The following is a 112837-nucleotide window of genomic DNA, read 5'->3' as shown; positions in this document are numbered from 1 at the left end:
GAATTTTAGCTAATTAGTTTTCCAGTAGTTACACACGCTGTCCGCCTGACCGTATAACCAACATACGAAGACAAAATCTATGCAGTTATAATACTTTTTAATAAAAAATCTGCGTGGAATAAAAAAAATCACCATATATAAATACTAAAGTAAATGGAGCCTCTTGAACACGGCCTGACTATTTCCCGAGTTTGGACTTTCGTTGCAGGGAGACATCAGACCCGAAAGCGATGGTTTACTATTAAAATAGCATGTAGGCAGGCGAGCTGGTGGACGAAATCCATCAGTGAAAAAACCTGAGCATGGGCGACACGGAAGACTAGAAACACAAACACAGAGAGTGTGTGCTCTCTAGCTGTGTTGTGCTTCTAATCTTCCGTGTCGCCCAAGCTGTAGGCATAATAGTAATATACATATATGACTGTGTATTTTTAATTTTCTACGTGACAATAAATTCACAATTCACACGCAGAATAAAAAATAAAAATAAAACAGTGTCAGCCACGAAGTCTTATTTCTCACAGAAAATTCGTCTGCTGCAGTCGCAGCGCAGCGGTACTTTGCATGGAACTCTCCTCAGCTGAAGAACTGTCGGGCTGAAGAGTCCCATGTAGGACCAAAGGACGAAACGGCCTTCCTGGGCTGGGAGTGCACGAACAACTTGTGAACCCTCCTGAAGAACTTTCGGGCTGAAGGGTCCCATGTAGGACCAAAGGACGAAACGGCCTTCCTGGGCTGGGAGTGCACGAACAACTTGTGAACCCTCCCAAAGAACTGTCGGGCTGAAGAGTCCCGTGTAGGACCAAAGGACGAAACGGCCTTCCTGGGCTGGGAGCGCACGAACAACTTGTGAACCCTCCTGAAGAACTTTCGGGCTGAAGAGTCCCGTGTAGGACCAAAGGACGAAACGGCCTTCCTGGGCTGGGAGTGCACGAACAACTTGTGAACCCTCCCAAAGAACTGTCGGGCTGAAGAGTCCCGTGTAGGACCAAAGGACGAAACGGCCTTCCTGGGCTGGGAGTGCACGAACAACTTGTGAACCCTCCCAAAGAACTGTCGGGCTGAAGAGTCCCGTGTAGGACCAAAGGACGAAACGGCCTTCCTGGGCTGGGAGTGCACGAACAACTTGTGAACCCTCCCAAAGAACTGTCGGGCTGAAGAGTCCCGTGTAGGACCAAAGGACGAAACGGCCTTCCTGGGCTGGGAGCGCACGAACAACTTGTGAACCCTCCTGAAGAACTTTCGGGCTGAAGAGTCCCGTGTAGGACCAAAGGACGAAACGGCCTTCCTGGGCTGGGAGTGCACGAACAACTTGTGAACCCTCCCAAAGAACTGTCGGGCTGAAGAGTCCCGTGTAGGACCAAAGGACGAAACGGCCTTCCTGGGCTGGGAGTGCACGAACAACTTGTGAACCCTCCCAAAGAACTGTCGGGCTGAAGAGTCCCGTGTAGGACCAAAGGACGAAACGGCCTTCCTGGGCTGGGAGCGCACGAACAACTTGTGAACCCTCCCAAAGAACTGTCGGGCTGAAGAGTCCCGTGTAGGACCAAAGGACGAAACGGCCTTCCTGGGCTGGGAGCGCACGAACAACTTGTGAACCCTCCTGAAGAACTTTCGGGCTGAAGAGTCCCGTGTAGGACCAAAGGACGAAACGGCCTTCCTGGGCTGGGAGTGCACGAACAACTTGTGAACCCTCCCAAAGAACTGTCGGGCTGAAGAGTCCCGTGTAGGACCAAAGGACGAAACGGCCTTCCTGGGCTGGGAGTGCACGAACAACTTGTGAACCCTCCCAAAGAACTGTCGGGCTGAAGAGTCCCGTGTAGGACCAAAGGACGAAACGGCCTTCCTGGGCTGGGAGCGCACGAACAACTTGTGAACCCTCCTGAAGAACTTTCGGGCTGAAGAGTCCCGTGTAGGACCAAAGGACGAAACGGCCTTCCTGGGCTGGGAGTGCACGAACAACTTGTGAACCCTCCCAAAGAACTGTCGGGCTGAAGAGTCCCGTGTAGGACCAAAGGACGAAACGGCCTTCCTGGGCTGGGAGTGCACGAACAACTTGTGAACCCTCCCAAAGAACTGTCGGGCTGAAGAGTCCCGTGTAGGACCAAAGGACGAAACGGCCTTCCTGGGCTGGGAGCGCACGAACAACTTGTGAACCCTCCCAAAGAACTGTCGGGCTGAAGAGTCCCGTGTAGGACCAAAGGACGAAACGGCCTTCCTGGGCTGGGAGTGCACGAACAACTTGTGAACCCTCCCAAAGAACTGTCGGGCTGAAGAGTCCCGTGTAGGACCAAAGGACGAAACGGCCTTCCTGGGCTGGGAGTGCACGAACAACTTGTGAACCCTCCCAAAGAACTGTCGGGCTGAAGAGTCCCGTGTAGGACCAAAGGACGAAACGGCCTTCCTGGGCTGGGAGCGCACGAACAACTTGTGAACCCTCCTGAAGAACTTTCGGGCTGAAGAGTCCCGTGTAGGACCAAAGGACGAAACGGCCTTCCTGGGCTGGGAGTGCACGAACAACTTGTGAACCCTCCCAAAGAACTGTCGGGCTGAAGAGTCCCGTGTAGGACCAAAGGACGAAACGGCCTTCCTGGGCTGGGAGCGCACGAACAACTTGTGAACCCTCCTGAAGAACTTTCGGGCTGAAGAGTCCCGTGTAGGACCAAAGGACGAAACGGCCTTCCTGGGCTGGGAGTGCACGAACAACTTGTGAACCCTCCCAAAGAACTGTCGGGCTGAAGAGTCCCGTGTAGGACCAAAGGACGAAACGGCCTTCCTGGGCTGGGAGTGCACGAACAACTTGTGAACCCTCCCAAAGAACTGTCGGGCTGAAGAGTCCCGTGTAGGACCAAAGGACGAAACGGCCTTCCTGGGCTGGGAGTGCACGAACAACTTGTGAACCCTCCCAAAGAACTGTCGGGCTGAAGAGTCCCGTGTAGGACCAAAGGACGAAACGGCCTTCCTGGGCTGGGAGCGCACGAACAACTTGTGAACCCTCCTGAAGAACTTTCGGGCTGAAGGGTCCCGTGTAGGACGAAAGGACGAAACGGCCTTCCTGGGCTGGGAGTGCACGAACAACTTGTGAACCCTCCCAAAGAACTGTCGGGCTGAAGGGTCCCGTGTAGGACCAAAGGACGAAACGGCCTTCCTGGGCTGGGAGCGCACGAACAACTTGTGAACTCTCCTGAAGAACTGTCGGGCTGAAGGGTCCCGTGTAGGACCAAAGGACGAAACGGCCTTCCTGGGCTGGGAGTGCACGAACAACTTGTGAACCCTCCTGAAGAACTGTCGGGCTGAAGGGTCCCGTGTAGGACCAAAGGACGAAACGGCCTTCCTGGGCTGGGAGTGCACGAACAACCTGTGAACCCTCCTGAAGAACTGTCGGGATGAAGAGTCCCATGTAGGACCAAAGGACGGATCGGCCTTCCTGGGGTGGGAGTGCACGAACAACTTGTGAACCCTCCTGAACAGTCCCGTGTAGGACCAAAGGACGAAACAGCCTTCCTCGGCTGGGAGTGCACGAACAACCTGTGAATCCTCCTGAAGAACTGTCAGGCTGAAGAGTCCCATGTAGGACCAAAGGAAGAAACGGCCTTCCTGGGGTGGGAGTGCACGAACAACTTGCGAACCCTCCTGAAGAACTGTCGGGCTGAAGGGTCCCATGTAGGACCAAAGGACGAAACGGCCTTCCTGGGCTGGGAGTGCAAGAACAACTTGTGAACCCTCCTGAAGAACTGTCGGGCTGAAGGGTCCCGCGTAGGACCAAAGGACGAAACAGCCTTCCTGGGCTGTGAGTGCACGAACAACTTGTGAACCTCCTGAAGAACTGTCAGGCTGAAGGGTCCCGTGTAGGACCAAAGGACGAAACGGCCTTCCTGGGCTGCGAGTGCACGAACAACTTGTGAACCCTCCTGAAGAGTCCCGTGTAGGACCAAAGTACGAAACGGCTTTCCTGGGCTGGGAGTGCACGAACAACCTGGGAACCCTCCTGAAGAACTGTCGGGCTGAAGAGTCCTACGTAGGACCAAAGGACGAAACGGCCTTCCTGGGCTGCGAGTGCACGAACACTTGTGAACCCTCCTGAAGAGTCCCGTGTAGGACCAAAGTACGAAACGGCTTTCCTGGGCTGGGAGTGCACGAACAACCTGTGAACCCTTCTGAAGAACTGTCGGGCTGAAGAGTCCCGTGTAGGACCAAAGGACGAAACGGCCTTCCTGGGCTGGGAGTGCACGAACAACCTGTGAACCCTCCTGAAGAACTGTCGGGCTGAAGAGTCCCACGTAGGACCAAAGGACGAAACGGCCTTCCTGGGCTGGGAGTGCACGAACAACCTGTGAACCCTCCTGAAGAACTGTCGGGCTGAAGAGTCCCGTGTAGGACCAAAGGACGAAACGGCCTTCCTGGGCTGGGAGTGCACGAACAACCTGTGAACCCTCCTGAAGAACTGTCGGGCTGAAGAGTCCCGTGTAGGACCAAAGGACGAAACGACCTTCCTGGGCTGGGAGTGCACAAACAAATTGTGAACCTTCCTGGAGGGCGCGTTTCCTTATTCAGCCCGAGTAACTCGCGAGTTTGGTGTGATGTAGCCAGGGATCAAAACCGTTATTTTGGGGGTTCGGTTCAAGTTCCGGTTCAAGGTTATTGGTTCGGTTCGGGTTCGGGTTCTGCGCAATCAAAATAACGGTTTGAGCCGATATTAATCGGTTCGAACCGATTTACATGTGCTATGCTCAGTGTACCACATGTGAGAGGTAACATCACCGGTCGCCCCCCCCCCCCCCCCTTAAATCCGCCCCTGCCTCTACACTTCATAGCTACAAAGAACCATGCATTTCACAGCAGATCATCCTTTACTGTACCGAAAAGTGCTGGGAAATGGCGTACAACATACCATTGAACTCCAGTGCAAAAAGCTATCGCCAATTTCTAAAGAAAAAAAGAGAGGTCGCGTCTCTTGGTTCGGCGGTCGACGTCTAGCTGGTGCCAGAGCTCGACGCTCTGCACCATGCCCTGGACCACACGCCAACCTCTTTCCCGTGGTCGCTGGTTGTCCACGTTATCTTGTGGATGTCACTGTGAACTATTAAAATTTAAAGAGTGATATTAAACGATAGATTAAGGGTAGGTAAGGTAAAATTTACGTCGCCTTCGCACTGCGACGCTGAATGAAAGGAAGCAGCCGAGGCAACAATACAAAGTGTAGCCGTCGTGTAGCACATCTTTTTTTTTACACCTCGAGTCACGAAAATATACATGTCGTGAACCTTTTGGAGGTGAGTGTGTAGGAGGTGCATGGGCTCACCACTTCTTGGTTTATGAATTTGTTATATCCGCTCTATGAATTCGGCAAGATTCCGAGCGATGCAGGGAGGTGGTGGGCGGCAGTCGAGTGGGAAGGTATAGGCGTTTTTAACGTCTGCGGAGCCTGTTACCGCATCATATTTTTTCGGTCCAGTTCCGGTTCGTTCAAGGGGAGAGAAAAAAATGTGTACGGTTCGGTTCGTTTTCGGTTCATCAAAAAATAACGTTTTTTTTTTGTGGTTTTCGGTTACGGTTCAGTTCCGGTTTCGACCCCTGGACGTAGCATCACGTGACCCTGGAGTAGCCACCCTTGACCGGGAATTTTCGAACGGTCGGAGTCATTCCGCGCTCAAGATGGCGGACGTTGAAGTTTCGGTTTGCGCCAAGTTGTAATGTGTATTCAGAAAGAGGAATGGGGACAACAATATGTTTCTGTTTTTTTCTGGAATCCGGGATGAAATCGTGTGCTATTAGCACTTAGGTGTTGTTACTTGCTGTGCGGCAAGCAATCCTCAGTAAAACTTGCATGTATACCTGGTGGTCAAGCCTGCATTCCTCGAGAATTCCTCGAAAGTGTAATTCGTTATCGGGACCACTGGGTTTTAAAAACTAGTGTAAGCGTTTGAAAGCTAAATATCGCATATGCGAGTGAAAGAGGGTCATATACGGAAACTAAAAATATAAAAGTAATAAAATAGTGTGGTCTAGAACTTTTTCTATATGCGTTTGAATAACACAACCTCAAGCACTTCTAGAGCAGGACAACCGCGGCCATGCTGAGCCTAACGCATCATGTTAGGGCAAGGCACTTTTTTTCTTTCTTTTGAAGGGGGGGGGGGGGGCGAGATAGTCTCGCCAGCACCAGACTGTGCCGCTGAAGTGCCTTCGTCTGCTAAGCCCACATGGAGGATTACTTTGAAGAAATCGGCGATACGAGTTAATTTTTATGTGCTTCACACAACCATATGCCCTTCATTCTATAACCGTCTGTAACAATTCTGCAATAATTATATAAATGTACCTGGTCCGCTAGAGAAAGTTAGTGGTCGAGATCTCTGTTAAACTGCTGGACATAAATGTTTTGTGGTCCTCCGATTGAAAATAAGCCGCCGAAAGTACGGTCATGCCAGGGAAGTTGCCAACAGCGAACTCAGACTAAATTGGATAAGAAATGCAAACACCCAACTTGAACTAATCTGTTGATAAACTAACCAACATGCTGTGTCAGGCGTCCGTCCTGCTAAGCGGTCGTTAAAATGTGGCCTTCGTTCGCTAAAACAACTTCGACAGATATCGAAGACAATATCAACAATATCTGCTTTTTAAACACGGAATGTCACCTTAGGAAGCAATAGAGCATTATCTATGGTTCGAGGCTGTGAATTTATGTGAGATCAGGAATTTCGCAACCGGGAATATCGCGGCCCTGAAAAATAACCATACCCTATGAAGAAGAAGAACCACGGGCTGTATAAGCTTGCCTACAGTACTGCAAAATACTTGCTATTCCAGTTGAAAAAACAAAAACAACAAACGCCCTATTTCATGCAGACGCAGGCACGCTATGCACACTTTGAAAGTACTCACAATTCTGATTCAATCGTTTATCTTGTTAGTAATCGTCCCGTAGGTCACAGAGATAACACAGTAAACTAACTCTAGACGAAACTTTCCTAAACTTATACCCCTGTCACACGGTCAACGGAGAATGACAATCGACTAGAAGGCCTTCGAGATTTTATATCGCCTTTGAACTGAAATGGATTGTCTCGGTGCCACACGGGAAGTTTTTGATGGCCATTGAAAGCTTCCGCATTTGGCCTTCAAAATGCTGCAGCGCGTCAATCGCGATGTAGCTCCTTCAGCTTCTTTTCGTCTGGCCACATTGTTTGTTGTTTATTGTTATTGTATTGTTTTGTTATTGTTATATCATTGTGCTGTGGTTATTGTTATCCTTTCGCAGGCGCCGGTGAAAAAAGCAGGGAAATGCATAACATATGCAGACTAAATACAAACGTACCTTGCAAAAAAAATAATAATAAGAGGAAGCTTCCAACAAATACAAAAGCAGAAACCGCGTCAGAAAGTGTCGTCTGATGCGAAGAAATCTCGTTTACAGCGCATTTATGGCGAAGACAATGTACCCGAGAGTGTAGGGATCATCGTCCCGACGGCCTTCGAGACTTTCGAGGGAGTTCTGTGGCTCTCCCTTGACCCACTTGACACTCCGGCCGAAGGCCATCCCGAAACGCCGTAGCCCCAAAGGCCTTCGAGATGCCTGTGTGACAGGGGTATAACTAGGGTTGCCACCGGGCCAGTATTATACCGGCACGGCCGGTTATTTGCTCGCTCTGCCGGTTGCCGGTAGGAAGATGATACCGGCACCCATTTGCCGGTATTTGTGGCTCAACACCTTTCATAGGGGCTTTTACGAGGTTTTCCTGTCAATATTCCACTACAGCTTGAATAAATCTGGAGCACAGACACAACTCCGTAGTCACCAGCCGTTTTCTTAGTTATTCATTATTATTATCATTGTTGTCTTGAGCGAGTACGCTCGTTCTCTTCTTTCTCTCTCTCTGTATACTCTCTTCACCTCACCCACACTCCCTTTGCCGTGAACATTTTCTCCTTTCCCTCTATTCCACTTCCTCTCTCTCAGCCGGTATTTTTCACTACGAAAGTGGCAACTCTAGGTATAACTCTAGACGAAAAGCTTTCAAAACACGGTTATGACCAAGCAAAAGAGTGTAGTAGCAGACGACAAGGCCACACGCGCATTTGTGTGACGTCACAATCCTAGCTTACCCTCATTTGGAGCAGAGTCGAGAAGGGTTGTTACCAGAGTTAACCCTGTATCTTTCGCCGCACAGTTATGACCTCATTTCCGCGACCCTGGCTACTTTTCACCCACTTCGAGTCACTCGGAGTTGCCAGAGTTGAATAAGAAAACGCGCCCAGAAGAGTGGCGTCAGCATCACTAGGACCCTCTGAAGGAGTTGACGGGTGTCGTCACAGCTCCCACTGAAGTCGGCCCAGTACGCATACTAACCCCGCTGTCCCCCACCGCTTCCTGCTGTCCTCACTCCATCTATATATGTCTGTACACCGCTGCCACAGTAGCCACAGTTGCTTCGCGGCGCTCACACGGAATCATCTGAAGGAGTTGATGGCTTTCTAGAGGACGTGCTTTCCTCGCGCGCTAAATGTTATTCAGGACCATATTGTTCCTGCGCACGAGCACACGTTATTTGTAGCGCTATGTACGCCGCAGATAAAAACGAAAAATTTATGCAGTGGGGACTTTACAGCTTTCTTTTATGATGTACTCTCTTCAGCGTATAACTTGATCCTCGCACACGCCTTTCTCCGACCATTTTATTCAGAAGAATGAAAAAAGAAAAACAAGAAAGAAAAGAAAAGAAAAAAAGAAAATCTAAACCGAGGGTACCAGTCGAGACGGTCTCACCTCACAACGTCGACACTGCTGAAAGACACTCTATCTCTTCATCCCAACTCATATAGACCCTGAATTGAATTGCAAATACGGCGTAATGCATTTGCCCGCCCCTCACACTGCCGGGCATACAGGCGCTGCAAACATTTCGGAACCGCTGCGACTTCGGAATGAACTGGTGGCTTTAGAGCGAACTAACTCCCTCGAAAGCCCTGCACCATCCATCACGTTAAAATGCGGGTGGCAACCCGATTATTTATTAAACACCACGCGACCGAATCATTCTGGAGGCTGTTTACAGAGTCTGGTGACAGGTTTTAGCACCGAACAGCTCTTGTTCCTCCCCACGCTTTGCGTCGGTATTGGTCCCTATAGGGCTTCGTTGCATTTATTTATAATCATTTGCAGAACGACTCCTGTACCGGCGCGAACACCGCGAAGGACTGTTAGTAGTTCTGACGAATCGCCGTCTTATGTGTGAGAGACGTCGATCACAAAGCGTCAGAGTGTAACATACAGGGTTAGTCCAGACAGGTGACGGGAAGTACTTGGAAGTACCAAGTACTCAAGTGCTACTTTGGGTACATTTCTCAGTAATTGGACTTTACTGAAACTACGTTTCAATTTGCGTACTTTCTTCGGTACTTTCCTTTCAAGTACTCAAGTACCCAATTGGCAATACAAATGCAAAACTTGGTCGCAAAATCATTTCTTTCGGTTCATATTAATGAGTCAGCTATAAAAAAACTATCCATGTTTTCTAACTAGCACTTGGAAAACGTTCTAGCTCAAGGCTTTGTAAAGATAACACACTCTTAAAACTGAACTTCACCGCATAGCACGCTCCTAGTCAGCCGTAATCTCGAATGATATCGTTATCTGCTCCGATTCGTTGAAAACGGGAGGCGTACGCCTTTTTTTGTAACAATTATGAACAGCATAATTGTCACAAGAAAGCTGTACGCCTTCTGTTTTCAACAAATCAGGGCAGATAACGATATCACTCGAGATTATGGTTGGCTTGGAGCGTGCTATGCGGTGAAGTTCATTTCTAATGGTGTAGTCTCGAAACCAATAGTCATATCCTGCGGCACGTGCAGGATGTCGCCACACACAGAAGCAGGGGAATCTTGCAATTAACTCTATTAATTTTTAATTGCAAACCACAAAATGCTTAGCACGCGGTTACAGCCCATTGGAAACGTTAAGAGGACATCCGTTTCTCTAATTTTCATGTTGTAACGATGAAGTATTGGACCGAGTGGCAGTACTTATGTGAAATTTTAGCGCATGATACATTCTCCAATGTATTGTTTATCAGTAACATAATTACTCATAATTAATTACTTCCAGAGCTCTGCTCCAGAGATCCACCGCATCCTGCAAGTTGCATGGTATTGTTGGTCCAGCGTGTCGCGATCCGTACACAAGCTACTACGACAGTTTGCCTCTCCGCAGGGGAGAGGGCAAAGTTTGGGTAAACCACGTTACGAAGTGTCAGTCCAATCACAATTACAAGGCAGCAATAAGGGCCGCAGTATCCGGGGTTCTCCCCATAGGTCCGCAGAAGAAACGACGTGCGCCTCGTAACCTTGTTACTCCCTTGTTTGGAAGAGGGACCAATGAAGTCTCTCCACGGGCAACAGGGTTGAGAGGGACACTGGGGAGCTGCGCCGACAGTAGACCTACTTTCATAGCAAACAGTATCGCACTGTAGCAAACACACAGGTGACAGCGGATGTCACCCGTCGAATATCAGGAGTGGATTTATTTTTAAATCGACCTTGCCAAGTTTATCTCGGCTCCAAACCGTCACTCTGTGTCGCAGCTGGCGCGAAGACATCAAGCTTTTGAAGTTGGGAAGAACGAATCAGCCCCACACGCTAAACTAAGATATCAAGGTCTGGGACGCCTGTTTTAGAACTCTGCAGTGTGGAAATTCATTTCCGTTTCTTGTGTCGCCTGACCTGAGACCTGAGCTCAGTTACGTTGACATGCGAGAGCGAACGTAATCTGAAACACGTTTGAAGCAGAATCCTTGAAATACCCCGTTGTGGGGACAGGGACCCCGTTCTTCTGTTCCCTTTGCTAGGCCCCTGCTTACACACGAACGCGGAGTAACAACAACAACAACAACTTTATTTTTAACATGATGAATGGGGAGTTTCATCGCCAGGGGCAATACTCTACGCCATTGCTGGTGGTGATGCGGGGAACGAAATAATGAGCCCCTTCACAATAAAGATCGAAGTCTTATGGTGTCCCAAAAATGTGAAAAGAGCTTTGAGGGCAGAGCGTTGGTGAAGCTGGATTTGACGAGGGACCAAGCAATTTTGAGAGAGAGAGAGGGGGGGGGGGGCGAGAGTGCGGTTCGGGAAGGTTGGTAGCAGGGTTGCGGAATGGGGTCACCCATTCCATTCCAATTCCATTCCGAGGAATGAAGATTTGTGATAATTCTATTCCTTTCAATTCCTCGGAATGAAAAGGTATGGTAAATTCCCGCTCCTGGAATAGCGTGGCAACCCCATTCCATTCCTTTAATTCCACCAATAAAAGAATTAGGACCGGTAACCGTACTATAGCTAGCCCAGCAGTGCTATATAGAGGAGATTGACATTAGCCAGCACGGAAAAAGCACAAAGACGAGGTTATTTCGCCCTCCTCCTCCCCTCGTCCACCTCCTCCTCTTCATTGGCGTCATCATTACAGGAGTTTTCCACTAAGGTAACTGATGCAAGTGATGTGGGGTGTGCGGGCCTCACACTAGTGAAGCCAAAATCTCAATTGTATTCTTTCTTAAAACCAAACCAAACCATCGCCCTTGACCGTGTGGCACCCAGAGCATTCCATCCCAATTCCATTCCCATTCCATTCCCAGGACAGTTTCCGCCATTCCATTCCAATTCCATTCCGGGCTCTGATAAATCTGGAATGATTCCGGAATCATTCTGACCCCGGAGTGGCAACTCCGCAACCCTGGTTGGTAGTGTGGGTAACAGGATTTGATTTTGCTTCAGCATCTTCGTGTACTGCCGTGTACATAGTATAATGGTATTGTGTAGGGCTGCCGGTTGAAGCAACTGTCACTTAAAGTCGGGACGATTACGGCTAGCGTGTCACGACCAGGGACTGCGGGACATGACGATCCTACAGAGGTGGTCTTCCTCTACGTGAGTCCTGACCGGCGGTGATGGAATGTCCCAGCGTGCAGATGTTCGCGACCTCACGCTAGGACGGTGCAGGTAGAATAGGAGGCTCGTCCATATGACATCACGCGCAGCCTTTGATTACCTTTGAGTCACGTGACCCCCCTATTGAAAAATACTTCAGAAAATCTCATAGAAACATAGCATTCCTTCAGAATTTCTTACAGAAGCGTGTCCGTCTCTCAGAATTTCCCACAAAGGATGCAGATTCGAATACATATCATCACAGGCACACCAATGTGAAAATATCCTGTGGGATAATTCAGGGTCTGGCCTTGTGATTTCTATGAGAAAACAGCGTGATTCAGAAACAGCGTTTATTCCAACTGCCAGCAAGTTCGTTAGTCTGCTTTGAAACGATGAAGCGCATGGACGCAGCTACGCATCTCATGCAAATATCGCCAGGAATTCAGGATTTTCGTCGCTTTTGAGGTATATAGCACGTGTGTGTGTGTTATATGATCGTCCGTACTACGCATTCTCATTCTTTATGCGTCTTTACCCCTGTTCGCACGTATTCTGTGGATCGGAAGGTAGAACGCAGTGAGATGGTTATAGCAACTGTGCTTTGGGCAAACGGTATGTTACATATTTCTATGCCTATCTCTCACGCACACACATGTTGTTGTAACCGTGCTTTTTAAAATGCTGTTTCTTCTAGGTTAAACTCTGAAGAAGCGGCAGCCAGCGGGAAAACGCATTGGATTCGAGTACGTGGTCGTAACCCATTCTCGTCTCGAGAAAGTTGGATGATGCTTTTACGGAAGAAAGCCTGTAGTGCTAGAGGCACAAGACAGTACACAGACGTGAGGAAAGACCGGCCAGCCGAACAACGGCCCGAGCTGGCTGTGCAGTCGTGTTTTATTACCCGCGCGCCTTGATCATTGGTGCGCGGGGGATGATGATGACGATGCTGCTACAGGGCTCCCCCCCTAGCGAGTGGCCGGAAGGTAATGAGCGATGTGGAGGTGTGGTGCCCAGGAAACTCGGGGGCGAGGGTGCATTTGCGGTTGTTGCGGCGGGCAGCAGGACTGGAGGGGGGGTCGATGGGGAGGGCTAGTGGGATTGCCAAGTTCCAGGTCCGGAGAAACACCGATGGAGCAAGCGTTGGATGTTTCTTGAGGGGCCTCGAGGAAAGCTGGCTTGAGACGTTCCAGCGCGACAGTTTGTTCTCGGCCGCTGACCAGGATGGTGTAGTGGGTGGAGGCTCTGTGCTGTACGGCGTGAGGACCAGAGTAGGGTTGTTGCAAGGGTTTCCTCACGGCGTCGCACCGAAGGAAAACATGCGAGCATGTTTCGAGGGCGGGGTGCCACCAATGTAGTCACCAATGTAGTGCTAGAGGCACAAGACAGTACACAGACGTGAGGAAAGACCGGCCAGCCGAACAACGGCCCGAGCTGGCTGTGCAGTCGTGTTTTATTACCCGCGCGCCTTGATCATTGGTGCGCGGGGGATGATGATGACGATGCTGCTACAAGCCTACGCGTTCCCAATGTGCGAAACATAAACTTGTCATAATCACATGAAGAAATTTCTTGGTCGTCGCATTGGACATTTCAAGTACGTGTACAATGCGTTGGGTCATGCCTTTCTGAACTTATTGGCTGGGCCACAAATGTTCTGCAACATTCCTTACAGTGACGGCATGCGACTTACTCTCAATACTTCTCAGCAAGTAAGTATGGGATCCTTCAATTATCATACGGGGCAGTGCAGCTGTCTTAGGATGTTTCTTGCAAGGTGGCCCATTACACTTTCTCATGGGCTTTCTTGCGGGTCTCGAGGCCTGTATGAAATCCTGTGAGAAAGCTTCACAGGCCACCCTGTAAGAAGCCCTGTAAGAAAGCTGCATTGCCCCTGCCTGTAAGAAATCCTCCCTGGAATCCTACAGGATCCCTGTAAGAAACTCTGAGAGAAATTTTGTAAGATTTAGTCTCATAACCTCATAGAAATTCCTTCAGCAGTCTGAGAGATTTCTTTTGTAAGATTTTCTGAAGTATTTTTCAATAGGGGGGCCCACCCCACCCCACCCCGCACCCCTTAGTATTGTGGCGTGGTGGCGATGTTGATGGTGGTGGTACTTCTAAAAGAACTGGCCGTTGTCGACCTCACTACCAATACCAATTTGTCAATACCAATGGAAGGGATACAGACGAGTGATGACGAAATGATGAAGACAAGGGGTATATAGAGCAGGGTAGACGGCAGGACGGCAAAGATCATATCCAAGGCACGTTAGGTGGTGGTGGTGAAAGGGTTCGCTGTTATCGGCCGTTAGGATCGAGTGGCGATGGAGCGCGGACCAATGCCGTATACCGGAAGTGCGTTGGTATAGCTGACCACGCGCCCCAGCGTACCTTTGTTCACGATGGGGTTACGCTTTTTCGGGCCTCGATGCATGCAGCCAGCAGGGCCGGCGACACATACACACACCCTAAGGAATCTTTTACTAAGGAATAGCGGTGATGGTGATGGTGATGTGATAAAGAAAAAAATGGGGATGTGAGTTTCGACGAAGTCGAACTGGCTACCCCCAGTACGCTTACACACAGAAAGTACAAACAGATGATAGATGGTGAACAGAGATGATGATGATGAAGTTCAACATGTAGTACAAAAGTTTCGACCAAGTGAGTGTAAAATGTCGGAATCGCTGGGGGCACACACAGCACACATGCAGCGAGTCATAGATTGTCCATAAGCTACATACAACCGCGGTTGTATGTAGAAAATCTTCAAGTGCCCTCAGCGCCTTGTCGGACGACGGAGGCCGTCTTTTCATATCCCCCTCTCGGTGTCACCCTCTCTCAAATGACGTCAGGCTGTTCCTCAAAACGTGGTGCAACCCTCTCTGGTTCCTGGAGTGGGTGTGAATGCCACTTTTCAACCTATACGTTATCGTTAAAACGCCGCCCTAAAGCTGATTGCAAAGTTTCCCCAACCTAAAAACACACACACACACACACACACAAAAACACGCAGATAACAAAACTAAAATCACTGATTCCGCCGCTCGACAAGTGTGGTACGTACTTGCAGGCTGATACAGGTGATACAGGTTCTTACCTGAAGAAGTACAGGCTCTGCACGAAAGTCTCGTTGTGTTCCTACCCGTTTTACCTTCCCTCAGGCTCTCACAAAACAAAAAATAGCGGTATCGACTGCGACACTAGGGGGTGGGGGTGCTGTGTGTTTTTTGTATCATGCCTGATGTCAGTTGAGCTAGTTGAGAAAGGGTGATATATGGTGTTCCTCTTGTGTCCCCCTTGTACGTGTGTAAGCAAATCGTCCATTCTTACATTTTGTGTGACCTCCTCTCCTCATGGTCGCTAGACGGTAGTGAAGAGTGTTACTAAATTTTCCCTTCCCATTTTGTGCACTTATTAAATATTTCCGTTCGCTTCTTAGCCCCCTTTCGATCCTGCGTGCTCTAATTCCTTTCGACTCCGACCTCCAAAGCGCCCGTAGCGCCGCCCACTCCGAGCGGCACCTTCGCGCATCGTACCTGGCGTCTGCTCGCAAAGCGCACTCCGGAATCGTCTGCTACCGGCAGCGTCCGCCTGCACCCCATGCTCCATGGTCAATCGCAGATACACTGCCCCGGAAACTTTTTGGTACACTTTTTGCTGAAAGAAACATGACGATGTGGTCGATACTTGCTGCGCTGTTACTCGCGACCGCTTCGTGCGCTCTTGACCCGGACTTGGAAGGTGACTACTGCCGAACCCGAGCAGACCCGTGTTGCGCTGGCCGCATGGACGACTGTTCAGTGCCAATACTGGGTACACTATGCTACTGCGACCGTTTTTGTGAGCGTCCGGAAAACAGTGATTGCTGTCCGGATTACCTGCCCGTCTGTAGAGGGCTGACATATCCGACTCCACCTGCACCAGTTGTTCACAAGAGTGAGTACATGCTAGTGGATACCTTAACGAGTTAATCTCATCTTCCTCGAATTGTGTACAGAAGAAATGAAAAAAAAAAAGTTTGTACGAAGGAAATACGATTAACCTATGCGCGAAAGAAAGAGTTTTTTTTTCTTTCTAACTATCATCTCATAATGCAAAATGCGTTTTAAGTTGAAGGTTTCTGCACACAAGTGAAAAAAAAAAAAAAAAAGACTGCATTCTTTGTGGCATTGTACTTAGCTTTGTGTCGCCCCCTTGCGTGCAGTATAAGGTGAAGCTTTCAGAAAGCGAGCTCGTTTAATTTTGCGGAGAATCCCGTACACGATACCCTTTCACAGTACTCCCGTGCGACCAGTGCTAGTGTTGAGACAATGACGAAAAAGTTTTTAAAAAAATCCATGACGACGAGGGTTAAAGAAAGTTATAAGAACTTATGCTTGATGCATGCAACCTATTGCATCCTGCAATTTCCGCTCAACTGTAATGTGACAAGAGGAGCTACATAAAATTTTAAACGTAATAACTGATTTTGTTGAAAGATGAAAGTCACTGAGAAGGTTAGCCAGCTGTAGGACTCGAACCCACATCATCTGGATGTGCCGCGCACTATAGCGTCTATACGTGTCCGTTTACTGCTCGTCTTTACTGGGAATGTGTTTAGATGCCTAGAAGAATGATTGTACGTATAATCGAAAATTTCCTTACAGGGGCACGGAACTGCCACGGTATACTATAACAACGTAGTATATCCGTAGTATTTCGCAATATTTCTGCGGAATTTCTAGCTACGTCTAATTTGTATCTGTCCACATCTAATCTCTGTAACCACATCTAATTTCTATAGGCAAATTCACATCACTGTAGAGTAATGGGAATATGCCTATACAAATCCGATTCCACATAATACGGATAATGATGTATCCAATCCAAATCAAGGCTGGATTCGTGCCGGCAAATCAAATAATTTTGATTTTCCACGTCAATTGAAATCGTTGTGAAAATGGGACTTTTAAAATCCATCATAAAATCACGAAAGTCGGAACATCGGAAGCACCTAATCTAAGAAGTCTATAAGCAATGACTTTGAGGTGTAAGAATGACTTGGGCTCAATCTTAATCCACCTTTAGAGAAATGATTCTATCAGAATCCAAATCCCTTTGCAAAAACTGATTCAATCGAAGTACAGATTCGATTTGAAACTTGATTAAATCCAAATCCGGATTTGTGATCGCCACATTGTGTGATCCCATACTGGTGACGCATGATGTACATAACCAGAAAAAGTGACGTCATACTATACTTCTCGGGCGACATCGATAGAGTAAAGTGAGAACGTTCCGGGGGCCAGGTTTAAAATTCCTCTCTGTTTCACACACACACACAGTCAACGGCAGCTTTTAGAAGTGAAGCTTCGAGCAGCAGCAAGACGTTCCCAGCCTTTTCCGATGCCTTTCAATGCCTCTTTGGGGAGAAACTGCTCAGGAGCGCATGCAGTCACAAGGTTAATGCTGCATAAGGGAGTAACGAAGTCAAACGTAAGAGGCAGCCAAGTGTGGAGGGAGCGGTTGAGTGTACGAACGGGTCTGACTCCACTTTATTCGGATGTTCGTGCACAAAGTCGAAAAGCGTCGTCCTCGTTCGTTCTCGCAGTCGACGGCGAGAAGCATCTCGATGTGCTTCCCTGAGAAGTTTCAGGTTATTCTGTACGCGAATTAAATATACGGAGAGTATCGGTCATGCGAAAAACGGGAAGGCAGCACGTCGAGGAGAGCTGCAAATTGCGTTCCCCTCGTGGCAGTGTTTTTATGGGAACGTGACGCAAAGGCAACTTTTATTAAGCGCAGACTAACGTACTGATTAAAAAAAAAGTTTGTGCTTCTTAGGTGAATAATACAGGGTTTGATGATTGATGCTTACTTCGAGCATACTTAATGGGTTAATTATACGCCCATTAAGCACCCACTAAGGTTAAATACACCGGCAAACAACAATGCAACAACGGGAAAGTTTGACGTTTCGAAACTCATTCGAGTTTCATCATTAGAATAACGTACTACAAGCTGCAGGTCCTTTTTTGTTGTGGTGGTTTTATTGCTTGTTATTTTATTAGCGTGTTGTTTTATGAGTGTACGGAACATCGGGGTGTCGCATTTCTCCAGTGGAGCGACAACCTAGCAGCAAACAGGAGTGGACACACATACTGAGAGATGAATGGAATAGCCGGCCACCCGTTTCTTATTCGATCTCTTCCTGATAGCTAGCAGGGGGCCGCTCCGATGAAGAAATACGCAGGTGTCGTGTTCCGTAAGCTTTTGTCCCAAGCTGTACATTATTCTGATGATGAAACTCGAATGAGTTTTAAAAAGTCAAACTTTCTCGTTGTTGTACTGTTGTTTGTCGGTGTATATACCAATTAAAGATGTCAATCCCCGGCATTTGGACTATTTTCGAGCATACACTGGACACGTGTTTCTAATATAGCGGTAGTGGATGTCAATTAGAGAGAAGTGCCCACCGTTTGAGAGAAAAAAGAAAGAAAGAAAGATGTAACAACAATAATATGTGCTGGGGTGTTTGATCATGAAGGGAAAGGTAATGTGTGGCTACAACAGATGGTAAGGTCGGTGTGTTCCTATACTCCACCAGGTGAAGCGGTAATACTCGTTTGCATACGTTGTTGTAAGCTCACTCTGTGTGCCAGCTCATCGCACTACTCCAACACTGGTATATAGAACGTGATATTTTATTGAGTGGTTACCCGAAGAGAAAAGCAATAAAAACCGTTTACATGGGTACAGAAACACACACACACACACATATATTGGATGGTGATGGGGTGGGCGATTCACCGCCGCTGAGGCGGTACACTGCCCTATTTCGCGTTGGGGGAGGATGAAGGGAATGAAGGGATGATGATGGGGCTTTCAAAGAGCCGTCGCCAGACCGGTGGAGCGCAAGTACTCCGCCAGAAGACGAAGGCCCTGCGTCTGGTGGGCAGCGTTCGACCACGGACCGAGGATCTTCGCTAGGTTGAACGGCCGCTTGTCAATGGATACAGAAAGAAACTAAAGGATGTACGAGAATAGTATATATCTATAAACAACTGCGCAATTACAATTAGTGCTGAACTGGTACATAAATACTATAACAACAACAATTTTTTCGTGGTTAGACTATATCATTTGTATGTGGTGTTCGTACTTATTTATTATATTTATTCGTTTATTTATTTTATTGGCTGCGCACAGTCATAAAAGTCCCAAATGATAGGCGAAACATTTTTTAATTATTACTCAAACTCAAACTCAATTATTACTTCGTCGTTCTCTCACTCATCGTCACTTCATATATTTGTTGTGATCGTTGCGTACAGGAATAACCTTTCCCTGCTCCCTTTATCAAATCGGTCACATATACACTCTAAAAACCGAACTTCACCGCATAGCACATATATCCAAATTGTCACAAAACGGCGTACGCCCCCCTCTCTCTTCGAATGAGAAGGGATGACCCTATCGTTGCAATGGTTGGCGCACAGCGTACTATGTGGTGAAGTTGTGTTTTCAGAGTGTAGAATGGCGTGCACAATTAGAGACCCCGGTCTTACGCTGTTATCAATAAAGTAGCCGTCTTTGGAGCTCTCGACCCAGTTGTCGGTTGAAGTGTTTCCCGAGGAGCCACTTTCTGAAGTGCCGATACACTATTTGCAAGATCATAGTACGAGTTGCCAACTTGTACTATGCTCTCGCAAGTGCCCTATCGAGTGACTTCGGCAGGGAATTACGGGCAAATGGGAGCGAAAAGCAAAGATCACACCACAGCAAACTTGTTATAGCACACTGGAAAACCGCTCAGGTCAAATTTCCCTTTTGCCTCGGCAAAACACGTACAATTTTTCTCCATCATGCGTTCTTCAACACACGTGAGATTACAAGGTTGAAATAGGTTGAAAATCAACAGGTTGCAATCAGGCACCTTCTCCGTTTCATTCCTCTTGAAGTTAAACGAAGACAGGTTGTAATCTACAGGTTGAAATCAGGCAATGTTTCCTTCCTTTCTTCTTCCACGCTGAGACTGGGAGGCAGTGATGGGCAAAGTACCTCAAAATTATACTTCAAGCAAAGTACCAAGTACCTGGCATCGTTAGTACTTCAAGTACAGTACAAAGTACCCAATTCCAAATGTACTTCAAGTAAAGTACAAAGTACTGGGCAAAGTACTTCAAGTATTCATCAAGTACATTGCGAATTTAATTTGTATCACTTTGCATTTCACTGTTTAGTATCTGTGTCCTGCTTTTCTGGCAAAACTTTAGCGAGCATTCTTGACACATGCTCTAAAGCCATAAAGTCCTAGGTTAAGTGCTAACCCGTGAATATGAACTTAATCAGATGACATAATTTGCAGTTACATGTAGAGAGGTAATCAGTCAGCTGTGCTGCCCTGACTGATCCAAGATCACCCGCCTAGTGTGGTGTTCCGGTACTAATCTTCTGGTATAACAGGCTAGGAAATTTCAAGGGAAAAAAAGTACAAGCCAACGGAGATGATATATTTCTGGGCATTCCAGGCTGCTTTTTGAAATACAACATGTTTAAAAAAAGAATATGAAGTAAAAAAGGATGAAGCACAATGTAAGCCATTAATTTTTATACGACTGTGATCTGCAGCAATGTAATCCATGTGACCAATTAAAAAAACGTAGAATGTAAAAATGAAAGCATGTGTGTCTTTCAGAGTGTTCATCATGTAATGCAATCACACATTGTGATATAGAATTATTATTAATTGCCAATGAAGGGAACAATATAAAAAAAGCATATAACCCTGCATTGGGAAAACTGAAATGACAATTGACCAAGTCATTGCGATGCCGGTTGCAGTGTCATAATGTGTGCGTGTCTTTGCATTCAATTCGTTTTACATAATCATAGAAGCGTTGATACCTTTTCAACATTTCAAGCCTCTCAACAATAAATTTGCTTCAGCAAATACGCTGTTTAACAGCACAAAAATCCTTTTTGGTAAAATGTCAGACTGGGACCCTTGGTACTGCATCCCACTAAATGCGCTAAAATGACGGCAAGAAGACGAAAACACACAGATAGCGCTATCTGTGTGTTTTCGTTTTCTTGTTGTTATTTTAACGCTTTGCATACTCTTTGCATTTTTGATACTCTTTTGTGATTTTTTGTCTGGAGTCCAAGTTTGGGTACTTGAGTACTTGACGGGAAAGTACTCGGAAAAAAGTTCTTTAAGTACGGTACAGACTACAGGATTTAAAATGTACTTAAAGTAAAGTACAAGTCCACAGAAATGTACTTAAAGTACTACTTGAGTACTTGGTACTTCAAGTACTGCCCATCACTGCTGGGAGGTGACCCGGGTTCGAATCCGTGTGCCGGTTGTGCTGTCTAGGTGTTTCCCCTGCGTTCTCCTCAGACCCTTCGAGACAAATGCCGGCACAGTTACTTGTGAAGTCGGCCAAGGACGTACGACTCCCCCTGTCGACAGTCGTAACGTTGCCTGCCTGGGCGTTGCGGCAAGCAGATTCACCACCATCATCATCATCATTACCACCTTCTTGAAGTTGAGCGACTGACATACGCCGGTTTCATTCGGCCAGAGTTAGAATTTGCAAGCAGCATAATTGTTTCCTCCTGGATGCTACTCGGAACCCACTCAAAACCGTGCACTCCGCTTCCTTGCATCGGATTGTTTCCCTACACTCTTAAGAATGACCTTCACCGCATAGCGCGCTCCTAGCCAACCATAATCTGGAATGATATCGTTATCTGCCCCGATTTGTTGAAAACGGGAGGCGTACGCCTTTTTTGTGACACTAATGCTGTTCATAATTGTCACAAAAAAGGCGTACGCCTCATGTTTTCAACAAATCAGGGCAGATAATGATATCATTCGAGATCCTGGTTGGCTAGGAGCGTGCTATGCGGTGAAGTTCATTTCTAAGAGTGTACCTTTTTAAAGGCCTTGAATTGGTTGTCGCCTTGGAAACACGGGAAAACCTTCAACTTCTTCAAACAGTTTGAGTTTGATTATAGAAAAAAATAAATAAATAAAGGAACGCTTCAAACACTTTATGCGTTCCAGAAGCTCTTCTATGGCGGCACGACCGAGCGGGTGAAAGCATCCGCTCGAAGGTGGTAGCCAAGGTCGTGCTGAAGACTGGGAGGTGGTGGGTTCGAATCCTACCATCGGCTGTGCTGTCTCGAGGTTCAATCCCTGGGCTTTCCGGCAGACTTTCCAGACGGAATGTCGGCACAGTTCCCCCAGAAGTCGGCCCAGGACGCGTATCAACCCCCGTTCCTCCACTCCTTCCTGCTTCCCCTCTCTTCATCTGTCAACGTCTGTACGCCGCTCATGCACTCTTAAAAATGAACTTCACCGCATAGCACTTTCCTAGCCAAACATCATCTCGAATGATATCATTATCTGCCATGATTTGTTGAAAATGGGGGGCGTGCGCCTTTTTTTATGACAATTATGAACAGCATAAGTGTCACAAAAAAGGCGTACGCCTCCATTTTTCAACAAGTCAGGGCAGATTACGATATCATTCGAGATGATGGCTGGCGAGGAGCGTGCTATGCGGTGAAGTTCATTTTTAACAGCACTCTTCCCGAAAGTGTTTTGACTACGTTACTGCAGCTTCCGTTCGGGTAATCCTCATAAGTACGTTCTTATCCCATTCAGGTGGTTTGGAAAGGTAAATCACGCGGTAAACGGACGCCGACGAGAAGTACAACTGAGCAATGCAATATCGCCATGAACTACACCTTACCAACGCAGTATTATTCACGTAAGAAAACTCTAAATAAGTGACGCAAAACTGTTTTGACATGGAGCTTCGCTGCTTCTGAAGCCTCTACGTTGAAATTACGGACCTCTGCTTAGGAGAATGCCGGCTTAATGAACTCTTGTATGGGCTCATCGCCGTGGGTGGAGTTGGAAGTACGTGCATTTTGTGTCATGTTCTCACATGTCTCAGGCATTCGTACGTGTACGGTTTAATTACCTACAAAATTTCTTCTTCGTAAAAAAAAAAATAATAATAGAAAAGAAAAGTGTTCGTAACAATGCGTTCATCACGTAAACGATAAATTCAACCTCCGCTATGCTAGAAAGCGAACACTGAGCGTAAAACGGCGAAGAAGCAGGCCAGATTGTGGTTTCGGTGTTCCGTTACTGGCGCCCTGAGATCGGGGACAAAATGAGAGACGACACGAACAAGATCTCAAACACAGCTTAAGTTTATTAGCGCAACAACAGACTGTACAAACTCGGGGAGGAGGAGGAGGTGAGGAGAGCAAAGTTTTCAGTTTCTATGCGTATAGTTAATATTGCTCCAGTGTGGAATCCCCCCCAACAAATCCCTCCCCCCCTCAAAAAGAAAAAGAAAAAAAAAAAGAAAACAATAGATCGCCATGCAACAGTGCATATAGGAGAACGAGTCCTTTTCGAGTTCCTTTTCGAAGCGACATCACTGGTATAGGAGTGCAATGATACCATCGGAATGCAGGAGTGTAAGATAAGAAGCATTCGGGAGATAATCAACTTCAGACACGGCTTAGTCAAGTGGAGGTACTTGTGCTGGTGTCCTTGTGTGATACTCTACACTCTTAGAGATGAACTTCACCGCATAGCACGTCCCTGGCCAACCATCATCTCGAACGATATCGTTGTATGCCCTGATTTGTTGAAAACGGGAGGAGTACACCTTTTGTATGACAATTATGAACACCATAAGTGTCACAATTAAGTCGTTCGCCTCCTTTTTCCAACAAATCAGGGCAGACAACGATATCGTTCGAGATGACTGTTGGCCAGGGGCGTGCTATACGGTGAAGTTCATTTTTAAGCGTGTACTCACAAACACCGTGCACACGAAAAACAAAGCGTCACCGCATAGCACGCTCTGCGCCAACCACGGCCACGAACGATAGGGTTATCGCTTTCGAAGGGAGAGGAGGGCGTACGCCTTTCTGTGTCAATTATCATATATACAAATTGACACAAAAAGGCGTACGTCCTCTGTCCTCGAATCAGAAGCGTCAACCCTATCATTCGCGGCAATGGTTGGCGCAGAGCGTGCTATGCGGCGCTATGCGGTTCATGAGGTTCGCGATTTACGCGCCAAGGAAACCGCAACTTTCGTTTTCCCTCTTCCTCCCCTTCCCAAGAAGGCCGACAATGCAGAGCGGGCTCCCATTGGTCTCCTCAAACAATTTGTCCAATCATCGCCGCAGATCGTTTCAGGAGACAAATCAGAGGACTTTCCGCATTGTCACGCCTCTTGAGGAGGAGAGGGAGATAGAAAGCTTAAATTGTGGTTTCTTTCTCTCACGAACGATACAACGGATGAATGGCGTTCCTTTCATGTTGGTGTCAAGGTAACGGAATCTTCCATCCCGCTACGTGCACCTTAGTACCCCTGTAAGCAGTTGCGTTGTCACAAAAAGACGTACGCCCCCTACGCTTTCCACAAGTGAAAAGTAACAAAATAACAGTATCGTTCTGTGCGCTGGCTGGCTTTCAACGTGTTATGCGATGAAGTTCCGTTTTAAGAGTGCAGGAAAAGAAAACACACCGGCCTCCCTCAGGTGACCACCGCTGATTGGCTAGTGCTCCAATACGTAGCTAGAAGTCAGGTTGTACGAAAAGAAACGCCAAAGAGGTAGTCAGTCCTCCAACACAATACAACAACAGCAGGAACAGCAGCAACGTTGCCGTTGGGCTCTCACGGCTCGTGTTTGCGCAACGCGCACGCAACGATCGAACAAGTAGACAAAAAAGGGAGAGAGAGAAAAAAAAGAGTGATTGTTGGTGCTCTTACAGTCCATTCCATTTACGCACAGGGTGTGCTCTACACTCGTGGACCCTTCCTAAAACGAAAGAAAGCACACACATCTCGTATATGCATTCCGTAGCTGAAATCCAAACATCACGGTGTAGTTCTGTGGACTTAGGACTTGTTAGAGAAATCTGTGTTCATTGCACTCACGCAGAAACTCCTCGTACGTGTAAATCTATACACTCTAGCCAATCGTAATCCGGAATGATATCGTTTTCTCCCCCGATTTGTTGAAGACGTGAGGCGTACGCCTTTTTGTGACTCGTATGCGGTTATGATAATTGTCACAAAAAGGCGTGTGCCTCATCTCTCTTCAAATCAGGAGCGATAGCCATGTCATCGGTGGCAATGTTTGGCGCACAGCGTGCTATGCGGTGAAATTCTGTTTTTTTAGAGCGTGCGGCTTTTTGTGACACTTATGCAGTTATGTTAAGTGTCACAAACAGACGTACGTCCCGCGCTTTCCACAAATCAGGAGTGATAACGGCATCAGTCTGTGGTTGGCCTTCACCGTGCTATGTGGTGAAGTTCTCTTTTAGCCCACTTGAGTATGGCCAACAATGGCAAGCTACTTCGACCTTCCCCCATCTGTTTTAGAAGTGCACAGCACTTGAAGTTTCACCACGAACTAAAAAAAAAGAGATGATATTTGTTCTATTTCATGTCCTAAATCAACCCCGTTTAAAGACTCACAAAGCAAACTCCCGTCAGAGAACACTATGCGCGCTCACAGGAGAGAGAGAGAGAGAGAAATACATGATGACGATGATATGGGAATGACTTCCGCTCATTGAGCAGAATGCTACCCCATTGCTATTGGCGAAAAATGAGAGGATGGTGATGAGGATGATGCTGACAGGGTTTTAGAGAGAGTCGATCAGGCCGGTAGTTTGCAGGAATTTGATGAAGGGTCTCAAGACGGACATCTGCTTTCGTGTGTCCCATGGTCCCAAAATGAGTCTGAGGTCAACGGGTCGGCTGTCAATCCGCGCAAAGTCGTTTTTCAACAAGTGACGCTCCCTCCTATAAGTGGCACATGCGAGGATCACATGGTCCACGGTCGCTGGCACACCACACTCCGGGCACAAGGGACTACTGGCACACCCTGTCTTGTAACGATAGTACGGCGTAGAGGCAACATTCAGCCGTAAGCGATGTACGAGGGACTTAATGACGCGCGGTAAAGATGTCGGTAAGCGACACGATAATGTTGGGTCTACAGTTCCCAGTCCTGACCGGGACATCCCGACGCCATTGTTCGACGGATTAGGAGGCAGCCCAGTCACGAAGAAGGGACCGTCTGTCCCCCTTGGGAGAACAATCGGGACACACTTGCCCTGGTGGTGAGCGGCCGCTGCCGCAGCGTCGGCACCGTGGTTGCCAGAGGTTCCGCAATGACCCGGAATCCACTGAAAAGCGATGGCGTGGCCGTGGGCTGTTATGGACTTCAGTAGGCGTAGAATGTTTATCACAAGTGTGGCCAGTGAGCCGCGGAGACCTGAGGTTTTCAGGCATCGAAGAGCTTACTTGGAGTCCGTACAGACTACCTATCGCCGTGGGTCGCAGGTGGCCGCATATTGTAAAAACAGCAGGATTCCGTACAGCTCGGCTGAGGTCGAAGAGGTGCGATGTGCCAACCGGCAGCCCCGGGTGAGCGGTATCGAGGATATCACAAAAGATGAGGATGACGAAGTTTTCGTTGAGGAGCCATCTGTGAAGACCGTGCAGAACCCGTCATATGCGGTGCCGATGAAATCCATAGTCAGTTGCTGTAGTACGTGGTCGGGGTAGCTCCTTTTGTTGTCCGTGATCCCTGGGACAGAGACGGTGACGCTTGGCGACGGAAGTGTCCACGGGGCCGTGCCTTCAGCGGCGGGGCTGATCACGAATTTCGGAACGCGGGATTTGAATGACATTATACATCCGTGGATCGGCGTGCTGCGCCTTGCCCGAAGTTTACGGATGAGCGGGTGGTGGCGATGGTGTGCAGTCAGGCGGAGATACTGGCACACAGTTTCTGTGTTTCGGAGAACTTCAAAAGGGATGTCGCGGGCTTCCGCAACCACTAGCCTTGTCTCGGCTCCGCGGGGGACACCGAGGCACACCCGTAGGCTCCGTGCCAGCATGGAGCGGATCCTCTGTGCTAAGGTGCTGGGGAGATCGTGAAGCACAGGCAGACTGTAGGCGACTGTGGCTCGAATCAAGGCGTTATGCAGCATCAGGAGGTCCTTCTCATCGCGTCCCCACCTCATTCCAGCGAAGTGACGGATGACAGCGGTCCAGCGATGAACTTTCTTCTCCATGCCATCGATGTGACGTTTCCAAGAGAGGCTAGTGGTTAGAGTTACGCCGAGGAATTTGTAGTGCTGGACATTTATAAGTGGCCTGTCCCCAATGTGCAGACGGCATCGCTGCATGGATTTGCGGGAGAAGGCGAATGCCGCACTTTTCTCCGCTGATATTTTCATCCCTGCTCGGAGCAGGTAAGTGTGAATGTCGTCCAATGTAGCCTGGAGGCGTTGTCGAATGGCAGGGTGAGATGTACCAGTGGACCAGATGCATATGTCGTCGGCGTAAAGGGACAAGTTGACCTTCCTTCGAATGCAACCCTTAATGCCCGCCATTACGACATTAAATAAGAGCGGGCTCAGGACGCTTCCTTGTGGAACACCCTGAGGAACCGGGAACAAATCGGTGTCGCCTTGTGATGTGCGGGCGAAGACGGACCGTTGTTGGAGAAAGTCCTGAAGCCAACATAATGTACGATGCGAGAGGCCGGCTTGGTACAGATCATGCAAGATGGATACATGACTGACAGTGTCATACGCCCTTTTGACATCAAGAAAAACGGCGACGGAAATCTTCCTGCGCTGTTTACCAACTTGCACAGCTGTGACGAGATCAACTACAGAGTTTATTGAGTTACGGTACCGGCGAAAGCCGCTCTGCTCCTGGGGAGAGAATCCATGGCTCTCAAGCCACCACTGAAGCCTCCGTAGGACCATTCGTTCCATGACTTTGCCCAAACAACTGGTGAGGGTAACCGGGCGAAATGAAGACAGCTGAGACGGGTGCTTTCCTGGTTTCAAGAGCGGTACCACCTGACCTACTTTCCACTCCAAAGGTACCTGTCCGCTTCTCCACGAATAGTTGTACATGGCTAACACAGCCTTGAGGGACAGAGATTATCCAGGTTCCTAATACCAGCGTAGGTGATACCGTCCGGGCCAGGAGATGACTTTCTACTCGAAGATGATATCAGGAGGAGGAGGAGGAGTGTCGTTGGGAGGAACCCGAGAGGTCTGCCTGCCTGATTAGGCGGCATGTTTCTCGGGAAGGGAAAGGTGGTGGAGAGGAGGAGAGGAAAGGGTGAAGTGGAAGACCGAGCGGAATCCGCTGGGGGGGAGGATAGCTGCGTCCATGGGCCGACTTCAGGGGAAGTGTGCCGGCATACGCCTATTACACATCTGAGGGAAACCCAGGAAAAACCCCAGACGGCACAGCCGGCCCGCGGATTCGAACCGCGGACCTCCCAGTCTCCAAGCGCACGCGTTACCGCTGCGCCACCGGAGCTGGTGAGATGATATCGCCGTGAGTAATTCCTCCATGGTGAAATCCATGTCAAGAGGGGGTATTGATGGCATAATCACATGTTCAAGGGTAGACTTCAAGCAAGCTGTGCCTGCCCGGTACTCAGCACAACGACATACGTCCGCAGCTCTCGTAATGAGACGACAAGATTCCGAGGCAACCAGATTCTCCGAGGAGGACGTGCATAGGGCCAAGGTCCCTAAAGGATTTCTAACTTGATGAGTTTCCTTCAGGCTACGTGCAATTCTCCAGATCCGGACAGGGCTTGCAAATGGGGACAGTGTCATGCAAAATTGGCGCCAACGCTGACGGTCAATGTCCCGGAGTGCCTTCTGTACCTGTTTGTTGGCGCGTCGTGCTTCCTGGATGTCATGAATGTCGCCAGTCCGCCTAGCTTTGCGCTCTGCACGTCGCCGGAGAGCTCGGAACTGTTCCACCCGGCGGTTAGTGCCTAAGTGACCAGGGACCAAGCGGACTGACTTGGTAGAGAGCGCCAAAGAGCGAACAACCAGCTTTCCGACATCGTTTACAGAACGCAGGGATTCAGCGTGTTCCGCACAGGCACTCCGGAAAGCATGCCAGTCTGTTATCTTCACCATACTGCAGCCAGATGCCGGAGGATAACGGTTATATGTTATGTAAATGGGGATGTGATCGCTCCCCCTAGAATCTAGGTCGGTGTACCAGTGTAAGTCCCTACAAATATATATATATTTAGAGCAAAGAGGGACATCCAGGACGTCAGTAGAGAACGATCTACCGATGAATGTTGGGGAGCCGTCGTTAAGTAGATGAAGGTCAAATCTCTCAATGATTTCCAGCCAGATCTTTCCTTTGCGATCGGTCTTGGGGCTGCCCCACACAGGGTGATGCGCGTTTATGTGGCCTCACAGGAATTTTCCAAAGGACCCGCAGAACTTGATAGTTTCGGAGCCTCCAAGAGTAAGTGACGTCACCGAGACCTTCGGCGTTTGTCTCCTAGCAACAGCGCTCCCCACCCACGTTGGAAGACTGCCAGCTGTTGAGGCAAAGGGAGGGGAATCGACCTTCGAGAAGCAATACCACCAGACGCGTATAGGTACACTGTTAAAACCGAGCTTCACCACATGGCACGCTCCTAGCCAACCACCATTCCGCATGATATCATTCTGTTCCCTGATTTGTTCAAAACAAGGGGAGGCGACTATTTTGGAACATGCATAATGTTCCCACACTCTTAAAAATGAACTTCACCGCATAGCACGCTCCTAGCCAACCTTCATCTCGAATGATATCGTTATCTGCCCTGATTTGTTGAAAACGGGAGGCGTACGCCTTTTTGTGACACTTATGCTATTCGTAATTGTCACAAAAAGGGCGTACGCCTGGCGTTTTCAACAAATCAGAGCAGATAACGAGATCATTCGAGATGATGGGTGGCTGGGAGCGTGCTATGCAATGAAGTTCATTTCTAAGGGTGCAGATAGGCGCCTCCTCCCATTTTCAACAAATCAGGACACAGAATGACATCATTCGCAATGATGGTAGCGTGCTATGTGGTGAAGTTCTGTTTGTAGACTGAGCATCCGGCACTCTAAAAACAGAACTACACCGCATAGCACGCTGAAGGCCAACCATTGCAGAGAATGATACTTTTATCACTGTTGATTTGTTGGTAACGGGAGGCATACACATTTTCGGGACACTTATGTCCCGAACACCCCAAACCCCACACACCCCAAATAGGCGTACGCTCTGCGTTTTCCACAAATCAAAAGTGATAAAGGTATCATTCGGTGCAATGGTTCGCCTTCAGCGTGCTATGCGGTGACGTTCTGTTTCTAGAGTCCATGACGTCACATTTCTCAAAACTAGAAGTCAATTTTGTGATACATCAGCATCACGTGCACTCTTTCAACACAGGTGGTGGTGGTGATGAAAGGGCTCGCCATTGTCGGCCTCACAGAGGTGGGCAACGTCACGACTGACGCCCTGGGGGAATGTGCGTCCTGGGCCGACTACTGAGGAAATTGTGCCGACATTTGTCTGAAAGCGTCTGAGGAAAACCCAGGAAAAACCCCAGACAGCACAGCCGGCACCGGGATTCGAACCCGGGTACCAACTTCAACACAACTTCACCACATAGCACGCTGAAGGCCAACCATTGCACAGAATGATACGGGTATCACACTTCATTTGTGGAAAGCGCGGGGCGTACGCCTTTTTGTGACAACTGCATAAGTGTCACAGAAAGGCGTACGCCTCTTGTTGTTAACCAATAAGGGGGCAGAACAATGTCATTCGCGATGGTGGTTGGCTAAGAGCGTGCTATAATGCGCTGTAGTTGTCTTTTAAGAGTGTCGATAGATTGAATACCCATGACGTCACACTTCTCAAAATTAGAAATTAATTTCGTGATACTTCCGTGTTATACAGAGAAAAAACAAATATTTGGTAAAATACCATGTAAGACGCGTAGATTACAACGTCGTCAATTCGGCAGGTAGCTTTCTTAAGACAGACTTTGTAAGTATAGTGGCACTCTAACGTATCCATTCACACTCTTTCGCGCGTTTCGTATAGTATACAGGGTGTCCCACCGAAAAAGGGCCAGGGGCTAAAGATAAAACGGAGTGTTCTACACAAATGGAACCAACTGTACGTGCTTGGCAGTTGTGTGGTCTATCCAAAAACATTTTTTCATCGCCCCTTGTCAATTAATTAGAGGTAATTAATTTTCTAACTTTTTAATTATCGGTTTTAGCTCTCAGCTGTCAATGAGGAAGTTGTAGTACATGTCGAAAAAGACGCAACTGAAGTGGTTCGAGGTTGCTATGGCTTGTGGTTTCGTTTTTTCCCGGGGTTAAAAATTGGTTTCAGAAGCCGCGCGCACCACAGATCGCTCCCCATAATTCGGCGCCCGCGCGCGACGATTGCAGTGCTCTCTGATTGGTGTGCCGTGAAACAGGTGAAATATCTTCCTCTTGTGTGACGTGGCCCAAGGGTGGTCTCCAAGCGCTAATCTCAAGGTCAGTGTACGCCGGAGGGCGCTGGAATCGTCGCGCGGGTGCCGGATTGTGGGCAGCGATCTGCGGTCCGCCCGGCATCTGAAACCAACTTTTAAACCCGGGAAAAAACGAAACCACAAGCCATAGCCACCTCGAACCACTTCAGTTGGGTCTTTTTCGACATGTACTACAACTTGCTCATTGACATCTGAGAGCTAAAACCGATAATTAAAAAGTCAGAAAATTAATTACCGCTAATTAATTGACAAGGGGCGATGAAAAAATATTTTTGGATAGACCACAGAACTGCCAAGCACGTACAGTTGGTTCCACTTGTGTAGAGCACTTCGTTTTTTATTTAGCCCCTGGCCCTTTTTCGGTGGGACACCCTGTATATGAAGAGAGAAATACATAAGGAAAGACTGCCATAGCTGGTATTGTACACAAACAGACAGACAGACCGAGGCAGACAAGAGAGACAGACAGACAGAATTTTCGTCATTTCTCAGGAAGAGGACCATATAGCATTGAATACGAACGAAAAGAACCTACAGTTCTTCCCGAACATATTGAAATTCGGTGGCTGAAGTCGAGAAGCTCACGTTGTTCAATTTCAGATGCGTGCGGAGATTAGGCGTCACCGCCGAAGAAAGAACGCGTTGCGCGAAATTGAGGGAGAATTAGAGAGGGAGAGAGAAGGCGGGTGGGAGAATGAAGGAAAAGTGGAAGGTCAGTACGAAAGCGGGCCAACAACAACCTCAGGTCTAGCCTCGCATTTCACTTTTGTTGCTTGCTACAGAGAAACGCTCGTTTCCCGAACACTGGTCAGGAGGAGAGGGGAAGAGAGAAAAAGTAATACGGGAGCTGGACTTGATTGGGGCGACGTGCACGTGGAGAAATTGACTAGGGAGAAGGGGATGATATAGATGAAAGCGTTCCACGTGAGCGAATAGAGGCGAAGGCAGGGATAAATGAAATGAGAGGAAGTAAATACAATCAGACAGGAAAAGGAGTGCGAAGGTGTAATGGTGTATAGAGCAAAATGAGAAAATAACTCGACAGAAACGAAAATGTAGTGGATCCCACACACACTCTCTTCAAGCGTACCCTATCATCATCAGCACCGGAGGCTACCGACCGCTTGGAGCCCTCAATAGAAAGGCGTACCTTGCACATGCATGCACGCAGGAATGTGCAGATGTTGCAGTGCACCTTCTGTGGGTATCGTCTGCAACCTACTTAGTCTGCAACTTAGTCAACACCGTCAAGTAAAAAAAAGCGCAATAATAGGTTGCGAGCAAAGGTGTTACAAGCTCCTAGCGGATCTCTGCACGCTTATCTAAAAAGAAAAAAAAGAAAAAAAAAGAAACGAAACAAAAACTGGCGGTCTCTCTGCTGATGCAACAAGGTGTAATGCGATAGCATAGCTGCAGGCCCGCTGAACTGCTAGGAAATTACGCGCACAATTTAACATTTTGAAAATGCTTCACTGGTCACTCAATTCGCACCTTCTTAGCATCATTAACCAACCACAGATGATCACACACAGAATACGTTATTCCAGATCGCTCGCTCTCGAATTACCATTGAAACTGAAGATCCGCTCCCACATACGACACGGAACTGTCTCTATAGTTGCCTTCTGCTTTCGTTGTGCCGCAACATGATTGGCGCGTCCTTCATCTCTATGATTCCGGGTTTTCGGATTTATCGGAAAAAATTCGAAAAACGTACTCCGGTAAAATTTTAAGCAATTCGAATTAATCCGAAAAACTCCGCAGTGCAGATGTTTTCCCTGATAGCCGGATCATTGTTCTTAGCCTCCTTTTGTGTCCTGGGTTTCTTCTGACCTCCGATACTGACCCCACCGCAACATAATAAAGGTTTCCGTGACCTAGCGTTTTCTTCGGCGGTCATCTCGACCACTTGAGGATTCACCGCACGGGTGTTCCCCCAATCTGTTTCCCGATTTCCCTGTCCTACACTCTTAAAAATGAACTTCACCGCATAGCACGCTCCTAGCCAACCATCATCTCGAGTGATATCGTTATCTGCCCTGATTTGTTGAAAAGGGGAGGCGCACGCCTTTTTTGTGACACTTACGCTGTTCATAATTGTCACACAAAAGGCGTACGCCTCCCCTTTTCAACAAATCAGCGCAGATAACGATATCATTCGACATGATGGTTGGCTAGGAGCGTGCTATGCCAAGAAGATCATTTTTAAGAGTGTAGTTGCAGTGCTTACGACATGATGGGACGCAAGCGAAAGCTGCCCTGTTACTACGTCAAGCAGTACCCTGATTTCGAGGAGTTCACATCGTCCGGCGATCGCGACGCAGATGTTGACGTATGTCAGTACTGCCGCATAACAGCGAGCACCGCACAGGAAAAGGGTGCGTATGGAATTGTGAAACACCTCAGTGTGCGTCGCACGAAATGTATTGTTAAGGTTGTGTCTCTTTAGCGTTGAAGCAATAGATGTGAGAACTGCGTCGTCAAGTTTTCTCCGAATTTCGGATATTAACTGAACTGTAAGTCATACACTCCGAAAAGCATTCTTCGGTAACGGCCAGGAATAAACTCCGAAAACCCGGAACCCTATTGATTCCCTTGTCTTTGTTGATAGGCGAGACGTCGTTTTCGCTGCTCGGGAGTGTCTCATCCCCAGTTAGTCTGCGTGCTCCCTTTTGTCGATGAGGAGCACGGTCAGGAGTCTCTCGTTTCTCTCGCTGCGCCTTTGGCATGTTTTCTCTTCTGACCGACCTTCTGCTGTTCAGTAAAAGGCCGCTCTCCTTGGCCGTCCAGTGACCACCTTCTGTAGTAAAATGCAGCACACAGAACCCGTGTTATACTCTACCAGCCACGTGGTTTGATACTGCGCCGCGAGCCGCGCTGATGCTCCGCGCAAAGGCTGCTCCAGTGCGGTGCGGTGCCTGTGGAGCTGTCAATCGCCGCTAGTAGTGAGATTTGGTTAACATCGCACAGAAAATCGTGGGGCTACCACAACAATGACACCACCTTGGGGGTACCACAATAATTATTAATACTATCGCATTAATACTTACTTTAATACCTTACTTTCTTGCAGCATAACTGCACGACAACTGTCGTAATCATGTATCAGGCTCATTCGATTAGTTGTAATGGCCCCTTCGAGCTCAACGAACGTTCTTTCACGAATATTAGCCAGAACACAAGAGAGGCCGGCTTCATACAGTTTTTGCGTTCGTCACTTTTGGAAAAGATAAACTGTTGTAGCAACAAAGCATCTCAACCTCGAGAATATGTCTCTACACTCAAAAAACAGAGCCTAACCGTATGACACGGGCGTACGCTTTTTTTTTTTTTGTGCCAATTAAATGTATCCAAATTGCCACAAATCGGCGTACACCTACCATTTTCAATAAACCAGGAAAGATGGCGATATTATTCTGAATGTCCGCTGGTCCTGGGCGTCTTATGCGGTGAAGCTCTCTTTTTAGAGTCCAACGTACATTTTTTTATGAGGAGCTGTTTCATCAGGTGCGCTTATTCAACGGGAGAGGAACGACACCCTCAATCGTTTCGTTAGGCGCAGCTTTTCATTATATGCTCAATGGGATGGAAGAAAGCGTCACAAAAAGTATTGAGAGAAGGATTGCGAGTAGAGTGTTGTTCACGATTGGGCCGCATGCTTTTTGTCGGCAGCAAAAACGTATATCCTTTTTTTCTGTTTGTTTGTTTCAAACATCGCATCCATCAGGGCCTATATCGTATGTATGCAAATTACCCTAGCTTTGTATCAACAATTTTTTTTTGAAAACTGCCACCGCAAATTATAAAGAAACACGTGAAAGAACAACGCGTGAAACACAAAACTTCCTTTGTTTGTCTGCCGATATCCCGTTACAGTGGGACTCCGCAACAAAACCACCACAAAGGTTGTGGTGTATCCGTAACCTTTGAGATGTCATGAATATGTGTACGAAATATATTGAATATTAAATAAATATTAAATAATTAATAAATATTAAAATTAAAATAAATATTAATAAAGGAATATTTAAAAAATATATCTCGTTCCAAAACTGCGCAGATTTTATTCAAACGAATTCATTACGAAGCGAGCGCTTCGCCTCTGTGAAACGAGAGGGCACTGAAAGCAACACACTGCTGACATCATCCGGCATTCGGCAAGGGAGAACGCAGGTATCGAAGCAGACGACAATGCTGGGTGACGTCACCGTACCCTCCTCCGCCCATTTCGGTTTCGGTACGCTATTGTCATCATTTACGAATTAATTACTCGCGCAAAATGAATGCGAATGTTGTATTCGTTATCGAGAGGGTGGTTTGTGTTCGGTATGATGCTCACCTAATTTTTTTTCGAATCCTTGCGAAGTCTCCCTTTAAAGGGGTTGCGACAGGTCGTCCCAGGTTATGCCAGATAAACGTAAAAGTCGGTTCTTTGCATCGATGTGAACCTACATTGAAAGTTTCACAGAGCAGGGTAACAGAAGCGGAGAAAATGAGCACTGCGAATACCGAAACTCATGGTGGTGGTGGTTGTGAAAGGACTCGCCGTTGTCGGCCTCACAAAGGTGGGTAACGTCACGACTGACGCCCTGGGGAATGCGGTTCTGAAATCACAGCCCTCGCCGCCGCTAGTGAGGCAGCGCGCGAGAAATCACGTGCTTACGGCTGCCAATGGGAATGGACGCAACTCTGAGCTCTGTCTGTGACGTCTGGGCTTTGCTCGGGAGTGTGCCAGAATGCTTGTATCTCGCTAAGTACGACACGTAGAAGAATAATTCTTTTTTCCTCAGTATTCTGGCGTGCAGTACAATGCGTCCATGATGTAATAAACCACATCTATGAAGCTGTCCCAACCCATTTACACACATTTGTCGATCCCCCTATCGAACGCTTGAAACTGGGACATCCGTCCAAGTGGTCATTTATCTACCATTCACGCACGTGTAGAGAAAGAAAGCACTTGCGGAGGCTCCGCACTCGAGATTATGCATCCGATGGCGACAAGGCCTCCGGTATCATCGGCGGCGCAGGCTTTGATCGAAGGGCACCCCAACTATTCTAAGAATCACCCGCACAGTGACGAAATACGACGAGCAAGTGCAAATACTTTTTGCAAGTGTCCCATCATCCTAGCTAAGATGTGCAGTTCTTTGCTTCTTGTTCATTTTGAAAGTGAACCATTGCCCTTCGAACTAAAAAACAAAAAACAAAAAAAAAAAACAATATGACGCTATTTCTTTTATTTCGTATTCTAACTCAACTTCGTTCGAGGCTCAATACGCAAAATAATGCCGTCAGTGAATACTGTGCGCTTCCACAAGTTTTTCGAAAGAACCTGAAGAACTTATAGTTTCGGATTCGGATGAGGAGCTGTGCAGACAACTGACGTATATACTTGCGTATTCGTAAATCGAGGGTTCATAAGGTTGACAAAAGTCAGTATGGTCGACCCCGGAAATTACATGAGCGGGAAGGCGATTACATCTAAAAAAACGCAAACTGACATACGTATTAAATTCGATCGAGAGTGCGTAAGAAGGACAGAGATCGACTGAAAAGAGCGACAGAGCGAGAGACAGTATTCGATACACGGTAAGAAATATAACACAAACACAAGCCCGAAGCACACTGGATAGCACAGAGAAGCAACATACCCGCGGTGGTGGTGGTGCTGGTGAAAGGGGTCGCCATTTTGTAACCACACACAATCGGCCACTCAACACTCTCAAAACAGCCAGTCATCATCTCGAATGACATCGTTATCTCCGCTGATTTGTTGAAAACGGTAGGCGTACGATTTTTTCTACATTATGCAGTTACGTTAATTGGCACAAAAAGGCGTACTCCGCGTGCTTTTCACAAATCATGAGTGATAGCCGAGTGATAGCAATAATGAGTGATCTAATTAGTCAGTTAATTAATGAACTTTAGCTAATTCGTCATCGACACTCTAACAACAGAACTTCCCCGCTGTGCGCCAACCATTGCCAAGAATGATAGGGCTATCGCTTATGTTGGTTGGGGTGAAGTTTCTGTTGCAGTTCCATCATCATTACCACCACCTTGCTGTTCTTAGACTGTAGTAGTCGCATACGCTGTCCTGTCAAACGACCCACCTGCGAAAACGAAATTTATGCAGCTCTAATAGTTTTGTAAATAAAAGATCCGTATCGAATAAAAAGAAAACACCTTATAGTGTAGGCCTCTGCACACTAAAACAGAACTTCACCGCATAGCACGCTGTGCGCCAGCCATTGCCGGGAAAGTGTTATCGTGTCTGATTCGAAGAGAGAAGGTGATGTACGCCTTTTGATGGTCAATTTGGATGTACGATAATTGACAGAAAAAGGCGTACGACCCCTCTCTCTTCGAATCAAAATCGTTAACCCTATCACACGTGCCAATGGTTGGCGCACAACGTGCTATGCGGTGAAGTTCTGCTTTTGCTGTGTACTCGCGCGCTTTGCGAGGACATTTCTTTCCTATTTTCCCGGCGTCGCACCATATGCCTCGAGATAAGCAAACACCTTTCCAACACCTTTTATCTCCCAAATGGACTTTCCGAGCAATATACCGTTTCTCCCAAGGCTCACCTTTCTCTTCGCTTCCACCTTTTTTTTCCCATCCTCTCCTTTCTTCTCCATCGCCTCGACGCTTTTATCACTCACACTCTCCGCCGCATATTCGCCGCATAATTTTTTTCCCCCGCACGTCGCGGTCCATACGTACACCGACTGCAAGCACGTCAGTCACATTCTTTACCTTCCTGGAATGTCTACCTCTTATTTTTTTTATATTCCTCTTATTTACCTCGGCACAAAGCGAAGTCTGCGAACACCCCAGGCCAAAAGAGAGAGAGAGAGAAAGAAAGAGAGAAAAAAAAATCTTCGAATTTGAAGACGCGCCGAAAATATAAAGTCGGAATTAAAGAATGCCGCACATATGAAGGAAGGAGACGGAGAGGAAAGAGAGAAGGTGTGGTAGGTGGGCTCTATACATACTTTTGGTACGCATGTCGGTTGCATTGTCTAAAACTTCGGTTTTGTTTTCCGGAGTATACGGCAAAACAGAATCGCAGTGATTTATCCAGGCCCCCATACACAGAACACTTAAATGTTTGACGACATCCCCATGCCTTTATTTCCTGCTCAACCCACTGCAGTACACACTCTTTGAAATGAGGTGGGGGTGGTGGGGGTGACGACTCTTTGGAATGGACTTCACCGCATAGCACGTTCCTAGCCAACCATCACCACGAATGATATCGTTGTATGACACCGTTTGTGTGACAGTTGTGAGCAGCATAAGTGTCACAAAAAAAAAAAAAAAGGCGTTCGCCTCCGTTTTTCAACACATCAGGGCGGATAACGATATCGTTCGAGATGGTGATTGGCTACACTCTGAAAACATAACTTCACTGCATAGCACGTTCTGCGCCAACCATTGCTACGAATGTTAGGGGCGTATCACTTCTGATATGAAGAGACAGGGAGTCGTACATGTTTTTGTGTCAATTATCATGTATCCAAATTGACACCAAAAGGCGTACTCCCCACTCTCTCCTTCGTATCGGAAGCGATAACCCTATAATTCCTGGCAATTGTTGGTGCAGAGCGTGCTATGCGGTGAAGTTCATTTCTAAAAGTGTAAGCCTCAGTTATTTCAGCATGAGACACATGTCCGTAACGATAACATAAAGCTGTTGAAACTTACCTGTAAGAATGCCCCCCTCCCCCTGCCCAATTGTTCGCAGAAAAGCTCCCGTGCTTGTGCTGGATAAACCATTGCGAAATCGTCACCAACCACACTCTAAAAAGTGAACTTCACCGCATAGCACGCTACTACTCAACCATAATCTCGAATGATATCGTTATCTGCTCCGATTTGTTGAAAACGGGAGGCGTACGCCTTTTTTGTGACAATTATGAACAGCATAAGTGTCACAACGCCTCGTGCGCCTCCCGTTTTCAACAAATCAGGGCAGATAACGATATCATTCGAGATTACGGTTGTCTAGGCGCGCGCTATTCGGTGAAGTTCATTTTTAAGAGTGCACCATAATTTGTTTTTAGAACGTCGCGGACTAAATTATTCGCTCGTGAAACAGTGTAGTACGCCTTACCATGGTAAACACACTGTCTTCTAGTTTGCTCGGAATTAATGAACAATGTTCATTTGTCGAACAGTTTTTTTTTGTCACAGTTTCATAATCAAACACGGAAATCAAGTTGAATTATCATACCCAAATTGCTACAAAAATGTGTACGCCCCCCTCGCTCACTGAATCAGAAGCGATTACCCTATATCATTCGTGGCAATGGTTGGCAGACAACGTGCTATGCGGTGAAGTTCTGTTTTGAGAGTGAGGGAGCAGGTAGAACTTTGCAACCTTTGTGAGGCACAGGATACGCGACAATTATATAGTACCTCCCAAAAGGTGTAACCGCTCCACCCTTTTTTATAAGCGTGAGCACACGACTCGTTTCGGTGTATTTACGCCGAATAAATAAATGACCTCGCGAATGTGGCAATGAGCTCTGAGGCCTTTTCGCTGGAAAAGCTTAACCTGGTGTTTGAAAGAGAACCATTACGCGGTGAACCGGAATGAAACGATGGAGGGTTTGCCGTGATTTACGACCTCAAAAGTTGAAGAAACACGGCAAGAACGATTTCATTTCGGTTCTCTGTGACTGACACGTTGCGGAAATGAGTTCATCCTCCGAACGTGACACTATAGAACCGTTTCGTTGCGCAGAGGAAATGTCGCAGGAAGGGCAACCCCTCTTTTCACGTCGGGGGGATCCGATCGGAGCCCCGCGCTGAGTCGGATAAGCCGCCGACGTCGAATGAGAGTTGTCCTTCTTGTAAACAACGAGAACCGGCCGAGGCAAACCACAATTAGGGACGACACGTATGAACAGGGGATGAGTTTTAGCTTGCTTGGAGCCTGCTAAGGTCACGTCACCTGAGAAAGCCAATTAGTATGGGCTCCCAGAAGCCAGTCCCGAGTGGCTCGAGACTAACGTCTCCATTTTTTTCTTTTACAAATCAATCAATCAGTATAGGCTTCACATGCGGCACTTTGGCACGCCATAGGATCACGCCTATCCAGAATTCTGGAAGACTATAACGGTGAGGCCATGTGGACCCTTCCTCTCATTATTTTCTCCATGTCTGAGTCCAGCTCGACACAATTGTTTCTCACGAGGACACTCTCCACTGCTCGAACAGACACACACACATACACACACACACACAAGAAAAAAAAAACACTTAACCCAGCAGGGCTTCACGGGGTTGTGACAAATCCTACACTCTTAAAAATGAACTTCACCGCATAGCACGCTCCTAGCCAACCATTATCTCGAATGATATCGTTATCTGCCCTGATTTGTTGAAAACGGGGGGCGTACGCCATTTCTGTGACACTTATGCTGTTCATAATTGTCACAGAAAAGGCGTACGCCCCCTGTTTTCAACAAATCAGGGCAGATAACGATATCATTCTCGATAATGGTTGGCTAGGAGCGTGCTATGCGGTGAAGTTCATTTTTAAGAGTGTAGCACTGCTATAGGTTGCACAGTTGAACATACCCTACACTCTTAAAAATGAACTTCACCACATAGCACGCTCCAAGCCAACCATCATCTCGAGTGACATCGTTCTCTTACATGATTTGTGGAAAACGGGGGCGTACGCCTTTTTGTGACAATTAACATTTCTGCATAAATGTCACAAAAAGGCGTACGCCTCCCGTTTTCAATAAATCAAGGAAGGGAACGATATCACCCGGGATGATGGTTGGCTAGGAGCGTGCTATGTGGTGAAGTTCAGTTTTAAGAGTGTAAGCACGGTTTTCATATTCTGGGGAAAAATACTCGTACACATACCAGCACCATGAACCATATCACAAGTTTGAAAAAAAAAAAAAAAGAAGAAAAAGCAGCTCGCGTGCCTCAGTGGTCAGCGTGCTGGCCATGTCACGTATGTAGGGAATGGGAGGGAACCGTGTTCGAATCCCGGTGCCGGCTGTGCTGTCTGTAGTTTTCCTTGGGTTTTCCTCAGACGCTTTCAGACATATGTCGGCACAGTTCCCTTAGAAGTCGGTCCAGGCATCACCACAACTCGTATACATGTTTACTCTATTCCTATACGGTGAAATATGCATCCAGCTGTTTTATTATCCCTGGCTTCGACTAGAGGGGGGAGGGAATTTTGGGTAGGAAAGCTTCGACTATAGACTCAACATATAATACCCTCGGTGTCTGCAAACTTAACAAAGCGAACTCGTTCACCCTTACGCAACTCTTAAATTTACAGCTTCTTTTTAACTCAACGCCCATTGAGTTCAGTTGAAAACACAAAAGACAAAAAGAGAGGGAACGCAGCAAGTACGAACAAGATTCTTTGCATGCTGGTTTTGTTAATTACAGCTTACCACGGTAGGAATAGATTGGATTGAAAAAAGACAAAGATGGAGACAAAAGCAGAGGGGGACGTTCATGATGAAAGCGAAGCGTTCGATAAAAATAAGTGCGTCTGCATATTACGAAGCACCATTGAATTTAATGATTCACTGGGTCTCCTTTAAATTGGTCTTCTGTGCAATGACCCCTGTCCTTACGGACCACGTTTGTTCCGATGTGATTCAGTGCCAGAAAATAGACGTATAGCAGAAAGTATAGCCCTCATTCATGAGTGTCGTCGCTCAACTGAATTGCAAAAAAAAAAAAAAAAAGAAAGAAAAAACTCCCCCATCATTTACTACATGTATTTGTTGTTTGGTGTAGAGTGGTCCGGCTTTACTATTACTACCTGGTCTCTATGGCGACGACTGTTTGCAAAATTGTTAGCGGACTGCTCATCGAGAAGGAGACAAACGATATATTTCTCGTCTACGTTTTCAGACAAGAAAAGGAACGCCGGAAACTGAACGGGTTGTATAGCAAACGAAATGAAACAAACAGAAACAAAGCTTGGCGAAATTCCTGGGGGAATATTATAACAATATACGACCTAACATTTTACTTAAAAGTTAAAGTAACTATCAACATATCTTCTAAAGCTCCTGCAATTACAGGACACGGTCCTATAGCTAAACCATCATATCGAAACCTTCTTGTAATGTAATGTAATGTAATGTGAATTTATTTCCACAAAGAAAAATTGTGGTGGAAGCTGTGAAAAAAAGTCACTATAGTGACTTGAGGGACTCACAGCTCCCAGCGACATACAGTTACAGTCTTGATGTCAATATCCGAATGTTATATCGCGCAAATACAATAAAGCCTCCTTGTAACGAAGTGAATGGGACGAGGGAAAATTCGATATAAGCGACCGTTCGATATAAGTGGAAGACCCAGTAGCATCGGACGCAAACAAACAAATATTGGGGATGAGCACCTTGGCAGCATACAACAACAACAACAAAAAGACGTGCTAGGTAGTTGTGCCATACTTTCTCGATTCCGCTGGCGTGCAATTCGAATAACCTGGCTCCAGACACAAGCATTTCGGCCGGGACTGCGTAAAACTTCGAATAAAGCGGATTCGATATAACGAGAGTTTGCTGGACGTCTTTTGCTCGTAATACATGCAAAGGGTTTACTCCTTACTGAACGTGTGTCGCCAACCATGCTATTTTTTGTGATGTACAGCGGCAGGCAATATAAAGGTCAATCTGTTACGCTATCCAATCAGCTTTACGTGCTCCGGCGCATCCAAGTACGTACAACGAACGTCAGATGAGAAACGTTATCCTACAAATGCCAAGTTTTGAAAAAAAAAGTTCACCGACCCCGCTCTCACGAGAATGACGTCTTCAAACAGAAAGCGACGATACCTTCCTCGAAAGGTTCCACTACAGCCGCAATGTTTCTTTTCCGTCGTGAACGATAAGAAATGACCACTTGTGGAGCAGTGGAGGCTTTCTATCAGGCCATTGTACACGAAAGGAACTCTCCGGAGGAGCTAATTGGCTTTGAAGAGACGTCAACTGCAGATACTCCGCTGGGCAAACATTCTTCTTTCACTGTACCTTTAATGGGACAATTCGAGATTCGTTTTTGTACTTGCCAGTGCCGGAAGAGAAGTATCGAAGGAAGAGTGTGATGTTGAGGCATGCTGAGACACTTTTCGGCGTATTTATGACTTCTCGAGAAACTAGTTCGAGACAACACTGGCGAAAAAAATTCGCGACTGCAGGCTGTATACAATGCATGCATGTATAACATGCGTGACTGGGAACTAAACCCGAGAAAAGGCGTACTGCTTGTCTCGGGGGGGGGGGGGGGGGGGGGCTATATGTTTATTCACACAAAAGGAGATGTCAGCCAGATGTCCTTGTCTCGGGTTTAGTTCGCAGTCATGCACCAGCTTGACAGCACCATTTCGCTTTTGTCGATCATATAACATGCGTGTTTTACGAGTGTTCTGTATGCATATATACAGGGTGTTTCACCTAAAGTGATAAAAAATTCTAACTGGCGACTACTCGCCAGAGGATGGTGTAACTTGCAGCAATTACCTTCTGGAAACTTTTGCCGCGCTTTAGGAAGGATTTGCACAATTTTTAATTGAGGGAAATTTATTTTTTCGATCGAACTTTGAAAATTGGAAAGCCAACCTCACTTTTTTTTTTTTTTTACAGAACTATGTAGTCCTCCACGGATAACCTCAGACCCAACAAAAACTGTGCACAGTATACACTCTAAAAACAGAGGGGAGGGGGGTAATGGCCGTTGTTGGCCACACAGAAGTGGGCGTCGTCACGACTATAGCCTAAAAACATAACTTCACCGCATAGCACGCTGTGAGCCAACAATTGCCACGAACCTATGCCATGGGTTATCGCTTCTGATTCGAAGAGAGAGGTGGGCGTACGCCTTTTTGTGGAAATTTGGATATATGAAAATTGCCACAAAAAGGCGTACGCCCCCGTCTCTCTTCGAATCAGAAGCGATAACCCTATCATTCTTGGCAATGGTTGGCGCACAGCATGCTATGCAGTGCAGTTCTATTTTTAGAGTGTAGCAACAGAAATAGTCGAAAAAAAAATTAGTAAAAGTGCTGCTTTAGCTCCGCCTGCTTGATTGTCGCAAAAAAGCGCGCGCGAAAGGTGGGACGATAGGAGGAATGTGTCCCCGCCTTCCTTTGTTTTGCTGATTTTAGCGCTTTGACCTTGGTTCCGTGGACAGCAGTTTTGTCGGAAGTACACTCTTAAAAATGAACTTCACCACATAGCACGCTCCTAGCCAACCATCATCCCGAATGACAAGGCTTGAAAACGGGAGGCAGAGCACATTTTGTACCATTCGAGATGATGGTTGGCTAGGAGCGTGCTATGCGGTGAAGTTCATTTTTAAGAATGTACTTCTGACAAAACTATCACCACCACCACCACCATCATTTTTAAGAGTGTAGGTTCATGTGTGTGTTCATGCTTATGTTCATGTATGTTCTGTTTTAAGAGTGTATATCCGCTACCGAACAGACGATCATCATCATCATCATATTGAAGCAGAGTTCCAGAAAGGCACGGCACTAACGCTCCGTCTGAAGGTTTCACCATAGACGTGATTAGTTTGACATTCGAAGCCCCCTCAGCCAATACGAGCAGCCCAAGCAAACAGAAGCAACTTAATTAGGCGACCACAATAATGCAATCAAACACGTCTCACCAACAAGCACGCTCTGACGCACTACTAACGCAATTGCCTTTCCTGGAACGCATATTCCCATGGTGCATGAATAGCGTGCTGTCTGAGGGTAAACAGGGAATGCGTAGATAAATAGGAATACACAAAGTGCCAGAAGAAGTCCGGATAGCCGAAGGAAATTATATTCGAATGCTCTGTCACGGAGATGTGATGTAGGCGGTTTGTTTGAACCTCGTGAAAAGATTTCCAGCCTGATCATTACCGCGTTTAAATGTGACGTGTCGCATTCAAATGTTACGCTTAGATGTGTCGGAGATATCCGGCGCACGTTAGAGAACCCCTCCCCCCTCCCCCACTCTTAAAAATGATCTTCACCGCATAGCACGTTCCTAGCCAACCATCATCTCGAATGATATCGTTATCTGCCCTGATTTGTAGACAATGGAAGGCGTACGCCTTTTTTGTGATACTTATGCAGTTCATAATTGTCACAAAAAGGCGTACACATCCCGTTTTCAACAAATCAGGGCAGATAACGATATCATTCGAGATGATGGTCGGCTAGGAGCGCGCTATGCGGTGAAGTTCATTTCTAAGAGTGCAGGTGGTCGAAATTAGCACGCTGCTAAGAAACCATAATCCCGGCTGGCACCGTTCTCTCCCCCGATTTATTGAAAACGGGAGGCGTACGCCTTTTTGCGACACAGTTGCAGATATGTTAATTGTCAAGGCGTGCGCCCCGCGCTTTACACAAATCAGAAGTGATAACGATTTCATTCTGCGCAATGGTTGGCCTTCAGCGTGTTATATGGTGAACGGCGTGTCGGCTGTGAAGTCGGCCCAGGACGCACGAATCCCCCCCTACCTGCGGCACGTGCGGCATGTAGCCACACAAGCGTATTGGCAGACAGACGAGTGTCACAAAAAGGCCTCCCGTTTTCAACACACCGGGATGGACGTCATTCGGGATGACGACTGGGTAGGAGCGTGTTATGCGGTGAAGTTCTGTTTTAAAGGGGCACTGACGTGCGAAAATTTCGCCTCGCCGAATGAAAGGTTCCGTTACCCTGACACAATACGGAACGGGATACATACGCCGTGTTTACATACAGAAAGGATGAAACTCACAAGCGGTACGTGCAGGAAATGTCATCCATGAAATCTCTGAAGCAGAAATAAGGGATCCGTTAAGGCCTGCAGTACCCTTTCGATAACCTGGTCAGATAAGGAACTGGATTATCCAAGGACGTAGTCTAGTACGTGTTCGCCAGCTTTAGATGCCTGCACTTCCATCCTTATTCGCCAGACTCTGATGTCCTCCATTTCATCATGCTGTTCGCGACACACGCCCCGACTTCACTCGTCGTCGTCCTCACGCCCTTAAAATGTCCATCCATTCCATCTACCGTCTTTCCAACTGACGGAACCCGTCTTTATAATGAAGAGGAAACAGCACCGGAACCTATCGTGACATCTGTTGTCCGCTCTTTAAATGTCCACTCTCTGGATATCTCATCGAGCTTAGATAAATAAAGACGGAAGACTGGGACTACACCTTCGCCAGGGAGCAGACGAGAGGTTCGCGCAGCAAATTAAGGGGCGAGGGGCTGAATTTATGACTGTAGTAGTCGTAGATCCTTTTTTATTACGGGAAGCCTCCGGGCAGTATATATTGCTCGCACTTACGAGAGGTAAGTACATGCCACTTCTGTGGGGTGTATCCCGCGCTAAATGTGTGTATGAGGCAAGGAAAAAGGGAGACTGTGTTGTCTTATATTGAGCTCAGAGGGCAAGGGAGAACAGACAGCGCACATGTGGGCGATTATGAGGCGAGTGGTCAGAAGACACTGTTGGCTGCGCGAAGCTGATGGGAGTTGTGGTTATCTCACGTGTCTGGAGAAGGAGAATGAAGCTTTCGTCGGATGGAGGTGATAAATACGTTGCCTGCACTGTAAAAACTTCACTTACACGCACAGGAGACAAACTTTCATTCACCAAAGATACCACGTAAACAACCGGAGTTAGCCGAGGAAGGATTCATAGAAAGACGCCGTTCTCTTTCCTGATTCGTTGAAAATAGGAGGCGTACGCCTTTTTGTGACAATTTTGATGCATGTTAATTGCCACGAAAAAGCGTAGCACGAACAGTGCATCAACCATTGCCACGAACAATAGGAGGCGCGTATGCCTTTTTGTGTCAATTCGGATATATGATAATTGCCACAAAAGGGGGTACGCCCCCTTTCTCTTCGAATCAGAAGCGACAATCTTATCGTTCGTCCTAAGTTCAACCATATACACTTAAAAATGAACTTCACCGCATAGCACGCTCCTAGCGAACCATCATCTCGAATGATATCTTTATCTGCCCGGATTTGTTGAAGGTGGGAGGCGTACCCCCTTTTTGTGACACTTCTGTTCATAATTGTCACAAGAAAGGCGTACACCTCCCGTTTTCAACAAATCAGGGCAGATAACGATATCATTCGCGACGATGGTTGGCTACGAACGTGCTGTGCAGTGAAGTTCATTTTTGAGAGTGTACTCCCGAATGCCGTAGTTCTCGCCCCCTATCATTAGCTGCCAACGGAAGGTGTACACCTTTTTGGGTTGATTTTCACAAAAGGGCGTACGCCTCCCGTTTTCAGCAAACCAGGGTAGAGATGATGCCATTCGGGATTATGGTTGGATAAGAGCGTGCTATGCGGTGAAGTTCTGTTGTTCTGTTTGTTTGGGTTTTCCTCAGACGCTTTCAGACATATGTCGGCACAGTTCCCTTAGAAGTCGGCCCAGGACGCACATTCCCCCAGAGCGTGAGTCGTGACGTTGCCCACATACGTGAGGCCGACAACGGCAAGCCCTATCACCACCACCACCACCACCTGTTTTAAGAGTGTAAAGCCTGTTCTTCACTTACTGCTACTACTTATACACTCTTAGAAATGAACTTCACCGCATAGCAAACAACAAACAAAACAACAAACAAAACTCTCTTCAGTATATTTAACGATATTCAGAATGTTCCTCATCATGTGTGCCACGAAGGAAGACCTCTTTATCAGTGGTGGAATGGCTTGTCCTGCACTCTTAAAACAGAGCTTTACCACAATACACGCTGAAGGCCAACCATTGCACAGAATGATACCCTTATCACCCCTGATTTGTGGAAAGCACTGGGCGTACGCCTTTTCGTGACAACTATTGTAACTACATAAGTGTCACAAAAAGGCGTACGCCTCTCGTTTTCAACATATCAGGGGAGTGAACGATGTCAATCGGGATGACGGTTGGCTAGGAGCGTGCTATGCGGTGAAGTTCTGGTTTAAGAGCGTGACATTGATTAACCGCAGCTATATACAGGGTGTCTCAGTTAAATCCCCGGGCTAAATAATTCGCGAACAGGCGCACCAATCGAAGAACTTTTCGTTTGAAATGAGTTTCGTGAAAAAACGGAACTCCTAAAGCAGGGCGCCGTCGGCATTAAAATGGGTACTACCCCTTTTGGGACCTTCAGTGGACACCTTTTAGAGAAAAATCTGCCACCAAAGCGGATCATTCGTTGCAGTAATTAATTGGTTTCGGTTTACATATTTTTGTCGCGGCTGGTCGCGGTGAAGCGCAAAAGGACGCTCTTTCACTCCTTTATCCACCAATGAATTACATCCTTACACCAATGAATTACGTCCTTTTGCGCTTCGCCGCGACAAAAATACGTAAACCGAAACCAATTAATTACTGCAACAAATGACCCGCTTCGGTGGCAGATTAGGTGTCCACTGAAGGTCCTAAAAGGGATATAGTACCCATTTTAATGCCGACAGCGCCCTGCTTTAGAAGTTATGTTTTTTTACGAAACTCATTTGAATTTTTATTTAGATAATGAGCGCCTCCCACTCATCCACACGGCGGTGCGCAGCTTGTACACTCTTAAAAATGAACTTCACCGCATAGCACGCTCCTGGCCAACCATCATCTCGAATGATATTGTTACCTGCCCTGATTTGTTGAAAACGCGAGGCGTACGCCTTTTCTGTGACAATTATGAACCGCATAAGTGTCACAAAAGAGGCGTACGCCTCCCGTTTTCAACAAATCAGGGCAGATAACGATATCATTCGAGATGATGGTTGGCTAGGAGCGTGCTATGCGGTGAAGTTCATTTTTAAGAGTGTAGGTGGTATCGGACACATACTTGCAAAAAAGAAAGCTCGTCGATTGGTGCACCCATTCGCGAATTATTTAGTCCGGGAATTTAACTGAGACACTCGGTATACAGCCTGGAACCAAAGAACCAAATTGGGAATCACTATAGCAGCCCTGTCTTTTCCACAGCGCGCAGGCCAGTCACGCATAAGTGCGGAATGTTTAGCACAAAAACGTTTTTGCGCAGCCCCCCGTACGTTGTTTACTCTAGATACCGTCACATTTATATACGGGACAAGACTGAAGTAAGAAAGCAAACACGGAGAGTCGTGTCGATACGTATCACATCGTTCGTAAAGAGTGATTAAAACTGCACGCACCCTGTGCTGCAGCCGCGATAGCACCCGAGCGCCCGAACGTACGGGACAACACGCAGACTGACGGCACGGGCAGTGAGCGTATAAGTACTTTCGATCGCTAGACAGCAACAGTTCTTCGATGTGAAACTCTGAAGAAAGACGCACAAGAAAGGAAACAGTTGTGGGCTGGTGGTTGTTCAGTATTCTGTTGATTCGTGCCTCGCACTTCCTGTACCTCGCCGATCAACTCGGCGGAGTCTAATAATATGCCACTGGTGGACGAACTGCGGAAGTGATGAAAAAGCTCGAGCGTGGGCACAAGGAAAAATGACGACAGGACGCAAAAGACTCGAGTTGTGTGTTTCTCGCAGTCGTTTTTCCGTGTGTCCAGGCTTTGGCGTTTTCAGTATGGAGTCGGCGGTGTCTGTATCAGGGGAGGATACAACATTTTTGCTGATGTGTGTGTCGGATCCGGTCTACACTCTTAAAAATGGACTTCACCGCATAGCACGCTCCTGGCCGGCCATCATCTCGAATGATATTGTTATCTGCCCTGATTTGTTGAAAACAAGAGGCGTACGCATTTTTTGTGACACCTATATGCTGTTCATAATTGTCACAAAAGAGGCTCACGACTCCCGTTTTCAACAGATCAGGGAAGATTACGATATCATTCGGGATGATGGTTGGCCAGGAGCGTGCTATGCGGTGAAGTTCATTTTTAAGAGTGTAGGACAGAGAGTACGTACACTGCCTCAGATAAGTTGAAGCACATGGTGACGACCGAACTTGACGGGGGGGGGGGGGGGCAGAACAAACACCGGAATATCTCTTAGATCATTCCTTGGTCTATACTCAATAGAGGCAAGGTGGTAACCGCAACATGATGACAACCGAGAGGTTGTGTAGTGTTTTTCTCTTGTCATCATTAGGGTGCGTATTTAAATTTTCTCGGAATAGGCGCGGTCAATATTGCACTACCAGCACTATACGAGCGATGTTATCAGCATTGGTTGCTTTACGGTAACATACCACTCTATCGCGTGCACTTGTGCGACAATTGCTGCTCAGAAATAATACGCTTATAACATAACTTCTGAAGCCATTCTTCGGTTGCACTGCAAAGATTCCACACAGCCAGCGAGAGAGAGAAATAGGAAGAAAAATAGTATGGAGATTTTGACGACCACAAAACCGCTCTGATCGCATATGGCAATCTTTATTTTGGAATTGAACTACAAGCACCGTGCACATGTCTTCTTATTGAAAGCGTGAACGCAGTAGAAGACAAGCATCATTCAATGTGTTCCGGCGTGAAATTCTGTCGCCTGTCACTACGAATTGTCCTACATACCGAGAGCGACCTCACAACATCGACTGATTTGATGGTGCGTGCCTGTATACGAACACGGGTACTCGCGGATACACGGGTACTCGCGAGGGATATCGTCGGGAACAGAAGGAGCGAAACCACCAGAGTTGTAAACTAATTACAAGTAATTGAGTTACTGCAAGTAATTAATTTTTGTGTAACTAATTACCGTAACCAACTACTTTCTAAAACGTGTGTCTGTAACTGTAATTTAATTACTTTTTTTAGTAACTTGTATACTATGAGGAAAGTTACTTCTTCAATCGAATTTCCATGCGAATGTTAGGTTTTGGATGGGGTGAAGATCCTGTGCTCCATCGTCGGGTTCTTCACCTGTTCATGGACTTCCTGTCATCCACTGGATTGCTCCAGACGCTTTAGTTCTTCCTTGTATTTTCATCCTTCCTTCATCATCTTCACATAATGTTCCACCTGCAATGGGGTAGGGTACCGGCCGCACCACCGCGGTGAAACACCCCATCTCATCGTCATCATTTATTGTTGTTGTTGTTGGGGTGGAACGTTACAGGGTTATTCTAATAGAGAACTTTAAAAATGTCCTGCTGTTAAGAACAAATTTATCAGCATTATCAGGTTGACTATACGAGGCAAGTGAGTATGTGGGTTGTTTCAGAAGTTTGTTTTCGACATTTTGGTACACTGTGTTTTTTACATGTGGTTACCTTGAGCATGAGTAACCGGAAGTAATTGAGACGTAACTCAATGGCATTTCACGAGAAAGTGTAACTGAGGTACATTTCAATCGAAGTGACTTCTCCTGAAGCTTAGTTACTTTTAAAGTTGTAACTGTAACTTAGTTACACTTTGTGAGCAACTTATACAGCTCTGGCCACCACTAAGCACAGCTGCAAGGGCAGACACGGTCTTGCACCGGGTGCAACGAATGTAGGCGAAAAAGAATTCACCTTCTGTCACGGGGGAGACACTTTGCATTCTGTGATGTAGCGCGGCGGAACCTGTGCTTTACTGTTACGAACTTTTCTTTTTACGTTGCAAAAACTATGAAATAAACACAAAGCAGCAAGTAAAGCACCGTTTAGGCACTTATCAGCGCCTATTTTCGAAAAAGGCACTAATCGCAAAAAACCAGACAAAAATGGCACTAACATTAGGGTACTCATGGGTCCCTTTGGCCTGATTCGTGCTTAGAACATTGAAACATGTGCGTACCGAGAGGGGGGCAAGGCCCCCCCCCCCCCCTGGAACTCCAAGGTCGCTTGCCAAAATAGTGCACTGTTTAGTCATATGTCGTCAGATGTTCTCAGATGTCATAATAGGAACCTCTGGGCAGGGCCGTCGCGAGGCGAGTTTGCGCCCGGGGCAGGGCAAATCTGAAGCGCCCCCCCCCCCTCCCTCACTGCCGTCAGACCCCTTGTAAACAAAGAAAAGAAAACGCCCATTTACACTGCCGAGTCCGTAAATTCAAATTCTCTTCATTCGTACTTCATACTGTCCAACCAACCTGCTAGGGCTTGCCGATCGGCGCCCTCTCTGGCGAGGGCGCCCGGGGCGGCCGCCCCTCTCGCTCCCCCGTCGCTACGGCTCTGTCTCTGGGCACCCACACAGTGCGCGATGTCCGCCTCCAGAAAAAAAAAATTGGTGGGTGGTGGGGGTTTGCACGCTTGCCCCCCCCCCCTAAAAGCGCTTTGCCCCCCCCCCCCCTTGGAAAAAATCCTGGGAACGCCCATGCATTGAGAGGCAGCATCTGTCCGTCTCCCGACGAAAAGGCATATGCCTGGAAGTCCACTCTCTCTCTAGTCATCATCTATATAATATATCGAACACAGGCCGTCATGCTTGTGTCTTTGCATGAATGTATAACTTCAAGCAGACACACAGAAGCAAAGTACCTTTGATTCATTAATTGATTGCTCGAATACTACGGAAAAATATTTAATTCATACTTATTTTCTCCAACAGCCTGCCTCCACGAAGGACGTGCTTACCCTGTCGGTAGCGTAGTCAATATCAACTGCAACAGATGGTATGTCGTCTCCTTCGAGCATGTTTTTTGTAACTCGTTAGTTTGCTCATTCCGCGTATTTTTCCGTCATCCAGTACCTGCAGGGAGGTATTTCCAAATCGGCAAGAGTTCGAGTGCTTGGACAGGCCATGCCTCGTACGACCGGATTTGGTGCGCGACATTAATGAGGGCGACTTCGGGTAAGTATGAGAGAAATGATGTACTGAGGCTGGAACAACATTGAGGGGACAAATACATACAAAGCCTCAAATTGCCTAAGAGATTAACGATGAAAGATGAAAGTCACTGAAAAGGTTAGCCTGTAGGACTCGAACCCACATCTTCTGGATTACCCGCCCAAGGCTCTACCAATTGAGTGAAGCTAACACGCCTTCTCAGCGACTTCCAGAGTGCGTCATCTGAAGGGACAAATCAGTCACTCTCTCTCACTCATCCTCCTTTCACTCTTACATTTTTGCACACTCATACACACATTCATACGACAGGGATCGACGCAAGCGGCAAATATTGAACATGAGAGAAAGAAGATGTGGGTTCGAGTCCTACAGCTGGCTAACCTTTTCAGTGACTTTCATCTTTCTTCGGGTAAGTACACACACACACACGCACGCACGCATGCCGTAACATTCGGCATGGCCTACCTGTAGGCTGTAGCTACACTGTATGGGTGTCCCAACTAACACGGGCCATGATTTTGAGCAGGACGGAACGCCATATACGCTAACGAAACCAACTAACGTTGCTAGCAGAAACACAAGGAGAAATGATCAGAAGTACCAGGCTTCAAGTCCAAATTTGCGTGTTTTACTGAAAGGATATCGGATATACAAAATGACGCACAGAACAGCAATCGCATTAGGTATATAAGCCGTTTGGCCCGTTTGGCCGCTGCAGCCATTTTTGGTCACGTGCACATTGACGTTTCCAATGACGTGCGACAAGAACCAGTCCCGAATGCATTGCGTTCGTCTGGTGGACAGATATACGAATGCCCATGTTGGGGAAGAAGCAAGTTCCGCTGCGCACGTTGTAATCGTTGCTTCAAGAAGATATTGCACTCCCCCTACCTGCAGCCCTCCTTTGTGTAACACTTCCGTAACGCAATGAGCGCAATTTGAAAAATGAAAAGTGGGGAAGTTATAGTAGTACCCTACACTCTTAAAAATGAACTTCACCGCATAGCACGCTCCTAGCCAACCATAATCTCGAATGATATCGTTATCTGCCCTGATTTGTTGAAAACGGGAGGCGTACGCCTTTTTTGTGACAATTATGAACAGGATATAAGTGTCACAGAAAAGGCGTACGCCTCCCCGTTTTCAACAAATCAGGGCAGATAACGATATGATTCGAGATGATGGTTGGCTAGGAGCGTGCTATACGGTGAAGTTCATTTTTAAGAGTGTAGTCTCCGGGTTTTACATCATGCATCATGTTCACCAGCTCGCTTGCTTCTTAGCCATTTTTTCATTATCGTTCTCTGCCCTGATTTGTTGAAAATGGGAGGCGTACACCGTTTTTGTGTGACAATTATGCAGTTCATAATTGCCACAAAAAAGGCGTACTCGCCTCCTGTTTTCGACAAATCAGGGCAGAGAACGATGTCATTCGAAATGATGGTTGGACTACAGGTGAAGTAACGGTCGTTCCGCTAACGGCCTTAAGTTTGCCGTCTGACGAGCAGTAAAGATATATAATTGGATCATCACACCGTCCTCGGCTCAATAGGAAGGGTTGACGGGTAGACGTTAGAAAAACATGTGGGTGCCGTGAACTATACACACGCACAAAAAAGGCAATATATATCAGAAAAAATACGTTCTCCGTATTTCAGATGGGAAGCTGCCAACTACTCTTTCTTCTACGGCAAACTTCTCGAAGAAGGCATTCGCTACTACCTGGGAACCCACCAGCCTGAACGAGACGTAAGATATGTCGGAATGTATATTGATTTCGTAGAACGCTTAGTAATACCAGAAAATAAAAATATGGAGCATGCCAACAATTTTACGTATGTCACTTATCTCTTCTTTTTTTTTTAATTATAAAATTAAGCGAGCGATATAAATTTAGGGGCCGCTTGTCATTGCAGGTGGACGTGATTAAAACGGGAACATTCGATCAAAATAGAATAAAAGCAGTCAACAAAAGTTGCCGCTAAGTAATGAAGGACCGTACTTTCAACGCGTAGCAATAGTGAATCTCAATTTACTCTTATGAGGTCAAAAATGGCATTAAGAAATGTCAAAGTGAAGGTAAGAACCTGTTTCCACGTAGGGTGACTTAAACCAGGCAAACACCCTCGTATAATAACGGTAGAAATAGTAAATGAGCACAGTATATAATAAGCGTATTACAACAGGGGAGGAAACAGTGATATGTGAACGACCAATTCCTCAGAAAAAAAAAAAATCGAGTATAACACTGGTTAAATAATAATTTGTTATCTAAACAACGAGGCAAAGAAAAGTGCGACTAACAACCGACTCTCCGTTTTGGAATGCGGGGATAAATTCCAAAACAGGACCCCACTCGTTAGCAATTGATTTAGTGCTATTACACAGCTAGTACATCCTCACCATTAAACTACACACATTAAAACGACCAATGCAATATAAACGAGCAGCAAGGAACTTCCAAATGCGCAATAATCTGAGAAGGGGGAGGGTGGCCGTATCTGTTTTCAGCATACCTTGCGCATTTCTTTGAAAGAATGCACGTTTAAAGGGAATTGGGAATTTCCGTAGCCGTAAAAGTAGCCAAAATACCTCACGTGCACGCAAGTAGCGACTTCTCTTTTTGTTTTTTTCGTTTTCGATGATTTGTTTAGTACAAGCAACGATGATTGGTACAAGCAACGAAGCCTCTTTACTAATCGCTTTCGCGCATGCGCTAGTCGCCTAGCACCTCGGAAGCCCCCACGAGCATTCTGCGCATGGGCAGACCGCGAGGGGGTGGGGGTGGGGGGCGTGCCTCCCCCTGGCCGTAATGATTATTCTCATGTCGCAATATGAACCTCTGAACACCCGCACAGTCCACAGCGTACGTCTCCAGGGAAAGAGGCTTGGGGGTGTTGCAGGCTTTGCCCTTCTTGGAAAATCCTGGGAACGCCCACTTAAAGGGGCACTAAAATGTAAAAATTACTCCCTTGCGAATGAAAGATGTCGTTACCGTGACGCCAACACAAAGGGAACGGGACTCTCATGCGCTGCGTCAATTGTGATTTATGATCGTAAGAAACCGCAGTTTACGTTTTCCCTCTCCTTCCCATGTAGCGCGACAATGCGGAGAGGCCTCTGATTGGTCTCCTCAAACGATCTCCCGCGATGATTCGACAAACCGTTTGAGGAGACCAATGAGAGCCCGCTCCGCATTGTCGGCCTTCTTGAGAAGGAGAGGGAAAGAATAAACTGCGGATTCATTCTCTCAAAAATGACGAACGATGTGGATGGATGAATCTCGTTCCTTTTGTATTAAGGTAACGCGTGTTTCGTTCCCCGAGGAGAAATTTTCGCACATGCGAGTTAATTCATGTGTCATTTTTATGTTATCATTTTAAACGACACGTTATCAGCACAACCTCATTTGGCAAAAAGTGGTCTTTTCAATGCAAAACACATCAAATAAAGACTTTGTGAACTGTCAGCAATACGAAAAAAGGCGAAGCCTCGAAGGCGCGGCGCTCTCTCTCGCTGCCGAAACATCATGAAAACATGAACTGTGATAGGGTCACTCAAAAATCGTCAGCTACAGCCGCGGCGCGGACCACATGAAGATACCCTCACGCTTTCGCACGTGGTGGCAATGAAACTGCTTGCCCTAGTCCGGCACGCCCAGGCGAGAAACGTCACTGACTATCGCAGGAGGGTATCGCGCATTCTGGGCCGACTTCACATGGAACCGTGCCGACATCTTTCGCACGCAGACGTATAAAGTCAGAATGTCAGCCAATCGCCACGGACTATTTCAAACACAGGCTTTCTGTGGCTGCCCATGCGCGGCTGGTGGCGGCTCATGATTGGCGGACTCTTAATTGTCATGCAACTTACGTGGCATTGCTTCTAGCCGGTATTGGATCCTGACGATTCCGACGAACCGCCTGACAGGTACATGCAAATGAGAATGTACTCGTTCGAATGGGGTCCTCCGGACGGAGCACGAGTGGTTCCGCAGCGCGAGCCGGTCAGAATGCTCTCGCGCATGCTGCAGGCGTTCTTCAACACAGGTTATTCTCCAGCAAGAACTCAGGGTATTCCCGTGGATTGCCCCCTTCAATAATTGCGAATACTGGGAGCACAAGCCGCCAGTAGTGCAGACAGTGTCTGAGCTGACGACTTTTAGTTGAAAGCTCTAGCTTTGTATTACAAGCCAGCCAGTAACGGAGGCAAGGGAGGTCTTTCGGAGGTTCAAACCCCTTCTTTCGAAATCGCGCATTTGGGAGAGAGAATACGAGGGTGAAATCCATGCCTGCATATAAATACCTATAGAACTCTTCCCGAAATATTTTTTTTCTTCTTCTGGTTACGTTAGTGATGTCAGTCAATAGATTACCCTATGACGTCCGTGTGTAGTATCGCATGTGATAGCAGAGAGGATACTCGCACGACTTCTACAAATGAGTATGAATGACGAGACACTCTATGCGTGAAACATTATTCAGACAAACAGAATATCGTGTGAGCAAACAGTATCTCTTCAGGAATTGGTGTCATGATGACCACTGACTTCGATACCATTGTTATGCAGACAGAGAAAATGAGTGAACTCCATCTTGTGCGCCAACAACCGCTCCCTGATCATTTCGACTCTCGCGTAATGTGGCCCGGACTCATTCAGAACATCAGGGACCAGCTAGAATGTGCATCATCGTGGGCTTTCTCCACCACAGGTAATGCCACTTGTCTGGACGTGGTCAACCTTTCCCCTTTGCCTGCGCGTAGTAATTCAAGGGGCAGTAAAGTGCAAGAATTTCTCGCTAGATAGAACCCAGCAAACCATATATATCCAGAAAACGTCTGCGGGATATCCCATTTCGGACGTTGGGATATCCCACGGACTTTGCCACAGAGCCCATTTACATCCCCGAGACGTTCTGTGGACTAGCACTTCTTTGTCATTTGTAGATCCTCCGAATATCCCGGGAACGTCTTTTTAGGATATATGGACGTACGTGGGACATCATGCAAGCAGGTCCAAACATGCACTTGCTTTTAGTTAATACATATCTGACATGACAACACCACTCTGATATGTATGTAAATATATATGTATTTGCATATGTATTATGTACAATGTTAATTCTTATGTGTGTGTTGAAATAAATGCCTCGAACATCAACAACAGGTCAAAAATTCAGGGAATGTAGTAAGCCCCGCCAGCGTTCGACCAAACCCTGGCGCACGGTCCACCAAGGCTGACCATGTTACCACACATGCTTCCACTCAAAAGAAGAGCAGGCTCCGTTTTTGTTCCCTCCACCGCATACGCGAATTTGAAGGGATACCAGAGCATTTTAAGAAACAACACCGCAAGCGATGCTGCCCCCACGACCGTTCCAAGACACGGCCCTCCCGGGGGCGGACCGCGTCACCAAGGGGCCCATCTCCGGTATATGAGGGATCGGGCCCCATTTGCCTCCCTCCACCGCTTAAGCGGATTTGAAGGGAGACCAGAGCATTCACAACGGTTTATGCTGACAAAATGCCCAGAGCTTATACTGAAATAAAGGCCGTTGGGGCAAGTTCGTTACGTATTTGGGCTGTGATACACCTGTAACGGTGAGGTGGTGCTTCTTTGCAATTAACCCGTGAATCTGCAGAGACATGGTATAACCAATAACGTTTCTCACATTCCTTCATGCCAGATACTGTGTTTCTAATTCAAGCTATTGTCTATAATGGGAATAGCTGCTGAGTGGAGCTATAAAAGTGATCAAATTCCACTGTTGCTTGACGATCGTTACGAATAGAGATAAATACTTTCACGGCTAGCAGCACGCGAACGATAGAAATATATAACGATTTTGCATGTTCCTCCCATCCAGTTAACGTATACAAAGTTTTTGCTTGCTCTCACCACAACAAAAATGTGGCTGTCGGAGCAAGATGTCACAAACTTCACCTTTATTTGCATATCTTCAGTCAATGTCCTGGCGACGTTCCTGTGACGTTCAACCAGTGCACAAAATCTCGTGTACTGGATATTTCGTGGGTATCCAAGGGATCTCCAGGCTTTTCCTCCATTCAAATGTCCAAACCGCGATATCATGCAGACGTACCTAGGACATCTGTGATTTACTCGATAAAATAAAAACGTGAATGTCGTTCTGGGACATCCCACAGATATTGCATGGATGTCCAGATATCCAAGACGTTCACGACCTTGCAAGGATGTCCTAGGGATATTAGTGGTTTACTGGGAACACGAGTGATATCATAGCATTCTCCCTGTAGAATCATTCCTGTTGGCTATACAAAGTTGCACCGCAGAATGAAAGCTAAGATTACATATTTTTATTCCAAGCCGTGGCAGCCGACAGATTGGCAGTCCAGTCCAGGGGCAGGGACTCAGTTCAACTGTCACCGCAAGACCTGCTTTCCTGCCTCGATCCACGACAGGAACCTTGCAGCGGAGGTCACGTGGACAGGGCCTGGCGTTACCTTATGAACTTTGGGTAATCACGTCAATAGTCACTCTTTAAACGGCCGCATCCGTTCCAGTCGATTTCGAAACTATGGTGTAACTTTATTCATCGTGGACCACTGTATCGAAAATCGCACGCGAAACACTGTTGTAGTTAGACTGCTATTCGATGGAATACATGACAAGAGAACGGCGAGCTGTGTTTGAGACTTCGTGTTGTGTCTGTCCTTTCGTGTTCCCTAGTCTCGGGGGTTTTACATCATGCAGACGACGGATGTTAAGGGTATGCCAGATCCCCCTCTCTGGAAAAAGGGGAAAACGTCATTTCCTACACCACCAATCAGAGTATGGCCTTGAGAAAAGGGATGGGGATGCTGCAGGCGTCTGGACGGCGCCTTTCTCGTCTGAGCGGCGCCCTTCCACTCCTCCTGGTGATGCCATGCTGATGTCGTTGCCACTGGAGCCTCTACAGCTGCGGAAGCAGCGCTGATCTTTAAAATTTGTTTCTCTAATATACGAGCACATTTCAGATGAAAAAATTGGTCAAGTAGATTGTCGGCCGATGCTGAACATAGTGTGGTATTATTTTCATAGATGCGTTTCCGGATGCAACCGTCCCTTTAAAGTAACACATAAACTGTACTACATAATTGTTCTTAGGATGCTAAAGCTGCTTCTGAACGTCCTTGACGCTTACAAAAATAAATAAATAAATAAGAAACAGTCGGCACAATATATCAGCCATAATCGCCTTGACAAGAAACTGTGAAAAACATGTATTGTACTACTAGTCGGCACAGTTCCCCCTGAAGTCGGCCCAGGACGCATACTAATCCCCCTGTCCCCCACTCCTTCCTGCTGTCCCCTCTCCGTCTGTCCACATCTGTACGCCGCTCATAGCCACAGTTGCTTCGCGGTGCTAACACGCAATAAAAAAAAATGTATTGTACTAAGCGTGTGTGTCCCAAAGATTCTTGTTCTGATCGCCTCTGTGCAAACTATTTTCAGAGGAGTTGCCGAAGATTGCTACCAGTACACGAGCGGTTACAACAATGCTTCAACGCAGTGCTTCATCCGCAACCGCAAGCACCCTGGCAACGAACTTGTCTGCCCCACTGGAATCCAAGGGACGAAATATTTCTCCACTCCACCATACAGGGTGCCACTAAATGTATGCGCCTTTTCTCTCCTCCTGCAGTGAAAACAAACTCCCGTTACACAGGCAATTACAGCCAAATATTTCATCAACTTGTCGAAAAGAATTTGTATGCACTAAACGCTCCTTGTGTTCCACATAATGTGTCTACGTACCTCTGTTCATTTTAAATGTACCTCAAATGATGTTGCAGGAAGAAGCCATCATGTTGGAAATTCTGACCAACGGGCCAGTTCAAGGTATGGTGAATGGGAGCAACTTTTTTGTGCACTGGCTAAAACGTTTGGATGTGCAGATTTTTTTAAATTTTTTTTGTACGACCATTGAACATATGACTAGTAGCAAAATACAGAATTGGAGTATGTACTTGCACACACACATTCTCTGCAGTTGTAAACATAAGGCAAACATATATGCTAATCTTCTATACCTGAAGTCCAATGTGCTACGTGTCATACAAATGAAGATATATTAGCAGAAATTCAAATTTGCAATTTTTAGAGGGTCCACAGAACAAGGAAAAAATCAAAATACGAGGGCCGTTCAAGTCAAACCGGAACTTTTCATTTTTCGCAAAAGTAACATGAACTTAGAGGCGAGAAATTAAGTTTTATTTTTCAACGTAACCTCCAGCTGCACTAATGCACCCAGCGTTCCACGACGGCTTGGATGCCAGCAGCGTAGAAATCCTTACCGGCGCGTAGCAGCCATGATCGAACCGCATTCTTGACCTCGTCGTCGCAGCGTGGCGGCCCCAAGGAACGCCTTCACCCAGTAAACCACAAACGTCTATTAGACATACTAGAAAGATCCAAACATCTAAGACATTTGGGATGTCTAGTAGACATCCGGATATAACCAGCTAACGTGGAATGGATGTACTATGGATCGTCGGAAGCTCATCCATAACTGTATAAATGGATATCCTCTGGATGTAACAGCTGGACATTTGTCACATCCGGTGGACGTGCCTGTGAGGCATTGCGACGTCTAATATACGTCGAATCGATGTTCCTACCGGATTAACATACGATAATATAGACGTATGTTTACGAAACGTTGTTTCGACTATCAATTGGATAGTAATTTTTACGTATAGCGCTAGAAGAAAGCAAATTTATCTTGCGAGAACGTGATAAATTGGAGAACCAGTAAAAGCAAGTTTTTCCATTTGTTCGCGTCCTGCTCTCTGCAAAGGATCTACGTAGCACTCTTCCACCAACACAGGAAACCTGTCAGTTTGACAGCGCCACTCAGTAGGTAACCTCATCATAGACAATAGCCTGAATTCCAAACACAATATTTGTTAGCAAGGAATATCAGAAATGCTAGCGGGCAGTTTGACTCATTGCAGACATACGAATTAATTGCAGAAACACATCCTCGTCACCGTTACAAACGTTTTCGGCCCCACTGCACTTAACAAACATCCCGCAACTATTGGTATTTTAGTATATGTTCCATCCAGTACGCCAATAGAGGCTACTGAGAAATGCCCAAGCCGTGTCGGGTGGGGTACGGCCAGGGCTACGGCATTTGCGCTGTTCATGCACACAAAATAGCTGAAAAAGTAGATTTGCAATCTCGTCTATATGTTGTCGTATGTTAATCCGGTAGGAACATCGATAGGACGTATATTAGACGTCGCAATGGCTCACAAGCACGTCCACTGGATGTGCTAATGTCCAGCTGTTACATCCAGAGGATATCCATCTATACAGTTATGGATGAGCTTCCGACGATTCATAGTACATCCATTTCACGTTAGCTGGACATATCCGGATGTCTACTAGATATCCAAAATATCCACGGTGTACCATCCTCTAGATGTCCATTAGACGTTCGTGGTTTACTGGGCAGTGACCCGAAGAGATGGAAATTGCTGAGGGCGAGGTCTGGACTGTAAGGGGGATGTGGCAGCAACTCCCAGCCAAGTTCCTGTAAGGTGCGTGTCGTGAGATGCGCGGTATGCGGGCGTGCATTGTCCTGTAGGAGGAGGACTCCTTTGGTGATGAGGCCCGGCCGCTTTTGCTTCAGCGCCTTATATGCACATCCCTGAGAACCTGGCAGTAATATGCACTATTGATGGTGGTACCACTGGGTAGAAAATCAACATGAACAACGCCAGCCTTGTCCCAGAAGACCTTGGCCATGACCTTACCCGCAGACAGGGTGCTTCGGAACTTCTTGGGAGCTGGCAAGCCCGGATGCTTCCATTGTTTTGATGCGCATTTAGACACGGGAGTGAAATGGTGCACCCACGTTTCATCGCACGTGATGATCCGATCAAGGAACGACTGTCCTTCAGTGTCGAAACCGTACCTTAGCTATTGGGAGATTTCCAGTCTTCTCTGCCGGTCAAACACGGTGAGCTGCCTCGGGACCCAACGGGCACTGACTTTCCGAAACTGGAGGAGTTCATGAATGATAGTGTTCAACGTTCCCACAGAAAGGCCCGTCTTTCGAGCCAGTTCGAGACATGTTATCCGTCGGTCCTTGAGGATCAGGCGCTCCACAAGTTGGATGTTCTCAGGGACTCCGACACTGGGCTCTGAGCCGCCCCGACCGGGACCGTCCTGCACTGATGTACGGCCGTCTCGGAACCGTTTGCACCACTCAAACGCTTTGCTGCGGCTAAGTGTATCGTGGCCATACTGAGCTTCAAGTCTTCTGTGAATTTCAGATGACTTTATGCTTTCATTCACGAGAAACTTCATGACAATTCGCTGTTCGATGTGCGCGCTCGCCTTGTTGTCGGCCATCTCGTCGAGCACGTGTCTTCTGTTTTGCACAAACTTTGGACCACCACGTGGTGAACGCGGAGGCCTGTCGCGTGTGAAAATGACGAAAAAGAAGTAGTGCGAGCCATTTGTACACTAAGGAGACAGAAAGTCCCGGTTTGACTTGAACACCCCTCGTACATAAAAAGCCTTCGACAGGAATTTGCTTCACATCGCTTACAACCAGACACCTGTCTGTCTGAATGTCAAAACCGTATCGGCCACTGTATTCTTGGTTCAACCTCAGGGATCCATACAGCCAAGTGTGCTATAAGAGATTCTTCTTATTGCTTCACAACTGACTCCATTGTGCAATCTGACTGCCTTCCTTTAACCTAAAAGTGTATCCCAGGAACACAATAAGAATGTCACAACAGATGTCGACCACTCTGTTTGAACCTCACTCGTGACACTCAAGGGCTGCTGGAAAGTTACTCAACACGTTTCAGTGAAGGGAACGGCTAGGAAAAGTACTGTAGTAGCTGGCATGTCGGAAATCACGGAGTACCCCTAGGAGGTGCACTAGACCCTAGAGGCCCTTGAGGGAGGCACGAGAATATGGTAGTTACCTAAGCAGCACAATATCTTGGCCCAATATTGGTAGGATATCGGCAAAATACTGGTCTAGTACTGGACCAATACAGGGCCAAGATACGTGTTGCCTGGGTAAGCTTTCGATTATCTGTTGTATGTAACCTCGACCCCAACCCAAGCCCAGCTACCATGGGAGTGGTTACGAAGCATTTAAACTGCTGAATTAAATCCATAACGAAAAATCTGAAAGGAAGGACAGTGACAAAACATGTAATCTGACGAAATATGGCAGTCGTCGAAAATGACAGACAGCGGCCATGTAATCCGTGTGACATTCTTCGTGTTTTCAGTTTTTTTGTTAATCGGTGCTGTGTAAATGATGCTCACCTGCTTTATGTGCGCAGCCGTGATCCACGTACGTGAGGACCTTTTCCTGTACCAGCGAGGTGTGTACAGGCACACCAGGCTTTCCAGCCACCTGCCTCAACAGTTCCAACAAAGCGGCTGGCACTCTGTCCGCATCATAGGGTAATGCATTTTCCTCAGTTCAGTAAGACGTTGTCCACTTAGTGTAGGCTTCGACTTAGGCTGTAGAAGATCTAGAGCACATTCTTCTCCACTGCCCACACTACCAACCTTCCCGAACCGTACTCTCCGGATCCCTCAACGAGCTAGACTCTCGCCCCCCTCTCTCTCACAAAATTGCTTGGTCCCTGGCCACATCCAGCCCACCAACGCTCTGCCCTCAAAGCTCTCTTCGCCTTTCTGGATACCATAGGACTTCGATCCTTATTGTGAAGGGGCTCATTATTTCACTCCCCGCATCACCACCAGCAATGGGGTAGAGTATTGTCCCCCTGGCGATGAAACTTCCCATTCATCATCTCACAATAAAGTTGTTGTTGTTGTCCACTTAGTGTGGCGAAGCTACAATAGAGGGCTGGCTATAGCGCGGCCTGTGTGCTGATTGGTTCTGAATCTTCATTACAGGTGGGGCGTGGACAGGGAACGTGGAAGGCCAGTCAAATACTGGGTAAGTGAGCGTTGCAACATTACAGTGGCATGAAGTGTGTCTGTAGTGGCTTTGAAGATGTAACCCGCAGGCATTAAATGAACTATAAAGGAGCATGGAAGGACTCGAACAAAACTATGTCAGGAAAAGTATAAATTGGGACTAGAATCCAAGGGATATATATTTACACAAAAAGCACAGCAGCAACACGCAGTCCGGGTGCGCAAGAGAGTTTGCAGTCTCGTGGGTCAGAAACGCTCCTTGCCTCGACTGTCAGTCGGGGTGCCAAGTGAGTCACCCAGTAGTGAGGCGTGCGCCTTCTTTTATCTTTTTTATTTCCTTTATTCCTTATTTCCTTTCGCAGTTTCATTTCGTGCCACCCATCCCACGTCTTGATTGGTCGTTTTTGCTAGCAGACGATTCTTGGCAGCCAGTAAAAAGTAGTAACAGGCTTGATGTTACCATACGCCAAAAGCAGCATGGACGAGATTGCTGCTGCTGCGTGTATTCTTGTTAACTAATTATCGCAGCAAATTCAAGGTTCCTAAAAGAAATATTTTGCGTGATGGTTCTTGAAGGCAATATGTTTATATACATATATACAAGGTGTCCCAGCTAAATGCGAACAGCTTTCTTAAAAATATATGTCTCACTTTTTTCGAGATGAAGTGGGTTTCGCATCTGAAGGCCACTCCTTAATTTGGCACCAGCAAACTCCTAAGGCAATGTCCTAATTAACTTTCAATAATTAACTTTTTAATTATAAAAGTGACGAAGTTGTCCTAATGGGAACACCTGGTCCCTTTGGTCACCTGATACCGTAGCCGTTTTCAGAACAAAAATCCGTTCAATAGATCGTCCGCAAAAAATTCGTTAAAGAACACAATTTTTTTTTTATTTTGTTCATTGTGCATCTCCAGAGACGTGTCTTCCCTTCACTCCCAATGTGAGAGGGTGAAGGAGCGCAGTGCCCCCTCATGCGTCGAAGATGAGCTTTAACTTGCGAAAGCAAAACAAAAACAAATGTATCGGGTGATGCTATCAGAACTGCCCTTATCTTGGGTTGCATTTTCTGTTTTCTTTTAATCTTTTGCCAGGACGCAAGAGGCGATAGTGTGCTCTTTCGCCCTCTCACATTGGGGGTGAAGGTAAGACGCGTCTCCGAAGCAATGAGCAAAATAAAAAAAAAAGGGCGTTCTTTCACAAATTTTTTTGCGGACGATCTGTCGAATGGATTTTTGTTCTCAAAAAGACTACGGTGTCAGGTGACTGAAGGGACCAGATTTTCTCAGTGGGGCAAGTTCGTAGCTTTTATAATTAAACAGTTAATTATTGAAAGTTAATTAGGACATTGCCCTAGGAGTTTGCTGGTGCCCTCTTAAGGAGTGCCAGCATACGTTATATTGCAACTTCATCTCGAAAAAGTGATCTATATATTAAAAAAAAAATGTTTGCATTTAGCTGGGACACCCTGTAGAATTTCAAGTGCCTTCCATGCTCCTTTAAAAGGTATTTCCACTTGCAGACATAATGACTTCTTCGATTATATACAATCTTCTGCCATTGGGAGATTCATTCGTGCCTTCTTCTACATGGCCCTAGCTTACCATTTTTTCTTGTTTCTTGTCCTCATCAATGTACGCCAAGCGTTACACTGTGAATGTAGGACATTTTTTGGAAAGTGAAGGTTTTGTTTCTTCCTATGAATGTTACAAGTGCTGTACTCCCACCCCCTGCCACATTGAGGCATTACGTGAAGCACTACTTAGTTTCATGGATGCTTCGTGTGTCGCACATTACCCCGGAGTCGGATGGACAGCATAGCGGCAACGCTGATGTACTGACTCTATACTATAAACAACTGGAATGTCCACCAGCCCAACTACATATAATGTTATTTTACAGATGGATCTGCTAGACATAGTTCAATTGTCAGCAGCTGCATGGATAAAGGTGTCACACAAGGCTATGTTTAACTGTTTTGTATAACACATGAAGAAGGAAGTGACAGGTGAACATTCATTGTAGACACGTGCCACAAGGCTGATCGACAGGTCCCTACTGATGACTGGCAATCATTCCTTGTTGTAGGAACCTTAGGCGGTTCATAAGAGTGGATGGCCATCTCATGACAAACATAGTTCAATCAGTGGAGGCAGCTGTAAATGACATGTGGGGGATAGCAATGAGAGAAAAAAAGTGGGACTGTCTGTTATCATCTGGGAATCGACTAACTGCTTCTGGCACACATAGCATAGATTACTTTGCAAGGTTGTAAAACTAGAGAAGCAGATAATACACAGTACATGACGGCTCTGGTGGCCCTACTTGCACTACTTGGAAGTAATTTGTCTGTACTCTAACAGGTATAGTTAGGGAGTGACTTTTTCGGGTTAAACCTGATTCCGCCCAGTTATTCCCCCCAGAACTGAGCTCCGACCAATTCGGGTTAAACCCGATTTCTCCCCGAATTCCAGTCACTATGAAATCCTCAAGTGACGTTTCCACTGAAGATGAACAAAAGTCGCCACATGTAACACGTGCGAGAATGGGTCACTTACGTTCCCAGCAATACACCCATGGGTGTCAACACTGTCTATGCCTTCGGGGATTACCGCTGGAAGGTCACGATCCCGCAAAACAAAACAGAAAAAGAGAGATTAGGAAAGGACTTAATAGACAAGAGGAGAAACAAAAACACCCGACAACACCCGAAGGCACAATTATCGCCCGATTTCTCCCCGAATTACAAATTTAAAAATCCCCCCCCCCAAATCTGAGAAAGGCATTTAACCCGAAAAAGTCACTCCCTAGGTAAAGTGATGGACGAAAGTTTACGGAACCCACTAAAGGCTTAATTTCGATAGATATACACTAAGACAAATACAAGAAAATGTGAAATTACCTTGTTATAAAATATTAGTCCAATCAATTCTGGATTAAGCTTCCGTGATTTGGCTTCCTTACTCGAAAAAATGGTCTAGCACTCATTGATAGGCTAGAAAGAAAGACACTTCGATTCATCTTTAGCCTTTACGACAGAAGATCCTCGCCTGTACATCTGTTTGAAAAAGCTGACCTACTCCAGTTTCACAGGAGAGTTTTGCTACTGAAGTTTGACATTTCTGGCTAATAATCAACGGTCACTTAGTCATTGATCCAAGTGAATATGTTACACTCTCTGACATAACAGAATCACGATTAGACATTGTAAAACTATTAAACTTGAGAAATGTCGAATTGATAAGTATACATGCATTCATTCTTCCCACATATGTCACATCAATGGAGTTCCTTCCCTAACAATTGTACTCTGTTCAACTAATTTAGATGCATTTCTTGACCACATCTCCTCTTTGTTAAAATAATTGCTTTTATCTGATTTTTACATTTATACAGATATGTGTCTAGGTAACCGAGTCACCTGTTTGCAAGCCCGTACGTTACCATTCGCTGCTACTGTGCCACTCTGAGGAAGGAATGCGCCAGAGTGTGTTCCATAAACTTTTGTCCAGCACTGTATCTCAATGACATACAGCAAGTTACGATCACTTGCTCAGCTTACAAATTATGCCTTCGCTATCTGAGGCTCACCTCTACAGGTGTCTCTCTTTCTAAAATTCCTGTCAACATGCAGGTATCTTGCAAATTTCACAAAATGTACAGACAAATCCAGTTGAAAGGTGGTATATATCCTGATATCCTAGAGTTAAGAACCCATATGTGCAAAATCCAAAATTGGCACACGCTAATGCTGGCACAGCATAGACTGTGTGTGTATAGTCAACAAACTTGAACTATGTACTAACTTTGGTCTCACTGCAGCACTATATATAAGTCCCACGTGATCACAAACTAACCAACGTCGCTTCGTTTTGTGTTGCTCCAGCACATACACCCTGCTAAGCCTAACCGTCGCTAAAATGTGCATTTCATTCGCTAACACGGCTTCCGTGAACATTAATGCGAAGCTTGCACATTGCTCAGTGGCATCCTGCTTCGAAACACGGTCATTCTCAGACTTCACAGATATAAGCTTCGATATTCCGATTTGTGATTTTGGTACTGTGGATTTTGAAAGCTGGGTTATCGTGGCATACCCGGTCGAAATGACACAACTGACTGAGTGAGCAATTGTTCCACATCTCCATTTCCAGCTGTGTGCAAACTCCTGGGGAGAGAAGTGGGGAGAGAGAGGATTCTTCCGCATTGCACGCGGGGAGAACGAGAGCCAGGTCGAGTCGTTCGTGGTGGCCGTCTGGGGCCGCAGCTGGCCTTACTATCGTCAGGGAGACCGCAGCGAGGGACCTGCGGGCCCCATCAACTAAGCACCGAGGCATGCTTAGGAAGTGTATAATGTCTACAGTACTTCACAATGCCAAATGTACTTTGCTAACCTCCATATCTGCTACACACAAAGGGTACCACCGACCAATGCACAATGATAACTAAAGCCCATAGCTTTCTGCGGTGGAGAAGTTAACGTTTCCGCGAAGTGGGATTTACAAATCTGCGTGATTCTGTATGAAAAAAAAAAAAAAAAAGAAAAGAAAAAAAAAGGCAGAAAAATGTTGCAGCATACTGCCATGATCGCATGCCCGCTCAGTACGTGCACTTTCCAGCTTTTCGTAACTTTTCAGTGCACAAAGAAAATTATACTTAACAATTTTTCTCCGGAGTTTCCTGTCATTAAATTTTCTTTCGTCGTGGCACATTCAGCCTTGTAAGTTCCATCAGTATCGGTTGCTTGAGGCATTGCAGTCACAACCGATCTGGTTTAACTCGCGAAAACGTTGCAGAGCGATTGAAATCCTTACATAATTCTGGAATATACTGAATCTTACGCGAGAAACACACAATTCTGAGAGAAACAGCAGGTTCCGTGAGACGGGGCCAATTCCGCAGAAAGCTAGTGGCTCTGTTGATGGGTATGCCGAGCATACGAAAGCGGGACATGAAATGGAATAGTAATGAAATGAGAGCACATCCCTAATGAAGCAGCACAAAAATAGATTGCTGCTTCGTATGCAAGGGCACGTGGCAAGACATAATTACACAATGAGACCACATAACACGTTTCTTGTGCAGAACACAAACTTTCATGTTTTGCACAACACAAAATGCTGTAGTACGAGTCCTTGTTAACAAGTACCTTGTTTATTGTGGTTAAGCTTTGCCTTCAATCAACGTGAGTTAGGTGCGCATATTGCATTTGCTGCAGATAATAAAAATACCCAATGACACATATATATATGTAGACTATATGTTACTCAGATATGTTGCTTGTAGCATCGCAGTATTATACAATTTGTTTATGCATAGTTTTTTGCAAAATCACTGCCATTGTTCTTCTTTTTTCCTTCAACACAACTTGTAGGCAGGTGCACTGACTGTATTTCAACAAATAACTCAACTTACACGTACTGTGTTCATTTAGAAATAAAACTTTGTATAAAATGTGGTCCCATTTTTTTATCAACGTGGCCACCTGATGATGACGATGAAATGATGATGCCATTTGAGGGTGATGCCATTAGCTCACACCCACAGTGGAGAATCCGGTCCCTGCAACAAACGGAAAAGGATACGGGTGAGTTGTATTGCTCGAGCTGTTACCTTTTGAGGTTTTACGAGCGAGCACTTGGCTATAGACATCCTGGAGCAATGCTTTCTGTAGATAAGTGCTAAGTATGTGCTAGACATCAACACCTCACGAAGACATTGCAAGTGACATTCCTGCATCCTATGCGCACATCATGAGTTATTCTCGTGTTCCATACTAAACATGTACATGATAGTGCACCTTCTGTTATTATTACAGAGACAGAGGCATCACACAACAATTTTGATGAGTGACAAGCTTTTCATTTATTTATTTATTTATGTGCATATACTACAAGCCCCTGTTGGGGCTTGGGTGGGAGCGAGCTACACAATCAGTGCAAGGGGAAATGACTGCATAGGTCCAATGTGTACTGTACATAGGGTTGCCACCTTTCGTAGTGAAAAATACCGGCTGAGGGAGAGGAGGTGAAATAGAAGGAAGCGAGGAAAGGCTCGCGGGACAGGGAAAGTGAGTGATGGGTGGACGAGCACAGAGAGAAAGGGCGAGCGTGCTTAGTCAAGATAATACAAGGAAACATATATTCCTGTGCGTGGCTGGACCATTGATGTTAGAAATTGCTATAAACAGGCATGAACGCCACACTGGATCGTATTGGAGCAACCAGATTGGACTGCCACTTACTTTGAAAAACGCATCGACAAAGACGAAGTATACGGACTAAGTTCTAGCTGGCTCGGCACAACCATAAACAGCTTTGCACAACCACTGATCTTATCCCCTCCGAACACAACACTTAACGAATAACAATAATAATAATAATGAATAACTAAGAAAACGACTGGTGACTGCGGATTTGGGTCTGTGCTCCAGATTTATTCAAGCTGTAGTTGAATGTTGAAGGGAAAAGCTCGCAAAAGCCCCCATGAAAGGCCTTGAGCCACAAATACCGGCAAAAGGCTGCCGGTATCACCTTCCAGCCGGCAACCGGCAGAGCGAGCAAATAACCGGCCGTGCCGGTATAATACTGGCCAGGTGGCAACCCTAACTTTATATCAAGTGGGCAAATGACCCTGAATCCCTGCAAGAAACTGATCAATACTTGTTGCGCTCGTTATAGACAAAGGGAGTTTATATACCAACCATTCATAATACGTGGAAAGAAAGAATATTTAAAGGCGTTTATTCGCGAATGAGGTTCTCGAAATATATTGGCATGAAAATTTATTGCTGTTCGCGGGTTAATGGGCTCTGCATAAGTTTGTCAGTCTATGCTGTATATACCCTTAAAGGGGTTGAGACACTTTCATAGATGTGGTTCATTACAACACGGACGAATTGTACTGCACGCCAGAATACAGAGGAGAAAAGAGTTATTCTTCTATGTGTCGTACTCTGCGAGATACAAGCCTTTGAATGGACTCCCGAGCAAAGCTCAGATGTCACAGAGGTCAGAGTTGCATCCGTTGTCATTGGCAGCCGTAACTTCTCGGCTTCTGTGTGACTTCTCGTGAGCTGCCTCACCGGCAGCGGTGAGGTCTGTGACGTCAGAGCCGCATGAGTTGCGGTATCTGCAGCGCCCATTTTCTCTGTTTCTATTACCCTCTTCGCTGTGAAACTTTCAATGCAGGTTCACAGCGGTACTAAGCACAGTCTCTCAGGTTTATCCGGGATAACCTGGGATGACCTGTCGCAACCCCTTTGAGAATTTGATCTAAGAGTGTTAGTCTTTCAATCTTAAATCTATATGCTGAAAGCTGTCCAAATTAGCTTTATGCTGAAATTCCTGCATGGACTGTATACTATTAGTGTAGGCGTTATATATACCTCAATGCTAAGTTCGGAATCCTCGTTAATTTACCATAGTGAGATACAAAATACGGGTCCCAAACAATACACGTATAGTCCTATACAGGCCTGATAAGTGATTTACATAAAGAAAGCTTCGTGTCGCTGTTAAAATACTCCAGATTTCTTCTCAGGTACCAAAGTTTCTTGTTAGCTTTATTTGTAGTATAATTTGTGCGACGTCTGCTATTCGACAGGACCTGACAAAGTGCAGAGTCTGCACGAAACGTCATCACTCATTAAGACTGTTTTGAGATGCTTCATTCTTCACAGTTTGTCGTTTCTATACCTCCTACCTCTGTACTGAGAGATCTCTCTTCTTCCGCACTTCAACTGCACAAAATTCGTATGAGGGAACCAATCTAGAATGTATAACAGTAGGTGCCAGAAGGCTATGCCTCAATTCTGGCGGTGGATGATGATGATGATTCGGGCCCGGGACTTCGTGTACAAAAATATTCAAAAATATGCATGCAAATATGCAGTAATATTATCAAGCCCGGAATGTTGCCGTAGAAGCTTTTGCGTACCTTGGAACTGTATCAATATTCAAATTGTCTGAGAGACGTTCTACAAATGAAAATGTACATTCCTTATTGGCATTTGAAACGTACATTCACGAGTGCACACCCAGGTATTCATCATCACTGGTCATTGACGTATGTCATCATACCCATACTTAGGTTTCAGAAAGTGCATATGCATTTTTACGTGGAACGATTAAAAACTTCCCGTCCTGTCAGTTAGGAAAGCCAAGTTCTTCGTTGTGTTGTTCGCTTCCTTCCAAAACGGCGCTCACAGACAGCAATACTTTGATTCTCTTATTTCTATCAGGCATAACTTCGCTGACTATTTGTTGCACGTTTTGTTTGTAGGGGTTATTCCCCCGATTCCACTGACTGCATAGCTTGAAGTAGCTTAAGAGCAGCATAGTAGCTCAGACGTGTAGCTGGAACACAGGTTTTGGACTGATGACCTTCCTTTTGAATTAACGTGAGCATTGGCTAAACAAAGACAATTGGATGCAACTTCCCCCAGTTTACTGTCCCCATTCTCAGCCAAGACATTTATGGCTTTGCCTGTATGCTGGCACTGGTAATGAGGTTGACAGACATTGCTGACTAACACTGATAAGGCAACACCCACGCAGTAAGTTGAACACGGCAGTAAGCTTGAAGGACACAAGTATAAGCGTACTGGACTAAAACATACTTTTGAGAATACCTAGGCAAGAAAGCTGAACACCAATCATACCTCTGGACTCCAAATCTCTCATCTCCAAAATGTCACTCTTGAGCTTCAATTTCAGTATTTCTCGGCATAGGTCATCACTGAAATGCAACACACAAATCATTTAGGATAAACACAATTGAGAATCTTGAATTCAATGCATCTCTAGCAGCCACAAATGCAAGTTCAGAAAACCACTCTGAATGGCACGTTGTAGGTGGTTGTGGTAGTGGAAGGCAGGGGTGCTGTGCATGAGTCAACCTTCGATAGCTCTTTCAAGCAAAGAAATAGTTATGGCAAAAGGGCAAGGGTGCAGGCCAGCTGGTACATGGTGAAAAAATTTGGAACCCGAGAAAAGGACAGAGGAGGGACGACACGACACGTTCTCGAGAACGTGTCGTGTCGTCCCTCCTCTGTCCTTTTCTCGGGTTCCAAATTTTTTCACCAAAGAAATAGTTGAATAGTGAAATAGTGAATACTGTATAAGTGGTTAAATTCACGGGCTCAATAATTTGCGAGGAGGCAGGATCAGGCCATTATTCGCGGAAGCTTAAATTCGCGGTACCGGAGCGTGTTGCCCCCGCATGAGGCGTTTTTGGACTTTCCATCTTGAACCAACAAAAGGACAACTTTGGACAATAACCCATTTCATCCCTTTTAAGCCCTTCTGACTCAGAGTGCTACAATGAGGGGTCATTGGCGAATTTCCGTGTCTCTCGTCATTCTTGTATCCGCATCGGCACAGTGAACATCGTGACAGCTTCATATTTTTCAACTCATTACTGCCATGTTCTTGCTCTGGCAATGTCGCCGCGTCCTCCTCTTTCAACCAGCCACCATGTGCATAGACTGCATGACAGTGCCGTCGTCCATACGGTAGGCGACAAAAAACTTTTTCTGCTGCCAATGAACATGTCTCTCGCGAGGTCGCTGATCGGCACAACCAGAAGCGTAAACATGGCAATTACAACAACTACAGTCGTGAAGTCAGGTGCAGAACTGAAAGTGCAGTATAAGGGCGTAATAAAGCGCATACTTAAGATGTAGCAGCATCCAGGACCTTATTTCCTTCTCGTATTTTTTTCTGTCATTGCTTCGAATATTTCGCAGGACTTTAAATTCGCAAAAAAGAAGGGCGTTCGTACGCGCGTTGCAATGTAGCAAAGCACATTCATAAAAATGTCAGGATGATAAAACAATAAACGAGTACTTGCACGTTTCTCTAAATAAATTTTAAAACATTTAATTAGTGACTATTGAAGAGGTGTGCTCACAGCTCCTTTTGATTAACTAAATGGACCACGTTCACATGACTGCGATGAAATTTGTGCAACTTTTTTCATTAGTACTTGAAGTTCTTACTAGAGCAATGTCCGGTATCGTAAATGCTCATGTAAATATACCACACCCTAGCTTCTAATGTAAAAATGGGTGGAAAGAAAACTCTGATCAGAAGTTTAATGATTATGCTACAAGCCTTTCGTCTGCACAAGTGAAATTTTTTAAAAATGACGTTACACTTGCTTGACCACATGTTGACTCAGCTTGGAAATTGCTTACCGACCCATGGCTTTCTTCAAAGTGCGATTTGAAATGTGTGTCAACGTTTAGCACCAAATCGTCATTAGATACCACAATGTAATGCTGCAACTCAGAAGACCAGCAGCTTTTGAAATATATCAACCACTATAAGAAACCAGAATGCGAGCCTGCAGCAGATAAGGAAGGAAAAACAACAGAAACAAACTAAATATACAAAAACAAAAATTTTTGCTCATGAAGCCAGTACCCGTGCTGAGTCTTCAGTAAACTGAAAAGTGCACAAAAAATTTTGAGAGAACAGGTATTCCTGACAGTGTGCCTACAGTTATTTGGCAAAACATGGTGAACAGTGCAATCACCTCGAAAAGTTTTTTTAAACTGAGCACTGAATAGTGATCCTAGCAACATGATAATAAAGGGGCACTAAAATGCAAAAACTTGCTCTCAAATGAAAGTCCGTGTTTCAATTAGTGTAATGCATGCAAAATTAGTTCACACAGCGCTACCGTTTAGAAGAAAAATGCAACGAAAACACAGCCGCCCTTGGTGGCAACGAATGTGGTCCCCAGGAGGCAAAGATTGGCGGCATCCAATGAGACAGCAGGAGAAGCGCGCGCATACCTATCGTGGCCGTGTGGATTTGGAACGGGTCCGATCGTAGTATTCCGTATATGCGCGGCATGATGTGTACTGCTGTGTTTTTCAATACCAATTCCCTGAATTGTGGCCCACAACAGTTCTCGCGAATGTTCCACTGACAACATTTATCTCCACGTCCTTCGAACAGCGATGCCAGTCCGCTCCGCAACGCGCACTATGTTTTTCACAGAGACTGCTCCACGGTGTGGCACGTGCAGAATAGACTAAAAACACCGATGCACGAGCTCAAACGACGTTCACTGCTTAGTGCTGAAGCAAGAGAGAGCCCGGTATAATTTCGATTGTAGTTCCGTAATGGAATCAAAGTGTTGATTTATGATAGCAAGTACGAAACTAATATAGCGTGTAATGTAATTTGAAGTGAACTCGCTTTTGCATTTTAGTGCCCCTTTAAAGAACTTGTGAAAAGATTCTTCCACTTTCGGAGGAATCACATTGAATATGCGTGAATTTGTCTCCCCAGTATGCAGATGTGATCATTCGTGCGGAAGTCATTACACAAGGAGAATCTGGCACAGCAAAAGAGCTGCCTTTGCTCTCTCCTTCAGTCCCTCAAATATCATATCTATTATCATGGAAAATTAGGTGTGCCTCTTCACGGAAAGGTGCAAGAGTGTACCTGCTTCCGTGACAACTGTCTGCACAAAAAAAGCAAAATTCCCCATTTGGAGCACTGGCTATTGAGTTTCGTAAATTGCATTTTTTAAATAAATGTCATTACAAAAAATGGTGTGCGTAGACACGTCTGGCTTTGTGTATTGAGTACATAGGGTTGTCTCAACTGACATGCAACGAGATTTAATTTGAATTATTAGCTTTATTTTAATGTTATTTATTTAAGACTGAGGACTGTACTTGCTCAGTCTAATGAAGACAACAGAATGTTACGATAATTTGTATATCCTAGTCATCAGTGCTTTTTCACAGTGCCTAATTAATCAGGTAAGAGTAAATAGCTAACTTTCAAATGAGAAACTCTGGATGCGTAGGGATTACGTTAGATTAGAAAATGTTAGGTTGAGTTTGGAAAACTTGGGATTTAGGGTATCTTGAGAAATATGTGACTCAGATGTTCACAAGAAGGCAGACCTTCTGTGGCTTTCTTTTTCCATCACAAAAAGAAATCCCGCGGAATAAAAAAATTTCACATGGATCACAGTGTGTGACCACTTTGTTCGATGGCATTTTTATTTATTTTGCAGGCTTCCTTTTGAACAAAGAATAAATAAATAAATAAAAACACCTTCACGGAAACAACTTGGTCAGGTGTTTTCCCAAGTCCCTGACCGACTACTATTGTACTGTTACCACGCAATGCCACAGAAATTTGTATGCACTGTGCAGAACAGCATAAAGCCTAGTAGCAAAAGCAGCAGCTAAGAGTGAGTACTCATCGTTGTGTTGTCCAAACCTGTGACGAAAGAAATCACATTGCCTTACAAAAGAGATTTTACTTGCTGCATCATACAGATCAAGAAATTGGATGCCGGAGCACAATGCTCAGCGTGATGTTTGTTTATCGCCGATGGTCCATGCTTCTCATTTAAAACGGACAGTGCAGTAAACTGTGAGCAAAATGGAATATGTTGCAATGTTGAGCATACATTGTGCACTTGGTTATCCATAATGTGATTGAATGCTCATTTATGAATGCAATCTCCCTATGCAGACGTCGCCATACTTGCTGTCCGGTAGGAGATGTGCTAGAGAAGACAAGGTGACGACAAATGAAACCGTCCAATGTACCATATTTTTCTACGTTTAGCTGAACAGATTGCATTTCATTATGAACACATGTGACAAACAAAGGAAATGACTGGCATCATTGGTCACTTTTTGCATGGTCACTTTCAGGGTGCTTCGAGGAAAGTGCTACTATGTGATCACCTCAGCATGCCTCATGTTGACTGGTTTGGATAGAAAGACAGCTTTCTGGGTTCTTCATCAACGCAGAGGATATGACCCCAACACACTAACCGTGCATTACCATGTCATTAGAGTGCTGCACGTTCAATACGGACCCTTAGCAGCAAAGATATTGCCCTCAAGAAGTCAACATCCATATTAAATTAATGTGTTCCAATGGAGCAGAGAGTGAGACTGTGGGAGGCGTAACAGCTAATGAGGAATGATACCTGAATCCAATTACTGCATACTAATAAAGAAAAAAAAAAAAAAACTGCAAGGGATACGCTGCTCAAACACATGAGGAAAGGATGACTTTTATTTATTTCTACACAACCACAACAACGTCTGCAAAAAAAAAAAAAGAAAAATAACATTTAAGTGGAAGAACAGTCGCTGTTCCAATTATAGGTAGCTCCTATCTTGAGCCCTTTGCTTTGATAATACAATTTAAGGTAGATATCAGCATGTTGTTCAAGCAGGTTCGGGGCCAATAAGCCAATACATTCAATAAGAACCAGTGTGTGTAATGGTAACAATATTCACCCTGCACTTGGTGAACCTCAACAAAGGCAATAAAATAGACGTTTGACTTACCGGTGTGCTTTATCCTTGATGCCCATTTTTTCGAGGCTGATATCATTCAAACGCACAAGGGACCGCCCTGCCAATGCAAGTGTATACTTGTGCCATACAAGTTGTTGCTGTTGTTTGAACTGTTTTTACCTGTGATTTCATGATCCAAGAAGTACGAGCCGTAAAGCGCATGATATTCAGTACAGCAACGTTTCATCCACCGCATGACGTGCACAGTCTCCCAAAAGAAAACGGGCATGGGCCGAGTTCGTTTGTTCTGGGTGTCCTTCTCTGCTGTTGGCTGCGGCGCCGGAGCTGCAAGCAAGAACGACAAGCCTGCCAGTTAATACCGCTGCATCTTTGCTAATAGCGTGCAACGTACCAGCAGGCTCTGCCTGACGATGCTTTGCCATGGCTGTGTGAAAACTGGTCCAGTATAAAGACGCTTACATGTCAGAACATATCTGGAACAAAAAGTTATTAGTGAGGCAATATCAACAGTAAAAAAACAGTGACAATGGTTTTTATATCAATCATACAGGTGATCGGGTCACAATTTCAGACGAAAAATGACACAAAGCGAATAAATGTCAAACTGTCGTGCTAGGCAGCGAGCCTTGAGAATTGCGGCCTAAATAAACGGTCCAAGAAAGTGAATGACAGACCTCGTAATATAAGTAGGCCTCCTCAGACAGACGGACGGAGAAACTAACGCCAATGGCTCTGCAATCTAATTGGACCAACTGAATGCATCAATATATGATTCATCCATGCCAATATAACCACACCATGTAAAAACAAAACAGATCACGCAAGCGCACGGGCGAAACACAAAACAACCAACAACAACATGACCGGAAGTGACGGAAAGTGATAGTGATAGTGATAGTGGCACCTAATCCCTTTTGATACAGGGCAGACTTCCAGGATGGAGTCACAGGTGTAAAAATAAGAAGAAAAGAAAATAGTTCTCGATGTTCAATTCGTTTCTGTTTGTCACTTAGGTCACTTCTGTGGTTGTCTCGTGAGTCTCTGTGTTTGATTTTCTTCCAGTGCACTAGGCGGCTCTGTATTTGCTTGAAAGACTCGTTTGATGGTGGGTCTTCCACTTCAGTTTCAGTTTGTGTTTCAGCTTGTTTGAACAAGCACTGCATGCTCTCATCCATTTTTTGGATTTTGGGAGCATACTCTTGGATTTGGAAAGATGCCTACGTTGCCACCTCCGCCTGATTTTGCGTCGCCACCGAAATGGTTTCCTTTATCTCCAGCCATAGAAATCTTAAAATCTCTCCGTAAGATATTTCTATGTCTCCAGCAGATCTCGATCTCGCGCCGTCGCCTTTGCGTACGTATGGAATAATGTGGTGGATCTGCACAGTGCGCAAAGCTCTCCTTGTTTCTTGCGTGTGCGCAGAACCACCAACGCTATCCCATACGTACGTAAAGGCGATACAACTCTCAGTGGCGTAGCCAGACTTCCAAGGTAGGGGGGGGCTCGATACGAACCCCCCCCCCCCCCCCGCTGATCCTGTGTGCGACAACACACACATACTTGTGCACACTGCAAACTGGGGATGAAAAAAAAAAAGGAACGAAAATAGTTGATTTGGACGTTCACAATACGATTACATGTATAGGCTGTGATGACCAATGAGGTGGTGTCACGAGATTGGAAGTATTTTGAAAAGCTCATACTTCGAAAACCATTCAAGAGTGCTTCTTAGATAGACGCCATGAACTGCAAGAACTTTCGCGATCGTCAGACTGGTCCCCCCCCCCCCCCCCCATATTATGTTCTCCTCGGATTTGCACGATTTGTGTGGGTCGGTCCGTGGCAGGTAGGGGGGGGCTCGAGCCCCCCCTAGCCCCCCCGTGGCTACGCCACTGACAACTCTCTATTGGTTGTGTCGTTCGATGCATGGTTCGATGCATGGTTCGATGAGATGCGTGTCGGCTGAGTGTCGAACCGCAAACTTTACGGGCGGAGTTCGGTTCAGGTTTTAGTTACAGAAGTTCCGGAGTAGCGGTTCGAAACGGTTTATTTGGGTTCATAGAGGCTCAGTGCACTCCAGAAAAGGGTGCCAACATTAGAAACTTTTAGTACATACAGGGTGGGTGCAGATAAAGTAGCCCCACATTTTTGCACGTATGGCGTTCCCTGCTTACCGCATGAACTTCCGGTGGCGCGGGATGACGCGTTTATTCGGTAAAAACGCAAAAAAAAAAATCGTACTTGGCGACGCCCGGATAGCGCATTGGAGAGGGGCGCGTGGGAGAGAGGTGCGGCAACCACTGGCGGCACCGGCCGCCATGTTGGAGCTAGGTCCTACTGGCGCCGGCTGCTCCCATAGGAAACAATGGGAAGCGATTTGATTTGGAGTATTTATTGCGCTTTAAACGCTCCTCATTTCTGATTAGCACGCATCTTTCTTAGGAATCAGTGTGCTGATGTATTCTAAACGTGCTTCAGCCGTGTCCCAGAAAACGTGTCATTGAATTATAATAAAAAAACTACACCACCTAGAGTCATGCGGTCAATGGCATTTGTTCTTACTGGGTTTTTGCCACCTCCTCGTGTGAATGTCGCGTAACGTAAATGTAATTATGTAAATTTTTATGAGCTTAAGTCGGAAATTTGCCTAGTAAAGGTCACTTTTTTACCCCACCAATGCGAAGAGCGTGTCTAATTTAGTCAAATTTATGATAATTGACAGGGATATTCAGAAGCTATCCCATCGGAAAAAATAGCCGAACATCATGCTCTACGGAGGTCGCACAGAATAGCGCACGATGAATTTTTCAGCGCAATCTTTGTCAGTCCGACGAAAGGAGGTTGGAAACCCAGCCCTCCCCGATATCGCAGAAAGAGATAAAACAGGCACGGCTTATCACGTCCGACTTTCCCTGGGATAATGCTTTCCTTCTCCCAATTTTAGGAACTGTTACTTTTTCTACTATCACTCTGTGGGCTGGCTTCGGAACCTCCTTTCGTCGCACTGCGAGCGATTGTGCTCAAAAAGTCATCGCGCACTATGGTCCAGTGCTCCGAAAAGCATGATATTCGGCTATCTTTTCCGATGGGATAGCTCGAGAGTACCACTGTGAATTATCATAAATTTGAGTGAATTCGGCACGCTCTACATATTGGTGGGGTAAAAAAGTGACCTTTACTTGGCAAATTTTCGAGTTCAGTTCGCAAATATTTACATAATTAAACTTGGAATACATGACATTCACATTAGGAGGTGGCAAAAACCTAATAAGAACAAATGCTGTTGACCGCATGATTCTAGGTGGCGTAGTTTTTTTATTATAATTCAATGACACGTTTTCTGGGACACCCTGTATAAGGCCATGATAACAAACCTAGGTGAGAGACTCCTGGTCGCCGCGCACGTGCAATGTGAACGCTTACAACGTACAGTATGCGCCAGCAGCTTGCCACCAAGTTTTTATTCCTCGACGATTTTCATTGAAAATTTTCACCTGTTCAACACAGAATTTCAACGGCATATCACTTGAGGCTCCTAGATGTTTGGTCTTTCTGGCCTTGTGTCACCTGATGAGATACAACCCCGGATCGCTCCTTTTTTGCTCTGGGACAGGCAGACTAGCCCTCTTCGGAACAGCATACGGCGCAGCACAGACACAACCCGACGACACCTCATGCTTTTTGGTCTTCAAGATTCCGCTCATGTTATAGACGACGTCCATAAAGTAAGACAATGTCAAGCACTCCATATCACCCTTCTCGGAACAACGGAACTTGGAACATCTGCACATGGCCATGGGTATTTCAACTGGAATCCTCTTGAAGTCAATGTCTAGAGCAACGTCAAATGGACATGTGGACCTGTCCCCGATGTCCGGTAACCTTGGGTCGGGAAGGCAACGTTTCTCCTCACGTGGTGATCTGTGTCGCGTGAAGAGGTGATGCCACTGCCATGCAGACTCCGCGTTGCAGAAGGAAACAAATAGGACACAAATTGTTATAGCAGACTGTCGAGGCAGGGTTGGGGCAGCAACCATTCTGTCATGTGACTACAACCACGTGGTGACGACGAAAATGGAGACAGAAATCTTCGTCGTCTGTGTTCACAGGAACAATAATAATTACAGTCCGCGACATTGTCACGTTGTTGCACTCACTTTCGTTTTTATTTCTTTCCCATTTTTTATTTTATTTTAGTTTTTGAGGAATAGCAAGCCAGCTCTTTGTCTGGCTAACCGTTCCTTCTTCTCCTTTTCTTTTCATGAACATACCCCCTCCCCCCCGTAACTAAAAGAAACCAACGGCACGCTGCGTGTATATCGTCAAATCACAGATCAATGGAACAACATAAGCATTATACTTCTAACAGTCAAGGTTTCACATAAATAAATGATTTTTTGCTCCAAATATCCGAAGAACATGCAGTGACTCTTAGGAACGCGCATATAGGGACCGCTGAAGAGCGGCCAACGCTGTGCACCAGGCAGGGCCGGTGCTAGGGGTGTGCGGGGCCTGTTTCACACGATTAAGTGCATACTTGATATTTAAAAAAAAAGTAATCCCTGGTTGAGGGCTTCGTGAGCGGGGCCTATGCAAGCGCGGGGCATGAGGTGGTCGCCTTACTCGCCCCCATCCCCCCATCGCCGGCCGTGGCACCAGGGCACCCTATACTGCTAGTGTCCTCTCTTGTCATTTTTTTCGCCCAGGTCCTGAAATGCTGATGTAGTGTTTCCGGGTGGACTGCTCATTGATCACCCAGTGGATCTTGCAAGTGCATATAGCTCCACAGACATGGCACATATGCATGCAACCGGCACATACATGTAGCCGATCCCGTTGGGCTTCTGTGAAAACTGCAGGGAATGTTTTAGCTCCGTACACTTGTGGGTCCCGTTCACCATACACAGACGATCAGCAAAGCGACACCTTGCCATCGTAATATTCACTGGCCGTCTATTTTCATCCGTATTCACGTAGTAGTCGAAGGGACATTGAGCACGATCCTCCAGTCCGATAAAGTCCGACCTTAGATTGCACTCGGAGCACACACGGAGGAATAACCGCGTGCTTCGAGAGTTCTTCATAGTGCAAGAACCTCTCTTATCTGCGAGAACAAAAGAATCGCTAAGAATCTGGTGGCGTCCTACCTCTGAAGAACCTTTTAAGGGTGAAAAATACGGACAAGCAGAAGAACTTTAAAAAGTTCTTTCATGAACGGTTATTTTTCTGTGTGGCAACAGCCCCTGCAGACAACGCAAGACACAAAGAAGAAGAGGGCGGTCCGTAGATGCTAAATGCGCCGTTTAGTCGTAGGGCGACACAGAATGACCAGCTGTAGGCGCATAAGAAGTGAAAAAAGGACAGCCGTTTATCTGTTTTGTGATGCTGCATTATTCTGCATAATGCTTAATTTAAATGTGAAAGTTGCGAAGAAGCGATTGCGCATCTTGAAATTGTCTGCAGAGGAGCTCTAGTGCTCCTATCTATTAAACTGCGTCCTCCGTGGAACAATGAAATCATTACGGCGATAAGGTCGTCGGATGGGCGATAGGAAGCCTCATAGCGTTTGTCTATGGCAGTGTGCCCGTTTTCCTATCGCAAACGCCGCACGTAGAGGCAGCGGCTACGCGCCGAACCGCTCGTACGCTCCTCACTGATTTATGGCGAAACAGTGCCAATATTTCATATAACGGATAATACAGGACGGAATGGAAGACCTGAACAATCCCGGCATAGTCGGCAACAGCTGATTTAAGCTCTTTACTGCAAGCAAACGTCCGCCCGTAGGTCAACAAAGTAGTCCTACACTCTTTAAACAGAACTTCACCACATAGCACGCTGAAGGCCAACCATTGCGCAGAATGATACCGTTGTCACTCCTGATTTGTGGAAAGCAGGGGGAGTAAGCCTTTTTGTGACAATTATCAACAACAACGACTTTATTTTTAAGATGATGAATGGGGAGTTTCATCGCCTGGGGCGATGCTCTACCCCATTGCTGGCGGCGATGTAAAAATTATCATAAGCGCATAAGTGTCACAAAAAGGCGTACGCCTCCCGTTTCCAACAAATCCGGTGAGAGAACGACGGGATGACGGTTGGCTAGGGAGGGGGTATCGTGCTGTGTGGTGAAGTTCTGTTTTAAGAGTGTACGTGTTAACGGACTTAGAAAACGCCCTCCGGCTTGCCGAATATACCACTACACTCTTAAAAATGAACTTCGCCGCATAGCATGCCCCTTGCCAACCATCATCTCGTCTGCGTCGTCTGCCCTGATTTGTTAAAAACGGGAGGCGTACGCTTTTTTTGTGACACTTATGCTGTTCATAATTGTCACAGAAAAGGCGTACGCCTCCCGTTTTTTTACAAATCAGGGCAGATAACGATATCATTCGAGATCATGGTTGGCTAGGAGCGTGCAATTCGGTGAAGTTCATTTTTAAGAGTGTACAACTTGTACCCCGTCCCGTTGCTTATGGGAAGCCTGTCACAACCTACACTCTTAAAAATGAACTTCACCGCATAGCACGCTCCTAGCCAACCATAATCTCGAATGATATCGTTATCTGCCCTGATTTGTTGAAAACGGGAGGCGTACGCCTTTTTTGTGACAATTATGAACAGCATAAGTGTCACAAAAATGGCGTACACCTCCTATTTTCAACAAATCAGGGCAGATAACGATATCATTCGAGATGATGGTTGGCTAGGAGCGGTTCATTCAGGAGAAAGTTCATTTTTAAGAGTGTGTAGCAGACGACACAGATGGCGTGCGCCGTGCGCAGGCACATCGAGTCTTGCACGCCCCTCGTGTTACGCGCCAGCCTTTGACCATTCTACTCGGCCACCCTGATCGAGTTCAGTTGGCACCCAGCCGGCAATAAAGAACCTTCCGTTGCAGTCCTTTCTCTGACTCAACACTGGTGACCCGGACGTTCGCAACGTCCATGAACTACAACGTAGCACCCGGTGCAGGGCAGCCGTCCGCCGCCCCTGCCACCTCTTCCGCTATCGCTCCGCACCCCGAGGGTTCAACTGCTGCATCGACCCCTTCGACAGTGCAACATCTCGCCGTGCGCCTCCCGTCCTTCTGGCCGCAAAATCCGCAAGTCTGGTTCCTGCAAGTGGAGTGCCAGTTCGCGCTGGCTGGCATTACCAACCAAACCACGAAGTACCGCCACGTCGTGAGCGTCCTACCTCAGGATGTCGCTGCCCAGCTGGTCGACCTGCTTGCCACCCCCCCCACGCAGAACCCTTATGACACGCTGCGAACTGTTATTCTCGACCGGACCACAGCCTCCGAACGGCAAAGATTGCAACAGCTTTTGACAACCGAAGAGCTGGGCGACCGCCGGCCCAGCCAGCTTCTTCGCCACATGCAGTCGCTCCTTGGAGACAGGGCTCCATCTTTCGACCCTTCCCTTTTGAAGGAGCTATTCCTCCAACGACTTCCTGCCAATGTGCAGATGATACTAGCTACAGCTACCAGCCTTCCTCTTCCAGACTTGGCTGCTCATGCGGACAAAATCATGGAGGTTTCTTCTCCACACATCGCCGCCATCCCCGCTGCAGTTGGCGTGCAGCCAGCCCATACCCACTCCGTGCCGATCCCTTCTGGCGGCGATTCCCTTGCCAACTTGAGGGAAGATTTCATTCGCCTATCGGCCATGGTCGTCTCTGCCCTACAACAACCACGGGCACGCTCGCGGCGCAGAAGCTCCCGGCGCTTCCGTTCCCCCAGCAACAGACCCACTGCCCGCCCACCAAGTCATGCCCGCGACGGTTCCCCTGCTCTTGGCCTTTGTAGGTACCATCGCCGTTTCGGCGCAGAGGCCCGCCACTGCATTCTGCCTTGTACTTGGGAGGGAAACTCTTCCGGAGGCCGCTAACGGCTGCGGCCGTCTCCGTCCCGTTCAGCAGCCGATTATACTTCGTCGTCGATCAGACCTCTCGTACCCGCTTCCTGGTCGACACGGGGGCCGAGGTTAGCGTGCTCCCAGCCTCCGCGGCAGATAAGCGACGCAAGCCCATTTTTCACCTCACGGCTGTGAATAACACGGGAATCCCTGTCTTCCGGCAGCAGTCCGCCACTCTCAATTTAGGACTGCGCCGAAGTTTCGCTTGGTTATTCCAAGTCGCCGCCGTCGACCACGCGATATTGGGCGCTGATTTTCTTCAGCATTTTCGCCTAACAGTGGACATGGCACGGAAGCGACTGGTGGACACATCAACAAGCTTGTCTGTGCGCGCCTTTGATGCCCAGAAGACACCCATCAGCACTGCCACGGTGATCGGTGCCTTATCCTCTCCCTTCGCTGCGCTGCTGAAGGATTTTCCTTCATTAACTCAAGCGCCGGATTGGTCGAAGCCCGTGGCCCATGACGTAGTCCACCACATCCACACCTCCGGCGCCCCCGTCTTCGCCCGCCCACGTCGTCTGGCGCCCGAAAAATTGAAGATCGCACGTGCCGAATTCGACCATATGCTTGCAATGGGTGTCGCTCGTCCGTCTTCAAGCAGTTGGTCTTCGGCACTGCATATGGTGCCTAAGAAAACGGGCGACTGGCGCCCTTGCGGCGATTACCGTGCTTTGAATTTAGTCACCATTCCCGACCGCTACCCTCTGCCTCGCCTTCAGGACTTTACCGTGAACTTGCAAGGCGCCACCATCTTTAGCAAGATCGATCTCATGAAGGCGTACCATCAAATTCCGGTAGCCCCCGACGACGTCAAGAAAACCGCCATCACCACCCCGTTTGGACTGTTTGAGTTCCCGCGCATGCCTTTTGGCCTGCGCAATGCGGCTCAAACATTCCAGCGGTTCATCGACTGCGTCGTGCGCGGTCTGCCGTTCGTCTTCGCCTATATTGATGATCTGCTAGTCGCCAGCGCCACCCCTCAAGAGCATGAACATCACCTCCGTGTCCTGTTCGAACGTCTCGAAGCCCACGGAATAGTTGTCAACTCTCAGACGTGCGAGTTCGGGGTGCAAACGGTCGAGTTCCTTGGCCACAAGGTAACACCCGAAGGCATCTATCCGCTACCAGAAAAGGTCCAGGCAATTACGACGTTCCCGCAGCCTCACTCACTCCATCAGCTGCGGCGCTTTTTGGGCCTCGTTAACTTCTACAGGCGTTTTATCCAGCGCTGCGCCGAGACCCTTCGTCCACTCGAACAACTCCTTAAGTGCACGAAGTCACCGTCCAGCTCACTTCCTTGGACACCTGAAGTCGACGCAGCCTTTCAGCGAATCAAGACCGCCCTCGCACAGTGCACTATGCTGCACCATCCCAAGCATGACGCCCCCACAGTCCTCATGGTTGACGCATCGGGGACCGCTGTAGGCGCAGTTCTCCAGCAGAGGATCAGTGACGCTTGGCAGCCTATCGCATTTTTCTCCAAAGGCCTGAAGCCCCCCGAAACCAAATACAGCACTTTCGGACGGGAACTTATCGCGGCGTACTTGGCCGTTCGCCACTTTCGCCATTTTTTGGAAGGTCGCGCATTTACCATCCTGACGGACCACAAGCCCCTCACGCACGCCTTCCAGTCGGCCAGCAGTCGGTATTCTCCGAGAGAGATTCGCCACCTAGCATTCTTGGCTGAATTTTCGACCGACATCCAGCACGTTAGGGGGTCCCGCAACGGTCCTGCCGACGCCCTCAGTCGCATTTCCTCCATCCCAACAGTCACTGACCCCTCGTCGCCTGACGTCATAGCCGAAGCCCAAGCCCACGACGAGGAGCTCCGCCTTTTGCGCCTCCGCCCGAGCTCCTCGCTGAAGCTATTCGATTTCCCTGTACCCGGTTCTTCCCGCACCATTTGCTGCGACACCACGACGCCCCGGCCAAGACCCTTCGTCCCCGCCCACCTCCGACGGTCACTCTTTGCTGCGCTGCACAACCTGGCCCATCCTGGCATCCGTGCGTCTCAGCGCCTCGTAGCAGACCGCTATGTGTGGCCTTCCTTAAACAGCGACGTGCGAACCTGGGCACGTGCCTGCCTACGCTGTCAGCGATCGAAGACTCACCGCCACACTGTGACTCCACTAGGACGTTTCGCTCTCCCCGACGCCCGCTTCGACATGGTCCACCTGGACATAGTGGGACCGTTGCCCCCGTCCTCCGGCAATCGCTATCTCCTCACCGCCGTGGACCGTTACACTCGATGGCCAGAGGCGTTCCCCATGCCAGACATGTCAGCCGAAACTGTCGCCGCCACCTTCTTGTCTATGTGGATATCGCGTTTTGGCGTACCCTCCCAAATCACAACTGACCGGGGGCGGCAGTTCGAAAGCCAGCTCTTCACCGCTTTCGCTACCCTCCTCGGCACCACCAGGCTACGCACAACGTCATATCATCCTGCTTCTAATGGCATGGTGGAACGTTTACATCGCCACCTCAAAGCCGCGCTCATCGCCCACGAAGACAGAGATCACTGGGTCTCCCATCTCCCTCTCGTGCTCTTGGGTATTCGTGCCGCCCTTAAGCCGGACCTCGGATGCAGTTGCGCCGACCTCGTCTACGGCTGTTCACTCCGCCTCCCCGCAGAGTTCTTCAGCCCGTCGAAACCCGACATATCACCTTCGGCCCTCCTTCAGCGCCTTCATCGCTCTTTCAGCATTGTGCGGGCAACCCCGTCGAGAGCTGCATCCCACCATAGCCCCAACATCCCCCAAGACCTGCCTACGGCAACCCACGTGTTCCTGCGGACAGACTCGGTGCGCAAGTCCCTCTCTCCGCCTTACTCCGGACCGCATCCCGTCCTCGCCAGGAACGACAAAACGTACCGCATTTTGGTAAACGGGAAAGAGGATACCGTCTCGGTCGACCGGCTGAAACCGGCCTACCTCGAAAACCCCGGCATTGTCGCATCCTTTGCGCCCGGTCCCTCGTCGTCCGTCGCTCCCAACAGCCGCTCCTCTGCACCCGGCCGCTCTAAGCATGTCTCATGGTCGGACAGCCAGGGCTGTCTCCAGCGGGAGGGCCCTGTAGCAGACGACACAGATGGCGTGCGCCGTGCGCAGGCACATCGAGTCTTGCACGCCCCTCGTGTTACGCGCCAGCCTTTGACCATTCTACTCGGCCACCCTGATCGAGTTCAGTTGGCACCCAGCCGGCAATAAAGAACCTTCCGTTGCAGTCCTTTCTCTGACTCAACAAGTGTAAGAGGACACAGAGAAAAGTAGGGGAAGATAGTACAGCAATGGTCACCATACCACTTCGGGATAGGAGAAAACGCGAAGTCTGAAAAACTGCCTGCCACCCACCTGTACTGCTGCCCACAGCATACAGAGTTACATCGTCCCCGCACGCACAAGGACAGTGAGAAAACTATGTCAAAAACGTAGTATATATCTTCAGGTTACGTCATCAGAACGCACTGGAGACAGTAGGTAAGGCAAGACGTCCCGTTGCTGGTGCCTCCACAGGCAGAAAGAGAGCCGCTCCTCTGCGCAAGATACGCCCTAGCAGATTACCCATGCAGTACATATGCGAACAATGCAGTAAAACCAAAACAATCGAGTACGTCATATACAGTTTTGCCCATAGATAGGTAAGAAAAATGCTTCTTCCGAGAGCAGGTAAACTGATTCTTAGAAAAGTTATTTCTCCAGCTGAGGACGACCCGGACACCGGAAAGACACCTTCTGGAAACTGCAACATATAATATACTATGCCCTCGCGAAGTACCTTACATCAGTAACGGCAAAGTACTTTAAGTGCAGAACAAAGTACCACATTGTAAATGTTCTTCAAGTACAGTAAAAAGCACTAGACAAAGTATTACTCATTAAGTATAGGGTGTGTGCTCTAAAAGGTCGTATTGCCAACTGTAGGATGGGACAAGCGTTAGCTTGCACACATCACGCTTCAAAAATAGACCGCAAAATAGCAACCGCCTGAGATCCCTCAGAAGCCTTCATTGGGATCGCAAGCGCCACCTGTGGCACGCATGTGCTCATAGGAACTTATGGACACTATGGTCAGGAACTTATGGTCTCTAAAAGGTCAGCCATATTTTTGCGCGTGACGCGAAACCGCCTTGACGGACTGACTTCCGCTGCCACAGTGAAGAATTTTGTTCGTAGGTTTCTCTGGCATATATTCTTCACTGTGTGGAAGCGAAAGCCTGTCCGTCAAGTATAGTTATCGCGTCACGAGCGAAAATGTGACTGACCTTTTGGAGCACACACCCCGTACTTTGGCAACTTAGTTTGTATAACTTTGCGGTTCACTGTTTGTTAGTGCTCAAACGTCGTCATACCAGCACTGGACAGCTGTTTCGGCCTATTAGGGCCATCATCAGCAGTGCGGAGGCAGGCAAAGTTTGAGCGAGTGGCCTCAGAAGGTCACTGTTTTGTAGTTGTTTTGATGGTTTAGCAAACCTTAGCAAGCATTTTTGCAAAGTAGTTAGCTGCTTGTTCGTGAGTAAGAACTGAATCAGATGGCAGATTTTGCATTTACATGTACATATATGTAATCAGCTGTGCTGTGACTGTGCCAAGTAGTAATGGAAAAATCCCTAAAACAACATGAAGGTTCTGATAGCTTGTCAACGTTTCAAGACGATAGATTTTCTTCTAAAAAAAGGTCTCTCCAAAACGCAAAAATCATCTTTTCGTATTTTGTTTGAAGTCCCAACTGAGTACATGAGTATACAGGGTGTCCCAGAAAACGTGTCATTGAATTATAATAAAAAAACTACACCACCTAGAGTCGTGCGGTCAATGGCATTTGTTCTTACTGGGTTTTTGCCACCTCCTCGTGTGAATGTCGTGTAACGTAAATTTAATTATGTAAATTTTTGCGAGCTTAAGTCGGAAATTTGCCTAGTAAAGGTCACTTTTTTACCCCACCAATTTGAAGAGCGTGTCTAATTTAGTCAAATTAATGATAATTGACAAGGATAATCAGAAGCTATCCCATCGGAAAAAATAGCCGTACATCATGCTCTACGGAGGTCGCACAGAATAGCGCACGATGAATTTTTCAGCGCAATCTTTGTCAGTCCGACGAAAGGAGGTTGGAAACCCAGCCCTCCCCGACATCGCAGAAAGAGATAAAACAGGCACGGCTTATCACGTCCGACTTTCGCTGGGATAATGCTTTCCCTCTCCCAATTTTAGGAACTGTTACTTTTTCTACTATCACTCTGTGGGCTGGCTTCGGAACCTCCTTTCGTCGCACTGCGAGCGATTGCGCTCAAAAAGTCATCGCGCGCTATGGTCCGGTGCTCCGAAAAGCATGATATTCAGCTATTTTTTCCGATGGGATAGCTCGTGAGTATCACTGTGAATTATCATGAATTTGAGTGAATTCGGCACGCTCTTCATATTGGTGGGGTAAAAAAGTGACCTTTACTTGGCAAATTTCCGAGTTCAGTTCGCAAATATTTACATAATTAAACTTGGAGTACATGACATTCACATTAGGAGGTGGCAAAAACCTAATAAGAACAAATGCTGTTGACCGCATGATTCTAGGTGGCGTAGTTTTTTTATTATAATTTCTGGGACACCCTGTATACAGGAAAGTGCTATAGAAAAGTACTTAAAGTACTGTACAGAGTATGCAAGTTGGAATGTACGTAAAGTAGGACTTGAGTACTTGGTACTTCAGGTACTCCCGATCACTGACCTACCTGCTCTGAATTCTGGTCGTGTAATCTCGGCAATAGCCATCACCGCTATGACAGATAAGGAGGCCGATAATGTCTACGATGTACTCGGTGTTTACCTCGAAGCAGAGAGACGGTTGCTTGAAGTGCTAAGGAGTTGCTGGCTCCAGATTTCTGGATTCAAGATCTATACCTATTTTGCTTTCATTCATCCAACTGAGTCCGGCATGTGCCTGCTGCAACGTGGTCTGAGGACGAACTAACTTACTTACGACGACGAACTTAGTGGAATCGCTGGACACTACGCATCTAGACTTGCTCAAGGTAATGTGGTTTGGTTCTCTCCGATTCATGTTGCAATCCAAGTTACTACCACAAGTATAATCAGTGGCGTAGCCACGGGGGGGGGGGGCTAGGAAGGGGGGCTCGAGCCCCCCCTACCTGCCACGGACCGACCCACACAAAGCGTGCAAATCCGAGAACATAATATATTGGGGGGGGGGGGACCAGTGTGACGCTCGCGAAAGTTCTTGCAGTTCATGGCGTCTATCTAAGAAGCACTCTTGAATGGTTTTCAAAGTATGAGCTTTTCAAAATACTTCCAATCTCGTGACACCACCTCATTGGTCATGTCAGCTTATACATGTAATCGTATTGTGAACGTCCTTTTTTTAATCCTCAGTTTACAGTGTGCACAAGTATGTGTGTGTTGTCGACACAGGACCAGCGGGGGGGGGCGGAAGGAGTTTTCGTATCGAGCCCCCCCCCCCCCCCCCCCATACCTTGGAGGTCTGGCTACGCCACTGAGTATAATGTACAAGATTATGAATGGTTCAGAGCAGTATGGAAAGATTTGATGCCTTTAGTATTCAGAATTATACTTTTTTTTCTCGCGACGTGCCTGCACTCTTAAAAATGAACGTCACCAGAGCACACTCCTACCCAACACTCTTAGAAATGAACTTCACCGCAAAGCACGCTCCTAGCCAACCATAATCTCTTATGATTCCGGCCGCTTATGAAAACGGGAGGCGTACGCCTTTTTTGTGACAATTATGAACAGCATAAGTGTCACAGAAAAGGCGTACGCCTCCCGTTTTCAGCAAATCAGGGCAGATAAAGATATCATTCGAGATTATGGTAAGCTAGGAGCGTGCTATGTGGTGAAGTTCATTTTTAAGAGTGAACCATTATCTCGAGTGGCATCGTTCTTCCCCCTGAATTTCTGAAAACGGGGGGCGTACGCCATTTTTGTGGTATTATGCAGTTCATAATTGCCACTACAAATGGCGTACGCCCCCCCTTTTTTTCTTCAACTAGAGGTAGAGAACGTTGTCATTCGGGATGATGATATGCGATATGCTAGGAGCGTGCTATGAGGTGAAGCTCTGTTTTTAGAGTGCGGCTAGGCATGTGCACGCGCGTGCTTTTTTTCTTCTTTTTTTTTTCTAGGGGTCTTATGAGGTATAGGGTAACCATAACAATCAATTTCAATGTCTATCGCATAAAGGTCACGCTGTGTCACAGCCACGTTTTGCACGGACTAAAATATGACCAGATCAGCTATACACTCTTAAAAATGAACTTCACCGCATAGCACGCTCCTAGCAAACCATCATCTCAAATGATATCGTTATCTGCACTGATTTGTTGAAAACAGGGGGCGTACGCCTTTTTTGTGACACTTATGGTGTTCATAATTGTCACAAAAAAGGCGTACGCCTCCCGTTTTCAACAAATCAGGGCAGATAACGATATCATTTGAGATGACGGTTGGCTAGGAACGTGCTATGCGGTGAAGTTCATTTTTAAGAGTGTAGGCTGTGATGATACCTCGTACGTTTTAGTCAGTTCCTTGTCACGGAGAGTTATTTCCCAGAACATTAGAGGAAAGGGTACAGTTGAGCAAGCCAGGTTTAAAGCAAACGGTTTCGGCTTAGAGGTTTGATAGCACCGTTATAACGAGTTAAGAAGATTGGAGTGTCGGCACCGTAAAAGTTAACGGGGGTAGTCCGTGTACGCCGACAGTGGCTAATATCTCCCCTCTAGACCATCCTGCATTTTAAATGCCCATGAGCTGCAACTTGCTAAACGGCCGTCGGGACAGCATCGCTTGCGGTGATGTTTCCGGGCAGATTTCCCATTAAAAACTTGCTAAAAGTACTTTGCATACCCAGCAGTTTTCTTTATAAAGCGAAATCGTAATTTCGACAGCTCACGAACAAAAACGTTTTGATATGCTGCTTCAGTGTCAACAAAATCTCCCTCTTGAAATTATTGACCACTTGTTAGGAATATGCAGACATATACGTTGCCGTTGTATAAAGCTTTGCATGACTGGTGCACGAAGCTGGGGTCTATCGCCGTGTATGATTGCAAACAAGTGAATTAGAGGCTTCTGAAGACGCTGTGTAATTCTCTAAATGGCACCCTGCTGTGATGTCGTAAAAAATCGAAAGAAAAAAAAATGTCGTAACTATAATGAAATAATGAGTTAATTGAGGGCAACACAAAAAATCCCTTAATACCCCTGTCACATGGAGTTCGTTCAATGATAATCGAGACCAAAGACAATTGAACGCGCGCGTAGCGCGATCAAGTGTGAAACGTGTGAATCTGTGAGGCAGCATTGGATGCAGTGCTCTTTGAGGAGTTGACACGTTCGACGCTGGGCGATTGAACACTGCATTTGTGACGGGGGTCCGTATAGGGGACGTGTGTAGGGGATTTTTGCAAGACGGGTTGCAACAATATACAAGCGTTTCCATTGCGTATCCCAGTAAACCACAAATCTCCTTGGGATGTGCCAATAAAGTCACAAATGTCGCATACGTCCGGGACGTCCGGAGGACGTCACATGGATGTCTAAAAATTGATAAAAAGTTTGTCGCATTTTGAACGTCACAGGAATGTAAAAAAAATGAAGATTAAGTTTGTAGCATATATTGGATATCACAGGGACGTCAAATTGATGTAGAGAACGAGATTTTGGGATACTCTTGCTTTTCACCTTCATTTTGTCGTCTCATATGTTATTTCAGAAGCATTCTAGCGTCTCATTATGCAAACAAGCTATAACACAAATTGAGTAGCAACAGAAGGCACTAAGAACATTTATTTGCCCACGCTGTAACATTTTTTTTCTTTCTAGTTTGTACTGCTGGGAATTACTCGGTACGGTCTGCTTTGTAGGAAATGTTACCTCCATGAAGCACACTCTTCACGAGACGTTTTTTTTATACTGAATAGGTAGGAAGAAAATGGCGACACGGCGTCGACCAACTTACGTCGAAATCGAAGGCCTTCGTCTCACAGCAGACTACCGGCCAGAATTTGTGCAAGAAGCTTTACGGTTTATTCCAGAACCGGGTGACATATTCCTGGTCACCTATCCAAAGTGCGGAACGCACTGGCTGTCCCAAATCATTCAATTAATTCTGCACAAGGGAGAGTCTGCCGACAACTTCTTTCAGGCCCTGTCTTGGTCTCGCATACCGGAGTTCCTCGGAACGGACGTCCTCGAAGACGCGCCCCGACCACGTTTTATGAAGACGCATCTGCCATTTACTCGCCTAAACTTTAGCAACGTCGCAAAGTACGTGTACGTAACGAGGAATCCGTGGGATTGTTGCGTCTCTTTTTACCATCACACGAAGACCTTTCCCGCTTACCACTGCGAAGACGTCTCCTTCGACGACTACTTCGAGATGTTCATTAAAGGAGAGACAGACCACGGAGACTACTTCGATCACCTACTTTCAACGTACGCATTGAAGAACGAAAGCAACGTGTTCTTCCTAACATACGAGGACCTGAAGAAAGACACCAAGAAATGGGTTCTGAGGTTAGCGGGCTTCCTCGGCGACGAATACGCGCGAGCACTCCGGGACGAAAATGTACTTGGACAAGTTTTGGAGAAAAGTACCGTGAGTTACATGAAAACCGTGTACGAAATGAGCGAAAGTAACCTGACGAGGGCATTTGCGCAAGAAGAGTTACCGGAAGTGATCCGGAAGATCTGCGGGCAAGTCCTGACGTGGAAAGGGGACGGCGCTAGATTGGGCTTTGTGCGCAAAGGCGAAGTTGGTGGGTGTAAAGCCTATTTCAAGCCTGATCAGTGGCAGAGACTGTGGGAGAAGTTGAACGACCGCTTGGGTCACACGGACCTAATGAATTTGTGGGACTGGGACAGTCTTCGTTGTAACGCGGTCGCAAACGGAACAGCCAATTCTCTGGACAAATAAATTCGAGATGAATGTATCGCTTTCCCTGCTGCTCCTGTTGCGTGCTTTTGTTAGACGTGTACGTTTGGTTTCTAAATGTCATGAATTACGTGGGATTTATGATGGACGTTGGCCCTCCAACGATATTTAGAAGCTGCTCTGGCCTCTGTACTTCTCTGTTTATTTTTTTCTGTTTTTTCATTCGAGAAAAATTCTGCGAGGTCAGCAGAATGACACGGCCATAACGAACGTGGTGTAAGGAAAGGGAGACAGAAACCTTACTATGTATTTCAATGAGGAGCAAGCTTGGATGCACGGTATGAATTCTGAATGAAAAATTCTACAATACTCTACAATATTACATTACACAGTTTTATACACTACCTTCGACGTTGTATACAACGCCATAAAAGGTGCAGTGCCCAGCTAGTAAACCCTAGTTAAAACAAGCGGTAGAACTGTGTGTGTGTATGTGTGTGTGTGGGGGGGGGGGGGGCTAGAGCAATAAGATATCAACCGAATCCTCAGAAAGGTGGACAACTCCACGATACTTTTACAGACTGCGGCTGTCTTGAGCAGACAGGGTGCCACCGCGAACTAGAATAACTTTTCATGCTATCGTATTAGTAGTATAGGACAGAGCAGAATGCGCGAAATTGCGAGTTGGCGACATAACAACATATATACAGGGCATCCCAGAAAACGTGTCATTGAATTATAATAAAAAACTACACCACCTAGAATCATGCGGTCAACGGCATTTGCTCTTACTAGGTTTTTGCCACCTCCTCATGTGAATGTCGTGTAACGTAAGTTTAATTATGTAAATTTTTGCGAACTGAAGTCGGAAATTTGCCAAGTAAAGGTCACTGTTTACCCCACCAATGTGAAGAGCGTGTCTAATTCACTCAAATTAATGATAATTGATGGGGATATTCAAGGGCTATCCCATCAGAAAAAATAGCCGAACATCATGCTTTTCGTAGCACCGAACCAGAACGCGCGACGACTTTTTGAGCGCAATCGCTCTCAGTTCGACGAAAGGAGGTTCCAAACCCAGTCCACAGAGTGATAGTAGAAAAAGTGACCGTTCCTGAAATTGGGAGAGGGAAACTGCAATCCCAGCTAAAGTTGGACGCGATAAGCCATACCTGCGTTATCTCTTCCTGCATTGCAGGTGTGGGTTGGGCTTCCAACCTCCTTTCGTCGGACTGAAAAGGATTGCGCTGAAAAATTTGCCGCGCGCTACCTCCATAGAGCGTGATGTTCGGCTATTTTCTGATGGGATAGCCCTTGAATATCCCTGTCAATTATCATTAATTTGAGTGAATTAGACACGCTCTTCACATTGGTGGGGTAAAAAAGTGACCTTTACTTCGCAAACTTCCGACTTCAGTTCGCAAAAATTTACATAATTAAACTTACGTTACACGACATTCACATGAGGAGGTGGCAAAAACCTAGTAAGAACAAATGCCGTTGACCGCATGATCCTAGGTGGTGTAGTTTTTTATTGTAATTCAATTACACGTTTTCTGGGACACCCTGTATACCAACACGAATGAGCTGAAATGATGCTCAAGCACGGTCACCTGAGCATGAGTGAGCTGATGTTACGCTCCTGGCGAATGGGCGAACTTGATTGCCATTCACGCACCGTGAACTGAACATGAGCAAATCACGTTCATCCATGAGCACCAAGTATGAGCGGCGACATAGGACTGATGAGCAAATGAGCCCGAGTGAGCATGAATAAGCATGACTCAGGACTGGACTTAAGTGGTGAGCAGACAACGCCTAGTGGCTCAAAGAGATAAAGGCGCACAGCAAACAGTGAGCACCAGGCATGTGCTGTCTATATGGAGTAAGAACGACAGGGGGTGCAACTCCTTATAAAAGCAAGCGGCGGCGCGCGGAGATAGAGACAATATCGGAGAGAGTGAAAAGGCAGTTTCCGACGTCCCGCGACAGATGGCGCAGCACTGGAACTAGAAAATAGAAACGTATGGGAAAACCATGCACTCTTCGAGATTCACGGCAGCTTCCACTGTGCCTGACAGATATAAATCTAGTGAGAAGCGTGTATGATGGTCGTATTTACAACGCATATCCAGGTGCGAGCTGCTTGGCGTGCTTTCCTTTTCGCAGTCAACGAGGAACAAGACCAATTTGTTGGTTCAGATGAGCAGATGATGCGCCACGGCGACTGGCGGGCATGCCGAGGAGGGAAATGGAGGTCGGACACGAAGAACAGACAGAGCAGCCAATGACAGCCAAGCCGTAGCATCACGTGACAACAAGATTTTCCCGCTCTGCGCTACAGATGGTGCAGCACTCCAGTCCTCCTCTGTATCGGGTCGCGAAAGAGAGTGAATCATTCCTACTCCATCGGTGCTGCCTCACTTGACCCTCACACTGTCTCACTCTGAACCAATTACAGTCACATCAGCTCCACCATCCTCACATAAGCTTCACACACTTTGCAACCTTGGGATGCCAGAGCAGAAGAGCGAGAGGAAGAGCACCCTGAGATGTGGAGTAGCCAGAGGGGGAGGGTGGGGGTTTCGGGGGTACAAACCTCCTGAAATCGCACCTTTGGTAATGCATTTGCGAGAGGGAAATGAGGGTGAAATCCTCCCCCCCCATGTAAAGTCCCCATAGAACCGCCCCCAGAATATTTTTCTGGCTTTGCCACTGACCCTGAGAGCAGAGCAGCAGATGATCGAGAACGAGTCAGCAAACAGAACTGAGCAGCGAGTGAGTTACCATGGGTGAGCAAATGGAGAGCTCAGTGGGAGATGAGTGAGTATTATTGAGCAGGAGTCGTATTAAAGGGGCACTAAAGCACAAACGTTTATGCTCACCAAGCAAAAGAGGCTGTTACCTCCAGAGCAACAAAAAAAAGGAACAGGATCTATCCATTACATCATTCGTGAGTTATGAGAAAGAGAAACCGCAATTTACGCTTTCTCACTTTTTCTCCCTCGCAAGAGGACCGACAATGCAGAGTGGATTCTCATTGATCCCCTCAAACGATTTGGCCAATCATCGTGGGTGACAGTCTGAGGGGATCCAATCACAGGACTCTCTGCATTGTGGTGCTTTTTAAGAAGGGGAGAAGTAGGAAAGTGATAATGGCGATTTTGTTCGCGCGCAAATCACGGACGACGCAACGGAGGAATCCCATTGCTTTTATGTGGATGGCTCAATGTCAAGGCAACAGCATTTTCATTCCGCGAGGATGCATTTTTACAGTTCAGTGTCGCTTTAACAATAACACAACTAAGGGAAGGGGCACGGAAATCAATCAACCTGAAACAGGACAGAGGCATCCACAAAGAAAGCGATATCTTTACCCATGGCAATGCGGGTGTTTCACTTAAAGTGATAAAAAATTCTAACTGGCGACGTACTAGCTGGAGGATTGTGGGACTTTCGGCAATTACCTTCTGGAATCTTTTGCTGCCATTTAGGAAGGCTTTAGACAATTTTTAATTGAGGGAAATTAATTTTTTCTATCGAACTTCGAATATTGCCAAGCGAACCTCACTTTTTTTTAAAACAAATATGAAGCCCTCAACAGATAACCGCAGACCCAACAAAAACTATGCACAGTATAGCAACAGAAATAGTAGAACAAAATTAGAAAAAGCGCGCACGGAAGGGGCGGCGAGAGGAGGAAGTGTTCCTGCCTTTTGTTTTACGTTTCTTTCTCCCGCTTTGACCTCGATGCTGGTGACGACCGTCTTATCACAAAGAAAGCAAAACAAATGAAGGACACAGAGGACACTTCCTCCTCTCACCGCACATTTCGCGCGCGCTTTTTTGCGCAATAAAGCAAGCGGGGCTATAGCAGCACTTTTACGAAGTTTTGTCGACTATTTCTGTTGCTATACTGTGCATAGTTTTTGTTGGGTCTGGGTTATCCGTAGAGGACTTCATATTTCTACAAAAAAAGTGAGGTTCGCTTGGCAAATTTCAAAGTTCCATTGAAAACTAAATTATCCTCAATTAAAAATTGTCCAAAGCCTTCATAACTGGCGGCAAAAAATTCCAGAAGGTAATTGCCGAAAGTCCCACAATCCTCCGGTGAGTACGTCACCAGTTTTTTATCACTTTAGGTAAAAGAACCTGTAGGTTGAAAAAAGATGTACGTACACATACTGTGGTCATGAACAGAATGGAAATTGAACGCGTTTCACAATTACCGCAGCTTTCAATTCTCATAGAACCCGAAAAAGTATCAAGGCGCCATCCAAACACAACTTGACAATGTAATACAACTGAGTTACCATGTTGCACAGATCAGACATCCGCGCAAGGGGCGGATCCAGACACTCAGTTTGGGGGGGGGGGCGGTTTCGTTGTCGAAGCGCGTGGTGGGAGAGAGAGTAACCTAAAGTTTAACATGATTTCAAGGGCGATCCAGTAACTTGTCTTAACCTAACACTAAAGACCCACATCGGACATCTACACGGACTAGCCACTTTCAGGTAGCCACACGTTCGAGTAGACGTCCAACTTTGTTTTGTGTCGAAGTGTATTTTGAACCCGTTGTTTTTATTGTATAGGATCATGATGAATGTGATAGAAGCTGATGAAAATAATGAGGATGATGGGCGGTTGTGGGGGAATTACTCGGTGATGGAAGTGAAACCTTCCAAACCTTCCAGGAGAGAGCGACAGCTTCTCCGGAAGGCTATCTTCCTGCACCCGAGGTGCACGTACTGGGGATGCGGTAGAAGAAGTTTAGAGTTTTTCTAAATCCTGCACCGCGAAGCAACTGTGGCTATGAGCGAACGGCAGGACAGTCTCGAGGTACAACACTCCTGCTACCACGATTGTCTTACCCCGACGCTCGTCCGTGTGGGCGAGCGCCAGGCCGTAGCCGATGATCGAGCCAGTCGCAGCTCATAACGAGAGCAGAGTGACCCCACGCTCCATTGTGGAGTAAAGTACCATTAAAACAATTGACCACCACGTCCCTTATTGTCTTTGTTGACACAGGGTACCTCGATATTTCGACGCAAGGTGACTACAGCGGTCATATTGAAATTATCTGCAGTAGAATGTTCTATTGCAGAGAATTTTAATACAAGTGTCTGCTCTCGGACAAGAAACACACGCAGAACTTCAACACAGCACTCTGGCCATTGTAAAGTCTGTAATGGTGAAGGCTGCAATGGTTGGCTGCATTGCCAACCATTGCAAAGGTTGACAATGCGAAAAGCGGGGGGCGTACGCCTTTTTGTGGCAATTATCGTAACTGCATGAGTGCCACAAAAAAGCGCATGCCTCCCGTTTTATACAAATCAGGGGGAGAACGATGGCATTGGGAATGATGGTTGGCTACTGACTACTAAAGCGCTACTTCGGTACATACAGAGTGCTGCGACGAATAGGAGAGCTTGACTACGAAGTACTCCCTGAACGTACTCCTCACTTCTTCTTGGCGGCCCACGTCCTGAAATTATTCGCTCGTACACCTCAAGAAGTACTATTCACAATAGCTTGGGCTTCACGGAACCAGAGGACTATTGGAAACTCCCTTGCCCAAAGGTGTAACCAGGGAAAAATTGGCGACTCCATCGCACGGCGGTTCCCCCGAAGATTTCGGACCAGAGGAATATCGCCGACTACCACGCAAAGAGGACACCCCAACCCCGCTGCTCCAGGGCATCCATAGGCTACACCCTAGCCTGGACCGGCCTCCGAAGGTGCCGCGAAGAACATCCAGCGTCACCGACGAAGGGCCTCCACGGCGTCGAGATCCGCGTTTAGGAATGGGGCAATCGGCAGTGCCACACTTCTTGTTTGATAACGACGGCATCACGCGGCCGACATCAAGAGAAAGTATAATCGGCGCTTTGTGAACTTTCTTGAGCAATGTGTCTGTCGCGCGAGCTATTTACGCGATGCTATGACTGACGCCATGCTATGACTGATGCGCACGCATTGACTGACGCCAAAACGTTGACGACGCGCGCGGTCTCTTCTCGATTATTTCTTGTTGGGTATAAAATGATTGTAAGCCCATAGCCGGACCATTCGAAGAGTCAAGTATGCTCTTGTCCTTATCTCAGCAATTAGTTGAATAAAGCGTTCGTCAGTTGTTCATCAAGTCGTCATCTCTGCTTCATCCGTGACAATAGGTAATTCTGTCTAGGTATGAGCGTGTCATCCTGTGAAGCTCTCTTACAAAAGTGTACGTCATTAGGAATTATTAAAATGCCAGAGTCTTTGTATAATGTCCTCTACCACCCGGCTTTTACCAGTCATGCAGTTGTTGATCGTTCGATAACGACACTGCTGCGATATTCTTTGAGGTATTTGCAATAGTGGCCGAGTTAGAGTCATTTTTACACCTTAAAGCCATCCAAAGGCTTCCAGTTGATATTAGAGACAGGAGTAGATTTAGTGACGGCTCTGATAAATCCAGAAATGATTTGCTTTTACATGCATAGTATACAAAATATATGCCATGGTCTCATGTGATTTTGATTTGCTGAGATAGATTAGATCTGGAGTGATTTCATTCTTATTTCGTCATCATCCTGGGAACGGCAATCTGTCTTCTACATCATCTGCATTCGGAATCAAGCTTCAAGGTTTCTTTTATTAGTGTCAAGCGAAGAATACAAGATTCAATTGGACCGTGAGGGCGAGCCCTGTAATGCCCTTGGATGTTCGTTGCTAAAATGAGGATTCGATGTATCCGATTTGTATCGTCAATATATACCATCAAGTTTATATCATCAACACACATAATATGACACAGGTGAGTTCGATACCGTAAAGTACGCTGATCAACAAGACGACACCCGCAGAAACTCTGTTGACAACCACTACAGAATCTCAACCGCACAGCATGCCATAGCGCAACATCCCATCCCGCAACATCTCGCAACATCCCATAACTTCGAATTACATTATTCTATGTTGTACTGATTTGTTGAAAACAGGAGGCGTACACCGTTTGCGACAATTATGCAACTGCGTTAATTGCCACAAAAAGCCGTGCTCCCAAATCAGTAGATAACGGTATGATTCTGTGCAATGGTTGGAGCACAGCTACGCAGTAAAGTTCTGTCTTCAGAGTGTAGTGTATAATGGGGTTTTATTTCTTCGGTTACAACGTGGGGAAGGGGGTTGGGGGGGTTATACGCACGTTCGGTATATTGTGAACTGTGCCAAACCCAAAACAGATAAGCGTATTATTTGTTTGTACAATACAAAGACGTTCGACACCTACGTCTCTAGACATTCACGTGTTTCGTCAGGCGGACCTTCTTGGATCGTTCAACAACATGATCAAATTGTGTGACTGCGAGCGCCGTCGCGACATTCATTGTCAACACTTTGTCGGCTGGCGAGGACCCATCGGTGGCTTTCCTCATTGTCATAAGTGTCCTTGAGCTGCTTAACCAACGACAACCCACCCCATTCCAGCAATTGACAAGACAGAACGACAATTATCGTGACTCGCCTCTATCTTCTTTCATATAAAACAAACGACATCTTCCAACACACTGCTCTCTTCCTTCACAACAACCAGAGTGTCCTTACCCACCAAGCAGAAATGGTCTGCCAGCGAGCTGTGCCGTTCGTGCTTTTGATTTCAGCGATACTGAGTACCACATTCGAGCCCGTAACAACTGCAGAGATCTTTCATGCCGTCCTATCGGGAACAGAGACCCCGACATCAGGAAGAGGATCTTCCCCTTCCATCTGTCGGGCAAAGCCGGACAGTATTGCCCTGGCTGGTCGTTCCATGTGTCCTTTCCTGTACGCAATCGACACGGACACAAGTCGGAAGCCAGTCAATATCACCGTTGCAAGATGCCGCTGTGCAAGGCACCTCTGCTCTGATTTTGGGTCCTACGAGTGCACCGAACTCTCATATCCGATGGTCGTGAAGAAGAAGCAAGGACGGAGATGGGTAGACCACCTCCAAGTTGTCTCTGTCGGCTGTGTTTGTGCTTTACCGCGCAGCCGTCGGGCCGTCAGCGGCAGCTACATCCGGCCAGTAGATGACCTGGAAGTCAGCACTGGTCCAGCGATAGCATATGTTTAGAGGGGCTGCATGACTGGAAGACTTCATATATTCGGATGCAAAGAACGGAAATATGTACGCCCTTGTATGTACAGAATTTGTTGCTGTCCTTGCAGTTTGTCTCGTTGTGTCGTCGCCTGCATTTAGACTACAGAGCACGAGTGCTTGTCGGTGCCAGTGATAATTCGTGGTCCGGCTGTAGCAGTTAGAGATGCGAAGCCCCGAAAAAAAAAAACCCGGAAATTTTGGGGAAAAAAACAGTTCTTTTTTCGTTTTTTTTCCTCGTCTCCGGAAAAATAGCCCAAAATTTACGGGCGACAAAATTCAAAAATGTAAATTTTCGTGCCTTTGATGCGTTCCAACCCGCCAACAGTGCCTTAGGTGCCTGTAATCCGCCACCAACCACCAACTTAGAGCTCCGCCTGGCTGCTCCAACCGATCGCCATCGCTTTCACATAATGTCTGAGTTCTGGTCGGTGTGGACGAGTTGTTCCAAATCTTCTTCCAATTCTGTCTGAAATTCATTTATTCAAATTTTTCGGAAAAAAGAACCGTTTTTTTCGAGCGATTCAAAATTTCCGGAAATTTTGCATCTCTAGTAGCAGTAGCGTGTCCGGAGATGTGCCTTACCATATATTTCTTAACGAATACAAAGTAGACGCACATATAACAATGCGCATATGTATACATATACAGCTTTCGTAAGTGTAAAAGCGAAATAAACGATACAAATCTCTAATGTGGGTGACGTGCCGTCGTCACGCGGCAATGGTGTTGCTGTCTTTGCTTCTTGGTCATTTCCTCTATACGTTACCGTAATGCGAGTAATGAACTCGAATACTGTCTGCTTATAAACAACGCGGAAATAGCAGAGTCATACCACAATTAGGGACGACACAGACACGCAAGTTTCAAACGTCCAGAAATTAACGAATTCAAACAACTCAGGGAAAAGAGGTGCTGACTCCAGAAGACCCAGGTTCGATTCCTGGTGTCATCACTTCTTTCCCCTGGTTTGTTTGAAATTGAATTCATTGTCTGCTTGTTTCGCGTGCCGCGAATCAGGCTGTGGGTATTAATTTGAAAATGAACTTTGCAACAATAGGTGAACGCCAAGAGGCAAAAATTTTATCTCTATATACCCTGTTTGCGCACAGAGGAATATAAACTAGGTACGTAATCTTATCACACATAAGCGAACGACGGGTGCAGTTAGATGTGTTGTTTTGACCACGCCACGTTGGCCGTCGAAAAGATAATAATTCGGGGTTTTGCGTCACGAGGCAACTGTGAGCGACGCCACAGTGGTCGGTTCTGTGGATTAATTTTGCCCAACTGGGGGTTCTTTAACGTGCGCCGAGATCTCAACACATATAACGTCCCTCCGCGCAAGAGGGCGTGCCTGAGCCACTTGTACCCTTCCACCAAGTTGCCACCGTCCTCGGCCGCGTTTGAATCCGCGATCTCGGGATCTGTAGGCAGACACACTACCGACTGAGCCACCGAGGCCGGTCCGTCGGTAAGAACAAACAACTTCATCGTTGAGGAGTTCCATCGCACGGGGCGATACTCTACCCCGTTGCCGACGGACTATATGATAATGAGCGACACCAGTGTCTGAACCGAGACAAAAAGAGAGGAAAGTAAAATAGATGGTACACTCTTACAACAGAGCTTCACCGCACAGCACGCAGCTAGCCAACGATCATACCGAATGGCATCGTTCCCTCACCTGGTTTGTTGAAAACGGTAGGCCTACGCCTTTTTGTGACACCTACGCAGTTATGCGAATTGTTACAAAAGGCGGACGCCCGCGCCTCCTACAAATCAAGAGTGATAGACATACCACTCCCTGAAGCCCCCGGCTCCAGCCCTTTCCGTCTAGTCTACGGCCGGGATCCTCTGAGTGCCGTCAACTGGCTCGATACCGGACCTACGAGCGCCAAGGGCATGCTAAACGCTGCTACGACGAGAGCAGACTTGTGCGTAACGCGTTACTAGTAATTGCGTTACTTGTAATCAATTACCGTTTTGAGTAATTTTTCGAGTAATCAATTACTTTACTGTCAAAGCAATTTTTCGAGTAATCAATTACTTTTCTGAGTAATCGATTACTCAGTAACCGATTACTTTTCTGGCAGAGATTAGCTTATCTTTCAGATGTTCTGCCCCAAGTCAAGCCCCTGGTGCCTTCAGCCTTTGTTGGGCTGTTCTACTATAGCAAGCGGAGGTCATTGTAATAACGCTCTGGAATTTCAGAGTCTCTCTCCTGGGTCTCTCTCCATGGTACCTGAAGCTTTAGAGGTTTAGTGAGTCATGGGGAAGTTCCAAGCAATGCTCTTCCACAATCGGGTCAACGTCTTCCCGGGCGTACAGATCTCCTTGTCCTACGTGTTTTTGTTTGTCTTGTTATTTCAGCTGTTCCGCTGTTGAACCTTTTTTTTTTTTTCTGAGGCACACAAAGACGGTTATAATTTGCGTGAATGCAGAGTAACGGCCGAAGTAACGCGTTACTTTTCTACTCGTTACTCAATTACATTTGAAGGCGAGTAATTAGTAATGGTAATCAATTACTTTTTCCACAGAAGTAACGGTAACGGTAATCAATTACTTTTTTCGAGTAAGGGGCACAAGTCTGGACGAGAGTCACCGCGATGTGAGCTTTGAAGTCGGCGACCAAGTCTGGCTCTGGGTTCCCCTTCGCAAATCGGGCTTGTGCGAAAAGTTCGTTTCCCGCTACATCGGTCCACACCACATCGTCAAGCGCGTTTCAGACATCAATTACGTCGTCGAACCTATTACCGTTCGTTGACCGTCGTCATCGGGGAATGGAGACTGCCCACGTCACGCGGATTAAGCCCTTCGTACCTGCCTAGCATAGAAATCATAAGCAGAGGCTAGAAGCAAAGGTGGCGCCGGCTCTGCGTCAAAACGAGGAATGCGCCATATTGTGGCGGCCAGTGTTGCCATGCGCCAGTGCTGTCTGCGCGCTGTCGTTGGCAGCTCGGTTTCAATGGTGAATATTGTTACTGTAATCAATTTACGAGGAAATAAATGTGCAGTAAGCATAAAATAAACATGAAGTAAGTAAAACTGTGGCCTTCCCGGGCTGTAATCACCTGTTCTAGAAAGTAAAGGCGGCCTTTAGTGCAAGGGGAAGCTAGCAGAGATTCGGTTCCGGAATTGCCGGCAGCCGGCCGCGGATATCGACTAAAGCTAATTACGCGGAGTGCGACTTTGACGCTCACTGCATCACAAGAAACAATGCGGCTGAAACAACTGACCAGACACCCTTGACTAGAGCGTTGGAACATGTGGAATTAGGGGAAACGCCGACGGAGTAATGAAACGATTGAAAGACTGGTTTGACCCTGGGGATGGTAATTCTGGCGGTCCCTCCTTTGTGGGACTGCCGCCACAGCCGAAAAATATTTGTCTCTCCCGGAAGAGCCTCGTAAGCGCACAAACAAACATACCGCCTCAGGTGCATTCGGTCGTCGCTAAAGACATGGGGCCCTGACACCACAGAGATCATAAGGATGATTCCTTATGATTTCTATGCCCGTCACTCTTACGTTAAACTTTTGGGTGCGGCGACTTGTTTTCTTTTCTGTTTACACAATTAATACACGTTGAAAAGACAACATATCAAAAAAGGGGAGTGTCACTGGAATAGCAAAGACAGCAGAAGATTACATAATGTGAATTGGAATGATTTACGGGCTCGGCGCCCCCGGGGAATGGTACCTCACAGCACAAGCTCGCCGAGAATTCTTTGGGGCTCTGACTTTCTTTCTTTTTAATGTAATGGCCTGCTTCCTGGAGATGTGGATTACAGTTTTGAAGCCAGTGCAAGGAAGCTTCCCAGGCCGCAGGATCGTGGTGAATATTGTTCTTCAATGTACCCCGGCAATACCCACTATTCCCACTGTTGTTGTCATGTCAGCATTTCTTCATTTGTAATAAGGTGTTTGGTGTTGGCTGGTGGACTTAAGAATCTTGCTGCACTGTATCTGGAGTTTTGCTTCCCGAATTGTGTTAGTGCTTCGAGCACAAATCATGCCCATGTCATGCGCGCTTCCAAAGTGTCACACAAGACTCCATATCTGGAGTATCTTTGCACAGGTGAGTGTCATTATTCACTAACATTCCCTAACACCTTTATTGGAGACATACAAATATTTCTATTCATAGGCGATGGAAATTGTTGAGGTGCCATAGGTCGTACTTCTGTCAATATTACAGGTTTCCCCACCATGACCCCATACTTTTGAGACAGTGGTTTCAAAGTGTATCTGAGCAGTCTTTCCAACCTTCTCAAACTCAAAGGATATGTTCCAAACACTTCGAGCCCTCATGCTCTTACTTTAGCCACAACAAGAAATGGCTGAAGCCAGGTGCTATCCCCACTATTTTCTCCTGGAAACAGGACAGCAGCACGGTAGTATACTAATTTCATTTTGTGATGCAGAGTGTTCAATACACACTTTCGGGGTATTGGCAGCGTTTGCAACTGGTCGGAGGTCCATGATGTTCATTCTACACTTGTCCATGAAATATGCAGGAATGACACTCGAACAAGATGTGGTACATTACAATTTATTTCATATGCAAAAAGTGGTATGGCCTTTGAATAACAAGACAGATGAAAGCAAATAATGGAGCAAGAATGAGGTCGTGTACACACACGATGCCTGTCGAGAAAATAATTACATACATTTGTTTTCTTACTTACTTACATAATTACATCTTGTCACCTCTGGCAGGAGTAGGCAGTAATAATCAAGATTTTTATTATAGTACAAGTAAGTAACAGTTCCAGAAAAGTACTAATGTCAGATATATGCAATAGCTATGACTGAGGTGTAACTAACGTGTAAGTTCAAAATCAATACCTCAATTTCGAGCATTATACAGTGAATGCTCTTTCAGTCAAACGTCACATTAGCTGAAACTTATGGTCAACTCAAACACACCATGGTGCACAGGGGTATTCACTCTGTTGTAGAGTGCAGTCCACTAGTCGAATTACTGCTTTGCTCAAACAAGAAGTGCTGGTGACTGGCTGTTGCAGTTACTAAACGTTTACTGTAGCACACAGTAAACTGCACCTAAGAAATAGGTATTACAATGAATAAGCAAATACTGAAAACTGTTTAGTTGTACTGTGGTACAAAGCTTTGCTATTAATGCTTGGCTCCACACTCTGGTGGTACCTTCTTCTGAAGGTGATGAAGCGCTTTCACCTGTTTACGAGGCACGGTGCCACATTCATGTCATTCCAGAGCAGATGACTGCAGTGTCCACAGCCTGTGAAATTATGATTTAAAAAATTGTGAAAATGAGAAAGCGCAAGCAACAGATTTGAAAACACAGTCTCTACATGCATATACGTGCGGTGAAATTCCTTCAAGTCAAAATGAATTGAGCAGAAGTCTGTTTTGGTTAATCACATTGTCATGAACAATGTAGCATAACTCTACCATAAAGTCCACTACATAGATCAAGAACATCTATTGGACCACTACAGCTCTGAGCCCGAACATATCATCTCAGTGGTGATAGTGATCATGAAGCGGTTCCTGCTGTTGAGGCTGTACGAACTGTCCCGCAAGATAACAGAGAAATCCCAGAAGGCCTACATCATGAGCAAGCTGACAAAACAAGTGCTCTTCATGAACCAGTGAGGCGGAGGTCACGACAAGACCAATAAACTAGTTCAACCAGTCATGTTCGTTACATGTGCAAATTCTCCTTTAATATTTAGGCACCAAGCGTCCTACGTTTACTCAAAATTTATGCTACAACAGCACCTATTAAGGGCTCCCATTTTCCTGTGTCTGTGCGTCTGCTTAGTGAAGAACGTCGAGCTCAATGGAGGTCACATATCAACCCAGATCACCGGTCATGCATTTTTCAATATGACAGAGTACCTTACAATATCTAAACTTCTTGTACAGACCAAGTTATATCGGTACAACGCACTGAAAATTTGAGTATTGACGTTCCACCCCCGTAAGAAATTACGCAGCGTACCAGCGTACACGTTTACAGACAGTATTTGTCATGCTAGCACAACCTGCGGTTGAAACAGGTATACCAGACCTTGTATCGCCAACTGTAGGTATACGAGACCTGACATAAAAGGCTAGCATGACGTTGCAGCGTACAATATTTAGGGAGGCACATTCGGGAGGCAGAAAAACGAATACGCACCTGCACCCTGCACCAGCTGCATTTTTTTTTTTTTGTGGATTGGCTTGGTTATCTGGCGCTCATGCACTTCCGGTCGGCTTCAGCTACTACAATATGGCGAAGCCTGCGCTTTGCCGTTGAGGTGAATATGTGTGCCACTTGGAATTCAACCTCATCCTACGATGTTCACAATGATTACCTCGTGTAGAATCAGGGCCGGCAATAGTGTGTGTGTGGGGGGGGGGGGGAGTAAGTGGACATATTTGTCTTTGAAGCGGGACAATCACGGCAATGCAACGATCAAGCAGCGTTCCGTTTACATTTCTACAGTTCCTCTGTTCCTACAGTTCCTACCACCTCTCTTCTCTGTGCCACATTCCTTATTCACAAAGGCATTATTGAATGAGTATTTTCTGTATTTTTTTTTTCTCAGCTCAGACACCTTCTGTTCATAGATTTTGAACAGACACCTTCTGCTCATAGAAACGTAAATTTCTGATGATTCTTGATTTTCTGTAATTGGGTGACACGGGTTGGTTTAGGTATTAGTTCCTCGACAATTTCAAACACTCTGAATGTATTAACATGTATTAACATGTATCGCTACATATCCGAAAATGGAAAATACTGATCTCCGCGGGAACGACATCAGTTGATTTTCAGAACATATAATAAATCTCAGTGTGTCTCTATGTGCGAAACTTATTCACACCAAAGAATTCCAAGGATACCTTAACGTGTCGCACACAAGCTGCATTCACACACTACAAGCAGCGTGGAACGGGATGTATAACGAAATCCAAACGTAACCAGAAACTCAAAATACTGTAGCGAAAATTTTGCCACCTTCTTGTAATGTGCCAAAACGGGAGAATCATCGACTGACATTTTCCTTCCTGGACATTAAGGCGCTACCTCTAGCATACATTAAAAACAAAACATCACTGCCAATTCCTAGGCAGAACCCTGCACTGACTTCAAGCGCGCCCCGTTTTCAGCAGTTTATCAAGTTTATCAGCGTGACACACCAGCACGTGCACATCTTTCTTTCCCTAGAATTTGCGCCGTACTGCTTCAATTTCGCCTACCGCAGGTACTCTGGGGTTCTCCACGTTGCTCTTTGCACATAGGGCCACGTGACCACGAGGGCGCGCGCAGCGTGAGCGAGCCGAGCCCTTCGTAGCCACCTGTCGGCAGGCCCGTCGGCACGACCCGTTTGCAACCGCCGTTCAACACACCAGTCCTTCTAGCTCACCATAGTTGAGGAGGAAAGTCCCTCCGTTCAACTCCTTTGCTCTCTCCCATTTTCCTCCTCAGGCCTTCGCTTCTAGTCTCGCTTTATGATTTCTATGCTGCCTAGAGTTCCTCCTGCAGTCGCCAGGTTGGCGCCTTTTTCGCCCGTGGAAGCTGTGGGCACGACTCATCGCCATCGCCGGACCCGCGCTGGAACTTCATTCGAATTGAACGCTTTCACCGCCATCTCCGGAATAAACCTTTCTTCCCTCTGCTCTCCCGAGCCGTCTTCACACTACACTCTTAAAAATGAACTTCACCGCATAGCACGCTCCTAGCCAACCATTATCTCGAATGATATCGTTATCTGCCCTGATTTGTTGAAAACAGGGGGCACACGCCTTTTCTGTGACAATTATGAACAGCATAAGTGTCACAGAAATGGCGTACGCCCCCTGTTTTCAACAAATCAGGGCAGATAACGATATCATTCGAGATAATGGTTGGCTAGGAGCGTGCTATGCGGTGAAGTTCATTTTTAAGAGTGTATGTACACTGTCAAAACAGAACTTCACCACATAGCACGTTCCTAGCCAACCACCATACCAAATGGTATCATTCTGTGTCATGATTCGTTCAAAACAGGAGGAGGAGCCTATCTGGGACAAGCATAATGTGTCCCAAATAGGCGCCTCCTCCCATTTTCAGCAGATAAGGACACAGAGTGATATCATTCGGAATAAGGGTTGGCTAGGAGCGTGGTATGTGGTGAAGTTCTGTTTTAACAGCGTACAATGGTTGGTCTTCAGCGTGCTTTGTGGTGAAGTTCTTTTTTATGACCGTATACTGCTTGCGACGCGGTTGTCTGGAAACGCCTGTTATGGTTCTGCATATTTCCTTGGTCGCCCTCGGAAATGTTGCTCCAATATTTTATTGTACTCTCCAAAAAGGGAGTGATATATGTGGCAAGGAAAGGAGTTCAAGTACACCCTTTTTTTAAAGAGTGCACGTGCTTTTACTCAAAATAAATGATCTTGCAGCACCTGAATATTTGAGATGGGATATACCACAGGGTGCTGACTTCAGACAAGTATGTCGCAAGCAGTACAAGGGAAGACCTAGTTCAAGGCGACAAAAGTTCAAGACAAACAACAACGAATGGAGAGCGGAGGAGGTTCATCGCCAGAGGCGATA

The 112837-nt window shown here is 46.6% G+C and overlaps 3 protein-coding genes across 3 annotated transcripts; 2 read left to right on the top strand and 1 right to left on the bottom strand.

The window, feature by feature from the left end:
- Positions 1-15481: 15481 nt before the first annotated feature.
- Positions 15482-70464, top strand: LOC135399324 (uncharacterized peptidase C1-like protein F26E4.3). The gene is made up of 11 exons (XM_064631184.1): positions 15482-15870; positions 52816-52879; positions 52954-53058; positions 54714-54804; positions 57626-57767; positions 59402-59552; positions 60530-60692; positions 60871-60916; positions 64396-64519; positions 64982-65024; positions 69161-70464. The coding sequence occupies exons 1-11, from the start codon at positions 15603-15605 to the stop codon at positions 69329-69331; spliced, it is 1368 nt and encodes a 455-aa protein (XP_064487254.1). The 5' UTR covers positions 15482-15602; the 3' UTR covers positions 69332-70464.
- On the bottom strand, positions 69531-79192 carry LOC135399326 (protein aveugle-like). The gene is made up of 6 exons (XM_064631187.1): positions 78993-79192; positions 78710-78791; positions 78478-78642; positions 78349-78415; positions 73669-73745; positions 69531-70568 (listed from the first exon to the last, which is right to left on the bottom strand). The coding sequence occupies exons 2-6, from the start codon at positions 78738-78740 to the stop codon at positions 70537-70539; spliced, it is 372 nt and encodes a 123-aa protein (XP_064487257.1). The 5' UTR covers positions 78741-78791; positions 78993-79192; the 3' UTR covers positions 69531-70536.
- A 12850-nt stretch (positions 79193-92042) lies between these two features.
- Positions 92043-96213, top strand: LOC135397686 (sulfotransferase 1C2-like). The gene is made up of 2 exons (XM_064629294.1): positions 92043-92263; positions 95189-96213. Exon 2 carries the CDS (start codon positions 95200-95202, stop codon positions 96181-96183), a length of 984 nt encoding a protein of 327 aa, XP_064485364.1. The 5' UTR covers positions 92043-92263; positions 95189-95199; the 3' UTR covers positions 96184-96213.
- Positions 96214-112837: the final 16624 nt, after the last annotated feature.

The sequence above is a fragment of the Ornithodoros turicata genome, chromosome 6, assembly GCF_037126465.1.
Source record: "Ornithodoros turicata isolate Travis chromosome 6, ASM3712646v1, whole genome shotgun sequence".
NCBI classification, from domain to species: domain Eukaryota; kingdom Metazoa; phylum Arthropoda; class Arachnida; order Ixodida; family Argasidae; genus Ornithodoros; species Ornithodoros turicata.
Note: the sequence above shows the minus strand (reverse complement) of the source record. Positions and strands in the feature narration are given on the sequence as shown.

Excerpts from the sequence above, each read along its gene's own strand:
- LOC135397686 (XM_064629294.1), top strand. The coding sequence starts at position 95,200 with ATGGCGACACGGCGTCGACCAACTTACGTCGAAATCGAAGGCCTTCGT.
- LOC135399324 (XM_064631184.1), top strand. The coding sequence starts at position 15,603 with ATGACGATGTGGTCGATACTTGCTGCGCTGTTACTCGCGACCGCTTCG. Across the intron at positions 57,768-59,401 it reads GTGGGCTTTCTCCACCACAG|CCGTGGCAGCCGACAGATTG; the intron begins GTAATGCCACTT and ends TTTTATTCCAAG. Across the intron at positions 64,520-64,981 it reads CACTCTGTCCGCATCATAGG|GTGGGGCGTGGACAGGGAAC; the intron begins GTAATGCATTTT and ends TCTTCATTACAG.
- LOC135399326 (XM_064631187.1), bottom strand. The coding sequence starts at position 78,740 with ATGGCAAAGCATCGTCAGGCAGAGCCTGCTG. Across the intron at positions 78,643-78,709 it reads TCGTCAGGCAGAGCCTGCTG|CTCCGGCGCCGCAGCCAACA; the intron begins GTACGTTGCACG and ends TCTTGCTTGCAG. Across the intron at positions 78,416-78,477 it reads CTTGGATCATGAAATCACAG|GGCGGTCCCTTGTGCGTTTG; the intron begins GTAAAAACAGTT and ends TTGCATTGGCAG.